Source organism: Culex quinquefasciatus, chromosome 2, assembly GCF_015732765.1.
Source record: "Culex quinquefasciatus strain JHB chromosome 2, VPISU_Cqui_1.0_pri_paternal, whole genome shotgun sequence".
Classification (NCBI taxonomy): domain Eukaryota; kingdom Metazoa; phylum Arthropoda; class Insecta; order Diptera; family Culicidae; genus Culex; species Culex quinquefasciatus.
The window spans coordinates 200,186,944-200,297,729 of NC_051862.1; the positions used below are offsets into that span (position 1 = coordinate 200,186,944).

The 110,786-nt window shown below is 35.3% G+C and overlaps 2 protein-coding genes and 2 non-coding genes across 7 annotated transcripts; 2 read left to right on the top strand and 2 right to left on the bottom strand.

Annotated features, from left to right (window-relative positions):
• The first annotated feature begins 5,724 nt into the window (after positions 1 to 5,724).
• LOC6043474 (chaoptin) lies at positions 5,725 to 32,050 on the top strand. Of its 2 annotated transcripts, XM_038256408.1 has the most exons (3): positions 5,726 to 7,008; positions 7,070 to 7,822; positions 31,538 to 32,050. In XM_038256408.1, the coding sequence occupies exons 1-3, from the start codon at positions 6,085 to 6,087 to the stop codon at positions 31,658 to 31,660; spliced, it is 1,800 nt and encodes a 599-aa protein (XP_038112336.1). In that variant the 5' UTR covers positions 5,726 to 6,084; the 3' UTR covers positions 31,661 to 32,050. The 2 variants fall into 2 exon arrangements, with proteins under 2 accessions (XP_001859229.2, XP_038112336.1); XM_001859188.2 differs by lacking the exon at positions 31,538 to 32,050 and having other exon boundaries at positions 5,725 to 7,008; positions 7,070 to 8,156.
• Trnae-uuc lies at positions 29,911 to 29,982 on the bottom strand. Its single transcript has one exon. It is a non-coding gene; the product is annotated as a tRNA-Glu (tRNA).
• A 10,607-nt stretch (positions 32,051 to 42,657) lies between the features above and the next one.
• LOC6043470 (very long-chain-fatty-acid--CoA ligase bubblegum) lies at positions 42,658 to 100,671 on the bottom strand. Of its 3 annotated transcripts, none has more exons than XM_038253148.1 (9): positions 100,061 to 100,671; positions 65,123 to 65,436; positions 60,167 to 60,301; positions 59,890 to 60,100; positions 45,516 to 45,617; positions 44,601 to 45,452; positions 43,470 to 43,739; positions 43,281 to 43,401; positions 42,658 to 43,219 (listed from the first exon to the last, which is right to left on the bottom strand). In XM_038253148.1, the coding sequence occupies exons 2-9, from the start codon at positions 65,356 to 65,358 to the stop codon at positions 43,146 to 43,148; spliced, it is 2,001 nt and encodes a 666-aa protein (XP_038109076.1). In that variant the 5' UTR covers positions 65,359 to 65,436; positions 100,061 to 100,671; the 3' UTR covers positions 42,658 to 43,145. The 3 variants fall into 3 exon arrangements, with proteins under 3 accessions (XP_038109076.1, XP_038109077.1, XP_038109075.1); XM_038253149.1 differs by lacking the exon at positions 100,061 to 100,671 and adding an exon at positions 80,254 to 80,441; XM_038253147.1 differs by lacking the exon at positions 100,061 to 100,671 and adding an exon at positions 80,271 to 80,440.
• Trnaa-agc lies at positions 65,031 to 65,103 on the top strand. Its single transcript has one exon. It is a non-coding gene; the product is annotated as a tRNA-Ala (tRNA).
• Positions 100,672 to 110,786: the final 10,115 nt, after the last annotated feature.

Genomic DNA, 110,786 nt, shown 5'->3' on the forward strand with positions numbered 1-110,786 from the left:
CGTACAGGAATTTAATTGAGCCGAGCTCCACCCTTTGAAGCATGCAAACTTATTTTACAAGCTTTTAATGAGAATGTGAGTATATTGAAAATCGATTTCTGATGAATCACTCAATATATTTTATTGATATTTATTATGTTATCATTACTAAACACTTTTTCGATATCACACCACTTCAAATTCAACTAATTGTGTGCCTGTTCGAGCACGAAACAACACACAGGTTCTAGCAGTTGTCGTTCCATTACAACACACCTGCTGGCACACTTGAAACTTGTGCGGATCTTGGCAGGAAAAACATCGCCGACGACGATGGACCAAACAGAGCACCACGACATGACAATTCACTTGAGAAATCCAATGAAGTGCATTCAGTGAGGAACCAAACCCCCTTAAACCTACCCCCTCCAGCTCGTGTGACACGTGCATTCCTGCACTAAGTGCAGCGCACCTGTCGTGTAACAGGATTTGAAGGGGGTTGTCCAAAAACCATGACAACAAAATTACCCAAACTCGCCAAACTAACTAATTCTCTACTCTTCAAAACATATTTTGCGTCGACGTGATTTATGGATGACCCCCTCTGACAAATGTCCCACCCAGTCGTCATCGTCTGCGGTGGGAATCCGGTCTCAAATTAGTGCCAGCGAAACCAGCAGCACACCGAATGCCAAGTGTAACAACCGTGAATAACCCTTTTACGACACGGCTCTTAATCTTCGCTACACCTTGATCTCTTGAACGGAGAGTTCCACAACTGCTGCTGAAACTTCGGCGACGTGTGGGGCGTTTAGGGTTGATGGTCCTGTAGTTGATCGAAAAACTTGCTTCTTTCACAAGACTTCCCAAATCGAGGTTTCAGGGATCACTTCCCCTACAAATGACGTATGTGGAGCGGTGGTTTATACGGCGTGGTTCTCCCTAATCACATTCCAAGGCAAACAGCACACAATCTACGGTGAGTTCTGCGTAATCACTACCTACACACGGTGAGTGTCGCTAAATGATGTCCCAGATAACGCCTCTCCTAGCAAACAATCATCCACAGCAGTCGTATACTGTGAGACAGACTTGAAGCGCATCCTGATGGTCCAGCTACAGGAATAGCGACTTCTGGTGTAAGATTGGGTTTGTGACTTGTGCAAATTTCATTCTGCTTGTTTGTTTTCTTGTCTTATTTCCAAAATTTCTTGAAAATTCATTTCCAATCATTAAAAACAATAAACATTCGAACGATATAAAAAAAATAAAATCGTTTCTTCATCTTGTCGCACGCACATTTGGAGCAAATTGAGTTAAGCACGCCATCAATGCCTCACCTTTTGACCTTCACAGTTCCTCAAAATTTGATTTCAATCCTGAGATATTCAATTAAAACAAACAACAATTTTCATATGAAAGAAGTTTTGGTATTTCTGTGGTCTTTCACATACATGATTTTGGTATGATTTCATGGTATTTTACCATCTATTACTGGGCAACCAAGAGCACATTATGGTCGCTGGTATTTGAACAAGTAATACCAAAATTTGGTATTTTCATACCATTTTTAGTGCAGCAGTTGCAGTTAGTGAAAAAACGGAAATTATTCATATGCAACAGCCAAATCTACTCACCTGATGATTCCATGTTGTTATTAGTGATATTCTTCACCACACCGAATGCATTTGTCATTGATGAACGGCCTGTGCTTGAAGTTCTTGAAGCTTCTGAAAAATAACAAGATTGAAAAATAAGTATTATTAAAATGAAACTGAATTGAAATTCACCAAAATTCATTAATCTGTCGATTGACTCGTTTTTCAAAGTATTTGGTTATCCCGACTTAGAGATATTTCAACGTTTTTGAAAAAAATATTAGTGGGTATATCACACTAATTTTTAAAATCATCTTTAACATTCAAGTCATTTTAGCACAAAATTAATTAACTCGTAAATTTTTTTTAACAAATTTCCCATAGTTTCAGAGAAAATTGATGAAACCTTTCAATATTCAATCATCATATCAATAATGTTTAAAATAAAGTTTGAAATTTCCGGTTTTGAATGAAAGCATTTGCTTTGAGACATGATTTTAGCGCAAAATTAATTATTTTGTCAAAATTGGTCAAAATTTTCCCATAGTTGCAGAGGAATTTGATAAAATACTGTAATACCAAAAGAATACCAAAATGTGGTGTTCGATCATTGACAAATTCTGCAATTTTGCAATATCAAAACAATACCTTAAATTGGTATGATACCACATTTTGCTCTTGCATAATCCTTAAGACAAATTTTAAAGGGTCCAGGAATACCAAAATTTGGTATTGATACCAGAGAAAGGTATTATTACGCATTTCCCTTGTTATTTACCCATGCTCGGGGAGGGGTTTAATAACAGTTTATGTAATCATAACAAAATTTGTTATTGGTCTGATATTGGTAGACAGCCAAAACAACTTAGCAATAACATTTTTTGTTATGGAAGAATACCTCCAACTGTTATTGGGATGATCGGATTAGTTGTTAAAATAACAAAAAATAATAACAAAGATTTGTTTGAAAAATAACTAAAAATGTGATTAGTCTGTTATTACAATAACAATCCAATAACAAAAAAAAAACATAACGACGAATAACAAATCTTGTTATAAATAACATAAAATGTTATTGGCCTAGTATTTTCAAATATCAGAAAATGTTATTCCCAAGTTATTAACGGCTGCTCGGGTTGGACTCACAATCCAAAGGTCGTCAGTTCAAACACTGGGGTGGAAGGTTCCTTGGAGTAAAAGAGGTTTGGGTGCTCTCCCCATTCAAGCCTTCGGACTCCTAGGTTCGAGCAGAAACTTGCAATAGAGACCACAAAAGACCCGGGGGTCGTTAATGTGGATGGTTTGATTTTTTTTGGTTTGAATGATGCTGGATAATCTGGAGTGTTCCTTGAAATTTACTAAAACCAAGTAACGAGTAGAGCAACTTTTTGTGAACATTTCTCTTTATTTTCACTTTTTCTAAAAGTTATTCTATTCCTTTTACAAGCATTTGAAAAAAATATTTCCAAAATGTATTCTAATCAAAGGAGAATGCATTGGGCAACGCCCATTTTTCTATTTTCAGCTTAGTTTTTTTTACTTCCAGCGCTCTTTGGGGTCTGCTTAGTGCTGCCAAAATTGATGAAATTTTAAGCGGACACTCACGAAAAGTAGCATTTAAAGAGAAAATTTCCTGGCATCACTGGCTCACTCCAACAGGCGCGCTGGTGGTGTTGGTGGCCACCCTTTGTTCTTTATTTGCCTTCGCTTCTCGCTCGGTTTTCTTCAGCCTTCGATTATAATGGGTAGTCAAAAGTCAAACGTCAAAAGACTTTGCGCGTTTGTTTTTTTGATGGCACTTGCTAATAATTTTCATGTTCCGGGATTATTTTTCGAGTGAGTGACTAACTAATGTGCAAAAGAACATGTTGCCGAAAGTTGGGGACAGTTTTGTATCAAAAGCGCCGTGAAAAAGTAAGCGAAAGTGAAAAGTTGATTTTGGCGATAAATATTAAGCGTTTGAGGGTTTCTCGCGCGTGTCACTGTGTGTGCCAACAAAATGATGAGAAATGGTCTCGCGAAATAAATATTATATTATATAATCGAGCATCAAACTCTCCATATGACGAAGATAGGTGCTTGATTGGAAATGGTATGTTTCCCCTACCCTGAAAATAACTGTAAGTGCGACATCTGGTCATAGGGAATATAGTGTTTGTTTTAGTTTACATTTCGTGCTCTAATTTTTTTTTTTTTTCAAGGGAAACATTGAAACGCGTTTTTCTCGGAACGTCAAATAGCGACGTGCGACAAGATAGCACGATCACGTCGATTTATAGGTGTAAATTCAATTCAGAGTGACGTTCACTAAAAAAAATGACAACCCAAAAATTAAAAAAATATATATGATTTAACGTAAGAACTAAATTTACTACAAATTATAATTAAATTCAAAAAAAAACATTTCAGCTACCGTCAGTGGGGGTGACATTGGGTCTGGGGGGTGAGATTGGGTCAAAGTGATTTTTTACGGATTTTACCATTTCTCAGGCTCTTCTCAATGAAAATGAATTCGGTTGAAAGGGTTGTGTAGGGGACATCTTAAGATGACTTCGCTGAAAAAATCTCGTTCCTAGAACAAATCCTGTTAGTTTGGCAGCTGTCTCAAGTTGGGGTACGTTTTTGGCCAAAAATAACCTCTCGAAAAATCATTTTTCTTATATTTTTGTTAGAATTGCTCGAAAACTACCCAAATGTTTGAAAATCTCCACTTCGAACATTGTAGCGTGTCAATACGATTCCCGCGAACAAGAAACACTGTTGGATGACTTGTTTTTACCATATCGTTGTATTTGAGCATCATTTTAGTTTCATTTGACCCAATGTCACCCCCTCTAAGGGGTGAGATTGGGTCAATTTTCAAACAATTGGCATTTAAGGTAGTGTTCATCAAAATCCACCATATTTTGGGAAAATGTTAGTAAACTATCCTAGAACAAATCTACGTTGAAAGATTTTCGATACTTTGTGTACCCTTGCTGCTTGGTGGTGTCATAAATTACAGGACGTTTTTTTTGTTTCGTTCCTCGTCGTAAAGTGCGACGAGAGTTTCCGTCGCGTTGATGAAAAGATTTTCAAACGTGCGCGCGCGGTGCGAAAACTCACACATACACCGCTGACCGCAGCTATAAAAACGGAACAGGCAACAAAGTTGGGTGGATGGAAACAGAGACAAAATGTGGAAAATTTGGGAGAGAGAAAAAAAATGTTGCGACGCTAGAAAATGGTCAAGGAAAACTCACAACAACAGAAGGTTCGATGTCTTCCAAGATCAGTCGCAGAGACGATAGCCAAGTGACTTTGAGGAAATTTTGGTAAGGGGCGCTTCATACATCACGTAGACACTTTTTGCAGGGCGAAGGAGGCTGGCGATTGTCCACGCTCCATAAAAAATACATGTATTTTGGTTGAACAATTTTGCATACAAGAAATGAGTCTGAATATGTCAATATAGTGTCCACGTGGTTTGTGGATGGCCCCTTTACACGGTGAAGCTAAAAAACAACAAAACAGTTGAGTTGAACTTTTATGTTAAAAAAAGAATCTACCCGAGCAGACGGAAATAACTTGGGAGTAACATTTTTTGATATTCGAAAATACTAGGCCAATAACATTTTATGTTATTTTTAACAAGATTTGTTATTCGTCGTTATGCTTTTTTTTGTTATTGGATTGGTCTATTATCATTTTCAGTTATTCTTCGAACAAATCTTTGTTATTATTTTTTGTTATTTTAACAACTAATCCGATCATCCCAAAAACAACTGGCGGTATTCTTCCATAACAAAAAAAATTATTCCAAAGTTGTTTTGGCTTTCAACCAATATCGGACCAATAACAAATTTTGTTAATGTATTAAATGGATTTTTCAAGAAGAATCCATAACACATTTTGTTATTTTAACAGTATGAATTTTGATATTACCGTCTTCCCGGGTTTATATGTAATTCCGCTTCACTCAAACAACAACTGAGAGTTTGGTGTGTGTACATCACACAAAAAGGGGTTTTTCACTCCGTCCGCTCCTCTAGAGCACACCAGTGGGTGACAAAAACAAAACATTAAAAATAGGTACTTATAAATTATACCCTCTCTTCACTGGTTGTTGTATATTGCCGTGAAAGACAACACCACCACCTCCGAGTGGGTCGCTCGATAACGACGGAGTAGAATATCATCGTCTTCAACCGAACATCCGCAGCAGCAGCGTCGCGACGCGCGTCTCGATTAGTTTGAGCTAAATTGTCCGTTGACAAAGAGCTGCTTCTTCGTGTTTTCGATGAATTGCTAATCGAGCGTGATATCAGAACAAATAGAGAGTTCGATTTGGGAATCATTTTGAGGAAACAGGACAAAATTAAGTGGAGTTTCAAACGGAAATTCAAATAAGTAATAAAAAAAAGAGGAAAACTTACACGACAAAGTGTGGCGTTAAATAATTAAAACAAAATTGTGAAAGTTTTATCGCTCCGGAAAGTCTCCGATGTGACATAACCTCAGAATTAAAATGTTTGGACGACCACGGAAGTTTGGGGCACTTTTGGCCCTTCTGGTTCTGTACAACTTTGGCTTCCACTGGGACATGGCGGTGGGGAGTCAAGACCACAACATGGTTGACGTCGAGGTGGACGACGTGAGTGAGGCGGTTCGGTTGCGGGCTTGCTACGTGGAGGATTTGCGGAACATTCGGGAGTATAACCAGAACCCGTTGAGTGTGTACATCGATCATTGCTATTTGAAGGAGTTGCCGAATGCGATTTTCATTAGATTTACGGATTTGCAAGTGTTGGAGATTTGTGATAGTCGACTGGATAATTTGCAGGATTTCGCGTTGAATGGATTGCGGAATCTTGAGGTGTTGAACTTTTCCAGGAATAATCTCACAGGTGTCAAGTCTTGGAGTGATCATGATTTAGAACATCTGCATACGTTGGATTTACGACGAAATCTCATTAAAGCAATCAACGAGCACTCACTAGATCGGTATCCAAACCTCACGAAGCTGATCTTAACGGGGAATCTGATCTCGCACATCCCAGAAGGTACCTTCAAGGTAGTCCCGAATCTCAAGCATCTGAATCTGGGTCGTAACCTACTGACCTCAATCGAGGAAGGCACCCTAAAAGGACTCAGCAAGCTCAGCCAAGCGGCCTTCCACCACAACCAGATAAGCTACGTAGACTTCTTTGCCTTCATCGGGAACAGTCATCTCAAGTCCCTTCAACTGCAAGGAAACCAGATTACAGTATTCGAAGCGGATCTGCTCTCGAATCTCCCCCGACTAATGTTCTTCAACATCAGCTACAACCAGCTGGAGAACATCGCCGACCATAGCTTCAAGCGAAACGCCGACCTTCGAGTGCTAGACCTGAGCTTCAACAAGATCGAGAACTTCCACGAGGACAGCTTTAAAGGCTTAGCTAGTTTAGAGGTGGGTTGTAAATCACTTTCGCGCGCTCGTCTTATCTCACCGTGCACTATCTTGTCCGCAGGTCTTCAACGCAAGCAACAATCACCTGGCTGAGCTGAACAAATACATGTTCAAGGACTTTTCCGCCCTGCGTCTGTTGGATCTGTCTGCGAACCGGCTGACGTACGTCGAGAACAAGCTGTTTGAGTACTCTCCTCGGATGGAGTACCTGAACTTGTCCCGCAATGCCATTGCCGAAATTGAACACAACATCTTCGAGGACTTCCGTAAGTTAAGAATTCTAGACCTATCGCACAACCGGCTAGTCGAAGACGCCTTCCTATGGCCGATCATCAACCTGCACAAGCTCAACATGAGTCACAACAGTTTCGCCCGGATCAACACCTCACTGCTCGAAGGTATCGAGCAGGTCGACCTCTTCCACAACCCCTGGAGTTGTCAATTCCTCGTACTCGAACTCATGAAGCAGACCAAAAACGTCCGCTACGGCAAGAACTACGTCGTCCAAACCAAGGACAACATCCTCAACACCCAAGGCATCGAATGCACCGACGAACGGGGCAAACTCCGGGACATCGTCGTCGTGGAAACCCCAGCCAAAGCCGAGTACAGCTCCTCCGAGTTCCACCGCTACAAACTGCTCCACGAAGCCCAAACCCCCGACACCCGCCCCATCCAGGACAACTTCGACACCAAGTCCACCATCCTGTGGCTCATGTCCGGTGCGTTCATCGTGTTCGGCGCCTTCAAGCTCATCCAGCTGATCCTGCACCACTCGGAGCACCAGAGCGAAAAATGGCGCCTTGCCCAGCACGTGAGTATCCACAACGACGGCGAGGTGGTCCTGGGACCGCCCAGCTCCTGCCACCAGCATCCACCGCCATCGTGCTCCTCCGGAGGCTTCCTGTTTCCCCCGGTTCATCCGTCCAGCAAGCGCCAGTTTACCCCGACGATAAGCTAATTGCCTCCACCCCCGCCACGTGTGTGTTTGTATAAATGTATGTATGTTGGCGCAGCCTGTTTAATATTAACGTTGTTCCCGTTCCTGTTCCGCGTCGTACTGAACTCTGTTTTTTAATGTTATTTATTTAAACTTTAGATAAAACTTGTTTGTGCCCCCCGAATTTTTATTTCTTTGAGTCTGCTCGTTCCTCGTCTTTGTGCTAATCCTCTAACGGCCCCCTCCCTCAACGAGAAAAAAAAAGTTCCCAAAAAAACCTCTACTGGAGCAGTGCTTTTTTCGTCCCTGCTGATGCTGATGTTGTCTTTGCCTTGCTGATTTTACAGATGTTGGAGGAAAAGCGAAGGAAAACGCTGGTAATTTGAGGGAACATCGTGCCAGCCGTGCACGGTGGGTTGGACTTCGGTCAGTAATTTGATGTTTATTACATTTAGGAAATGTAAAGTTGAAAGTTCAATGTAATTTCTTTGATTTTTGTGTAGATTTTCGATTGAGTTACATTCCAAAAGTACATGTTTTGGTAGATTTTGAAAATGTTGTATTTTTAACATATAAATTTCGATTTTTTTATTTTGAAAATTTAAAACATGATTTTATTTATTGGAACTGCAAACATTATATCATCTAGTTCTTTTAAACAGAATATTTGAGTTAAAAATATGATCACCAAATTTGAGAGCTTTCGTTTACATACTGCTTTTAATCGACTTCGCAGAATGACACTCACTTCCGACGCCGTTCTTCGGCACCCGTAAAAAAGAACCGATCGAAACATGCAAAGCACACCACTTTGCAACAAACAATATAAAAAAATAGACAAAACAAAACATACTTCTTTTAAAACAGCCCATTTACCCGTTAGATAAAAGTAATGTAAACAAAGGTGAATCATTGGAAAATCACGTTATGCATTCTCTCTTTTCATCACCCAGATTGTTCCTATGCCATTGGTTATACGAAGTTAAAAGCCTTGTATAATACATCACCATTTTTCATTTACCACACATTTTTAAAAGAATGTGAATGAACGTTTTTCAAACTTTGATGAATGAAAGCGCAACTCGAACAGACGGTAATAACAAAATTCATGCCAATAACAAATACTGTTAAAATAGCAGAAAGTGTTATGGATTCTTCTTGGAAAATCAATTTTTGCATAAGTGTTTAATAACAGCTTATGTTTCAAAACCAAATTTGTTATTGGTCTGATATTGGTTGAAAGCCAAAACAACTTGGGAATAACATTTTTTGTTATGGAAGAATGCCGCCAACTGTTATTGGGATGATCGGATTATTTGAATAACAATAAAGAATAACAAAGATTTGTTCGAAGAAAAACTCAAAATGTTATTACAATAACAATCCTATAACAAAAAAATCATAACGACGAAAAACAAATCGTGTTATATATAGCATAAAATGATATTGGACTAGTATTTTCAAATATCAAAAAAATATTCCCAAGGTTTTTCCGTCTGCTTGGAAAAGCAATTAGCACATTTTTTAATATCTGTTAAAAATAATTATAAATAACGATAAACAATGCTATATTATAGTTTAAAATGAAACTTTTAATGAATAACATGCTCAAAGAAAATTTGTTAACCATTTTGCAATGTTTCATAAGTGTCTGCAAATGCTACAAACCGAATTTTATCCTAAAAGTTTTTGAAATATTTGAATTAAATTATTCCTGTAAACCATGACAACAAACATAATTTTAGTTCACTTATTTTACTGATTGTACTTTGGATGAATGAGGAATTCTCTACAAAATCGGCCAATTTTGAGCATTTTTGTTTATTTTTGTGTCATTTACAAATCGAAAATCTGCTAATTTTTTAGTTAAAATCATACATAAAGTGGCTATATCTGTAACTTGATTGATTGCAAATTTGATTTTACATTGAAAATTGACGAAAAAAATCATTTATGTGAAAAAGGGTAATTTTAAATCAGCATTTTTTTTTAAATTGTACTCTCTCAATACCTATAACTTTGACACATCGATAAAAAAAAAATCATAAAAAAATACAAATTTTCGAAAAATTACGAGCATTTTGTACGGACAGCTGCCAAAATTGTTTGAGACTTGTATGTGGGAACCAATGACAAAAAATAGCTTCTTTGGTCACCGGAAAAGCCTCTGAAAAGTTTGAGCAAAACCAACAAAAAATCAAGGCGAATTTCTCATGTTTAGACTAGGATTTTCTTCGCTTTGGCGATATTTCAGCAAATAATATTCTAAATTCTAAATAAAATAAGAATAACTAACTCATAAATTCAGTTAATGAAAATTTCACAAAACTTCACAAAATTGAATATAAAAATTTATTTTCCCGTGAGAAATTATTAAGTACTCATGCAGATATTTTCAAAAATCATGACCAAATTTATGAAGAAAAAATTATTTTAAACAGAAATGGAAACTTTGTACACAGTTTTTGTTTTAAGAATTATTGATTACCTCAAAACATTGAATTTCTTACAAGGTTTTTAATAATGATTTCACTGTCAATCTATTCAAATGCCTAATTTTCAAAATGTTGAAGCTAAAAGTATAATAAGATGCTTTAAACAGCAATCAATGCCAATTTGCAAAATATCATTGAAATTTAAAAAAAAATATTTTTTCCAAGACTTTTAGGGTTGGTGATTTCAAAATTCAAAATTTGTAAAAACAATAAATAGTTTTTTAAGTTAGTTTAAAATTTATTAATACTGCCTCCTTTTTGAAGCAAATTTTAAAAGGAGACTTATTTTACGAAAAAAAACATTTTTCATAACATTTCATGACATTTCGATAAATTACCATAAATTCCAAACGTAACTAAAATTTATTAAAATTTATTATAAAGTCATCAATTGCATGTCATTTTTTTTTCAGTGAAATTTTTAAATCAAATGTTCTCCAATTTGGCTCAAATTTGGCATTGAAGTTCATTAGCCAAAATAAAAAGACATCTATGTCTTTTTGTTCGGCGAGTAAATAAGTCCTAACTAAAATGGTCAATGTTTCAAGAGGCATTTATAAAAAATCTTTTTTTTTTTTCAAATAACCATATCCCGCTGAACCAATTTGAGCTAAACATTTGACCAGAATTAAGGTGATTATTTTGGCTTTGCGGGTGAAAACACTACGAGGTTTTAAAGCATGGCTGAATATTCTTAAATGACAAATAAAAGGAAATAAATCCTGATTTGAAGGTCTTGGGGCAAAGAGCTTGAGGACATTTTGATTTTCATTTATTTAATGTATCCATTTGCAGTTTTTTAAGTAGTTGAACAGTTAAAGTTGAAAGAAAATCAAAGAGTTGAACTGTTTTTTTTTTTTTTTTTCTTTCAAAGTAATATATAAGTAGAACACAATTAATTTAAAAAAAATCGAATAAAACAAAAAAAAAATAGATAGAATTAAATCTGCATCATTTAAAATAAACAGTAGCCAAGTACAGCAATTAACCCTCTACTGCCAAAAAAAAATTTCGAAAATTTTTATGTTTCCCTTGTTCAGAAGGTCATTTTGAGCAACTTTTGGTCTACGAAACACTTTACTTCTTTTGTTTTATGTTTTTCTTGTTTTATTTTTAGTATTTTAATTTGCTTTTATCTGGTTAAGGTTATCTTTGTCTTTGGTAGTATTCGGCTTGTTCTACAACTCCTATCTTTATTTTGCCTATCTAATTTTTCATGTTTTACAGTCACTTTTTCATTTTTTTTATTGTTTTTCACATTTTCTGCTATAGTATGGCACCATTATTATGCGTAGGGGCATAGTCTGAGACACTAGAAAAAATACTGCATACTTGTTTTTACTTAAAATATAAAAAATGTTAGTAAAAAACACAGCCAAAGTTGACTCCTAAAAAATGTAATTTTTAAAAACATTGACGAAATCACATAAAACAAGTCAAACTTCCAACCCTACCATTTCCTAAAATTTTAAGATTTCTTCTTTTTGGCGATTTTTTAGATCGAAGGCCTTCTAGAGGCGGGGCTGGGTTGTAGAGAGATAAATTAGGATTTTTTTTCTCAAGCAGATCATTTCTTATAAAGAGTTAAATCAAATATTTCAGATTTTTTTATTTGTCATCCTTTTCTGCAATTTGCTATCTATTCGTAATTATTTTTCTATTCATCAACTTATAATTTTGATGTGTTCTGTTTAACGTTAGAGAGTAAATTGAGACAACAAAATATTTCAATTCGTTATCCCACTATCCTGAAAAAAAAACCAGGAAGTAGAGTTTGGGATTGAAAATACAGAAAAAGGCGTTGCTTCCTAGCTGGTCGTACTCTGACTCACAGAATCCTTGTCTTTCACACATGTGCAGAAGATTCGCTGCACTTCAAGAAGTGCTTCTTATAAAACAAACCAAAAGCCCGTAATGTGGGAACCGCTCTTTTTTTACGAGACGAGCTCGTGGAAAGCAACTTTATTCGGAAAATTTTCTACTCACGAATTTAATTACCGCTAATAGCGTTTTCCACCGGCTGATTGCAACCTTCTCGGGGAAGCTATTTTCTCTCTCGCTTTTCTTAAGGCGAAATTTGTGAAGTTCACTGGTGGTGTCGATAAAGTTTCGCGCAGGAAATTGATGGAAAAGTAAGTTTCTCCAGGAAATGAATTCGTTTCTTTTCCCTCACTCTCTCGCTTAGTCTAACGAACATGCACGTCCTGAGCGGAATACAAAAGTAGAATTTAGTCAAAAAGTATCGCCACGGTTCCCGTAAATATCGGCAACAAATTCAATTTTACTGCCGGCTTTTTTCGCTGCAGCACAAACAACAAACGGCCAGTGCTGCGCGATGATGTCGGTTGCCAATTTGTCGAGGTGCTCACCACGTGGCAGGTCTATACACCACGTACAAATGCCGGAGCAATTTGCCAAACCAGACCAGCAGTCCAACTGGCACAGTTCCCATCAGGGAAGAACCAGACTCTTTACATGCTGTTTTCGAGAAGGGGGAGCTCAAAAAACGTTTTTTTTTTTTCTTCAGCAGGGTATTTCCCACCGTTTCCCTCTCCTTTTGGAACCCCCGAGAAAAAACACACAAATAAATTCAGATATTTTCCGCTCCTCCCCCCCATGTTTCTTTAAACTCTGCGTAGAATATGTTTATGCTTAACCCCCTACCCCCGTTTTCTCCCAGTGGATCCGATTTGCCCCATGCGCCCGTAAAAACAAAATAAATCAAAATTAAAAAGGCGGAAAAACTTTCCCGTGTGCGCTTACTCTTTGGGGCGGCTTGAATGTTTTTCCGTTCCGGCTTTTCCCCCTCCCTCTTTTTTCAGAGCTTCTGTTCAAACATATCTCTTTGGGAGCGTCTGATGCTCCTCAAGTGTGTGTGTTTGTGTGCGGGAAACTCTTCTTCTACAAGGAAAAACAGGGAGTTGCAAAGTCGCGAACCTTCGTGGTGAACGGACACTAGAGCTGCGGTATTTTTTACTACCTAAGCTCAGAGTTATTTCAAAACAAAATTCACAGTCTTTTTAAAGACTACCTGAGTTATTTTCCAAAATTCTAAACAGTCTTTTCAAGACTAACCCCACATGAAATTTTGTTGTATTTTACAAACAAAGCCATCTTTTTAAGAGAACTTTGCTTGCAAAATGCGTCAAAACAAAGGCAAACGCAAATCTTCTGAAGATTTGGTCGTTACGTCGGTGAAGCGTTTGAACGCTAAACCGGCTAACGGAAACAGAAAAGAAAACAGCCTCTTCTGAGGTCTGATTCTGATTCTGAATGTGAGGTCAATCCTCCAATTCCATTGACAAACAGTTTCGGTGTTTTATCCGAAACTGATGACAAGGAACCTTCTCCTCGTACTGAGCCTTCTGCCGTCGAGAAACGAGTAAAGGCTCCGCCAATTGTTGTGACTTCCGTCTCCGATTTGGCCAGCTTTCGAACGCAACTGAAGAATTGCAAGGAAACTTGCAATTTGAAGGTTTCGTTCCAGCTTGGTCGAAGAGGAGAATGTCGCTTGTTGACGGAATCTTTACAAGATCACCAAACTTTTGTTGGTTATTTGAAAACCACAAACACAATTTCTACACGTATGAGACCAAGAATGCTCGGCCATTCAAGGCGGTCTTGAAAGGTCTCTCCAACGACTTGTCGGTGGATGAGATCAAAAACGAACTTAAGGTGTTGCTTGGCTTTGCCCCATCCCAAGTAATACCAATGAAGAAAAAATCAAACGGGAATATTTCTCGCTTTGGTTTGACTTCACAATTTTATCTGATTCATTTCAACAGAAATGAAATCAACAATTTGAAACTTTTGGACAAAGTTCAGTTTTTGTTCCATGTGCGGGTAAAGTGGGAGCATTTTAAGAAACATGGCGGTAATGGCCAGAATCTGACCCAGTGCCGGCGTTGCCAGGCATTTGGTCACGGTACTGATCATTGCGCCATGGTTCCAAAATGCATGGTTTGCGGGGATTCTTCTCACGACAAGGATAATTGTCCCGTGAAAGAAGTCACCCAATTTAAATGTGCAAATTGTGGTGGAAATCACAAATCAAATTTCTGGGATTGCCCCATCAGAAAAAAGGTTTTGGATTCTCGTGCTAAGCATCAGCCGAAATCCAAACCGAAATTTTCTCAAAGTCAGGTTGTACCTGCATCTTTAAATCAAACGTTCGTGCTGTCTCACTCGAACAATGCTAGAAATACCCCTACCGTGGAAAAGTTAGGTAACAACAATGGCATTTCTTATGCTAACGTCGTTTCGGGTTCGGGTTCATCCACGAATTTTAAATCCTCTACCAATTTTCAAATTGGGCAGGTACCTCAAATTTCATTTGAAAATTTTTCTGCTGGCAACGCTTTGGGATCTTCTGATCTCGGCGATGTTACGTTTGAAAAAATGACTTTTTTGCAAAACTCACTGTTTGGTTTAATTCAAACAATGAGTAATGCTACATCCATGATGGAAGCAATCCAGATTGGATTAAAATTTGCGAATGATGTTGTTCTTACCCTGAAGTTTAATCATGGATCTAAGTAATTCCATCAATATTATGAATTTTAATGCTCGCTCTTTAAAAGCGAAAGAAAATGAATTTTTCAACTTTTTACGAGTTCATAACGTGCATGTTGCTGTTATAACCGAAACATTTTTAAAAACTGGCACTTATTTGAAAAGTGATCCAGATTATAAAGTTATAACTAATAACCGAATGAATCGAAATGGCGGTGGAGTTGCAATAGTTATCCACCGTAGTATGACTTATAGCACGTTACGTTATTGAAAGTTTGGGCATTGAACTTGAAACTTCTTTTGGGAAAATTATGATTGCAGCTGCATATTTGCCATTCCAATGCACTGGGGAAAATAAAAATTATTTCAAAGGGATTTGAATAAACTTACTCGGCATAGATCTCGATTTTTGATCATCGGTGATTTTAATGCCAAACACCAATCTTGGAATAATTCAAAAGTAAATTCCAATGGTAAAATTCTGTTCAGAGATTGCACTTCTGGTCTTTATTCGGTTTTATACCCGAATGGGCCAACTTGCTTTTCTTCTGTTAGAAATCCATCAACAATTGATTTGGTTTGACAAATCAAAATCAGTATTGTGGTCCTTTAGTGACTCATGCTGATTTTGATTCTGATCATCTTCCAGTAACTTTTTCACTTTCTCATGAAGCAGTTACCAGACCCAATAGTTCTGTGTTTAATTACCACAAAGCTAATTGGGACAGGTATCAGCATCATATTGAGAATAATTTAAATCATGATTTTGTTTTAGAAAGCAAAGCTGATATTGATTCAGCCTTGGAATCTTTAACTAATGCAATTTTGGATGCTAGGAATATTGCTATTCCTAAAGTCCAAGTCAAATTTGATTCTCCCATTATTGATGACGATCTTCAGCTTCTGATTCGTTTGAAAAATGTTCGCCGAAGACAGTATCAACGTTCTCGTGATCCTGCACTGAAGCGAATTCAAAAAGATTTGCAAAAGGTTATTGACCACAGATTCACTCTCCTGCGAAATGAAAAGTTCGCAAGAGATGTCGAACAAATTAAACCTTATTCCAAACCTTTTGGAAACTTTCAAAGGTTCTTAAGAAACCTCAAAACCCATCCCTTCTTTAAAAGATGGTGATAATATTCTATTAACTAATGGGGAAAAAGCTCAAAAACTTGCTCAGCAGTTTGAGAGTGCTCATAATTTCAACTTGAATGTTTTGAGTCCTATTGAAAATCAAATTTCAATAGAATTTCAGAATATTGTTGAACAAGAATTTTCATCAGATGAAGTTTTTAATACGGATCTGAATGAAATAAAATCTATTATCAAAAATTTAAAAATATGAAAGCCCCTGGTGAGGATGGCATTTTTACATTTTAATTAAAAATTACCAGAAGCAACTTTAAGTTGCTTGGTCAAAATTTTCAACAAATGTTTTGATTTGGCATATTTTCCCAGTAGTTGGAAAAATGCCAAAGTAATTCCGATTTTGAAACCGGATAAAAATCCTGCTGAAGCCTCAAGCTATCGGCCCATTAGTTTACTTTCATCTATTAGTAAATTATTCGAAAGAATAATTCTTAATAGAATGATGACGCACATTAATGAAAATTCAATTTTCGCTGATGAGCAGTTTGGATTTCGCCTTGGGCATTCAACTACTCATCAGTTGTTGAGAGTTTCAAATTTAATTCGAAGCAACAAATCTGAGGGCTATTCTACTGGCGCTGCTCTTCTAGACATAGAAAAAGCATTTGACAGTGTTTGGCATAAAGGTTTGATTGCGAAATTGAAAAGGTTTAATTTTCCGATTTATGTCGTGAAAATTATTCAAAATTATTTGACGGATCGTACTCTGCAGGTATGTTATCAGAATAGCAAATCTGATCAACTACCTGTACGTGCTGGCGTCCCTCAAGGAAGCATTTTGGGTCCAATTTTATACAATATTTTTACTTCTGACTTGCCTGATTTGCCCCAGGATGTCAGAAATCACTTTTGCTGATGATACAAGCATCTCCGCCAAGGGTAGAAGCCTTCGTGTCATCACAAGAAGATTACAAAAAGCTTGGATATTTTCAATTCTTATTTGAAAGAATGGAAAATTACTCCAAATGCTGCAAAACTCAACTTATTATTTTCCCTCACAAACCAAGGGCTGATTTTCTTAAACCAAAAGTCTTCACATTATAAAGATGAATGAGGTAAATTTAAAGTGGGAGGATCAAGTGAAATATCTTGGACTTGGTTTTGACAAAACCTTACTTACAAGGATCACATTGAAAGTATCCAGGTTAAATGTAACAAATATATTAAATGTTTGTATCCACTTATAAACAGGAATTCTAGACTTTGTCTCAAGAATAAACTGTTAATTTATAAACAAATTTTCAGACCTGCCATGCTTTATGCTGTGCCGATCTGGACAAGCTGTTGCTTAACCAGGAAGAAAAACTTCAGAGGATTCAGAACAAAATTCTGAAAATGATTCTGAAACTTCCTCCCTGGTTCAGCACCAGTGAACTTCATCAATTAGCTGAAGTTGACACTTTGGATGTTATGTCCAATAAGATAATTGATGCATTTCGACAAAAATCATTGCAGTCTTCAGCTGCATTGATCCGCTCTTTATATAGTTTATAAGTTAGTTTTAAGGCATCCCTTTTCCCTTTTGTACATGTAGGACCTCCTACATTTGAAATCACTGAATAGCGAAAGCTACAATATTTCATGAATAAATGAAAGTTGCTAGTATTTAAAATTGAGGTGAAAAGTCATCGTTTGTGATTGGACACTCAATAATATTTTAACTGAATGAATGTACATGGAAAAGAAATTTGAATAAATATAAATAAATAAAAAAAAAAAAAAGGGAGTTGCAAAGAAAAACCAAAGTGTACGAAAGTGTCCCGGCGTTAGAGTTGCAACGGTGCGTGGAAAATGGAAACCGGAAAGCCGTCGTGAATGGATGTTAGGAGCCTTAAATTTGAGTGCAGGGTGACGGCTTACCTTCTTTTTTTATTTCAACTGATGATTTTTTATTCAACTTCAAAGGTAACTTTTTTACTTTCCTTTCCAAAAAGTATTTTGTAGAAAAAAGTTAATTCAGTAAAATTGTCCAAAATAAATTTTCCATTTTTAAATATCTACCTTTAATTTTTAATAGAATAAGAAACATTTGTGCTCGTTTAAAAAATAAAATCAAACCTCACACAAAATCGGGAAAAGTTGCCCCGACCCCTTTTCGATTTGCGTGAAACTTTGTCCTAAGGGGTAACTTTTGTCCCTGATCACGAATCCGAGGTCCATTTTTTGATATCTCGTGACGGAGGGGCGGTACGACCCCTTCCATTTTTAAACATGCGAAAAAAGAGGTGTTTTTCAAAAATTTGCAGCCTGAAACGGTGATGAGATAGAAATTTGGTGTCAAAGGGACTTTTATATAAAATTAGACGCCCGATTTGATGGCGTACTCAGAATTCCGAAAAAACGTATTTTTCATCAACAAAACACTACAAAAGTTTTAAAAATTCTCCCATTTTCCGTTATTCGACTGTAAAAATTTTTGGAACATGTCATTTTATGGGAAATTTAATGTACTTTTCGAATCTACATTGACCCAGAAGGGTCATTTTTTCATTTAGAACAAAATTTTTCATTTTAAAATTTCGTGTTTTTCCTAACTTTGCAGGGTTATTTTTTAGAGTGTAACAATGTTCTACAAAGTTGTAGAGTAGACAATTACAAAAAATTTCATATATAGACATAAGCGGTTTGCTTATAAACATCACGAGTTATTGCGATTTTACAAAAAAAAAGTTTTGAAAAAGTTACTTTTTGCGTTTCTCTTTGTTTCGTCGTCCGTATCTGTCGTGGGTGACCATGAACGGCCATGATCAACGACGACCAACATTTTCAAAACTTTTTTTTTTCGTAAAATCGCGATAACTCGTGATGTTTATAAGCAAACCCCTTATGTCTATATATCAAAATTTTAGTGATTGTCTGCTCTACAACTTTGTAGAACATTGTTACACTCTAAAAAAAAACCCTGCAAAGTTAGAAAAAACATGAAATTTCAAAATGAAAAATTTTGTTCCATATGAAAAAATGACCCTTCTAGGTCAATGTAGATTCGAAAAGTACATTAAATTTCCCATAAAATGACATGTTCCAAATTTTTTTTACAGTCGAGTAACGGAAAATGAGAGAATTTTTAACACTTTTTTAGTGTTTTTTTCGATGAAAAATACGTTTTTTCGGAATTCTGAGTACGCCATCAAGTCGGGCGTCTAATTTTACATAAAAGTCCGTTTGACACCAAATTTCTATCCGTTTCAGGCTGCAAATTATTGAAAAACACCTCGGATTCGTGATCAGGGACAAAAGTTACCCCTTACGACAAAGTTTCACGCAAATCGAAGAGGGGTCGGGGCAACTGCTGTGTGAGTTGGCGGAGAATTACCCCTTTATTCAATTTTATTAGATTATGATTTGAATCATTTGAAGTGCAAAATGTGCAATGAATGTTAGTTTTAAGCACCCAGTCATGGAAATTTTCACAATAATTTACAGAGCAAAAAAAAACAAAGTTATTATCGATATTTGAAGAAAAAAAAACAATACAACAAAAGACAAATAAAGATGATTATTAGGCTCCTTACATATCCATTTTGCTGACAATTAAGTCATATATTTATTTCGATGATTATTTGTAACTTTTTTCCTTCAGTGGATTTACTCAATTTTTTCAACACCCGCAAACTCTGTCCCAAACTTTGAAATAAAAAGCTATTGATTTTTTGATCGATGTCTTCGGAAAAGTTGTAAGTTATGATTAGGATCTTTCGGATAAACACGGGTACATGTAAAAATGACAACTTTTGGACAACAGTGGTGTATGAGGGAAGTTTTTTTTGCTTGATTATGTTTTTAGCAATTGAGGAGTACTTTTGAGAAGCTTCGATAATTACATTCAACATTTTAAAAAGCCTCAATCATATGATTGGGCTCTTAATAATGATTGTTGTAATTTTTTTTAACTCAGATAGCATTATCATACTTTACATTATCATACTTTAGCTTACGGCTCCAAAGATTTCTATATATAGATTCGAGTATAAATGAGGGCTCATTGGATTGCACCGATAAATACAACATTTTTCAAAACATTTATCACTATAAGATCCTTTGGAGTCTGACCAGCAGGGTTGTTAAAATATCAAAATATCAGCTCTCAGGAACTAGAGTGTCTTGCGAACCTTCGTGGTGAACGGACACTAGAGCTGCGGTATTTTTTACTACCTAAGCTCAGAGTTATTTCAAAACAAAATTCACAGTCTTTTTAAAGACTACCTGAGTTATTTTCCAAAATTCTAAACAGTCTTTTCAAGACTAACCCCGCCTGAAATTTTGTTGTATTTTACAAACGAAGCCATCTTTTTAAGAGAACTTTGCTTGCAAAATGCGTCAAAACAAAGGTAAACGCAAATCTTCTGAAGATTTGGTCGTTACGTCGGTGAAGCGTTTGAACGCTAAACCGGCTAACGGAAACAGAAAAAGAAAACAGCCTCTTCTGAGGTCTGATTCTGATTCTGAATGTGAGGTCAATCCTCCAATTCCATTGACAAACAGTTTCGGTGTTTTATCCGAAACTGATGACAAGGAACCTTCTCCTCGTACAGAGCCTTCTGCCGTCGAGAAACGAGTAAAGGCTCCGCCAATTGTTGTGACTTCCGTCTCCGATTTGGCCAGCTTTCGAACGCAACTGAAGAATTGCAAGGAAACTTGCAATTTGAAGGTTTCGTTCCAGCTTGGTCGAAGAGGAGAATGTCGCTTGTTGACGGAATCTTTACAAGATCACCAAACTTTTGTTGGTTATTTGAAAAACCACAAACACAATTTCTACACGTATGAGACCAAGAATGCTCGGCCATTCAAGGCGGTCTTGAAAGGTCTCTCCAACGACTTGTCGGTGGATGAGATCAAAAACGAACTTAAGGTGTTGCTTGGCTTTGCCCCATCCCAAGTAATACCAATGAAGAAAAAATCAAACGGGAATATTTCTCGCTTTGGTTTGACTTCACAATTTTATCTGATTCATTTCAACAGAAATGAAATCAACAATTTGAAACTTTTGGACAAAGTTCAGTTTTTGTTCCATGTACGGGTAAAGTGGGAGCATTTTAAGAAACATGGCGGTAATGGCCAGAATCTGACCCAGTGCCGGCGTTGCCAGGCATTCGGTCACGGTACTGATCATTGCGCCATGGTTCCAAAATGCATGGTTTGCGGGGATTCTTCTCACGACAAGGACAATTGTCCCGTGAAAGAAGTCACCCAATTTAAATGTGCAAATTGTGGTGGAAATCACAAATCAAATTTCTGGGATTGCCCCATCAGAAAAAGGTTTTGGATTCTCGTGCTAAGCATCAGCCGAAATCCAAACCGAAATTTTCTCAAAGTCAGGTTGTACCTGCATCTTTAAATCAAACGTTCGTGCTGTCTCACTCGAACAATTCTAGAAATACCCCTACCGTGGAAAAGTTAGGTAACAACAATGGCATTTCTTATGCTAACGTCGTTTCGGGTTCATCCACGAATTTTAAATCCTCTACCAATCTTTCTGAAATTGGGCAGGTACCTCAAATCTCATTTGAAAATTTTTCTGCTGGCAACGCTTTGGGATCTTCTGATCTCGGCGATGTTACGTTTGAAAAATGACTTTTTGCAAAACTCACTGTTTGGTTTGATTCAAACAATGAGTAATGCTACATCCATGATGGAAGCAATCCAGATTGGATTAAAATTTGCGAATGATGTTGTTCTTACCCTGAAGTTTAATCATGGATCTAAGTAATTCCATCAATATTATGAATTTTAATGCTCGCTCTTTAAAAGCGAAAGAAAATGAATTTTTCAACTTTTTACGAGTTCATTACGTGCATGTCGCTGTTATAACCGAAACATTTTTAAAAACTGGCACTTATTTGAAAAGTGATCCAGATTATAAAGTTATAACTAATAACCGAATGAATCGAAATGGCGGTGGAGTTGCAATAGTTATCCACCGTAGTATGACTTATAGCACGTTACGTGACTTTAAGTTGAAAGTTATTGAAAGTTTGGGCATTGAACTTGAAACTTCTTTTGGGAAAATTATGATTGCAGCTGCATATTTGCCATTCCAATGCACTGGGGAAAATAAAAATTATTTCAAAGGGGATTTGAATAAACTTACTCGGCATAGATCTCGATTTTTGATCATCGGTGATTTTAATGCCAAACACCAATCTTGGAATAATTCAAAAGTAAATTCCAATGGTAAAATTCTGTTCAGAGATTGCACTTCTGGTCTTTATTCGGTTTTATACCCGAATGGGCCAACTTGCTTTTCTTCTGTTAGAAATCCATCAACAATTGATTTGGTGTTGACAAATCAAAGTCAGTATTGTGGTCCTTTAGTGACTCATGCTGATTTTGATTCTGATCATCTTCCAGTAACTTTTTCACTTTCTCATGAAGCAGTTACCAGACCCAATAGTTCTGTGTTTAATTACCACAAAGCTAATTGGGACAGGTATCAGCATCATATTGAGAATAATTTAAATCATGATTTTGTTTTAGAAACCAAAGCTGATATTGATTCAGCCTTGGAATCTTTAACTAATGCAATTTTGGATGCTAGGAATATTGCTATTCCTAAAGTCCAAGTCAAATTTGATTCTCCCATTATTGATGACGATCTTCAGCTTCTGATTCGTCTGAAAAATGTTCGCCGAAGACAGTATCAACGTTCTCGTGATCCTGCACTGAAGCGAATTCAAAAGATTTGCAAAAGGTTATTGACCACAGATTCACTCTCCTGCGAAATGAAAAGTTCGCAAGAGATGTCGAACAAATTAAACCTTATTCCAAACCTTTTTGGAAACTTTCAAAGGTTCTTAAGAAACCTCAAAACCCATCCCTTCTTTAAAAGATGGTGATAATATTCTATTAACTAATGGGGAAAAAGCTCAAAAACTTGCTCAGCAGTTTGAGAGTGCTCATAATTTCAACTTGAATGTTTTGAGTCCTATTGAAAATCAAATTTCAATAGAATTTCAGAATATTGTTGAACAAGAATTTTCATCAGATGAAGTTTTTAATACGGATCTGAATGAAATAAAATCTATTATCAAAAAATTTAAAAATATGAAAGCCCCTGGTGAGGATGGCATTTTTACATTTTAATTAAAAATTACCAGAAGCAACTTTAAGTTGCTTGGTCAAAATTTTCAACAAATGTTTTGATTTGGCATATTTTCCCAGTAGTTGGAAAAATGCCAAAGTAATTCCGATTTTGAAACCGGATAAAAATCCTGCTGAAGCCTCAAGCTATCGGCCCATTAGTTTGCTTTCATCTATTAGTAAATTATTCGAAAGAATAATTCTTAATAGAATGATGACGCACATTAATGAAAATTCAATTTTCGCTGATGAGCAGTTTGGATTTCGCCTTGGGCATTCAACTACTCATCAGTTGTTGAGAGTTTCAAATTTAATTCGAAGCAACAAATCTGAGGGCTATTCTACTGGCGCTGCTCTTCTAGACATAGAAAAAGCATTTGACAGTGTTTGGCATAAAGGTTTGATTGCGAAATTGAAAAGGTTTAATTTTCCGATTTATATCGTGAAAATTATTCAAAATTATTTGACGGATCGTACTCTGCAGGTATGTTATCAGAATAGCAAATCTGATCAACTACCTGTACGTGCTGGCGTCCCTCAAGGAAGCATTTTGGGTCCAATTTTATACAATATTTTTACTTCTGACTTGCCTGATTTGCCCCCAGGATGTCAGAAATCACTTTTTGCTGATGACACAAGCATCTCCGCCAAAGGCAGAAGCCTTCGTGTCATCACAAGAAGATTACAAAAAAGCTTGGATATTTTCAATTCTTATTTGAAAGAATGGAAAATTACTCCAAATGCTGCAAAACTCAACTTATTATTTTCCCTCACAAACCAAGGGCTGATTTTCTTAAACCAAAAAGTCATCACATTATAAAGATGAATGAGGTAAATTTAAAGTGGGAGGATCAAGTGAAATATCTTGGACTTGGTTTTGACAAAACCTTACTTACAAGGATCACATTGAAAGTATCCAGGTTAAATGTAACAAATATATTAAATGTTTGTATCCACTTATAAACAGGAATTCTAGACTTTGTCTCAAGAATAAACTGTTAATTTATAAACAAATTTTCAGACCTGCCATGCTTTATGCTGTGCCGATCTGGACAAGCTGTTGCTTAACCAGGAAGAAAAAACTTCAGAGGATTCAGAACAAAATTCTGAAAATGATTCTGAAACTTCCTCCCTGGTTCAGCACCAGTGAACTTCATCAATTAGCCGAAGTTGACACTTTGGATGTTATGTCCAATAAGATAATTGATGCATTTCGACAAAAATCATTGCAGTCTTCAGCTGCATTGATCCGCTCTTTATATAGTTTATAAGTTAGTTTTAAGGTATCCCTTTTCCCTTTTGTACATGTAGGACCTCCTACATTTGAAATCACTGAATAGCGAAAGCTACAATATTTCATGAATAAATGAAAGTTGCTAGTATTTAAAATTGAGGTGAAAAGTCATCGTTTGTGATTGGACACTCAATAATATTTTAACTGAATGAATGTACATGGAAAAGAAATTTGAATAAATATAAATTAAAAAAAAAAAAAAAAAGCTCTCAGGAACTACAATTATCCCGCCTGAATATTCATGCTTCAAATACAACTACTCTTCTCTCCTTACTGAAACTCTCTGCGCCGAACAAAGCCGAACAAGTTTTCGTGTTTAAACACTCGCGATTGCCATTTTCCTTTTCTCTCTCATTCCCGCTTCCACTATCATCCTACCGCAACAGCGTTTAACCACAAAAGCCACCACCAGCGATGGAATAATTATCATCAAAAGAAAATCTTTGGACGTTCATCAAGAGAAAAAATCCGAAGGGAGCATGGCTCTCCTCTCTCTCGCACGAAAGATCGGTAAAAAGAATCTAAAAATATCATCATCTTGATTATTCGGCGGAACATCTTTTTCACTACTACACATGCAAGTGTAACGTCACACGTCAAAAAATGGCCTGTCACTATTTGTAGATGGGCATTGTGTATAAACACAGTGAAATAAATATTATTAAGTGGTGCTAACAAGGAAATTCACAAAAAATCATCAGCAGATTGATTTGCTTGAAGAATTTCGGGAGTGATTTTCTTTTGCGTGATTTGCCTCCTCTCTCATTCGCGGGTGAAAAAGTTCCATCCCTGGCCGCCACAAAACCAATTTCGCCAACGCAGTTTAACGGGACGTCATGCGTGGTCGGCTCATAATCGCCATCTCGTGCTCTATCATTGCAGTTTTCGGAGAGATTGAGAGACTCAGCGGTGAGAGCGCATAGTCGAGGAAAAGGGGTGGAGTGATAGAGAAAGAATGACATCGCTGGGAATCACGACACACAAGAAGAGATCTCACAAGCTATAGTGACGGCCGCTATACTCTCAAATGATAGTTTTTCTATCACTCATTTGCAACACTGCTGACCAGCAATTTAAAAATAGTAATTTTTGTAGAATTCTCTCAGTTATGAAAAAATATATTCATGAGAGATGATCACCTATTTTAATTTTAGAAATTTATCAGAAAAAAATAAAAATAAAAAAACACCCACTCTATAAATTTAAAGAGTGTAAAAATCTAATAAATATCGAGTTTTATGCTGAAAATTTAAATGTAAAATTAAAATTTTCCCGTGTAGTTTTTTAATCCCAATTTTTTTCTAATAGTAATAAAATTGCTTCTCAATATATAATTCAGATTCGATTATCCGAAGGCTCGGAAAAAAATCACTTCGGATAATCGAATCTTCGGATATTGCAAGCCAAGTTTGATCTTATTGATAATAATCCAATGGAAATCTCCATGAAAGCGTTCATTTCTTCCTTAAAAGTTTTTCTTAAAAATCAAGAAGCAAAAATGTAAAATAAAAAAAATCATTTGAATTTCCACTGGGACCATTTAATTAAAATATCAAATTTCGTGAAAACTCATTCAAGACTCAAGAAAAATCTAAAATATCCTGATTTTCGAGATCAAAAAAGAGAAAGAACAATATATTTTTATTGTTATTTTTTTATAGATTGTATGCTATAATTCGATCATAAAAATTAAACTAATTCACTTTTCAAACGAATCTGAGCAATCTTTTGAAAAATTATCAAAACATGAATGTTAAGTCATTAAAAAAAATACAAAGCAAACAAAGAGGTTGAACTAGTGTACAAAACCACGTTACAAAAAAATCTTAATATGGAATCCATAAACAAAGTTTGCTCATGGCTTATAACACCACCTTTTTCAGCAAAAAAAAGTTTGCCTAAATATTTATTAAAAAAATTTTCTACTATAATCTTAAAAAGACATAAGCGAAAAAAATCATTTCACCATTCTCGATAAAACAAAACGCATAACATAAGGATAACAAAATCATCTAAATATGGGAAAGTGTTGAATCAAACGTCACATTTAAAAAAAAAATATTTGAACCATTAATAATGAAAATTCACCTTTTATCCAAATTTTCAAAATATTTTAATAAAATCAAAATTGTATTTTGAGGCAATATTTCGTGCACCATTATTTTTTTTCCTCACAAAGCGAGGTGAAAGATTTGTCTAACCTTTCTTTGTTAACAATTTAAACTTCTGAACGAAGATTTTTTTCTTCAAATAATGTCATTTGAAATATCAAAACAAATTTAAGAAAAATCATTGAGTTGCCACCCTGAGCCTTGTTCAAATACAACTCGAGGAAGTCACGCAAAAGAAATGGCTTTTGTAAATTAGATTCCTGTGTTTGCTTTGGCAGAGACGAGAATCCTCGTAATGTGATACCGAGTTCACGATGAGGTACTTAGAAACAGCAAACGTGAGGGCTCCCTTTTGCTGGAAAATATATTGAATTATGAAAATTTCACATGAAAAGAACCCTGTGTCTCCACTCTCTGAGGTTTGGAAGATTAGCACGCTATGCCGTTAGAAAATTGATTATTCACTTCAACTGACATTGAATATCGAAATCCTCTTATCCGATTTGTTCAATGGAACGTCAACGGGAACTTACTTTCAACCCAGATTTAATTCCCACGTACAATCGATTCTCGACTGGATGGTTGGAACCAATAAAGCAATATCACGTAATCAACCGACTTTCAAACTCAATTCCCTAGGTCAGCAGGCAGCACCAACAAAAAAAAGCATCTGCGTTCGGAAAATTGAGAGGTGCAAAAAAAAAACTCCGAGTTGGAAAAAGCATTTCCCAATTACCGCCACCCGCTATATACGAGGAGGTCTGGTCTGGGCCTCATTAGCTAAACCGTCTGCACTTAATGGCTTCACTAGCCAAGTGGCAAACCCAATTTAATGGGAAAGTTTTCGTTTCCTTCATTTCGGGGAGGGGAGGAACGTTCCAATTCTCGATCGGTACTAATTCACCCGGGGGGCTTGAGGGCCTTTCGAAGAAGTGTGGCGGAAAACTTGCTTGAAGCTTTTTCGATCGATTCTAATAAGCTGAGGCAAGAACTTCTTTTCGAGAGGAAAAACCCTTGCAAAAGAAATCGTACTTCCTGGAATCAGTTCAGTTTAATCCCCCATTCTAATCCTACGAATAGTTTTAGTCACGCATGAATGATTCCATTTTGATTTGATTCCACTTTTGACGGGCCCGATTTTTCCCGGAATGACTTTCGCCACGTTTTCAATTAATAAATTAGCCCCTAATCGGCATTGGTGAGTGGGATAATGCGTGCAACCGAACAGTGGTGCCAGTTACGTGGTTAATGAATTTAGTAATTCGTAGGTGATTTAGTTTGTGGATACATTATGAATTTTAACCCTCTACAACCCAACCCCACCTTTAGACGGGCTTCGATTAAAAAAATCGCCAAAATCTATTTTTCAACCAATTTTTGATCTTGAAAAAAAACATTGGAAAAAAGAAATCTTAAAATTTTAGAAAATATATGGGTTGGAAGTTTTACTTGTTTTATGTGACTTTACCAATGTTTTAGAAAATAACATTTTTTTTGAGGTCAACTTTGGTTCTATGCATTTTTTTACAATTTAAATGATAATGGTGTCGTTTTACAGCAGAAAATGTGAAAAACAAGCGCAAAATTGAAAAGTGACTGTAAAAACATGAAAAAATTAGATAGCTAAAATTTAATGATGGGTGGTGGTAGAATAGGCCAAATACTACCAAAAACAAACACAAACTAAACAAGATAAATGCAAATTATAAAAAAAAATAAGAAAAACATAAAACAAGAGAGGTAAAGTTTTTCGTAGAACAAAAATTGCTCAAAATGACCTCCTGAACACGGGAAAAATAAAAATTTTCGAATAAAAAAATTTGGGCAGTAGAGGGTTAAAGTTTGTTTTTTAATTTTTGTTATTTGTTTAAGCCAAGTGAACAAAAAACAACAAATTGTTACACATTTTAAGCGTCAATTTTTTTTTTTACGCAGGTAACTGATAGAATGCTTATTCTGAAGGTTTTTTTTATAACTCCTATTAAAATATAAGCTGACGACGTTGTATGTTGCTGCCTTCTGAAGAAGGTTGAGAAAAGTGTAAAAAAATGTTTTTGTGATTCTAAAGTATATTTCCCCAAAGATTGACTAATTGATTTAAATTTTAAGACAAATTATTTAAACAAAAAACGAGGAAACACAAATTATCATGAAAATTTGTCAAACTACAAGCAAAGATAAATCATGAAAAAAGAAGAGACAGCAAAAATTATTGAATTTAAATTCTATTTTTTCTTTTGTGCTGTTTTGTAATAATTGCAAAAAAATTTTTTTTCGCAAAAACAACCTTCATACTCAGATTGTCTTCAAACTTATGATTGAAACACAACTGCAATTGTGTACAATCATTTATCTTGAAATATTCAAACCATGACTTCAACCAGACCAAACCGGGGATTCTCGAATCTCAGGATTTATTATGCTTTTTCCAGTTTTCCCAAACTTGAAAACAAAAAATTAACAAATTTTGATTTGAAACAATTTTATAACATTACAATTTTTGTTTGGCATTTTTGCAGCCAATTTTGTTGCACCAAAGTGTTTTGAATTTTCGATTGATTCCGGTTAAAACACGAACAGAACAAAACCGATTATATTTTTTTAGTCTTGTAGTTCCAATATTCTTATGTTGACGAAAGTGACTTAAAGATAACCTATTAATTTTGAAAATGTATTCTACATTTTTAAGCTGTTCTTGTAATGCCATAAAAAAGCTATATAATGTAGACTTGTGAATCACATTGTATAAAAACAATGTGGTTCACTTAAAATCAAGTGCACGACGAAGAACAAAAAAAAATAAAAAAAAAATTCTCGTTTCCCAAAAATTCAAAACCCTGAAAAAATAACGGCCTAGATGGCACGAAAAGAAACTTTTTTACAAAAAATTCACTGTTGCATATCAACAATTTTTTAAAATTGATTATGGTTAACAACCACATTTTTCAAATTAATATCACCATGTATGAGCAAATGCGATACCTAATAACATTAAAAAAAATCGACCATGGCCGATGGACTACAACTTTCAAAAAAAAATTGGGTAAACATATAAAAATTGAAAAATATAATCCAAATTTATACAATCATTGTTAAAAAGAAATTAATATTATTATTCAAATTTTTCTTTTTGCTATTAATCATAGAAATGACGAATTGCATCAAAATAACACATGCGTTTCTATAAAATGTCAACAGAAATAGAACTCAAAAATATTAGTAACTGAGAAGTGATTTGACAATGTTAAGAAAAACAGAGGTTATTTTTACGCATTCATTCATCTCCTAATTAAAAAAAAAATATCAATCAACCAAAAAACTTTCCCATACCGGGAATCGAACCCGGGCCTTCTGGGTGAAAGCCAGATATCCTAGCCACTAGACCATATGGGAATTGTGTAGGTGAATGACCGAATGTCTCGTAAAAAAATATTTAAAGAAAAAACAAAAATTTGGCGAGATTAAAAGCGTGGTATTTAACAGATTGCCTATTTGTGCATAAACTAGGAAGATCAGAAACGTTAATTTAATTATAAAATCAGTAGATAAGCGATCAATTACCGTTCGGCACTCTGGCGTTAAATTTCAGCTTCCAAAAAGAATGTCGATAATTTATTTTAATTTATTTGTTTTTTTTTTTTTTTTGACAAGAGGACCATCCATAAACCACGAACACACATTGGGGGGGGGGGGTGGCGATTGTCCATTCTTCATACACAAAATAATTAGTTTGTATGGAAATTGTCCACGTGGTTTATGAATGGTCCCTAAATAGGAAACAACAATGCAATTTTTTCCTCTCTCAAAATTTCCCCACAAAATTAAGGAACAAAAAATAAGGGGGCCAATAATTAATATTACTGACAATTCAACATTTCTTTTACACAGTTGTAAATTGCTTTAAATTAATTTATATTATTTAACGTGTATTTCTGAATATTAAATCAAATAAAGTTTTTTTTTAGTTCAGCCCAGACTCGATTATCCAAAGTTTCGATTATGCTAAGGTTTGTATGGGACTTCAAATATTGGACTCATAAACATTTTTTTTGTCATTTGATTATCCAAAGTGAAATTTTCAGGAGGGAAATCGAGTCTGGACTGTATTTTTTGAATTTTGAATTTTTGTTCTACATAACTATAATTATGTTATGACTTTTTGAAAAGAAATCTTTTGTATATCCTACCAATTTTTACTGAAAGTTAGTCTGAACTCTGATGGCAAATTTGAAATTGTTTATTTTTTATGGGATAATCCAAACACCAATAGTTAAGATTATGTGAATAGCTGAAACACCACCCCGCTCTAAGAGTGTTAGTAGATTTTATTTAAGAAATCTTTATGACCACAAACCCCACATTCATCAAACAACAAAATTAAAGAAAATGTTCCATAAAACTCCAACTGCAAATGTTATTCCCCGTCACCCGATAAGCCCTCAAAATCAAATAGGATGTGTTTCCGCTTAACCGCTTCTGTTTGTGTGTTTGCGCGCACATCACACGAAATTGAATACATTTGTTTCCATTTTCCTTTACTCTCCCATTTTTACAATAAACAAATAAACAAACAAATACACTTTATAACAACCTCACTCCCCGCTGCGACGACGATAATCGCTTGCAGTACTTTCACGTACACTGACACACACACACACACACACACACTGAAATCAAACTCTTTTTCTCTTTCCCCACTTTGAACCGATTCCGCGAACCGGAACGGACACACACACAAACACAAACGTACACACTCACGCATCCAACATGGCGGTGGTGGCGGTCACGGACGACTCCTGCGGTGTCAACAAACTCAACCAACTGCGCCGTGCAAATACCCACTCGACGGCGGCGTTGCCAAACAATTGGCCGACGGCCACCACCACCACGTTCCGGAACTTGGCTGGAATCTGCATGCCGTTGGCGCCGGATGTGGGTCGGGCTGCAGCTGGAATTCAACGGCGACCGGGACTTTACCGACGGGATCGACGTCGACGCCGAGCTGGAGAACCTCGGGGTGGCCACGGAAGGTGGGCCGAAACGGGCGGTGCCCAAAAGGGGTCCGCAGTAATTATGGTGGGCAGGGAGATCAAGGTGTGGTTACTGGAGACGCTGGATACTTTGTTGAGCTTGCGAATCTATCCCTGCGTTTGACAGATAGCTCACCTTCAAACTTTACATACCTTAACTCTGACACAGCGAAAGGTTAAACAAATCAATCTGCCAAAAAAAATTAGTAATAAACGTAAACAAAACATCGAAATATCACACCGTGTTGAAAATTATTTAAAACAACACACCAGTTGTTGGTTGAGCAGCCATACATTGTACTTTTTCGGGTCGGTGACACCGTGCCGAGAGTTTTGAGGCCTTTGCCGGGAGGAAAATTGAAAATTTGCTAGGGAAAGCTGGCAACTGGGTCGATTAATTTGGGACGACCCGTACCGTGTCGGATTGTGTGTCTGTTGTGGGTTGGGGGGAAGGGATGGGATTGGGGAGCAATAATAAATCTCATTCGTTTTGGGGGACAACACACACACACACACACATAGGCACGCAGGATATCAGGCTCGACAGTAACGGAATAGTTGGAGAGCTGGAGTTGGGTTGGGGAGTACATAAATTTTGCCGGAGGATTCCAAAATAAATTGCATGTAGTTTCTAGTTTTCTGCGTTTATTTATTGTCCCGCCCGTTCGAAAAAGGGTAAACCAAAACAGACAGACAGAAGCCGTTGCTGTGTTGGGAACTAAATAATGTTGATCGTTTGGTTAATTGGAAAAAGTTTGCAATCACATCAGATGATTTATTTGCAGGTTGGTCGTGGAATTGATAACACGGTTGAGTTATGAGTTGTTGTAAACATCTATAAATTGTTTAATTTTATTAAACAATATTGATATAGGTAGTTAGCTACATTTTGTTGATCTTAATCAGGAAAGGTTTTATTGATGAATTTTGCTTTCATAACTTATCATAACCTATATGGAAACTTTTGTTTATTTTATTTTATTTCATTTTCTATTTGATCCACATCATTCATCTGAACAAAGATGCAAACAAGTTTTGTCGGCAATTCATTATGCTACATACAACTTTTACACAGCAAAAAAATAGTTGAATTTTGGAATGTTGAAAATTTGGTAGGTAATATTACCTTTAAAAAATATGTAAAAATGTGAACCTGATGAATATTCACCAGAAACCGGGGGGATGCCAACCGTATTCCGAACAAATGGGGGCGCATTACAAATCATTGTTTAGATTTTTGATTTTCAAATTTTCCGCAATTTAAACGATAAATTCCTGAAAAAAACACATGAATTGTGTTCTTGATGGCAGACTCTATCATGTTCTTGTAGGTTTCATCTCAATATTGGCTGAAAATTCATATAGAAAAAAGTGATTTTTCTGTTTACCTTTTTTGCTTTATTTTTCTTTTGGTCGATCAAACAGTGCGCCCGTACATATTCGGAACACCCACAAATTCGGAACATTAACGTAGAAATTTGTCAATAGGATGCAAAATGCCTCTTTTCTGTCGTCCCTGCCATTTTTAGGACCTTTATTGGGCATTCTCTGGCTATTTCACTAGTAAAAAAAAACTCATTTCAAGACTATTTTATCCAGAGCAGCAAAACACTGCCTCAAAATTGCCTGTTCCATAATTGTGGGATGTTATTGTGCCTCCCACAGTTGTGTAACACTTGAATTAAAACTGATATTGTCACAAAAAAGTTATCAGACCGTTCATTAAACATTACTAAGCATGAGTTTTATTGGTTTCAGAGTGTGAAGTCATTATTTTGTAAAAAAAAAATGTACTCCTGGAGAGAAAAAAAAGTTTGTTTCATCGTAAGAAAAAAGTGTTCCGAATTTGCGGATTTCGAGGGTCAATGTTTTTCTTTAAAAACTTGATATAAAACGTAAAAATGGACAGCCAGTCTATACATCAATCGAAAGATCGCAAGAAAAGCTTTCACATGAAGGAAAAAGCAAATCATAATGATTTTTTGGCTGTTAACCAATATCAGACCAATAACAAATTTTGTTATGATAACATAAACTGTTATTAAACTCCTATGCAAAAAAATGATTTTTCAAGAAGATTCCGTAACACTTTTTGTTATTTGAATTTTTTTTTTATTGAAATGGCATGAATTTTGTTATTACCGTCTGCCCGGGACTTCGTGTACCCATAGCAATATGTATAATACTGATTCTCAATGTTTGTTTTCTGAACTTCCAAGGCGTCTTCTTCGCTATTACAGTATTTTATAATGTCGTCGCCATCGTGCTAACTTGTCGTACGTGCATTTTGGGCCAAATTGAGTTAAGAACGCCATATTGTGCAGCTCACAATGCCTCACCTTTTGACCGTCACAGATCCCCAAAATTCGATTTCAATCCTGAGATATTCAACAAAAACCGAAAAAACTCCGTGCATTTTTGTCACTTTACATATGAAAGTAGTTTCAATCTTGTCGTGCTATCTTGTCACTCCATTAAAATTGATGTAAGTGCGACAAAAGGCCAAAGGGATTTCAGGCCAGGAAAGTCAGGATGCGTTTGTCGCACGTACTAGCTAGACTACCGTAAACATTTGTAATTATAACTCGGGACTCCAGCAACCAACTTCAACCAAACTTTGGGACAATGCACAGAATGGTCAGCCAAACAAAACGTGTTTGTTATTGTTTACATTGCGTGCTCTCGTTTTTGTATATTCAAGGTCAAACATTAAAACGCGTTTTTCTCGGAACTTCGAAATGGCGGGTGCGACAAGATAGCACGACGACGTTGATGTAATATATGGGTAATTCTCCGCCAACTCACACAGCAGTTGCCCTGACCCCTCTTCGATTTGCGTGAAACTTTGTCTTAAGGGGTAACTTTTGTCCCTGATCACGAATCCGAGGTCCGTTTTTTGATATCTCGTGACGGAGGGGCGGTACGACCCCTTTCATTTTTGAACTTGCGAAAAAAGAGGTGTTTTTCAATAATTTGCAGCCTGAAACGGTGATGAGATAGAAATTTGGTGTCAAAGGGACTTTTATGTAAAATTAGACGCCCGATTTGATGGCGTACTCAGAATTCATCGAAAAAAACACTATAAACGTTTTAAAAATTCTCTCATTTTCCGTTACTCGACTGTGACGAGTTATCGCGATTTTACGAAAAAAAAGTTTTGAAAAAGTTGGTCGTCGTTGATCATGGCCGTTCATGGTCACCCGCGACAGACACGGACGACGAAACAAAGAGAAACGCAAAAAGTACACGAAATTTTAAAATGAAAATTTTTGTTCTAAATGAAAAAATGACCCTTCTGGGTCAATGTAGATTCGAAAAGTACATTAAATTTCCCATAAAATGACATGATCCAAAATTTTTTACAGTCGAGTAACGGAAAATGGGAGAATTTTTAAAACTTTTTGAGTGTTTTTTCGAAGAAAAATACGTTTATTCGGAATTGTGAGTACGCCATCAAATCGGGCGTCTAATTTTACATAAAAGTCCCTTTGACACCAAATTTCTATCTCATCACCGTTTCAGGCTGCAAATTATTGAAAAACACCTCTTTTTCGCAAGTTCAAAAACCGCCCCTCCGTCACAAGATATCAAAAAACGGACCTCGGATTCGTGATCAGGGACAAAAGTTACCCCTTAGGACAAAGTTTCACGCAAATCGAAGAGGGGTCGGGGCAACTTTTCCCGATTTCGTGTGAGTTGGTAGAGAATTACCCATATATTATAATATAAAATAAAACCAGAATAATATATTCGGCGTAATATTGAATGTTTAACACTTTTGAAATGTAAGTCTCTATTTAAAAAATTAAAAAAAAATTTCGAAAAGATCGAAAAATTTTACGAATGTTTCAAATTTTAACATTGTAAATCGGACCATTAGTTACTGTGATATCGACGTTAGGAAATTGTGGGTTTTTAGGGTGAAACTTAGAAAACATCAATTTTCCTGTTTTTTAATCCTTGGCATGGCAATATCTCTGCAACGAAGGGTCGTATCAACAAAGCTCAAAAAAGCTAATTATAGAGAATTTTCTCAGCTTTTCAAAAATATTTTTTCAAAAGAAGGCAAGCATGTGCATTGATTTAAAAATGAAAAACTACAACTATTTTCAAAAAAGTTACCTAAAATTGGCTTTGACATAAAAACGGTGAACTTTATCAAAATTTTACTAGAGAAATTTTTGATTGCAAATTTGATTTTACATCGAAAAATGAAGTTGAAAAATCGTTGCACCCATTTTTTGATTTTTTGAAAAAATCAGTATTGATTCAAAAATTCATAACTCGCTCAAAGATTTTATGCACAACCTGGAAATTTCTAAAAAGTAGGCATTTAATGACCTCTAAAACATATAAAAGAATAAAAAAAATAAAAATAGTTTTTTTTTTGCAAATCAAGTTTTAGTGACAAAAAGTTAATTAAAAAATCACCAATTTCTTTTTTTACCGTGAATCATTTTTTTCAGTGTAGTCCATATCCATACCTACAACTTTGCCGAAGACACCAAATCGATGAAAAAAATCCTTCAAAAGATACAGCTTTTTGAATTTTCACTTATCATTTTTGTACGGACAGCTGCCAAATTTGTATGGAAAATTATATGGACAAACTAATGATGCAAAATGGCTTCTTTGGGCATACCGAAGGCAAAAAAATGAAGTTTCAGCCGGATTAAAAAAAAAAACAACAAAAAAATCAAATGACCGAAATCTGAGAGAATTGCTCTGCTTTGGTATCTTCAGAAGTGTTGTTGTAAATGGAAAGGGGCAACTTTTGGTTTGGTTGAAAATGAGGTTGGTTCACGGTGTTAATGGTGATTTTTTATCGTCATTAGGAAAAGGAGATGAATACTGCAAATAGATTTTTTGTGTTCAATTCAAGTATTAGGCAACAGTTTTCTGGACATTTCCGGAGCCATCATTCGGAAACTTCGTACTGACTTGCTCGTAGATCAATTGTTTTAAAACTTTCCCACATAAGAATCCATCATTTTCTTACACACATACCAAGTACTTTGTTCAACGGCGCGGCAACAACTATTTCCAACCGAAATTTCCATTTCACAATGTATCCGTTCAAACACTTTCTTCCCCAAAAAGACCAATCAAATCAGTGGCGCCCGCACACAGATGCTCACATGAAAGAAATATGAGCAAACACATCAGAAAGCTGGGAACTTGTTATGGGCCAAAATGCCCCGAAGTAACGTAAATCGAGCAAAGTTCAGCCCCGGACGAGACGCCGGCACACCAAATGTTCAACAATGATAGAAAATGTGCTATACGCCTCAAAGTTCGACACACACACACTCAGAACTAATACTAACTAGCAACTTTGGGGGGTCCAACTTTTCCCAGGCAAAAACCAAAAATTAAATGCAAGCTCAGAGTAAAGTTGCCGGCTTTTTGTTCAAACAACGGAACGGATAAGCCGAGGCGCGCGGGACTCGCTGGAAAACCCCCTCGGAGAAGCGGAAGAGGAGGATGTGTTCGTAGAAAGGAAAGTTTAATATTTCACTAATAGCTGGCAGGGCCAAGAAGTTCACCGATATGCTTCGCTTTACGCACGACGGAACCAGCAGCTTCTTGGCCGGGACAGGCCCCGGACCCGGACCAGACTCACCACAAAAGAAAAGGCAGCAGAACCTGTGATGTGATGAATTTTAAATGCACAACCAGGCACGGAAAAGAAGTTTGTCGCTTTTTTATTTTGTTACTTTGGTCTTTTTGGTCATTTTGGTCATTTTGGTCATTTTGGTCATTTTGGTCATTTTGGTCATTTTGGTCATTTTGGTCATTTTGGTCATTTTGGTCATTTTGGTCATTTTGATCATTTTGGTCATTTTGGTCATTTTGGTAATTTTGGTAATTTTGGTCATTTTGGTCATTTTGGTAATTTTGGTAATTTTGGTAATTTTGGTAATTTTGGTAATTTTGGTAATTTTGGTAATTTTGGTAATTTTGGTAATTTTGGTAATTTTGGTAATTTTGGTAATTTTGGTAATTTTGGTAATTTTGGTAATTTTGGTCATTTTGGTCATTTTGGTAATTTTGGTCATTTTGGTCATTTTGGTCATTTTGGTCATTTTGGTCATTTTGGTCATTTGATCATTTTGTCATTTGGTCATTTTGGTCATTTTGGTCATTTTGGTCATTTTGGTCATTTTGGTCATTTTGGTCATTTTGGTCACTTTGATCATTTTGTCATTTGGTCATTTGGTCATTTTGGTAATTTTGGTCATTTTGGTCAGTTTGGTCATTTTGGTTAGTTTGGTCATTTTGGTCATTTTGGTCATTTTGGTCATTTTGGTCATTTTGGTCATTTTGGTCATTTTGGTCATTTTGGTCATTTTGGTCATTTTGGACATTTTGGTCATTTGGTCATTTGGACATTTTGGTCATTTGGTCATTTTGGACATTTTGGTCATTTTGGTCATTTGGTCATTTTGGTCATTTTGGTCATTTTGGTCATTTTGGTCATTTTGGTCATTTTGGTCATTTTGATCATTTTGTCATTTGGTCATTTGGTCATTTTGGTCATTTTGGTCATTTTGGTCATTTTGGTCATTTTGGTCATTTTGGTCATTTTGGTCATTTTGGTCATTTTGGTCATTTTGGTCATTTTGGTCATTTTGGTCATTTTGGTCATTTTGATCATTTTTGTCATTTTGGTCATTTTGGTCATTTTGGTCATTTTGGTCATTTTGGTCATTTTGGTCATTTTGGTCATTTTGGTCATTTTGGTCACTTTGATCATTTTGGTCACTTTGATCATTTTTGTCATTTTGGTCATTTTGGTCATTTTGGTAATTTTGGTCATTTTTGTCATTTTGGTCATTTTGGTCATTTTGGTCATTTTGGTCATTTTGGACATTTTGGTCATTTTGGTCATTTTGGACATTTTGGTCATTTTGGTCATTTTGGACATTTTGGTCATTTTGGTCATTTTGGTCATTTTGGTCATTTTGGTCATTTTGGTCATTTTGGTCATTTTGGTCATTTTGGTCATTTTGATCATTGTGGTCATTTTGGTCATTTTGGCCATTTTGATCATTTTGATCATTGTGGTCATTTTGGTCATTTTGGTCATTTTGGTCATTTTGGTCATTTTGGTTAGTTTGGTCATTTTGGTCATTTTGGTCATTTTGGACATTTTGGTCATTTTGGTCATTTTGGTAATTTTGGTCATTTTGGTCATTTTGGTCATTTTGGTCATTTTGGTCATTTTGGTCATTTTGGTCATTTTGGTCATTTTGATCATTTTTGTCATTTTGGTCATTTTGGTCATTTTGGTCATTTTGGTCATTTTGGTCATTTTGGTCATTTTGGTCATTTTGGTCATTTTGGTCACTTTGATCATTTTTGTCATTTTGGTCATTTTGGTCATTTTGGTAATTTTGGTCATTTTGGTCAGTTTGGTCATTTTGGTTAGTTTGGTCATTTTGGTCATTTTGGTCATTTTGGTCATTTTGGTCATTTTGGTCATTTTGGTCATTTTGGTCATTTTGGTCATTTTGGTCATTTTGGTCATTTTGGTCATTTTGGTCATTTTGGACATTTTGGTCATTTTGGTCATTTTGGACATTTTGGTCATTTTGGTCATTTTGGTCATTTTGGTCATTTTGGTCATTTTGGTCATTTTGGTCATTTTGGTCATTTTGGTCATTTTGATCATTGTGGTCATTTTGGTCATTTTGGTCATTTTGGTCATTTTGGTCATTTTGGTCATTTTGGTCATTTTGGTCATTTTGTCATTTTGGTCATTTTGGTCATTTTGGTCATTTTGGTCATTTTGGTCATTTTGGTCATTTTGGTCATTTTGGTCATTTTGGTCACTTTGATCATTTTTGTCATTTTGGTCATTTTGGTCATTTTGGTAATTTTGGTCATTTTGGTCAGTTTGGTCATTTTGGTTAGTTTGGTCATTTTGGTCATTTTGGTCATTTTGGTCATTTTGGTCATTTTGGTCATTTTGGTCATTTTGGTCATTTTGGTCATTTTGGTCATTTTGGTCATTTTGGTCATTTTGGTCATTTTGGTCATTTTGGTCATTTTGGTCATTTTGGTCATTTTGGTCATTTTGGTCATTTTGGTCATTTTGGTCATTTTGGTCATTTTGGTCATTTTGGCCATTTTGGTCATTTTGGTCATTTTGGTCATTTTGGTCATTTTGGTCATTTTGGTCATTTTGGTCATTTTGGTCATTTTGGTCATTTTGGTCATTTTGGTCATTTTGGTCACTTTGATCATTTTTGTCATTTTGGTCATTTTGGTCATTTTGGTAATTTTGGTCAGTTTGGTCAGTTTGGTCATTTTGGTTAGTTTGGTCATTTTGGTCATTTTGGTCATTTTGGTCATTTTGGTCATTTTGGTCATTTTGGTCATTTTGGTCATTTTGGTCATTTTGGTCATTTTGGTCATTTTGGTCATTTTGGTCATTTTGGTCATTTTGGTCATTTTGGTCATTTTGGTCATTTTGGTCATTTTGGTCATTTTGGTCATTTTGGTCATTTTGGCCATTTTGGTCATTTTGGTCATTTTGGTAATTTTGGTCATTTTGGTCATTTTGGTCATTTTGGTAATTTTGGTCATTTTGGTCATTTTGGTCATTTTGGTCATTTTGGTCATTTTGGTCATTTTGGTCATTTTGGTCATTTTGGTCATTTTGGTCATTTTGGTCATTTTGGCCATTTTGATCATTGTGGTCATTTTGGTCATTTTGGTCATTTTGATCATTTTGATCATTTTGGTAATTTTGGTAATTTTGGTAATTTTGATCATTTTGATCATTGTGGTCATTTTGGTCATTTTGGCCATTTTGATCATTTTGATCATTGTGGTCATTTTGGTCATTTTGGTCATTTTGGTCATTTTGGTCATTTTGGTTAGTTTGGTCATTTTGGTCATTTTGGTCATTTTGGACATTTTGGTCATTTTGGTCATTTTGGTCATTTTGGTCATTTTGGTCATTTTGGTCACTTTGATCATTTTTGTCATTTTGGTCATTTTGGTCATTTTGGTAATTTTGGTCAGTCAGTTGGTCATTTTGGTTAGTTTGGTCATTTTGGTCATTTTGGTCATTTTGGTCATTTTGGTAATTTTGGTCATTTTGGTCATTTTGGTCATTTTGGTCATTTTGGTCATTTTGGTCATTTTGGTCATTTTGGTCATTTTGGTCATTTTGGTCATTTTGGTCATTTTGGTCATTTTGGTCATTTTGGTCATTTTGGTCATTTTGGTCATTTTGGTCATTTTGGTCATTTTGGTCATTTTGGCCATTTTGGTCATTTTGGTCATTTTGGTAATTTTGGTCATTTTGGTCATTTTGGTCATTTTGGTCATTTTGGTCATTTTGGTCATTTTGGTCACTTTGGTCACTTTGATCATTTTTGTCATTTTGGTCATTTTGGTCATTTTGGTCATTTTGGTCATTTTGGTCATTTTGGTCATTTTGGTCATTTTGATCATTGTGGTCATTTTGGTCATTTTGGTCATTTTGGTCATTTTGGTCATTTTGGTCATTTTGGTCACTTTGATTATTTTTGTAATTTTGGTCATTTTTGTAATTTTGGTCATTTTGGTCATTTTGGTCATTTTTGTCATTTTGGTCATTTTGGTCATTTTGGTCATTTTGGTCATTTTGGTCATTTTGGTCATTTTGGTCATTTTGGTCATTTTGGTCATTTTGGTCACTTTGGTCACTTTGATCATTTTGGTCATTTTGGTCATTTTGGTCATTTTGGTCATTTTGGTCATTTTGGTCATTTTGGTCATTTTGGTCATTTTGGTCATTTTGGTCATTTTGGTCATTTTGGTCATTTTGGTCATTTTGGTCATTTTGGTCATTTTGGTCACTTTGATTATTTTTGTAATTTTGGTCATTTTTGTAATTTTGGTCATTTTGGTCATTTTGGTTAGTTTGGTCATTTTGGTCATTTTGGTCATTTTGGTCATTTTGGTCATTTTGGTCATTTTGGTCATTTTGGTCATTTTGGTCATTTTGGTCATTTTGGTCATTTTGGTCATTTTGGTCATTTTGGTCATTTTGGTCATTTTGATCATTTTGGTCATTTTGGTCATTTTGGTCATTTTGGTCATTTTGGCCATTTTGATCATTGTGGTCATTTTGGTCATTTTGGTCATTTTGGTCATTTTGGTTAGTTTGGTCATTTTGGTCATTTTGGTCATTTTGGTCATTTTGGTCATTTTGGTCATTTTGGTCATTTTGGTAATTTTGGTCATTTTGGTCATTTTGGTCACTTTGATCATTTTTGTCATTTTGGTCATTTTGGTCATTTTGGTAATTTTGGTCATTTTGGTCAGTTTGGTCATTTTGGTTAGTTTGGTCATTTTGGTCATTTTGGTAATTTTGGTCATTTTGGTCATTTTGGTCATTTTGGTCATTTTGGTCATTTTGGTCATTTTGGTCATTTTGGTCATTTTGGTCATTTTGGTCATTTTGGTCATTTTGGTCATTTTGGTCATTTTGGTCATTTTGGTCATTTTGGTCATTTTGGTCATTTTGGTCATTTTGGTCATTTTGGTCATTTTGGTCATTTTGGTCATTTTGGTCATTTTGGTCATTTTGGTCATTTTGGTCATTTTGATCATTTCGGTCATTTTGGTCATTTTGGTAATTTTGGTCATTTGAACATTTTGGTCATTTTTATCGTTTTGGTAATTTTGGTCATTTTGGTCATTTTGGTCATTTTTGATATTTTCTTATTTTGATATTGTGATACTTTTGTAGTTAAATTTCATTTGCTGGAATATACGTTGTTTCTGTAAATTTTTTAGGCTAAATTGGGATGTTTTAGAAAGTTTGCCATATTTTTAATAATTTTTCCAATAAATTTCCTTTCCGTGCATAGTTTCCCCACAGAGTTACTCTTACGAAGAGGACATGCTGTTACCCGAAGAAGGACCAAACTGTTGCGAAACTTGAAAGCCATTAAATCACTTTGGCCTGCGGCACCCATTTTGGTTTCGCAAGAAGGACAACGACGTTCTCATTATTTCCCCATAAAACTTGAATGACTTATACGAAAATTGATTTTATTCAATTAACAGCTAACCGGCGTCGCACTTCTTGCTCGCTGCTTCGCTCCGTCGCTTCTCCGTTATCAACTAAACACACAACAATATGACTCTCGCTCTTTCTCTACTAATGAGGTAATAATTACGCCCTAAAATGGAATCTTATGTACAGAACCCTGCGGGGACGAGGGATATGTGTGTCTTTAATCCACCTGTGGAAAAGGGTGCGCCACCCCGGTTTCCACCGTTTGATGGCTTTTCTCTCTAAATAATATCACCAACCGAACGTGCTCACCACGCGTTGGCATAAAGGTAGTAGTACAATACACTAATCCTAAGCAGGTTTTGGTTGTGATGGTTGAGTGTCTTTAAGTCCCATCGCTAGCCTTTTGCGACAGCAAATAAACTAAAGTAGGTATAAAAAAAAAAAATCTCCAAAAACATAACAGAAAATAATTATTTTTGTAACAAAAGAAGGGGCAAACATTTTCAGGCGTAGAACTTTTCAATCACGTCCTTGTACTTTTCCTGGACGATGTTGCGCTTGACCTTCAGCGTTGGTCCTGTAAGACGAACACTTAATGAGTTATCAAATCTTTGATAAATGAGAAGAATAAAACTCACCAAGTTCTCCTCCGGGCACGGAAAAGTCAACCGGCAGCAGCGCAAACTTCTGGATTTTTTGAGCGTTGGAAATGGCCTTCTTGTTGGCACGATCGATGCCCTCCTGGATGGCTTGAAGAACCTGTCACGAAAAAAAAAATCCTCAAATCACAATCAACTTCCCAAAAAAAATCCTCAACTCAAACCCACCTTCGGACACGGCCCCGCCGCCACAATCTGGCTCAGCTTGGTGTGCTCCACGCCCAGCCCCTTCACCCAGGCGGCCGTCTCCGGCGCAAGCTCGTCCTTCGGCTCGCCGCTGTCCAGGTTCATCTGCGTTTTGAGCGTCACCAGCATCGTCAGGAACTTGCGCTTATCGCCGACGAGGAACGCGTTGCTGACCTGCATCAGCTCGTTCTTGACCAGGTTCTCGCAGTGCACCGGCGGGATGTTTTCGCCACCGGCCGTGATGATCAATTCCTGAAGGAGGGGGAGGGCGAATATTGCAATTTAATGATCATTCTGGTTCAATTTCATGAAGTTTGATGTGTCGCATGACTGACTTTTATGGGACTTTCCAAACTGTCCTCAGTGGGATATCCGGAACCTGTTCCGAAAATACCGGATATGCTAAAAAAAGTGTTCAAATAGTCCCTAATGTTTTTTATCTCAATTTCATGATGTTTGATATGTCGCATGATTGACTTTGATAAGACTTTCAAAACTACCACTACTGGAATGTCTGGAACCTGTTCCGAATCGACCGGGTATGGCCAAAAAGTGTTCATGTTATTTCTAATGTTATTATTTTTGAATTTCATGAAGTTTGATATGTTGCATGATTGACTTAGATCTAATGTTCAAATCTGTCCCCAGTGGGATTGTCCGGAACCTGTTCCGAATCGACCGGAAATGGTCAAAACAGTGTTCAAATAGTTCCTAATGTACTCCTTTTTTCAATTTCCTGAAGTTTGACGCGTCGCATGATTGACTTCGATCAAACATTCCAAACTGTCCCCAGTGGGAAGTCTGGAACCTATTCCGGACGAACCGGAACTGGTCAAAACAGAGAATAAATTTTATCTGATGGTGTGCTCTTTCAATTTCATGAAGTTTGATATGTCGCATAATTTACTTTTATAAGACTTTTCGAGTTGTCCCTCTCCGGACATCCGGAACCTGTTCCGAAATTACCGGATATGGCCAAAAAAGTGTTCTCTAATGTTATTCTTTTTCAATTTCATGAAGTTTGTTATGTCGCATGATTGACTTTGATCAAGCTGACCTCCAATGGCCACCCAGAACCGACTCTGACCACCCTTAAACGCATCCAATCCTTACCTTAATCCTTCCCGTGATGTAGATAAATCCGTGCTCGTCCACGTAGCCCACATCTCCAGAGTGCAACCACCCCTCCTCGTCAACGGCGTCCTTTGTCTTGGCCTCCTCCCCGACGTAACCCATCAGGATGTGCCGACCGCGCATACAAATCTCCCCGTGACCTCGCTCATCCGGCTTGTCGATCTTGGTCTCACAACCGCCCAAACTCTTACCGATCGTGGCAAAGTTGTAGCTGTCCGGAGCGGTCAGCGAGTGGGCACCGGACGTTTCCGACATTCCGAACGCCTCCATGATCGGAAGATCCAGGCTCATGAAGTATTTCTTGGTTTCCGGGTCCATCGGGGCGGCCGCCGTGACCATGGTCAGACAGCGGGACAGACCGAGCGCGTCCTTGACCTTCGAGAGCAGGAAGTTCCGGATGAACCGGTAGGACAGCGAGTTGGTTGGCTTGCCCTCCATGGCGTTCAGGTGATGCTGCAGCGTTACGCTCTTGGCCCAGCTGGAGATCATCTTCTTGGCGGCTCCGCTCTGCGCTCCGACGGCCAACATCTTCTCCTGGATCTTCTCGTAGACGCGCGGGACGGCCAACATGCGCGTCGGTTTGGCCTCCTGCAGCGTGTTGATCAGCGTGCCCTTCATGGCGTCCTTGTCGGCGAAGTAAACGGTACAGGCGAACTGCAGCGTCAGGAAGATGTCCACCATCTGGGCGGCGACGTGGCTAAGGGGAAGGAATGAAACGAGGACTTCGCTTCCGTACTGGATCTGATCGAGCCGCTTGCCGATCGTGTACGAGTCCCAGGTCAGGCTGTCGTGGGACAACATCACGCCCTTCGGATTACCGACGGTACCAGACTGCGAAAATTAGAAGCTTGCTGTTGAACACATTCAAAATTGAGGTTATGTCCGTATACTCACGGTGTACACCAGACAGCAGCAATGGTTGATGGCAATGTTGGCCAACCGGTTCTGGAACTCCTCCTCCACGTCGTCGGTGTTCATCTCTTCCAGGTCGGACCACTAGCAAGAAAGAAAAATAAACAAGAAAACTCTAATTAACTTCAACGGTTCCCGTTCTCCCTGAAAAGCCACGACATATTTGTACCCAATTTGGCCAATTTCCCTTCGCGGCCGTCCCACCCGTCCGTAATTCCCAAGACACAATTACGGTTATGATGCTTTTGCCACCTTTTCCCTTCGCAGCGACGATGATGCCGATGATGATGGCGATATCAACCGAAATAAACCCGGAAAGTGGCGCAAGAACCCCGTAATCCCCGGCCGTCCCACCACTCGAGCGTTTGCGGGACCGAAAAAGGTACCCGGCCAAAACAAAAAGCGAACCAAGCCAAAGTTCAATGTGATAACATTTTTGTCAATGGATTTTCCACTCGACACGGGACCGCCATTCGTTATGTCCACGTGGTGCGCCGGTGGGTTGGGGTTCCGTCAGGTGGGAGCCCTGCTGCCAATAATGGCGCGACGAGAGGAGTTATTCGCTCGATAGCTCTTGGCACGAGTCCATTTTGCCACTTTGGGGTTCGGGCAGCAAAAAAGGACAACGCGGATCGAGATAGCACGAAGACCTTTTGCAGCAAGAAGCTGCGATGACAATGATTGGGAAGGCTCTGGCTCTGAAAAGTCTCGAGTGTCAGCCCATGACAGCAGCAGTCAATTTTGTCTCATTTATGGTGTCCCATTTCGGTTGACTGAACTGCAATCGAAATTGAGCAATCGGGAGATAAATTAAGCGGTGGTGAATGAAAATGTTGCGGAACTAACAGTCGGTGGTACAAATGAGACAGAAATTCGGGAGAGTGAGACAAGATTGTCGATTGGACATAATCAATATTTAAACTAGTCTACATTGAGACAATCTAAGCCGTCAGGCTTTCAAGCGAACGATTATACATTTCTTGTTAGATAGACTTATTGGTTCGCCAATCAATAAAAATGAGACAGATAAGCCGGTTGGACATAACGACTTTTCTTAATGGTGGGACAGATTCATGCAACAACCCTTTCAAAAAATGAAGCAACTGTCAAGTAAGTTGACCATTCTTGGTGAGACACATCTGTCCCATCAGTCTGCAAACCAGAGCATAAAAATGAGACAAATAATGATCACTTGGCATTCAATGTCTGTAAAATGAATAAATAATGAAACAATTTATGTCTTGAATTGTTTTCAAACAGATAATGGGACAGGTTGGAAGATTGAACACATTCAACTTTAAGTCACGCATACTATAATTTTGAGACATATTTGAACATTTGGCATTAACAAGATTCCTCAAATAAACTGTGAATTCCCAAACTCCTAAAATTCCTCCAAAAATCTCAAATTTGCGCAAATCTTGCCGGCAAAATTATTCCAAACACATCGCGTCGATGCTGGGCGCGCCTTCCCAAAGATTGAAGACCTTGGCATGCGGTCACATGTCCTACTCCCACCCGAATCTCCCCCGGGTATGTCCTTCCGGAGTCATCTGGCACACGTGGCCACCCCAAAACCGATTGGCCCCATCCATCCTAGCCCCAGAGAGCCCTTCTTCGGGAACCATAAAGAAAGCGCGTAAGTCCCTCGACGGCAGGCTCCAGCGAAACGACCGATGATTTATTTGTGGCCATTATTTATGATACATGTACATTAAAGTGTTTTGTGAAGTATTGGCTCCATCACAGAGGCACCGCGCGCGCCAACACTGCAGAAGCCCTGCAGGCTTCCGGAGAAGCGACACAGTCACGAGGGACAAACTATGTTGGCTGCCGTTGACGACCCACGCAGTGGTTTCAAAATCTCGAAAAATAGCTCAAAACTTACTAAGAAACAATATTTGCTACCAGATTGTGACATTTCAACCAATTTTAATCAATTTTACCTAAATTGACGGTCTTTGCATTTTGGCCGCGTTCCAACGACAGGTCACGATGGCGTCGTGGTAACGACTTTGCCCGTCAATCAGGCGGCACGAGTTCGAATCCCATAACTTTACCAAGCTTTTTATCTCACTATTTTTTTTTCTCCGGGTTAATACTGCAGATCACGACCTGCCTTATGACACCGCCCCACCTAGTTTATCGATACCGGAAGGAGGACGCCTCCCGCCATAAAGCAAAATGTAGAGTAATTGAGAAATAAACATTTCACGCCATTGCGACGTCGTCGGTGGCATCGTCGTCGCGATGACAAATACGAGATAATGTACTGGATGAAGAAGGACTATACAAGGGGGGGGTCTCCTCTACCACCCAGCGAAGGACCGCAAAAACTGTAATCAACGGGCGGATGAAAAATGGCCCCCGTTGCAGGGAGTCAAGTTAGAAGGAGAAAAAAACCGGAACGTGTGCGTGGTTAGTGGAAAGATTGCTTGCTGTAAAATAATGGTAATTTATGACAGGTTTGCGGCATCCTCCCCCCCTCCCCGGGTACAGGGTGTCAACGATGGGCGTGGAAAATGATGAAACATGTGACAAGATTGCAAATGAGGCTAATTTGCCGGGTGCAAGGATATGGCGCGGAGGCTGTTTTTGAGTGACAAGTGAGTGTAAAGAGAGATACAGCATATTGGTTAAAGGATGTGGCGGGGGTTGTGGGGATTTATGTGGGGAAAAACTAATATCATCAATTTTGTTCCACATTGGGAACATCATCAATTATCTTTGAGAGATAGAAACTAAGAAACAAATGACAAAAACAGTGGTACATTTAACCAAGGTTTACAAAGAAGTACAATAAAGAACAATAGATATAAAAACAAATAGATTCGAGAAGCAAAAGTAAATAAAATAAGAGAAAAAAAAAACAAAACAAGAGCTAAGTTTTGTCCATACAACGATCCATCCAATTTTGCGAGCAAGTCACACAAAATGGGCAGTTGGATATTTGAAAATTGGTGTCTTCGACAAATTCATAGGTTATCATTAAAAATGCCAGTTCTTTATTTTACAATTGGTCACCAAACGTTTAATTCTTAAATAAAAATGTTTGACCATTGATTTTTATAATTTCAGAGGTCAGGTCAGAGGCATCTTTGGCAAAAAAAAATCGGAAAATAGATTATTATAAAAAAGATCTGTTTAAAAAATCAGAAAAAAAAAGATTTTTGGAAATAAACATTTTTATAAATAGAGATTTTAGAAAAAAAAATTCTTGGAAAAAAAGTTTTTCAAAAAAAATTGAAAAAAGAATTTCAGAAAAACAGAAGATTTTTGTAAAGAAATACGATATTTGGAAAAATAAAAATTTGGGAAAATAAGATTTTTGGAAACTGAGCAATTCTCTACGAAATCGGTAATTTTTCTTAAATTATAATTTTTGTATTTTTTAATCCGACTGAAACTTTTTTGGTGCCTTCTGTATGCCCAAAGAAGCCATTTCGCATCGTTAGTTTGTCCATATAATTTTCCATACAAATTTGGCAGCTGCCATACAAAAATGATGCATGAAAATTCAAAAATCTGTATCTTTTGAAGGAATTTTTTGATCGATTTGGTGTCTTGGGCAAAGTTGTAGGCATGGATATGGACTACACTGAAAAAAAATGATACACGGTAAAAAAAAATAATTAAATAAAAAAAATTGAAAAGATCGGAAAATTTCACGAATGTTTCATATTTTAACATTGAAAATCGGACCATTCGTTGCTGAGATATCGACATTAGAAAATGGTGTGTTGTTTGGGTGGAACTTAGAAAACATCAATTTTCCTGTTTTTAAACCTTTGCATGGCAATATCTCAGCAACTAAGGGTCGTATCAACAAAGTTCATAAATGCAAAATATAGAGAATTTTCTCAGCCGTTCAAAAATATTTTTTTCAAAAGTGCTCAAACTTGTGCACTAATTTAAAAAAATGAAAAACTGCGACTATTTTATAAAAAAGTCACCTAAAAATGGATTTAACTTGAAAACGGTGCACTTTATCAAAATTTCACTGAAGTACTTTTTGATTGCAAATTTGATTTTACATCGAAAAATGAAGTTGAAAAATTTTTGCCATTTTTTCGATTTTTTGAAAAATTCAGTATTGATTCAAAAATTCATAACTCGCTCAAAGATTTTTTGCACAACCTGGAAATTTCTGAAAAGTTGGCATTTGATGTTCTCTAATACATATCAAAAAAAAAAAAAATAGTGTTTTTTGCAAATCAAGTCTTAGTGACAAAAAGTTAAATAAAAAATCACCAAAAAATTTTTACCGTGTATCATTTTTTTCCAGTGTAGTCCGCATCCATACCTACAGCTTTGCCGAAGCGCCAAATCGATCAAAAATTCCTTCAAAAGATACAGATTTTTGAACTTTCATGCATCATTTTTGTATGACCAGCTGCCAAATTTGTATGGAAAATTATATGGACAAACTAATGATGCGAAATGGCTTCTTTGGGCATACCGAAGGCACCAAAAAAATTTCAGTCGGAATAAAAAAAAATACAAAAAAAAATCGAATGACCGAAATCTGAGAGAACTGCTCAACTAAAGATTATTGAAAAAATATTACAATTTTTGAAAAAAAAACATTTTTGGTCGAAAATAAGATTTCCAGATTTTTTAGAAAATTATGGATTTGATTTTTTTTAGAAAGAAGATTTTTGAAAAAAAAAACATATTTTAGAACACAAAGAGACTCTTTGTATTCATAATAATGCATTCTTCTAAAACGCTCAACCAAACCACAATATTTTAGAAAAAGAACAGATTTTTGGAAAAAAACGATTTTTGGAAACAAACAAATTTAGAAAAAAAAACTTGGGAAGATGCAAATATTTTTTGATGTTTATGTTCCTCGACTCTGATCAAAGGCCAAGGGCGAGGGGGAGGGCGAAGGTTGTGGTGGGCAAAAAAAATAAAAAAAAGCATAAAAATTTAAGTTACGGTTTCAACATTTTAATTAATGATTTTTCAGATCAATTTTGAAGGGGGGGGGGCGACATAAACTTCAAAAAATATTTGCCACGGTCTTATGATAAAAAAAAAATATTTTTTAGTAAGATTTTTGAAAAAAAAACATTAGGGTAAAACATGATTTTTGGGAACTGTAATTTTTTGGCGAAAGAGTTTAGGATGGTTTTATAAATAAAATGTGATATTTGGAGAAAATTCAAAATATTGTCCAAACAAATTTGAAAATATAATTTTCAAAATCATAAAATGCCTATTAATTAAAAGGGTTCACTTTATAAAAAAAGAAGTTTTTGATTGAAAATTTGATTTTGCCTCTGAAAAAAAAAACAAAGTAAACGATAATGAACGAATAGCAAAATTAAAATTTGGTAAAAAGCGATAAATAAAACAAATGATATGTAAAAAACAAACAAATTTAAATCAAAAGATACGAAAAGTAAAACATAAAAATCCTAAATAGGCTGGTACAAATTTTATTTAAAATTTTTGTCTTCAGAGTTGGTCTGAGAAATTAAGGGGCAAAAAAATAAAATTTTCAAAAAACTTCAAAATTTTAATGGAATTTGAAGTGCAAATAGCAGAAATCAATTTAAAATGCATTCCCCTGCATTAAGAATCATTTAAACTAGTGTAAAATGCATAAAAAAAACTTTTCCCATACAAATGTAGAAAGTATACCCGAGCAGACGGAAATAACTTGGGAATAACAATGTTTGATATTTGAAAATACTATGCCAATAACATTTCATGTTATTTATAACAAAATTTGTTATTCGTCGTTATGATTTTTTTGTTATTAGATTGTTATTGTTATAACAGACTAATAACATTTTTAGTTATTCTTCGAATAAATCTTTGTTATTATTTTTTGTTATTTTAACAACTAATCTGATCATCCTAATAACAGTTGGAGGTATTCGTCCATAACAAAAAATGTTATTCCAGAGTTGTTTTGGCATTCAATCAATATCAGACCAATAACAAATTTTGTTATGATAACATAAACTGTTATTCAACTCCGATGCAAAAATGGATTTTGCAAGAATATTCCATAACGCTTTTTGTTATTTTAACAGTATTTGTTATTGAAATGGCATGAATTTTGTTATTACCGTCTGCCCGGGATGGTTTGTTATTTCAATATTTATATTTTTTTATTTTTTTTTTTTTTGTAAAAAAAAATATTTTTAACCCTCTAGTTATTAAGGAAAATTTGGAAAAAGGGGGTAAAAAAATTGCAATGGCCTTAGTTTAGTTTTTTCCTGAAATATCTTGAAAAATAAACACATCGAGAAGGCTTATATCAAATCTCTTAAAATATCTAAATGGATTCCAACGATAATTGATTCCCTTTCGACACCACCGAGCTATAAAACTCCAACTACAATTAATCCAAATTGACCATCAATTCCCCAGAGTCGAGCACTTTCTGCAACTATTCTTCTTCGATTCGAGCATTCAAGAGGGGGTTACCTCAACCATTTCCCCAGCAGCGTCTCCAACTTCGATTTACTTCTCTCACCTAGTTGGAAAAATAAAGAAAAACCAGGAAAAGTGCTTACCATTGAAGCCAAACCACCCGTTGCAATATTAATTCGAAAATTAGTCCGAAATGAACTTGGATACCTTTGTTCCTTTTTTCGCTTCCAGCTGTATTCTTTTCTAGTGAAAAGTAGCTTCTTTCTCCAAAAAGGGGCCCCTCATTGTGATGATAATCTCAATAAAATTCTAATTGAATCGAAAAACTGCCTGCGGCTTTGGGGCTCCCTTTCAGAGCTTTTTTTCAGTTTTTTAGCTCGTTGTAGATTACTTACTTTGTGACTCTGTGAGTGTTCTTCCTCCGTCTCAACTCAGGTAACGCTATGTGTGGCCTCTGTACCTTCGACGACCTCATGGATCTCATTTAGTCAGAGGAGGGAAAATCCGAAACGGTTCCACGTAGGAGGCGGAAATGCTGGAAAATCACAAAAGTTTTTCGCCGAAAAAAAAGAGAGAAACTTTCTGCACGTTCACCGAATCACTGCTGTGCAGTCTGAGTGGGGTTTTTTCCCAGGAATTCCAGCGTTTCGTTACTTCGTCAGTTGTGTGCTATCTTGTGACAACGACCATTTAGTATTTTTCGAGAAAATCGATTTTTAAAGTTTTTTGGTAAATAATTGCAAAACTATGAATGATAGAGCCAAACTTTTTGAAGCAATCGGTTTGTATACTATCACTTAACAAACGCTCCAAGTTTCAACTAATTTGGTTACACCAGTTAAAAGATACAGTAAAAAATGTAAACAAAAATCTGAAAAGCACGTGTCACAAGTGTGTTTCGAAAGTAAAATTGTACTACGTGTCACAAGTGTGCACAGAATTCCCATACAAACTAAAATAAGCTCAAATCAATGGTTAAATTGATTTAATCAGTATATTTTTATAAACAAAAGGTTGCATTGCCTTTAGAAAGAATGTGTATACATAAATTTGTGAAAAACTAGAAAAAATTTCCACATTTTCCAACAACATGTATGACGTGTCACAAGTGTGCACAATCATTTTGATGATAATTTGGTCTATGTCACATGTGTGTATTGTGATATCCGGGAAACGGAAGCGAGTTTCCAAAATCGGGTTAAAGCATCTTGTAGTGTTTGTTAAGTATAGCAAAACGTCATCATTAACTCATTTTCGACCAAAATGGTCTATGTCACAAGATAGCACACAGCTGACGACTTGCCCACCGAGTTCGGGACGTCGTCATTAGTGTGTCACACAGCTTCCGAGCTGCCGAGCTCATGAAAAATTTAAAGCCCAGTCTCCCAATCAACCAGGCATGGCAACCGCCGGAGCAAAGGTAGACTACTTGCACAAAGGTTGGAGGGGACTGGGGGCAAAATGAATTGGGACTTTGGACTAACCCCTGAAAGAGGTATGAATTGCTGCCAGAGCAGAGAGAGCCGTTTTGCGCAGACATTGTCGTAGGAATGCTGGAGATCGCTGAGGAGGTTGGATTTTTTTATGGATTAGACTTAGAAAAAACATATTTTGTGATCAATAGTTTCCAAAATATCATGGGGATAAAAAACTAATTATTTGTAACCATTTCCAATCCATTTCTCATTTAAATCCTTTCCATCTCCAGCGTGACCCCCCACACACACCGTTTGCTAGAAACATACCGTTCCTTCCCCGTCTCGCAATGAAGGTAGGCAATGGGAACAATCTTTATTTAGCTTTTCACTTCCCATCCCCATATTTTCCCCCACCTCTTTCCCAACAACCGTTGAGTCAGACGCGGCTGGGTTCCGGACGACTCCCGACGTCCTGATGAGTTGCCCCCTCACACGGCGGATGTTCCCCAGGGTGAAGCAGTTCTCTACGGAATCGATATTTTTTTTTTAATTTTAATTTTTGTATTTTTTAATCCGGCTGAAACTTTTTTGGTGCCTTCGGTATGCCCAAAGAAGTAATTAGTTTGTTCATATAATTTTCCATACAAATTTGGCAGTTGTCCATACAAAAATGATGTATGAAAATTCAAAAATCTTTTGAAGGAATTTTCTGATCGATTTAGTGTCTTCGGCAAAGTTTTAGGTATGGATGTGGACTACACTGAAAAAAAAAATGATATACGGTAAAAATTTTTTTGGTGATTTTTAATTTCACTTTTTGTCACTAAAACTTGATTTGCAAAAAACACAATTTTTATTTTTTTTAATTTTCTGATATGTTTCAGGGGACATAAAATGCCAACTTTTCAGAAATTTCCAGAATGGGCAAACAATCTTTGACCGAGTTATGATTTTTTGAATCAATACAATTTTTTTTTCAAAAAATTTAAAAATTGGTCGCAAAAATTTTCAATTTTATTTTTCGATGTAAAATCGAATTTGCAATCAAAAAGTACTTTAGTGAAATTTTGATAAAGTGCACCGTTTTCGCAGTTATTCATTTTTTTAAATTAGTGCCCATGTTAGCCCACAAATCAAGACTAACATTTCAAAGAGCGTAATAATGAATGTTTGGTCCTTTTGAAATGTAAGTCATGATTTTTTTTTTGAAAATATTGTTTTCGAAAAGATCGGAAAATTTCACGAATGTTTCTATTTTAAAGTTAAAAATTGGATAATTAGTTGCTGAGATATCGACATTAGAAAATGGTGGGTTGTTTGAGTGAGACTTAGAAAACATAAATTTTCCTGTTTTTTAAACCTTTGCATGGCAATATCTTAGCAACTAAGGGTCGTATCAACAAAGTTCAAAAAAGCAAAATATAGAGATTTTTCTCAGCTCTTCAATAATATTTTTTTTTAAAGTGAGCAAACATGGGCACTAATTTAAAAAAAAAATGAATAACTGCGACTATTTTGAAAAAAATACCTGAAAATGGTAAATTTTTTGCAACCAATTTTTCGATTTTTTGAAAAAAATTGTATTGATTCAAAAAATCATAACTTGGTCAAACATTTTTTTTGCCCATTATGGAAATTTCTGAAAAGTTGGCATTTTATGTCCCCTAAAACATATCAAAAAATAAAAAAAATTAAAATAGTGTTTTGTTGCAAATCAGGTTTTAGTGTCAAAAAGTGAAATTTAAAATTCACCATTTTTTTTACCTTTTATCATTTTTTTCAGTGTGGTCCACATCCATACCTACAACTTTGCCGAAGACACTAAATCGATCAGAAAATTCCTTCAAAAGATACAGATTTTAGAAGTTTCATACACCATTTTTGAATGGACAGCTGCCAAATTTGTATGGACAAACTAAGATGCGAAATGGCTTCATTGGGCATACCGAAGGCACCAAAAAAGTTTCAGCCGGATTAAAAATTACAAAAAAAAAAATCGAATGACCGAAATCTCAGAGAATTGCTCGCTGGGGAAGGGGTTTGTGCGGAGGTTGAACTCGCTCGCGGGAAAATAATCCATGAACAACAACAGAATTGGAGAAGAAAAGTCAGGAAAATTACTGTGCGAGAAGAGCACTGCGCGACAGCGGAAAAATGGGGAATGAGAAAATAAATTGTGCCTGTGTGGGTGGAAGAGGGCGGGGGGGGGGGGCGTCGTCCGTGTCTGTGCCGCCATTGGGAAGTTATGAGGAAACGATGATGAAGGGAACCCTCCACGTAGTATGAGACAGAGCGAAAGAGAGTGCAAGCGAGTTAATTAGATTCCAGTTTTTCTGTATTTACTTTTTTTTAAAGGTGTGCAAGAGTGTGTGTTTACGTCGTGGAGGAAATTTTGCCGCGGGCAAGACGTGAAGCTTGTTTGTTTGTTTGCTCGAGTGCATTTCAACCGCCACGGGACGCCACTGGTGCACGTGACAGGTTGTTTGCAATCTGGGTTGGAATGTGTTTTTAGAAAAATATGCTATGGAAGATAAAACAACAAGTCTCTTTTCCAAAACTAGAAACATTGAAAAAATGTGGAAATAGTAGTTTATGCAACAAGTTGCAAAAAGAGGATTTTTTCAGCACGAGTCGTACATTTATCCAACGAGGTTCACCGCTACCACGTGGGTGAGAAACGGCTGGAATATTCAATTGCAAACCATTTGTTAACTAGAAACATTTCGAGCAATGCATTGCAATGCTGGTATGATTTAGTCGAATTCATCATTTGGCGTCGCGGTGTGCATCATGCTTTCATAGCATGCTAAGGAAAATTTGATGCTTTTTCAGGGAAAACCGTTGATTCCGGAGACATACGATTGTTTGCCGATGCGCCAGGTCTCCATATTCTCTATTCCATATATTCTTCTTCTTTTGTTCTCCAGACCATTCCCCTTAGGCCTGACCATACCAGAAGTTGGCGCGTGATTTTCCCAGACCTGTAGGAGCGTTTGAACAAAAAGTTCCAATTTCCCATAGTAATTCCCATGCAAACTTTAACCCTGATGCGCGCAGCCAGTTTACAACCAAATGAGCTGATATTTGGCATGCAAGTCCCTATGGACATGCCCTACAAGGGGAACCACACAAAAACTGGATTCGAGAACTTTTTGAAAAACGTACCCACCCTACTACACATGGGAAAGTAAATGCATAAATTATGTATCTTAAAAGGGATTTTCTGATCGATTCGGTTTCTTCGGAAAAGTTGTAGGTTGTGATTAAACCTTTCGGAAAAAGGTACACGGAAAAAAAAGATTTTTATTTAAACTTTTTATTAGTAAAATTCAAATTTCCAAAATACTTATTACTCAATTTTTATTTTTTTATATTTTAGAAGACTAAAAAAATACATCTTCTGAGCCATAACAAAGTGCGTGATGGTGCAAAATCCGGTTTAGGGGATATGATTTTTTCAAAACATGTTTTTATTGAAAATATCGAAAACCTAAACAAAAAAATAGATTTTTTTTAAGCAAAATCAAATTTTTATTTAAAAAATACTTTACATTTTTTGAAAAAAATAACCATTTTCAAGTAAAACCTACTTATAGGTATACAATTTCGATTTCTTTTTGCTTTATAATTTTGTTTACATTTTGCAAATACTTCTTGAAAGAAAAGCTCAACTGAAAAAAAAACAGATTTTTGGAAAGATGAGAAAATTTCCTACAATTGTTACAGAGACTTTGAAAGTTGGGCAATTACTTTGTGGGATACAGCCTTACAAAGAACTCTAATTGAAGAAAATGTTTTTTTTTATAATGTATTGTTACCTAACGATATTACGGAAACTTTTGGTCCGGTTTTCAATGTTAAAAATTGAAACTTTTGTGAAATTTTCTCACCATTGTTTTTTTTTCAAAATTTTGATAAGTTGGTCTGAACAATACAATAAGGACAACTATCTATATATTGTAGACATTTCCCAAAGTAAAGCGTGATTTTAAAATTTTATTTATTTGTTAATGAAGAGATCAGAAAAAACCCAGTCTTATACAAATTATACTTTATCATAATATCATCTAGCTGTTATTGAATTAGTTTAACAAACAAAAACACACACCTGTAGTGCATGCCTCATTGCGCAGTTTTTGCCTTCCTCACCTCACTGAGGCAAGGCTATAAAATCACTCGAAAAATGAACTTCTTAAATACACCTCCTAGATACACAGAAAAAAATAATGTAAATTTGGAAGCTGTAATTTTGGAAGGTTGAATATTACCTCTTTTATGATGTAATTTTACCTCAATTTAGACTGAAAAAGTGACATTACACCAGAAAAGTGGTAAAATAACACATTTCCAGAGGTAAAATTACACCTTTTTTCTGACATAAAAGATGTACCCCTTCCCAGATGTAATATTACCATGATTTTTTTTTCTGTGTATACCTTCACGTATACCTATCGACTCAGAATCAAATTCTGAACAAATGTCTGTGGGGATGTGTGTAGACACGATTTTTTTCCACAACTGACTGAACCGATTTTGGATCCGCCTTATTCTGTTCGTCTTGGGGTCCCCTAAGACCCTATTATTTTTTTATTTTGTTTAGTTAAGTATTTAAAAAGTTATGCCAAGAAAAAGATTTTTGTAGATACAAAAAGGGTGATTTTTTTGCATAACCTCAAAAGGCCGGGTCTTTTTGTTTACGTGCGAGAGTCGCGCCAGATGCGAAACGCCCGGTTGCCATATTGCTTCAAATGAGAGTCTGCATGTTTTCTGGAAAAGTCTGTATCAGGTATATATTTTTTTCTTAAACTTATTTTCATTATTACTTTGTAAATGTGAGGAAGGCACCACCCACCTAATGGTGGATTAAGAAACTTTTTTTTTGTTGGCAAAAAAATCAATATCTGACACATTCCTTAAAAGTATCGAATTGAGAAGTATCTATCAACAGTAAAAATATGTTTTGTGGATATTTTAAAGTTTCTAAACAAAAGCGGTTTATAGATATTGATTTTTAAAGAAATAATTTGTGCCCACTTGTTAAAAAATAACAGTTCATTGGCAGTTTTTGTGAACTAAGCCATCCTTACTTTTTTTCAAATAGGTATGCAAATTGATTCAAATATGAGACCCTCGGATTTTTCAAGGAGTTTTGGTTGTAATCAAATTGTTTAATTTTAGAGAATTTTAATATCTTTTAAACTTGAACAGTTAGATTCTTATACGTTTTTTGAAATGAGATCATTTAATAATCAGGATTAATTCTAGTACAATTTAGTTCAGTTTTGTTTTTGCCAAAGCTGCACATTTTTTTAATTTTTCAAACTTTATAATTATATTAAAATAAGAATAATTAAACAACATTTGAAAAATAAGTCACACGCTCGAATTTTTTTTTATTTTGTCTTAGTTTTTGATGAACAATTTATAATTTTAAGAAACATCGTTTAGTATTTTTCACTAACTGAAAATTTAGGTTTTTTTTTATATTTTTTTAAATACTTTTAAATGTCAACTTTAATCTTATGGTAGGGGGGAATGACTGTCCTGAAAATTAGTCAAGGGGGGAATTAAACGAAAAAGGTTGATAACCACTGCTTTGGAGTCTTCTTTTACATTGTTTTTGCATGTAATTCAATCCTGCACAAATCAGCACGTTCTATAAAAACTTCTAAATGGTGTTTTCAGCTAAAATCTAGTGAAAATTAGTTAAGTAAGAAGTGAGTTTCGATAGAAAATGTTGCACAGTAATTTGATAAAATAGTGAAAAAAGCCAAAAACGGAGCATTCCACCAGACACCCACTTACATCCGAACATTCCCAAACAACATCGCTCCCATCAACACCACCCACAATGGGACTGTGATCCACAATAAATTGAAATCAACAGTCAACTCCCACGACAATCCGGGGGACACTCTGTTTCTGTTATACCATCCCAACATAATGCAGGATAAAAAAAAGGAACCAACCAAAATTGATACACACATCTCCCCCTTTCCCAGAGCGGAACAACTCGAAACCCTGGACCCGGTGGTGTTCCCCAGGAATTGTCCCGGGGGAAATTTATTGCGTCACCGGTACGTACTCTACACGCACAATACGTTCGTTGTTCGGTAGTACATCACAATCAACCAACCAGCAGCTCGGGTCGAGTCGTTGTGGGTGGAAATGGAAACAATTCATTCTGCTGCTCCTTTCGTGCTCCCGATCTCTGCGATGTAATCAGAGACCAGCAAGAAACTGGGGGAGAAAGAAAACTTTCAATTTCATCCTGCGAGGAGGAAGCGCTTCTGGGAAAGCCGCAATACTTTCACCAAGATCGAAATGATGAAAGATGAATGAGTTTGCGTGTTGTCGTCCCCGGCCGGGGACGTGGACTCTTTTCGCCGAAAGTCAAGATGGCATCGCATGACAAGCGTGACATTGTGTGCCTTTGGTTTTCCCCCCTTTATGCCAAGGGAATGACATACTTCTGTAGTCCCGCAAGACAACGCAAAAACCACCGGAAATTGCTTCCCGGGGAGGCGAGATTCAAACGGCCTTCTTACCCGATAGTATCCGTCCTCGGGTTTGACGTAGGGCGCGTACGGGGCCGTCGTTTGGATCACGGCCTTCAGGTGCGGCACCTTGTCCTTGATGGCGTAGATCTTCTCCATCTGCTTGGCGTCGTCCACGATGACCACGTTGGACCGGGAGCTCTCCAGCACGTGCTGCACCGATTCGGCCGAGTTGGTCGTATAAACACCGGCAATGATGCCACTGAAAACAAATGATTGATTATTTTCAAAAAAAAAACTCATAAGAGAAAAAGACAGTTTTTCTTACCCGGCGTGGATCGCGGCCAGTTCCGAGACGAACCATTCGGGGCTGTTGAAGGCGAGCACGCTGACGGTGTGGTGCGGTTCCAGGCCCAGCTTGATAAACACTTTGGCCATCTTGTGCACGCGCTGCTGGTATTCTCTATGATGGGGAAGGGGAATAAATGGAAGCAATGAGCAAATTGATTGGCCATCGATTTATTATTATTATATGTCGGAGGCAAGGAGGGAAAATGTTGGAGTGCGTCCAAATCTGCAGGATTTTTATCGCTAGAAAAGAGGCAGCAAGGAAGGCAATTTTTCTTCCATAATTCTGCCATTTATTTAAAATGTCGCAGTGAATTGTCAATGTTTAAATAAGGCAATATTTTTAAACTAATATAAGAAACCAACTTTTTCACACTTTGATTTTTTATTTTTATTTTCATTTGATTTTTTATTTTTATGTTCAAGAAATTAAATTGGAAAATTAATTTAAACTTCCCCCAAAACAATATGGTTCTATTTGGATCCTGTCGCAAGATGCATCGTTAGCAAAAGTGGTCTAAAATATAAATAAATAACGTTTTAATAGATCAGTTCTGAACACGCTATATTTTATTACAGGAGCAAGATATCACCATACTTTGATGGAGAAAGTTTTAGAGAATTTCCCTAGTAACAGTTTTGGCTTTATCGTAGCTGTTGCAACCGCTATAAAACCTATCAGCCAAAACCACCTAGTCAGAACAACCTTCTCCTGAATCCCGATAAACCTCTCTTAAAACCCAAAAGGACCTTAACAAGATCCTCTGTAATTATTAAGTCAAATGTAATTACAAAAGCCGACTCGGTCCTAACCAGGTCCCAGTACCGAAAAGGACCTAATAAAAATAATTTTATGAAAAAAAAACCCAAAAGGACCTCCGCAAAAGGTTGTTACGGTCTATTTATAAAGCCTTCATAAGAGTTCAAGGCATTACAACCGAATCCCAACAACCTACTCAAAGCCTTAATAAAACCTTTGTTGAAACTTAGTCAGGAGTTATGGAAAAATGGAATTTTATACGTCTTCTAACGTCTTATGCTAAACAGGATTCATCCTGGCAAAAAGTAAGTCTTCATTTGGCTAATAATATTAAAGATGGTTTGCGAAACTGTCCATGATGAAATATTAGATATGGAGTAAATTAAAATAATTCTATAGCTTATTTCTCGCAATTGGTGGCTCAATTTCAGCCACGGTTGATATTTTATCGTTGAAAAAATAATTCTTTTGAGGTTAAAGTTAAAGTTTTTGAAATATAAAACTATATAATTTATTTAATTTTGAACTTGAAATGAAAATGCTCAATATAACCAAAATTCAGCATGATTCAGTCAATCAGCTCAAGCGTTCAGCGCCTTATTTATGCATTGTAATTTGGCCACGATAAATGCTTTTTATGGTTTTAAGAAACCTTTTTGCATGACTAATGACATTTTGGACAGCTACAACACCTTTGCGATAAAACCGTATGGCATGGCATTGCCTAAGCTTTTTAAGACTCTCTTTTAAATTTCATAAAATCTTCTTAAAACCTTTTAATCAGCCCATGCTTATTGGTTGGTGTTAATGCCGAAATAAAACTAACAGGCAATTAAGATGCTACCATAAAACCTCATTGAAACTAGGTGGTGCCTTATTGGTTCAAAAAGGTTACTTGGATTTTTTTAATTTTAAACAAAAATTAAACTCCAACAAATAAAAAATAAATACAAAAATTCAATACAATTCAGGCTATGAAGACCAGTTGACTATAACATTCAAAGCTACAGTCCAGACTCGATTATCCGAAGGCCTTGGCAAAATTTCACTTCGGATAATCGAAACTTCGGATAATCGAATCACGAGAAAAAATGTTTTTCGTTGTCTTACTTTTTATTGTTGAGCTCAAGAATGACCCCTAAACTACTCTAAAGTGATTTAGAATTTTTGAATCCAACATGGCGGCCAAAATGGCGGTGATGAAATATTGAAAAAATGCATTTTTTTTATTTAATAGGCAATCAACCATTCAAATATGACTAAAAAAGGGTCGCAGAACTCCAATTTCTTGTTAAAAGTAAGAAAATAAGTAAAATACGAAATAAAATTGTGTTCGTAATTCGATTATCCGAAGTCCCATACAAACCATCGGATAATCGAAACTTCGGATAATCGAGTCTGGACTGTACTTTAATCGAAAAAGTTAAAAAAATGATTTAAGTATGAATTTAAAAAAAAAAAAAAAAAAGTTTAGTCCAGATTCCATTATTGAAGCCTCGATTATCCGAAGTTTCGATTATTCCTAGTTCGATTATCCGAAGATACAAACCTTGGCACTTCGGATAATCGAATTAAAAGCAAAAATATATATATTCGAATTATTTTCTTACTTTTAACATAAAGTTTGAATATTGTGACCCAATGTTTGTCAAATTTGGAAGGTTGCATTAATTTCAATATTTAAACACTGCCATTTTGGCAGCCATCTTACATTTAATTTTTTTTATCACTTTGGAGTAGTGTTGGGGTTGTACTTAAGCTCGACAATCGAAAATAAGACAAACAAATAAAACATTTTTGTGATTCGATTATCTGGAATTTAGATTATCCGAAGTGAATTTTTTTCTGGGCCTTCAGATAATCGAGTCTGGACTGCATTTAAAAAAAATGATCAGAACTATCACTCTACTATTTGTGAAATACATTTGAAGTAAATAAAAAATCTTAATTAAAACTCAAAAAAAAAATTATTTCTCGAAATTTTGTAATAAATCAAAGTTGATCAAATACCTATTAAATTAAGTGTTTTAGAGCGACATATTTTTAGCAGCTTGAAAACAAATTAAACTTAAAAATCATTTTAACCATACAAATTATTTCAATTCATGAAAAATGCTACAAAAATAAACATCATTTTCTTATCAAAAATAATTCTTAAAACAACATCATTTTATGTTAATCCCAATCGTTTTATTTAAGAAATCTCATCATCTGACCTAATCGTATGAAAACTTATCAATTATCTAACTTGGAATGTTGCCAGGAATGCTAAATTCAGAAGGTTAATTCTACAAGCCTTCGGATGATCGAGTCTGGACTGTAACAGTGATTCTTGACAAATTTAGATATAAAGTGTTTCACATGCACATAAAGCAGTAAAATAAATTGTTCACATTATAATGGTGCTATAAAAATATTTCTTTCAACATACTTATGAGAAACAAAAAATCAAAATGTTTGTTTGAATTATTTTTTAGCTTTAAAAATTATTCATTAAAAATTTAGTTTTGAGAGATAACATGTCGTCAGCTGTGTGCTATCTTGACCAATTCATCATCAAAATGATTGTGCACACTTGTGACACGTCATACATGTTGTTGGAAAATGTGGAAAAATTATCTTGTTTTTCACAAATTTATGTACACACATACTTTCTAAAGGGAATGCAACCTTTTGTTTATAAAAATATACTGATTAAGTCGATTAAACCATTGATTTGAGCTTATTTTAGTTTGTATGGAAATTCTGTGCACACTTGTGACACGTAGTACAATTTTACTTTCGAAACACACTTGTGACACGTGCTTTTCAGATTTTTGTTTACATTATTTACTGTATCTTTTAACTGGTGTAACCAAATTAGTTGAAACTTGGAGCGTTTGTTAAGCGATAGTATACGAACCGATTGCTTAAAAAAGTTTGGCTCTATCATTCATAGTTTTGAAATTATTAATCAACAAACTTTAAAAATCGATTTTCTCGAAAAGTACTAAATGGCCGTTGTCACAAGATAGCACACAACTGACGATGTTACAGTTTAGGTCAAAATTCACCTGAATAGATTTTAATTTTGTTGAAATTTCAACGATTTCGATTTTAAAATAAAATTTTAAGCATGTCTCGAAACTTTTTAAAATTTACTACTTACATTGTTCTTATTTTTCATAAAAACAAAGTAAGTAAAAATATCCAAATTGAAAATTAAAAAACAGCTTTTGCATTACATCTTCAGAAAGTTTTATTAAAAATAGTTTGATTAGAAATATGTATAAAAACAATTTGCTCAATTCTTCAACAATCGGCATAATTCCCCAGTTAAAAAGCAGACAAACTTCACAAAAAAACAATAACCAAGCATAACGATCGAGGGGTCGGTCGCTGCAAAAATAATCATCAAATAAAATATTATTTTTAAGTTATTATGGAATTTCATGTCATATTTAAAGGATATTTGAAGGGTATGCTCTGGAATTTTTGAGACACTTTTATTTTTCGTTAAAATTTTCAAATGCATTAACTTCGTCATTTTTCGAGCAACCCAGTTAGCGAGCTTAGTTTATTTTGTCTTTGTAATTACAAGCTTTTTTTTCATTAAATTGTTTTTATTAGGTCCTTTTCGGTACTGGGACATGGTTAGGATCGAGTAAACATTAATTTTATTTCTATAAATTGTGTTGATTGCTGTATAAGGTCAATCAATGAAAAAAATACTCACGCCATCATATTTTTGCTACATGCACCGAAACACCACAAAACAGTACTTCTCAATTCAACACTCTCCTCACGTTCCACAGCAAAAAAAAGGTAGAAACAGCTGATCAAAACAAAAACCCACCGCCCAATCACAGCTGATCGGTTCGTCGCCTTGCCTCACATTTACATTCGTTTCACCGGCGGGGCGCGACTATTTTTGAACCAGTTTTCCTTGACTGTCGGTCATAAAGCGGCCGGCACACTTCACCGGGCATGCCCGGCCAGGCCAGACCAAAGAGTTGCATTCCGTTGCTGCCTGGTGGGGCACGTAGCAATTTGCGTTCGAACGGTGGCATTTTTGAACTTGTTTTCATAGCGACACTTTCAACCAGGGGATGTAGCTCAGATGGTAGAGCGCTCGCTTAGCATGTGAGAGGTACGGGGATCGATGCCCCGCATCTCCAAATTATATTTTGAACTTACTTGTACGTGATTGGTGTCCACACTTTTTGCGCGTTTTTGTACATCATCGCCGGATGGTCCGGATAGTCGCGCACGGTACGGTTCATCAGATCCGGAACGGACAGCGGGTCGAGCGAGGCCACACCCTCGCTGGCGAGGCGCAGCTTGACCGGCTTGGTGGGATCGGTGGTGGTGTAACTGTCCGCCGGCAGGATCCGGCCGTCGGTTTTAACACTTCCGTTCATTTGTTCCGCCATTTTTGATCAAACTGAGTGGACACTGCAATTGCAACTAAAGCGCGGCTGACCGTTTCACGGTTCGTGTTGATGGGCTCGCTGAAATGAGAAATAGAAAAAAATAATGTCAGTTTATAATCATCGGTTGAACTCATTAACGGTTAAAGAGGTATACACTTAGTATTTAATTAATGCTAGAGCACGATGCGTGCGATATGGCCGGACAAATGATCCACCTGAACTGCAACTGTCATCGTTGCAAAAAAACACACACACACTTTATAAACAATGACACCACCTTGGCAATGTTTTTGTCCCGTGCGGTGGTTGTCATCTGTTGTCATTGTGGCGTGGCCACACAGACGACGTGGTGTTCTAGGAATTTCAAACAGTAGGCGTTGAGCAATTATATTATTATGTGGTCACATGTTCATTACTGATTAGACGGCTTAGAGCTGGTGTGACTAGCGCTCTAACCAGGGATTATAAACTATTGACGGCAAAAGCTTACAGGAAGGAAGGTCTATAGCTTGTGATCATAATTGTTGAGCTGCAACGATGAACATGAAAAATAGAGAGCAACTCCATCAAACAATTACAAACAATAAAGATTAGATGATTGAACTGGAATAATTGTATCAGTCTATCCACCAAAACTGAAACAAGTCGCATTTTCTTCTATCGCAAAAATTGAAGACGAATAATCGATACCACATCAACCCTAAACATAATTATTTAATAAATAATATTAATACATGGCAAATAAATCAATTTTGAAAAAAACATTGTGAATATTTGTGAAATTTTATAATCTTTTCGAAAAAAATATTTTGGAAATTTTGGAATCAAGAGTTGACAAGGGCCAAACATTCAATAGGGGAAATTTACCCATTTTAATCACTCTAAGCTGTTCGACCAATTCTCGTCACTTTTGCCATTTTCCGCTATAAAATCAACATTTTCAGATTTATCAACAATGGAGAGTTGCTTGCTCACTTTTGTTTGAGCTATTTATTACTTTGAAACAGTCAAAAACACTTTATGAAAGCTGTAATTCATAATCAAATTGCTGATAGGCCGATAATAGAAATAGGCTGAGAAAGGGCATAGTTCCCCTATCACGCCCATTTTTAAATGTTATTCTTGATTCCAAAATCTTCAAAACAAATTCAAAATGATTAGAAAATTTTACAAACGTTTCATTAATCAACATTGAAAATTGGACAATTAGTTAGCTGAGAAAATGGCATTAGAAAATGTGGGAAGGTTTGGATGGTACTTAAACATCTTAAATTTGTTTGTTTCTTTTTCTTTTATTCGCTGTATTTCAGTAGCTTTTTTTATAAAATCGGTGCACTTTATCAAAAAATCTGAAAAGTACTTTTCGATTGCAAATTTGATTATACATTTAAAACTTAAGTAAAAAAATTTGCTTGACTAAAATTTCTATTATCCCCAAAAGAATATTTTTCTTTTCAAAAATACATAACTCGGCGACAAAATGTTGGTCCATACTTCTGTATGGCTCAATAGTTGCGATTTATTGTCTAAAACATATAAAAAATCAAAAATAAAAAACCCGATTTTGGGAAATTAACCCTCAACAACCCAAACCCCACCTCTACACGGGCTTCGATCAAAAATTTACCAAAATTCAATTTTTCAACCAATTTTTCAACTTTAAAAAGCATTGAAAAAACGAACTCATTAAATTTCAGATTTCTTTTTGGCTTGGAAGTTTTACTTGTTTTATGTGACTTTGACAATGTTTTCAAAAATGTCAATTTATCCAGGGTCAACTTTGGCTGTGTTTTTCACTGACACTTGCCATATGTTTTGTAGAAATAAGTACAGTCCAGACTCGATTATTCGAAGGCCTCGGAAAAAAATCACTTCGGATAAACGAATCACGAAAAAAATATGTTTCATTGTCCTGTTTTTGATTTTTAAACTTGAATATGACCCCAAACATTTACAATTTTTAAATCCAAGATGGCTGCCAAAATGGCGGTGTTAAAATAGTGAAAAAATGTAACTGGTATGCTAAAAGGCAATCTAAAGCTCAAATTTGATTAAAATTGAGTCACAGTTCTCGAATTTAATGTTAAAAATTAGAAAATATAAAAAAATACGAAAAAAGCCTTCGGATAATCAAACTTAAGAAAATCGAAACTTCGGATAGTTGAGGCTTCGAATAATCGAGTCTGGACTACATGCAGTGATTTTTGTAATGTCCCTACGCATTTTTCTACCATTTAAATGACAATTGTATCGTTCTATGGCAGAAAATGTAAAAACAAACAAAAAAATAGAAAAGTGGCTGTAAAACGTGAAAAAGCTAAAAAGGCAAGTTAATTGAAAACTCGGCATAAATTTTTCCATGTGCCTATTTTTTCTGGCTAGTCCTCACCCACAACATTGCCGAAGATACCAAATCGATCAGAAAATTCCTTCAAAAGATACAGATTTTCGAATATTTACGTACCATTTCCGTATTGACAGCTGAGCAGTTCTCTCAGATTTCGGTCATTCGTTTTTTTTTTTGTATTTTTTAATCCGACTGATACTTTTTCGGTGCCTTCGGTATGCCCAAAGAAGCCATTTTGCATCATTAGTTTGTCCATATAATTTTCCATACAAATTTGGCAGCTGGTCATACAAAAATGATGTATGCAAATTCAAAAATCTGTATTTTTTGAAGGATTTTTTTCATCGATTTGGTGTCTTCGGCAAAGTTGTAGGTATGGATATGGACTACACTGAAAAAAATGATTCACGGTAAAAAAAAAATTGGTGATTTTTTATTTAACTTATTGTCACTAAAACTTGATTTGCAAAAAAACACTATTTTTATTTTTTTTTATTTTTTGATATGTTTTAGAGGACATCAAATGCCTACTTTTTAGAAATTTCCAGGTTGCTCAAAAATCTTTGAGCGAGTTATGAATTTTGGAATCAATACTGATTTTTTCAAAAAATCGAAAAATTGGTCGCAACAATTTTTCAACTTCATTTTTTGATGTAAAATCAAATTTGCAATCAAAAAGTACTTTAGTGAAATTTTGATAAAGTGCACCGTTTTCAAGTTAAATCCATATTTAGGTGACTTTTTTAAAAATAGTCGAAGTTTTTCATTTTTTTTAAATTAGTGCACATGTTGGCCCACCTTTTTAAAAAAATATTTTTGAAAAGCTGATAAAATTCTCTATATTTTGCAATTTTGAACTTTGTTGATACGACCCTTAGTTGCTGAGATATTGCCATGCAAAACAGGAAAATTGATATTTTCTAAGTCCCACCCAAACAACCCACCATTTTCTAATGTCGATATCTCAGCAACTAATGGTCCGAATTTCAATGTTAAAATATGAAACATTCGTGAAATTTTCCGATCTTTTCGAAAAAAATATTTTCAAACCATGAATAACATTTAAAAAAGGCGTAATATTGAAAGTTTGGCCCTTTTAAAATGTTAGTCCTAGTTTAAAAAATTTGAAAATACAGAAATTAAAATTTAAGAAAAAAGACCGATTTCGTAGAGAATTGCTCAGCTGCCAAAATTAAAGGTAAACTAAAGATGATAAATGCAAATAAAAATATTTTATTTTAAAAATCGGCAATTTTTCCTTGTGCATATTGTTTTCTGATTCAATACAACTTTGCCGAAGACACCAAATCGATCAGAAATTCCTACAAAAGTTACAGATTGCCAAAAAATTTACGTACCATTTCTTTATGGACAGCTGCCAAAATTGTATTGAGCTTTGTATGGATGAACCAACGACTCAAGCTGGCTTCTTCGGTCCATGGGAAGGACCTCACAAAATCTGAACCAAATCAAAAATATAAATAAAATCCATTTCCGGTTTTAGTGGAGAATTTTCCAGATGCTCTTTTCAGCTACATATAATAAAAGGCTGTCAAAATAATTTGGCAGTGCTGCCAGTTTTTATTTTTACTAAATCAAGCTTTTGAAAAACATCGAAAAAAAGTCTAACAAATACCCGTTTAGTAAAATCAAATTTCAAATGGTAAGTCCTTTATTATACATACATATTTTTTAGTATCAAGGGATTCAAAAGTCATGGCCAAGCTTGACCATCTCTAAAAGTATGTTTTCTGATCCAAAATGTTCTTTAAAAAAATAAACAGGAAAAATGTGAACTAACTGACTTCTAATATTCAAAATAATATATCTCAGAAGAATACTGATGATTATGCCCAGACAAAAAAAAAAACAAAGAAAACCAAAATACCAAATAAAAATATATCTCAAAAATATTGACTCGATTTTCCGAGTCGAAAAATACAGTATGAGCTAAATTGTCTTACCTTTCCAGTGTATTTATTTTCATGAATTCAAATCAACCCGATTGAAAAGTCCATAAGCACTAATTTGGGACGTTTTCAAGTGTAAATATTTTTCATTAATTTCAATTGAATTTTTAATTCATAACACAGTTGAGCTAGACTCATACCAGGTTGAATATTCAGAATCCTATAATATTTTTTTAAAAATTAATCCCACCCGCTTGAGGCAGCCATTCCCCACAAAAGGCCGCCAAACTGCGTCAATAAACGGGCAATACCAAAAATGACACCGTAACCGTTTCACGCGCGTGATAACGATTCCTCTCTAAGCGGGTGTGTGAACTCCGATATTGCCATAATTGATTGCCCGATCCCAGACTCGGGCTCCCAGGAACCATTTGGAAGGGGTCCTGCTTCCTCTCCACAACCTTCCCGGGGAGACCAATAACGAAGGTCCGTTAGCAGGGCAGGTCCGTTGCTGTGTGTGTCGATAAGATTTACGATAAGATTTGCCATTCTATTAACGAGCTCGGGTGGAAGGTGGTTAAGGCTATTTAGACTGATCGATTTGCCGTAAGTGTGTGCGTTTATTCAAAATAATTAGTTTCCTGCGATTGATACTTGAGGTTTAGGAGTTAAGCACATCTTGAGGTTTCACGATTGAACACCTAATCAAAGTCGGGCAGATTTCCTAGTTCACTTTCAGAGATCCCACAAAATTAACACTATCTGCACGGCAGAGTGGCTGGGTTCTGCAATCCACCCTGGTGGTGTGCAATTATCCTTATCGCTCGGCCATTAATTAATAAAACCCAATCGAATTTCCATTTGCCTGATCGGGCATCATCGGTTGGTTTTGGGTTTCCGTGTTCATCCATTCGGATATAGATCTCGAAGGTCGAACCGCATGTCTAATTGTTGGACTTGAAATAAATTTTAAAAACCAATATAGAAGTGAATAATACCAAAAAATCAGTATGATCAAATACGAAATTTGGCAAATTACCCCATCGAATGTAGTGGTGCACCAGCGCAGCGTGCGATTAAATTCAATTATTGCACTTGCTTTTCGCGAAAGAGCCCAACTCAGATTGTCAATTATCAACTGTGGAAACAAGCTGATAGCCACAGGTTTGTGTCGAGTCTGTGTGTTTGAGTTTGGCTTTATTGGGCTATTTTTAGGGCAATCGAACAAAAACAGCGCCGAAATCCTGCCACCAATTTTGCGACAAATTAAAATTGCAGGGTAATTTTGCTACAAAGTATTCAAAAATGTGCAATTTCAAACTAAAATTTCGTCACAAATCAAACTGCCACATCACACGATAGTTAATCCAATTAAAGATTGATTTGTGTCATGTTTGCACGCGAGTGTGCGTGCGTAGCGTCTCACGCACGCACGCACGCTCACAAATTGAATCGTGACTGTTCAAAATTTAATCATGCTGAAACATTTATTGTGACAGATTCGCAACCGTTTCGCGCACAACAGCGCAGGCCAAAAATAGTCCCTCGCCCCACTCCACGGAGTTGATAAAATCGCGAAAAATATGTTTCCCGGACAAATAATCGGATTTTGTGACGGACGTCTTTCGGCTGCTGACGCCACTGCCCCTGCTATTGCTGGTTGGAATTATGTCGATTGATTTTAAACAGTGTGGCGATTGCAGGAGTCCGGACGAAATCGAATCGATTTCGATAACGGGCTTACCGCGGGTACTCGCTCAATGAGCTGTTTTGGGGTGGAGCTCGCGTGTGTTATCGATTTTTATGGCGCGCTGATTTGATTGTTGGACGCGGAAATTCCACACGCGTGTTAATATGTGCGCTTAATTTCGGGTTTTAAACCTGTAGGGAATGAATCAGCGATTAAGGGTTATTGCGATTTGAACGAAATTGCTATTTTTTTATATCTTCGGAGCCAGTCTCTACGAATTCGGTTTGTTTTAATTATTTTTTTTGTATTTTTTAATCCAGCTGAAATTTTTTTGGTGCCTTTGGTATGCGTATAGAAACCATTTTGCATCATTAGTTTGTCCATATAATTTTCCATACAAATTTGGCAGCTGTCCATACAAAAACAATAGGTAAAAGAAAATTCAAAAATCTCTATCTTTTGAAGGAATTTTGACCGATTTGGTGTCTCAGCAATGCTGTAGGTATGAATAAAGACTACACTGAAAAAAAATGATACACTGATTTGCAAAAAAAAACTATTTTTTAATTTTAATATTTTCTGATATGTTTTAGGAGACATCAAATGCCAACTTTTCAGAAATTTGCCAACTTTTCAGAAATTTCCAGAATGTGCAAAAAATATTTGAACGAGATATGAATTTTGGAATCAAACGATTTTTTTTTCATAAAATCGAAATATCGGTCGCAAAATTGTTCAACATCATTTTTCGATGTAAAATCGACTTTTTCCCGGGACAAAATTCCCGGGATTTTTCCAAAACCGGGAATTCCCGAATCCCGGGATTTTTTGTATTTTGTCCAGGGAAATTGGAAAAAAATATCAAATTTTGGTCTCGAAATTCAGGTTTTGGTGTGGAAATAGATGAACAACGATAAAAAAATTAAGCACATATCCAGGGTTTCTTTTAAGGTCCTATAAGGGTAATTCTCCACCAACTCACACAGCACACGTTTTTTGATATTTTGCGACGAAGGGGCGGTACGACCCTTTCCATTTTTTAACATGCGAAAAAAGAGGTGTTTTTCAATAATTTGCAGCCTGAAACGGTGATGTGATAGAAATTTGGTGTCAAAGGGACTTTCATGTAAAATTAGACGCTCGATTTGATGGCGTACTCAGAATTCCGAAAAAGCGTATTTTTCATCGAAAAAAAACTCAAAAGGTTTTAAAAATTCTCCCATTTTCCGTTACTCGACTGTAAAAAATTTGGAACATGTCATTTTATGGGAAATTTAATGTGTAAAATCGACCCAGAAGGGTCATTTTTCATTTAGAACAAAATTTTTCATTTTAAAATTTTGTGTTTTTTTTCTAACTTTGCAGGGTTATATTTTAGAGTGTAACAATGTTCTACAAAATCGTAGAGCAAACAATTACAAAAATTTCATATATAGACATAAGGGGTTTGCTTATAAACATCACGAATTATCGCGATTTTGCGAAAAAAGTTTTGAAAAAGTTACTTTTTGCGTTTCTCTTTGTTTCGTCGTCCGTATCTGTCGTGGGTGACCATGAACGGCCATGATCAACGACGACCAACATTTTCAAAACTTTTTTTTCGTAAAATCGCAATAACTCGTGATGTTTATAAGCAAACCCCTTATGTCTATATATGAAAATTTTTGTAATTGTTTGCTCTTCGATTTTGTAGAACATTGTTACACTCTAAAAAATAACCCTGCAAAGTTAGAAAAACACGAAATTTTAAAATGAAAAAAATTGTTCTAAATGAAAAATTACCTTTCTGGGTAAATGTAGATTCGAAAAGTACATTAAATTTCCCATAAAATGACATGTTCCAAATTTTTTTAACAGTCAAGTAACCGAAAATGGGAGAATTTTTAAAAGTTTTTTAGTGTTTTTTTCGATGAAAAATATGTTTTTTTTTTCGGAATTCTGAGTACGCCATCAAATCGGGCGTCTAATTTTACATAAAAGTCCGTTTGACACCACATTTCTATCTCATCACCGTTTCAGGCTGCAAATTATTGAAAAACACTCCTTTTTTCGCATGTTCAAAAATGGAAGGGGTCGTACCGCCCCTCCGTCACGAGATAACGGACCTCGGATTCGTGATCAGGGACAAAAGTTAGGACAAAGTTTCACGCAAATCGAAGAGGGGTCGGGGCAAAAGCTGTGTGAGTTGGCGGAGAATTACCCATATATATGATTTAAATCTTAAAAAAAATATTTTAAATCATTTTTCATGAAACATCTTTGGCAAATCAAGACGGATTAATCGAATGAAGACAGCTGTTTAAGTCATTTTTTGCATAATCTTTTGATTTTTTTGCTTGATTTAATCCAATTTAATTGTCTCAAATCTCCTGTACCTATGTAGACTGCAGTTCCGATTTTCCCAGTAAGCGTTTTTAAATAAAACATGAATTTTAAAACTTATCTAAAATTTAACATTGGCTTGTATATTTTTATTTGCTGTCTTTTTATTTGATATTATAGACATTTACAAAGATTTTTTTAAACACCCGGAAATTCCCGCAATTTCAAATATCATTTTCTCGTTTTCCGGGAAATTCAAAACCCTGGAAAAGTGGACGCCCTACTAAACCAAATAAAAAAAAGTGTTTTATTTGCAAATCAAGTTCTAGTGACAAAAAGTGAAATAAAAAATCACAAAATTTTGTTTACCATGTATCAATTTTTTTTCAGTGTAGTCCTTATCCATACCTACAACTTTGCTGAAGACACCAAATCGATCAACAAATTTCTTCAACAGATACAGATACAGAATTGCTCAGCTATTTCTTATATCTTTTATTTCTGGGTAGAGGAAAGCTAGTTTGGATAGATGATTCATTCTGCCATGAGGTTACAGTTACGATTTGAAGTTTTTTTTATTATCTTGACTTGGTAGAATATTCAGAATGCTATCTGGTATTGCAACAGAATATGTCAAATGAATCGAATCACATGCTTTCAAATATATTTTCAAAATACTCTTATTTAATTTAGTGTACGAAAACTTTTTCAAGCAATTTCACAGATGGCATTCGTAATTCCACAATTTATTCCAGCCGAAAGCATGTTTACCAAGCAAGCTCTCTACCAAAAGCCTCTTCCTTGCAGCAAGTGGCAGCAAGTCACATCAAACGGATTATGTAGTATCAAATCGAGCAATGAAATGGGGTAATCTCCGAGAAATGTTTGAAGCAGTAGAGAAGACGCGCAGCGGAGGATGGTTCTCACATGTGTAAACTACGAAATCCAGGAAATCCCGTGTCTCATGTTAACTCTCTCTTCCAGTTCATTTCGAGAGGTGGGTGACTCTGCCATTGACTATGTCTGTGGGTGTACGACCGACACCCCCCACCTCTCCACTCCGCACATCAATGACTTCGTAAACAAGCATCGGAGAAAGCCGTCGCTGCACTTGTGCAGTGTGTGCGAGCATACTTATGCTCTTTATCCTGCTCGTATTACTTATCGTCGCTGCAGTCTTCGTCTGACTAGGACGACGAAGTCGTCTGCAGCCCAGAAACTCCAACCAAATCCAACCACCCTCTTCAGGGCTTGGAAATGTTTTCCTTCAAAGCTGCTGCCGCACTCTCGTGAGAGCTTCTCATAATAGTCTGATCAGATCAGGAACCCCTTTTTTGCATGCTTCGTTTGCCTCTCTGTGCAGTCAGGATGGCAGGCAGGCACGACTTCAAGAGCTCGATGCGATGTGGCTTAGCTTCGGGTTTTGAAGCGGCTTCTTGTTTGGTTGTTATTGAGGCACAGAGCTTTTGAACACCCGTGCCATCCTGTGTGTGAAGAGTTCAGCGCGGTAAAGGATGCACTCAAGGAGAATGAGACATCCTTGCAAATGTCTACCGATTTTGGGTAGAGGAAGCTCTTTTCAAAACCAAAAGGTTTTCTGCTTTAGCTTGCCAACTCAAACAACTTTCAAATTTTGTTTTAAGTTTATTTTGTTCCAAACTACCCCACCTCACCCTATCCATTGTTGACCCGGAATCACTTAACGCAGATGAGAGCTGCTCCAGCAGCATCATAATCGTTACAAACACACACACGCAGGGTGAAGCACTCCAGGCTAAACCTGCACAGTTTATGGCCCCCACTCCGTCTAGAAGTTGGGGATCACCACCGGACCATGACTTGGCTCGCCCGGATGCACATCAACCGACAGGCAACACTTGCAACAAACAAGAATGTCCTTTCGGGGGGGAAGTCCTGGAAAAACACAGTCCTGATGAGAAACTTTCTGATAAATAAGGCACACTGATGCTGCACAAAGTTTCGACCTCCTTCTGGGTTGAACGTTAAATCGGATGCAACTCCGGAGCAGTGTGGGTTTCGTTCAATTGCTTGTTGGACAAGTTTTTGAACTCACCTTATCTGCATCACCGTTTTTCGAACACGACCGAACTGGGAAGAAGTCGGCCATAAATCTTCTTATCAATGTTTTACAATGTTATTTGCCACGACTACCTACTACCCCCTCCGGTTATCTACCCGACGTGCTCATGTTTGCCACCTTTTAATATTTTGCCAGAGATCGATTATTTCCAGTTTTCAAACGCACTCGCATGATTTCTACTTGCGACCTCCAAGGACTAACCGCTTACGGGACAGCAGCGATTGAGTGTAATAACACCTAGTTCGCTGCAAAATTCTATGAGTCTCGTGAACCGTGTCAAGTTAGCCATCACCTGCTCAGCAAAAACTTGATTTTTAGAACGCTCAACTTATGGACAGTTCAATTTAGTCGTAGCGACGCTTGCAGCGAAGTTGTGGACAGCTCGCTCCGACTAAAGGTCAAGTTCGATTTAGCCACTTTTGAGCAGCTACTGATAGTTATATAATTACTCCGCAAGTGGCTGATAAGCCGTGCAATCCGTAATTAATAACGTTGAGAGGGCGCCGTATGGATGCGAACATTTACAAAAATACACTCGCTGATAGGACTTGGCGGTTATTGGTAAACATCTGAAATCTTGAGGTGATTGCGTTAGTCAAAAGCTGTGATTTTAAATTCGTCAATATAAGTATCATTTTTTTTTATTAGCATTCGATTTACGTCAAACGTTAATTTTTAATTTGTTGGTTTATTAGATACTACAACTTGTTAATACATTTTCAAATAGGCGAGTTATAAATTTCGTGAATTTTTTCTTGATTTCCTCTTGGAAGGAGCAGAAAGGAGTAAATAAATTTGAAAAGCTTGATTATTTGCGCCTTTTTGCTCCTCTACTCATTCTACTCCTTTTACTCCTTTGCTCTTTTCACTCCTTTTTACTACCACTTCTTCGTTTTCCTAGAGGAGTAGAAATAGTAAAAGAGTAACGAGTAATAGAAAGGAGTAAAGAGGAGTAGTAAAAAGAGTACTCATTTTTTCACCTTGTTCCCTCTACTCCTTTTACTCCTTACTCCTTTAATCTTTTCTGCTATTTTACTTGTCTACTCATCTAGGAAAAGAAAGGAGTAGAGAGAGTAGAAATGAGTAAAAAAGAGTAGACGAGAAGAAAAGATTTACAGATTAAAAGATTAGGAGTAATAAGAAGTAATCAAGTGAAGGAGTAAAAAGGAGTAGTAAAAGAAGTACTCCTTTCTAACGAGGAGTAGAAAGGAGTAAAGAGGAGTAGTTAATGAAGTGCTCCTTTTTCAATTGATTACTACATTCTACTCCTAATCTTTTAATCTTTTCTACTCCTTTACTCTACTTTACTACTTTCTACTCTTAGAAAGAAAAAAAGGAGTACTCCTTTTTACTCCTTTTTACTCCTCGTTAGAAAGGAGTACTCCTTTTACTACTCATCTTTTCTCCTTTCTTCTACTCGTTACTACTCCTCTTTACCCCTTTAGTAATTGTTTTTATCTTAACTCTCTTAATTACTTTCTACTCCTTGATTATTTCTAATATAACTTTTCTAGCTTCACTTCTTTACTCTCCTTTTACTCCTCTTAACTCCTTTCTCCTCCTCAATACTCCTTTCTAATCTTCTTTACTCCTTTTCTAACTGTTTTTTTTTAATTTTTAACTGTTTATGAGTCTACTTTCTACTCCTTCACTTCGTCGCCATCGTGCTAACTTGTCGTACGTGCATTTTGGGCCAAATTGAGTTAAGAACGCCATTTTGTGCATCTCACAATGCCTCACCTTTTGACCTTCACAGATCCCCAAAATTCGATTTCAATCCTGAGATATTCAACAAAAACCGAAAAAAACTCCGTGCATTTTTGTCACTTTACATATGAAAGTAGTTTCAATCTTGTCGTGCTATCTTGTCACTCCCTGAAAATTGATGTAAGTGCGACAAAAGGCCAAAGGGATTTCAGGCCAGGAAAGTCAGGATGCGTTTGTCGCACGTACAAGCTAGACTACCGTAAACATTTGTACTTATAACTTGGGACTCCAGCAACCAACTTCAACCAAACTTTGGGACATTGCACAGAATGTTGAGCCAAACAAAACGTGTTTGTTATTGTTTACATTGCGTACTCTCGTTTTGGAATATTCAAGGTCAAACATTAAAACGCGTTTTTCTCGTAACGTCAAAATGGCGGGTGCGACAAGATAGCACGACGACGTCGACTTGATTACTTCTATATTTGATAACTTCATACTACTCATTAACTCCTTTAAATACTCCCTCTTAACTCTTTTCTATTCCTCGTAACTCCTTTTACTCCGCGTTACTCCTTTACTAATTGTTTTTTTTTTTTTCTTAACTTCTTTTACTAAAATATTTGTTTCTTTCTTTTCTATGTTTTACTGTTTTACTGTACTGTCCTTTACGAAAAAAAACTAAAGGAAAAAATATGTAGTAAAGGAGTTTCAAACGTGTATTACTGAAAAAATGCTCATTTTTACTCCTTATCCACTTTTTCTCCTTTCCTCTCTTTTTTCTTCCTTTCTTCAGCTTTACTCTTTTACTTCATTACTTCTTTCAACTCCTTTACTGCTCTAAAAAAAGGAGAAAATGTAGAAGAGTAAAGTAAAGGAGTAACTTGATTACTCCTTTTTTTCTTTTTTTAGAGGAGTAAAAACGAGTAAAGGAGTAGAGAGAAGTTACCAATCAAAGGAGTAAAAAAGAGCAAAGAGGAGTAGGAATGAGTAAAGGGGTTAAAATGAGTTGGTTAGGAAAGGAGCAAAGAATGAAAATGTTTCAAAATACAATGCAGGAATTCTAGCAAAAGAAAAATTAGGCAAAATAGCAAAGAAGCAAAAACAATATAAACAGTAAAAAAGGAGCATAAAAAAGAAACATAAACAAGCTAAGAAGTAAAAAGTGAAGAAGTAAAAAAGTCGAAATTAAAGGAACACAAATGAGTAGAGGATTATAAAATAATTGAGAAGTAGAAGAAGTAGAGAACTAGAAAAGAGTAGAGGAGTAAAAAAGAGTAGGGGAGTAGAAAGGAGTAAGAAAAGATTAGAGAAGTAGAAAAGCTTAATTATTTGCTAATTTCTGCTCCTCTATTCCTTTCTAGTACTCACACTGTCTCAAGCTATGACACGATGGGTGACACGATATCTCAACACTGCTTTGACCAAATCTGGATGGTGGATTTTCAAAAAGTTTATTTTAAAAAAAGAGAAAAAAATATTTTTTTCATATAAAAATCGTCAGTTTTTGATTTTTCAGCCATTTTGGTCCATCCCATCTCGAAATATCGTGGCACCCGTGAATCAACTTGGTGTTTAGAGAAAAACGTTCACGAAGTTTGACAGGTCACATTGCGCATGGCAAAAATGTGAACTTTAATCGTATCTTACTCAATTCACGAAGTCACGAAACATCTTCATAAAACTATCAGGAGTGATTGAAAATCATCATTTTAGTGAATAAGTGAATTTTCTGAAATTTGAAATTTTGTGATTTTTTACATGTATGTAACCCCTTAAGTGATATTTCTGTACTTTTTTGCTGCCGGATCTCGCTTATCTGAATGAAAACCATTTCGGGATCAATTTTCACGTTGGATATATAATCGAAAAATCTTTCAAACGAGTCTTTAATCTAAAATTTGCCAACTCTCAATTTATAATTACTTAATTGATATGTATGTGTTTTTTGTAGGTTCTTTAAGTTTTAGACGTTCCGTTCCAAAACCAAAAATTTGAAGTCAGATGTCAAATATTTACAGAACTTTTATGTGACCAATTTTGGTTAAGGAGTTGGGATTTTACCAACAACTCAGGTGGATTAAGCTAGTTTTTGATGACTTGTCACTTGTTCCGTCTTGCAATCGAATTATTATTACGATAAAATCTCCTTCTCACTCAAATGCTGATTTCGAACGGGAAACCTAACCTTTGATGTTGAGCATTGTGAGCTCAAAAATATAAAAAAATATTCCTTCATGTTCTGAAATCAACATAAATCAATTTGTGTTTCGTTTTTTTTCTAAACGATTCAAAAATTTAATCTCTGAACAAATGTCGGAATTTCGACTGACGACCATATATTTGTTATTATCAAACCAGGCATATTTTGATCTCACTCTTAAATCTCCGACCAATATTTGAAGAAAACTATATTATAAAATATATATTTTTAAGCAGTCTGTACCTCAAAAAAACACAGCTTAATTGCTATCAACTATCTTTTTCACTTCACAAAACTGACTATGAATAACTGTTGATAGTAGCTTTGCTATCAAATATCTAGTACTAAACTTCACGACGCGATATGTTTACCGAACGCACTCAACTAAGTCACTGTTGTAGACTATCGACTAGGCAGTGACATAAGTAGCATTCACGGGACTCTGTAACGAGAAATACCTCACCACAGTACTGCTGACTTTAAGCGATTACGAAAATCACCACCTGAACAAACTCTCCCCACGTTGAATCACTCGAAGGAGTTTCTACCACGTTACGATCAGCGCAGGATCGACGCGGGAAGAACCCGTACTCGGATCGGAACCCCCAAACTCACACGTCGATCGTACACACCTCCAACGCCAGCTAGTTCTTCCCCCGGTGTGATCACACAGCCTAGCTCCAGTCCAGTCCTCCAGCGAGTTTCCCTTTCACCGAAAACCTTCGCGAATGTCGTCGCGCAACGTTGTTGACTCTCGATGCACCTCCACTCAACTGACGGATCCGACGATCCCGGAGCACGTCCCGAACTCACCAGTACACACACGTACACGCGCGCTCTAATCACTGCCTGCCGGTTGTGTTTCTGGCGATGATTGTACGACGCCCGCGAGAGAGAAGGTATATAATCAGGACTTGTTGAAGAATAGCAATAACAACAGCAAAATAAGTAAAACACCCGTAAAACAGTCAACAGTCATCAAAACGGGGGACAGACCCACGACCTAGCGAGTATTACTCAATTTATTCGAGATATCAGAGCCCGGTTTGGGTTTGGGCTCATTACGGAGTGAGACACTCATACACGTAAGGTGGCCAATATCAACGCGCTCTGATAGCTCCAATCACCCGTGAACCCCGCGATTAGGGATGACTTGTAGATTCCGAGTGTCTGAACGTTGAGTCCAAGTCTACAAAGTGTTTTGAACGTTGACGTTCTGAAATAATCAACGAAAAAGGGCAAAACTAGTGACTTCTCCTGGTGAAGTAAATAGTTTAGTGCAATAGCGATAACGCTTGATAACGAGTACTATCAGCCTTAGAAACGTTCTTTCGAGAGGTTTGTCAACTGGTGTACGACCAGCTTGTACCGATTTCGACACGCTATCAACGGCAATTAAAGTCTGATACAGTTTCTACTTTAAAATAACTTCGTAGCCGGCCTTTGGATATTAGATTGTTTGTATCAAAGAATTTTGCTTTGATTTTTCAGAATTGATAAGATCAAGCTCACAAGATCCTCGCTCAACCAGCTTCAAATTACCCTTCGAAACGAACATCTCACGCGCGCTCTCGTACTGATCCCCTCGATCAAGATAAGCAGATTGAGTAAAACTATACACAACACACTAAATCGTCGCCCGCTGTACCTCGAGACGAGAAGCCTGAACTTTGCACCCCAGACAGGCGATCGCGCTTGTTTTAGTTTTTATTTAAGGTGAAGATCATTCCAAGAACACTCGTTTTTTTTTCTGCTTGTTTTTAAACTCAAACATTGGACTTTGGTTTGGCTTGGGGTCATAAGCGATTATGTTGTTGAGTAAAGTGCGACCGATGGCAATGGTCGAGCAGTGGATTTAGACAATTTAAAATTTATACAGTGCGAGCGCTGAACTGCTCTGAAACGGTCCACTTGTCTGTGGTGATAAGGTGCGTTGTCGTCGCCGAAACGGGTGTTAAGTTATCGATAGTAAATATTTTAACTTGTTTGTTCCGCTTGTGAATGGACAAATATTTGGTCAATTGAGGTGTTGATTGTTGTGCATAATACGATTGAATGTTTGGGAGGCTAACAATATGTTTATGATATATGTGATTTTATTACACAAAAAAAAATGTAACATTTTGTTCGTGTAGAGTAAAATTTTGCCAAATTTTGTGTCGCGTCGTTCTCAGCTCCCCTGAATCCGATTTTGATTCTTCTGGATGCAGATGAAAGCTAGTGTGCTGAACCTGGGCGAGTTGCCGCTCAAATTTCGAAATATCCATCTGTTTTCGGATGTGATAAAATTTTCCAACGAATTACACAGTTTCCAAATGAAAATATGGTCAATTTTTTTTTCATTTTCATATCTTTTATTTGTCTCAAAAATTGCATTTTTTGAGCTCTACAACCTCCCAAATTTTCATCAAGATTCATAATATGGTTCTGGGGTTAGAGCCTTTTGATTAACCTACCATAAGAAAAAAAAATTCCTAGAAAAAGGTAAAAGCCCACCTAGTGACCTTCGTCAACATTTTTCGTTTCTAATTTTATCCGAAATTTCTTTCTACACTCATAGTACAGACCATGAGTGAGCATCTGAAACAAATATGACATCTATCGGCAATGCCGATCAATTTTTAGAACGATTTACTTTTTGCCTTTCTGACTAAAGAAAGGTATAGGTTTTACTTTATGGCTGGACATCATTTTCATGTTCGTAAATATGACGATTCAGCATGAATTTAATTCGGAAAAATCGCCAAAAAATCACACTACATCGATTTTCGACGCTTCGTCGCCAAGTCGACAAGTTGTAAAGTTGAGCTTCGAATGCTGGCGCATATATGTTTTGGCTCGACTTATACTCGTTTGTAGTAGCTTGTCTACCGATGTTTCCTTTAATATGTAAGATATCGTAGCTTTTCGGTTTCTTTTGCCCTGTCCGTTTTTGCATAACTGTCCAATGTTTCTGCAAAAACTTTTGTGACTTAGGACATTCATCCGACTACAAACACTTTGTTTCCCGTATGCTCCTAAAATCGCCTTTAAGTAGGCTTCATTTTGTCGTGATTTCGTAAGTTTATTTAACAGAGTTCATTGGATTCTAATAGGAGCTTTCTAAGCTTTTCATCGTTTATATCGTTTTCAAAGTTTTCAATGCTCGCGACGCCAATGGCTATCTACCTAAGGTGTCGCGATTGAGTGTGTAGTGGTGCGGTTGTAAAAAAAAGCTATCTCTGACTCTCTCACATTCGTAGATGCTGAATGGTAAGCTTCCCTGCACTGTGCGGCACACGCGGTTCACTTGTACCTCGGTTTTGCTTTGCGCCTGCTTTGTTTCTGTTTATGGGCTCGTACCAAAACTAGAAAACCAAAACCGCGGTGTGCGTCGTCACTGGCGCATGGGAAGCTTGCTATGCTCGCGTTTGTCATAAACGCTTGTTTGATTAATAATTTGTACGATTAAAAATATTCTTTTGGTGAAAATTGCTTTTTCAATTTCTTTTGGAAAACACATCATTAATAATACCTTGCCTTTATCATAAGATTTTTTGTATCATGTCACTTTCTTTTGTGCTGACGTTATAAATAAACAAAGTTGATGTCATTAATTGAAAGAAGTTATATTCTTTAGTAAAAATGGCTCTATCTCACCCCTGGTAGGATTAAATCGGGTTTTTGAGTTATATCCATTTTTAAGTTAAATTATTGAACAAGATAGATTTTTTTTGTGGTTTGGTTGAGCGTTTTAGCAGAATGCATTACTGTGAATACAAAGAGACGAGGAACAACTCGTCTCTTTGTATTCACAGATTTTTTTGTTTTAAAATTAGTTTTAATCCTTGTGCATTTAAAAAAAAGTTATTTCAAAATGCTGTGCAAATTCTCTACTATTTGCTTTTTTATAAGACATTGTAGCACCGACCTTTCCAAAGCTTTGGTTGCTGAGATCCTTGCAAAAAATGAAAATTATCAAAAATATATTTTTTGTAAATTTTATCTAATCGAAACTCGTTTTCAATCGATGATATCTTGGAAATCATTGAATAGATTTTCAAGGTTAAAAAGTGAAACATGTTTTAAATTTTCTCAACTCCTCGGATAAAAAATATTTTCAGTTTTTTTAAATCATTGGTGTAAGTTGTGATTTCAAAAATATTAAAACATTGAGAAAATACCACACAAGTTTCAATCTGATTTCTTTTCTGGTTTTTAAGTTGTCATCGATTGAAATTGAGAGTCAATCAGGTAGATTTTTTTTCTCTCAGGACACAGCTAGCCAAAAATCATTTGGCAATGTTGCCAACTTTTTGAAAAAGTCATAAAAAAATAAATTGACATTTGGTCTACCCCGCGCCCGCGACACCACCCTAATTTTTGAGTATTTTGAAAAACCACATTTCTTAAATGTATTTTCGTAATAGAAAACTGAACAAAAAGTCAACTTTTGGGTATGCAAATTTGAAGATTTTTTACGCAGAATCCATTGGCGTACTCAAAATTTACGTACAGTGTCGCCAGATATGAAAATTATGCGATTGAAGTTTTAAAATGCATTGCACCCTTTGTGCGAGCACTTACGATAAAACTGACAATTGCATTCGCTTGCTGAGAGTTTTTTTTACATTAAATTCAATATCAATATCAATATCAAATTCAATCACAGTAGGCCCTGGAATTTAATGCAATTTATTTTTAATTTCGTAACGAAAATAAGTAAATGTTCCTAGTTGTATTAAAATTTAGACATTGAGAGTCAATTGGGTAGAATTTTTTCTCTAAAGAAACAAGTCAAAATTCATTTGAAATGTTGCCAACTTTTCGAAAAAAATCATTTTTATCAAATTTGCACTTAGAAATTACTAAACATAAATTTCGTCAAATATGCGTATTTTCAGTGTAAATAATTTAAACCATCATAAAATTCGCAAAAAATATCAATTTTTTTAAATCAGTCCAAACATTTGAAAATGCCATAAAACACTTATTTTTTACAATATCATCGGTGCAAAACGGAGCACGATGTCAAATTATATGAAAGATCTTTTTGATTGAAAATTGGATTTACATCAAAAAATTAATAAACCCAAAAAACACATTTTGCATCAAGTCTCCCAAAAATGTTGGCTTCTGTCCATACAAAAAGGCTAAATAACCAAAAATATGTCTCTTGGAACGGATTTTCTGACCAACCTGGTGTCTTCAAAAAGTTGTGCTTCCTAAAAAAAAACATTTTATCCAAAAAATTAAAAAAAAACATTTTTGAGAATTGCAAGCAAAATTGTCTTTTTGGATATGTTTCAGATGACAAAAATTGCACCTATTGAGATATGCCACAAGTTGGTCAAGGTTTGCCAAGATGGCCAAATAGAATGAAAGCTGAAAAAATCAAGTTTGACAACGAGTTGCACACAACATTTTGTGCAATTCCGGAAAAAACCCCGTTGAAAAACATAAAAATATAAAAAAAAATCTGATTTGCTAAAGCTAAGGATTTAAAAAAAAATCTCAGATGAAAAAAGTGAGGGTTTGTAGAAAGAAAAAAACTATTCGGTAAGATTTTCAAAATATGTTGTTTGAGAGAAAAATAATTTTCGAAATAAGTATCCAAGTTATACTTTTTGTCTGAGTTTTACCTGTTTACTTCCCTATTCTCTAATTTTCTAATTTAGGATAGTTTAAAAATATTGATACGTTACTCGACCTTCTACAACTTTCAAACTTATCACGTTCGTTTCCTTCCAATCAATTTGGACTTTGTGCAGCTACGATTTCCTGCTCGAAAACATGAACCCCGAAATACACACAACCCAGAAAACATGGATTAAAAGTGTGGAAACGAACTTTTATTGAAACCAATTGCTGATAACGACCCGCTATAGAACGCACTTCGAGCTTACCTTATCGGGCACTTTTTCTTGCCCGAAAACAAAAAACCAACCAACAAATCCCCCACCGTAATCATAATCACGTCGTTCGCGGGTGATGAGCGTGCCGGCGTCTATTTTCGAACTGATTGTGGAAATGCACTTTTGTCGGAATGCCCCAGGCTGTTGTTAGGGGCCAATACGTTTGAACTTCTGTTGACGTTAGGATTCGAGATTTCAAAGGGGCAATTCGGGTAATTGCAATCGGACATTTGATTGATAATTTGGCATTTTTGAAGATTGGCAATATTCACAAAGTGGGCTTGGCTTTCAAAATTCAATATTGCAAATATCCTAGAATATAAGGGACCATCCATAAACCACGTGGACAACTTAGGGGGTTCGGCAATTGTCCACGCTCCATACAAAAAGATTTTATTTGTATGGAAATTGTCCACGATGGGGGGGGGGGGGGTTTGAAAATTCCAAAAAAGTGTCCACGTGGTTTGTGGATGGTCTCTAAACATACATAATAAATTCCGTAATAAAAAAAACCCAATCACTAGCACTGCAATATATATTTCCACTTTGATTTGCCATCTGAACTGCACTCCAATTTATTGCCATTGCCCTCCGCACGGTAAAACCTTTGATCTTTGGGCTTTGGCGCGTTTATCTTATACCCACAACTGGCAGAGTTATAGCTATAGCTAGAGCTTGTGATAAGTGACGACAGCCACAAAAAAAGGTGATAACGCGAGAATCAGGCGATATTCATTTCTCATATTGAGTGCAGTGATTGATGATGAGTTTGACGCCTCGCCTCCGCCCGAACGAGACATCAATAATAATGAGAGAGTGGTGATGAGTTGAGTTGATGAATTTGCATCTGCGGTGACGCCAAATTTGCATACACGTGGCAGAAGATGATACAGCAAAAATATATTTTAGTAAAAAGTTGATAATCAATTTGAATCTTAACCTTATTGGGTGAACTGACCAAAATCAACCAGTTAAAAAATTTAATTAAATTAAAATGTGAACAAATCAAATCTGAACTTTAGAATGATTTTTTCTGATCGCTCAAAAGTTACGGTTTTTGTCCCCTAAAACATATCAAAAAAATATCTAAAATCAAAAAAATACGTACTTTGAGAAATTGAGTGTTTGTGGAAAAAAAAAATTATTAAAAAATCGACATTTTTTTCCGTGTACCTATTTTTTATCAATAGTCCTCAACAAAAACTATAACTTTGCCGAAGACACCAAATTGATCAGAAAATTCACTCAAAAGTTATAGCTGTTAAAATACTTACGAACCATTTTTGTATGCCAAAATTGTATGGAGACTTGTATGGGTAAACCAATGACACAAAATAGCTTCTTTGGTCATAGGGAAGGCCCCCACAAAGTTTGAGCCAAATCAAACAATACACATAAAATCCATTGCTAAAATAGGTACAGTAGAAAAACAATATGAAATACATTCACTGTTTTTCAACAAGCCAACATTTTTCCACAAACGATTTCTCGCCAACTTTTGGTCCGATGTTTAATATTATTAAATTGAATCGTTGTGACATTTTTAAACCTCTCAAAATCAAGTCAATTTTTTTTCAAGCCTTTCGAAATTTTAATATCGATTATGTAACTTCAAAAAATATTTTTATTTAAAAATTGAAAAAAAATCAATGATTTCTTGTTATTACATTGATTAATTTATTACAGAGCAGTTCTCTACGAAAACGATCTTTTTTGAATTTTAATTTTTGTATTTTGCCATTTTGCATCATTAGTTTGTCCATATAATTTTCTATGCAAATTTGGCAGCTGTCCATACAAAAATGATGTATGAAAATTCAAAAATCTGTATCTTTTGAAGGAATTTTTTGATCGATTTGGTGTCTTGAGCAAAGTTGTAGGTATGGGTACGGACTACACTGGAAAAAAATGATACACGGTAAAAAAAATTTGGTGGTTTTTATTTAACTTTTTGTCACAAAAACTTGATTTGCAACAAAACACTTTTTTATTTTTTTTATTTTTTGATATGTTTTAGAGGACATAAAATGCCAACTTTTCAGAAATTTCCAGGTTGTGTAAAAAATCTTTGACCGAGTTATAAATTTTCGAATCAACATTATTTTTTTTTTTCAAAAAATCGAAATATAGGTCGCAAAAATTTTTCAACTTAATTTTTCGATGTAAAATCAAATTTGCAATCAAAAAGTATTTCAGTTAAATTTTCATAAAGTGCACCGTTTTCAAGATATAGCCGTATCTAGGTTTTTTTTTAATAGTCGCAGTATTCCATTTTATTTTAATTAGTGCACATGTTTGCTCACTTTTGAAAAAAAAAATATTTTTGAAAAGCTGAGAAAATTCTCTATATTTTGCTTTATTGAACTTTGTTGATACGACATATAGCTGCTGAGATATTGCCATGCAAATGTTTAAAAAGCAGGAAAATTGATGTTTTCTAAGTCTCACCCAAACAACCCACCATTTTCTAATATCTCAGCAACTAATGGTCCGATTTTCAATGTTGAAATATGGAACATTCGTGAAATTTTCCGATCTTTTCGAAAACAATATTTTCGAAATTTTTAAATCAAGACTAACATTTCAAAAATGCCAAACATTCAATATTACGCCTTTTTGAAATGTTAGCCTTGATTTAAAAAAAATATTTTTTTCGAAAAGATCGGAAAATTTCACGAATGTTTCATATTTTAACATTGAAAATCGGACTATTAGTTGCTGAGATATCAACGTTAGAAAATGGTGGGTTGTTTGGGTGAGACTTAGAAAACTTAAATTTTCCTGCTTTTTAAACCATTGCATGGCAATATCTCAGCAACTAAAGATCTTAGCATCAAAGTTCAAAAAAGCAAAATATAGAGAATTTTCTCAGCTTTTCAAAAATATTTATTTCAAAAGTGAGCAAACATGGGCACTATTTTAAAAAAAATGAAAAACTGCGACTATTTTCAAAAAAGTTACCTAAAAATGGATTTAACTTGAAAACGGTGCACTTTATGAAAATTTCTTTGAAGTACTTTTTGATTGCAAATTTGATTTTACATCGAAAAATGAAGTTGAAATTTTTTTGCGACCAATATTTCGATTTTTGTTTTAAAAATTAGTGTTGATTCGAAATTCATAACTCGGTCAAAGATTTTTTGCACAACCTGGAAATTTCTGTCAAGTTGGCATTTTATGTCCCCTAAAACATATAAAAAAATAGTGTTTTTTTGTAAATCAAGTTTTAGTGACAAAAAGTTAAATTAAAAATCACAAAAAAAATTTACCGAGTATCATTTTTTTTCAGTGTAGTCCATATCCATACCTACAACTTTCCCGAAGACACCAAATCGATAAAAAAATCCTTCAAAAGATACAGATTTTTGAATTTTCATATATCATTTTTGTATGGACAGCTGCCAAATTTGTATGGAAAATTATATGGACAAACTAATGATGCAAAATGGCTTCTTTGAGCATACCGAAGGCACCAAAAATGTTTCAACCGGATTAAAAAATACAAAAAAATCGAATGACCTAGATCTCAGAGAATTGCTCACAGTGAACTCCCTCTTTGTATATATACAGTAGTTGTTCGGTAACTGGGCTGAGAACGTAGCCCAGTCACCGAATGCTGTTCGCTGACTGGGCTGAACGAAAAATAACGAGGGGACTACCGATGCATAATATTTTTTTAATGAAATATAAAAATAAAAATTACTCAAATTTAATTACAATGATTACTTTTCATATTTCTTTAATTGTGACTTGAAATTACATAAAAGATTGAAAAAAGTTTTTTTAATTTGTTAAACAAGATTTTTGCATCAATGAACCCCTCGGTGATTTCGGTTTGTTTTGGTTTTTTGACGTTTGTCTGCTTTTTAACTGGGCTACGGCCCAGTTATCGAGCGCCCAGTTAAAAAGCAGCCCAGTTACCGAACAACTACTGTATTGATATCGAGACAATATTGATATCGAGACGATCGACAGCCAGAAAGTCGACTTAATAAGAAAACACTTCAGAAATTTCCTTATCTCATTTTTTATATTTTTTTTGTAATGCTCTTTACACGCAACTATTTGTAAATTATTTTTCCCTAAAAAAAAGTCTTAAATATTGTAGGGTGTTGCCTCAACCATATTTAAACAAATAAACATACATGAACAACAACAAAAAACAGAAAAAAAAAAACAATAAAAAAATTATGATGATTTTTTTTAAATCATATCTTTGTGAAAATGTTTTTGACCATACTTCTTTGTGACTCAAAAATTATCTTTAAAAATCCACTGAGAAATAAAAAAACAAAAATACGGTTATACAGAATTGCACTTTTTGTGAAAAAAAGTTATTCAATGAAAATGGGTTACCTTCAATTTTGTAAAAAAAAAACTCAGGGGATTTGCTAACAATCAAATTATTTGGACAGACCGTATATTTTCGGCTTATTCTCTCCTATTTGAAAATATTTGAATAACTAATAACTAATTGCATGCAAGTATTTTTAATCACAATTATATTAATAGCAAATTACACGTCCCGTTTATTTCCCACAGTTCAAAACTGCTCATTCATTCCGTGCAAAATTCGTACCTAAACTCATCACGCAAACCCAAACAAACCTTCCAAGGCCAGCCAGTCGACCAGTTTCAAGTCCAGCCAAACAAACATTACTCATACAGAATCCCCTTAAGGTTTGCGTTCCTTACATAGTACACGGTTCAAATCGCTGCTACCCATAAATTACGCCAGTGGCACGAATACGCACGAATTAATCACAATGCTTCCTTCCTAAGCAAAACGCACACGAGCTCGTAAATTCGATGAGAAATCCGAGACCAAACTTGCTTCATTCATCAAGCCAACCCCGAAACTCACGTGTTTATTCAAAAGAGATATCACGACATCACTCAAGCACCACAGCCACCACCACAACAGAAGAAGACGAAAAAGAAGAGGCAAACCGCCGTACAATTACACCGTTACACTTCACAGATTTTGGCGAGAGATCTTGAACAAGGTTCCACTTGAGCACTTGTTCCTCCTTTTTCTTTGATACCGACTTCACCAACAGATTCCGATATGCAACACGCAAATGCCTCATCAAAAATCAGTAAGAAAAAAAAACAATTTCGAGCAGATTTCAGTGCTTGTGTTCCACGTAGTAACGTAGGTACTAATTTATCGCGCGATTTGTCTACTCTCCAAGTACAACCACAGCAACAACAATAAAAAAAAGCAAACAAAATAACCACGTGCAGGTTGGCCAAGCAAATGTTTGCTGAAGGTAGTGTACAATGAACAAAAAATACGTGAGGAGACATGCAAACGAAAGAGTGAGAGCAGTTGGTTGGAAACCCGGACGGTGAGAGTAGACGACTTTTTTTTCGCGGATATTAAGGTTAGGGTAGTTGTCATTGGAATGAGAAGACAGTTTTATAATATTAAAAAAAAACGGGGATCTTCGTGCAGTTAATATTTTCCAAAATCCGTATTTTTTAATTTTCGAGATTTTTTTTATAATTGTTAAAGGGACAAAAACTCGTAACTTTTGAGCCATAGAGAAGTATGGTCAAATATGTTGCCACCGAGTTATGAATTTGGTCCGATTTTCAATGTTAAATAATCAAACATTCGTGAAATTTTCCGATCTTTTCACAATATTTTGAAAAATTTGAATCGAGACTAACATTGTAAAAAAGGTTATAGAGCAATTCCAGCTCAAATCAGGAATTTTTCTTTTGTACCAGACCCTCTCCGATTTCAATGAAACTTTGTAGACATGTTATCCTAGGCCTATATAAGCCATTTTTGTGTATATGGAGCCAATTGTACTCGAAAATAACATTTGAAAAGGGCGTAAGTTATTTACCTAAATATTTTTGTATTTTGCAATTTAAAAATTACTGTATCTCGAAGCTGTGGCAAAACCATAAAACCAATTTTTTCTACCTTTTAATTTTTTAAACCGCTGCACAGTGGGCGAAATGGAACCCAAAATCGGACTTAATTGAACGCGGCTGGTTCCCTGGTATGAATAATACTGTTTCCAATGTAAAAAAAATCCGGGGAATCGATTGGTGATGGTTTCATCCACCGCACGAAACGGCAAAGGGTCCATTTTGCCCCAATTCCCCATTTTTCACATTTTTTCTTGAAAATCGGTCTGTATTTAGAGCGGAGGCTTTATGCGGCCTTCCAAAATACACTTAACTTATGTGAAAATGTCCCAGGAATCCAGTAAAAATAACCACTTGCACCGCAAAAATCATCTAGGGTCCATTTAACCCCAATTCCGCTATAAAAGCATTTTTGGCTGTTTTTAAATGTTAGGTCAGATTTTAAAAATCTGAAAATATTTTTATCGTAAAGATCAGAAAATTTTACATAAAAATGACGATTTGCACTTGAAAGTTTGACACATTTATGTTGATATAGAAATTAACTAAAATAAAAAGATTGAAGAATCACTTTTGGGCCAATTTTCCCAAACGCAGAATAAACTGCCTTTCACATACATTTTATTTTTATCAACATAAATGTGTCAAACTATCAAGTGCAAATCGTCATTCTTATGTAAAATTGTCTGATCTTTACGATAAAAATATTTTCAGATTTTTAAAATCTGACCTAACATTTGAAAACGGCCAAAAATGCTTTTATAGCAGAATTGGGTTTAAATGGACCCAAGATGATTTTTGCGGTGCAAGTGGTTATTTTTACTGGATTCCTGGGACATTTTCACATAAGTTAAGTGTATTTTGGAAGGCCGCATAAAGCCTCCGCTCTAAATACAGACCGATTTTCAAGAAAAAAGGTGAACAAATGGGGAATTGGGGCAAAATGGACCCTTTGCCGTTTCGTGCGTTGGATGAAACCATCACCAATCGATTCCCCGGATTTTTTTACATACGAAACACTATTATTCATACCAAGGAACCAGCCGCGTTCAATTAAGTCCGATTTTGGGTTCCATTTCGCCCACTGTGCGCTGTATCTTCCCAAGGATTGGACATAGGACAATGGTCAATATGGGGACTTTTATGTAAAATTGTCTGACAAATCGATTCCCGCTATCGATTCTGAAAAATTTTGATGTTTAGACCACTTTTCAAAAAAACAGTTTTAGTAAATGATTTTTGTATTTTTTCAGGAAAGACATACCATCCTGCATTTTTCATCAGTCTTTTTGTAACATCTTAGCCTATTTCCTCTAAAATTTTGAACGAAAAAAAATCGTGACATCACCTTAAAATTTGACTTTTAAACTTTAAAATCAAAAAATCTCATAAAAATTGTGTGTATTTTTATTTCAGTGCATTTTTTTTTAGAAAGTCCGTCCAGTTTCCTACAAGTTTGTGTTTGACCACTTTTTGATTCGATGCCACGGCTTCGAGATACAGTAATTTTTAAATTGCAAAATACAAAAATATTTAGGTAAATAACTTATGCCCTTCTCAAATGTTATTTTCGAGTACAATTGGCTCCATATACATATGGATCTCGTGGCGCAGGGGTAGCGGCTTCGGCTGCCGATCCCGATGATGCTATGAGACGCGGGTTCGATTCCCGCCTTATCCACTGAGCTTCTATCGGATGGTGAAGTAAAACGTCGGTCCCGGTTTCTCCTGTCTCGTCAGAGGCGCTGGAGCAGAAATCCCACGTTAGAGGAAGGCTATGCCCCGGGGGGCGTAGTGCCAATAGTTTTGTTTTTTTTTTTTTGGCTCCATATACACAAAAATGGCTTATATAGGCCTAGGATAACATGTCTACAAAGTTTCATTGAAATCGGAGAGGGTCGGGTACAAAAGTACCAGGAAAATTCCTGATTTTAGTTGGAATTGCTCTATATTGATTGTTTGGCCTTTTTGAAATTTTAGTCTTGGTTCAGAAAATTCCTTTCAAAGTTACAGATTTTCGAATATTTGCGAACCATTTTTGTATGGACAGCTGCCAAAATTATATGGAGACTTGTATGAGAGAACCAATTACACAAAATGGCTTTTTTGGCCATAGGGAAGGCCCCCACAAAATTTGAACCAAATAAACATACAATCCATTTCCGGTTTTGGTAGAGAATTGCCCAGCTGTTTTTTTTTTCGAAAAAAACGAACAAAAAACATAAAATGGTTATTTTTTTTTATTTTGATTAATACTTCAAAACCACTGAAAGGTAAATTTTCAGTGTTTTGATGTATTTTTAATAAAATTTTTGAAAAATTTCCAATTAATTTTTGATTACATAAATTTTAAGATATTGGTTAGAATTTTTTCCGAAACAATTAGAAAACTCTGTGTGTATGATATTTTTTAATTTAAATTAAAAAATAAATAATTCAAAAAAATCTTCCCTCGACAAAAATATTTCTTAATTTCGCCTGCACTCAAAATTCCGAAAAAAACCTATCCTTCATCGAAAAAATACAAAAAAAAATAAAATTCAGCCATTTTTCATTAATTATTTGTTTAAAAAAAAATATTGGGACAAGGACCTCGCATTCGTGATCAGAGACCAAATTTAACCCATAGAACAAAGTTTTATGCAAATCGAAGTGGGGTCGGGGTAACTTTTTTCCGATTTCGTGTGAGGCAGAGAATGACGCACTGGTAGTGGTAAGTAAAATCCGAATTGAAAATTGTACATAAATATCACTTAAGTGGTCATAACTTGAGGTAGCGTTGCCAGATCTTCAATTTTTCAGATTCGTTTGGAAGGTCATCAACCAGAAAATTGAATGACAAATTTGGTAACACACAGCCAACCAGATGTTTTTTCAGTTTTCGATTCTGAGTCGATATGTAAAAATTAAGTTGGGTCTACGAGCTTTGCAAAGTCAAAGTCCATTTTTATAAAAAGTTACACTCAGGATAACTCAATTTTAAGCAAAATCGGATTTCCTGGACCTTTTCGAAAAAAAACATATTTTCGGAGATAGTTATGAATGGACATAATTGTTGAAATTTGAAAAAAAAGTTGTCATTTTTTGAACACTGTTTTGTAGATTTGTTTATTGAAAAAAAAAAGAACAAGTATTTTTAAAGATTTTTATCTTTTTTTTCAAACCTGGAAACACTTTTAGACACACGCAGACTTGATAAATAATAATAATAACATGTTAAACACTTTTTACGAGATAAAGAATTTTAAATACTTTTAAAGCCAGCAAATCGCAATTCTCAGCATCTACATTTTTTCTACCTGCAAACTCATGCTTGTTTTGCTGGGCAATAACTAACAGCTGACAAGAAAATACTTAGTATTAAGTTGAAAAAAAAACCTTTCGAACATTTATGTTATTTTGGACAAAAGTAAACAAACATGAAGAGTAATTTTTCATATATTGTTAAATATTTTAAAAATTTAATATTTGGAACATAAAATGGGATAAATTCTTAATTGGAAACTAGTTTTTTTTATATTAAAAACTACAGAAAAATCTAAGTCATGCCAATAATACCACCCCTCACCCTTAACCATCTCATTGATTTGGCTTCATGTGTAAAATCCACCCAACCGGAGAAAGAGAGAAGTGCTAAACCAACCGGCTAACGACGACGACAACGTCAACGACATGGGGACAAAACAAAACTTTTTTTGAGTTGTGAGTGTGCGAATTTTATGCAAAAAAAGTAAAAAACACGCCAGAATAGAAGTACAAGCAAGAGGGTGAGGAACAAAACAAAAATCGTACGATCGTTTCTCATCATCTGTTTTTAAAATAGAAGCGCCTGCGTTTTTCGCCCGAAACGTGTCTCTTCGGTATTTATTTAAAACATGCTTAGTAGTTTGCCTCTTTACTTTTATGTTTACCTTACTTTCTAGGATTTTTCAAAATCAGCAAAAAAAATGATGAAGCTTTTGAACATTTCAACTGATAAACAACACAATTATGAAAAGATATTTTTTCACTATTTCTTGTATTCAAATTAGCTTCGCTCAATAAAAAAAAAAACCTCCTCCGGAAAAGGGTCCACGAGAGCAGGAATTTAGAGCAACATCAACACCACCGTATACACGACTCAGCATCGCGCCATTCATCAGCAGATCTCCAAATTAGGGCCACAAGCACTAATACAATTGACGCGTTTCGCTAGTTGTATGCTAAAAATGTCCAACGTGGCGTTCATTGCCCTTCTCGTAAAATAAAAATGTGTGCCTACCACAACGACGAACGGGAGTAAAACGCGACCCCAAAGAAAAATAGAAACTGGCAAAAACGAAGTTAAATGCTTAAGACCCCAGCAAAGCCAATCTCGAACGGGACGGGGTTACGATTAACCGTCACTTTTGAAAAGTAGGGTCACCGTAACTTGGAGATATTCTGTTTTTAATGTGAAAACTGAAATCTTCATAACAGAACAGACCCAATAAGAATTATGTTGATCACTTTTTTGTATGTGCATGTATTGCAAATGTTATTTCAAATGAGTATTTTTCCTCAACCGCAAAAATGATATTTTTTCGCTAAAATATTTTTTCGACCAATCCTACATTTTTACAAACTAATTGTTGCAAACCAGACAAACGAGTTTATGCATTTTCCAGCAAATTTTTCATTAAAATGTTGAAATTTTGGCTTGTCGACCTCGGAGAGAGTAGAGGGACAAAATAATACTTTAAAGATTTGAGGATATTGAAAAGAGAAGAGATTAATCTATCTTTTTCAATGAAATGAAAATTTGAAGAATAGATGATTTACAGATATCGAAATCGAGAGTAAATTTTTACGAGAATAATTAAGTTTAATACACCTTACCCCTTCTTTTTATACGATTTGAAGATTTAAAAAAATCAAGGGTTATTAGATAATCTGTATCTCAAGTAGGAATCTAATGTAATATTTTCATCCACAAAAAAAATACAAGATAATCATTTTTTAGCTTAGAAGGCAAACCAAGTACAGACATCCCACAAATTCGGAATACTGCTGATCATAAAAAATTGCCGTAAGTATGCATAGAAATCTGATGCTGATCGATTTGGTGTCTTCGGCGAAGTTGTTGGCTACAATGTGTGCTACCCAGCAAAAAAATGGCAAATTTTATTAATGATTTTTAAATTTGTTTTAAGGAACGTTAAAAAAAGCATAATTTGAGCTAAAGTCTCAAAACGCAATCGACAGTGACAGGTTTGTTACGGAGAAGTCGAAAATAATCCGCACCAAATCCGCGTCAAATCAGGAAAAATAATTTCGCGACAAACATACAAGAGAGTTTCATATATTTTTTTATGAAATAAAAAAGAAAACATTTGAGAACAAAAATTAAACTCGTTTTATGTTTAAGAGATCCGTTGGAAGGAACGCAAAAAAGATGAACATTTTAATAAAATTGTATTTTTAAAACATTTTAAACTCCAGAATAGCCTCATGATGCCGATTCTCAGAAGGCAAAATCTTATTTAGAATAATAGCCAAAACAATAATTTTGACCAAAAAAAGAAATCCAAAATAGCAATTAAAACATTTAGAAATTCAGATATGAAGACTAAATAAAATTTCAATAATATAAACAAATACCAAAAATCTAAAAATTTATAAATTTGAAAACCTTTAGGGAATCCATAGGTTTGAAAATTTAAATACAGTACTGACTGATACTCGCCAAAGAGTGACTCAGAAAAATTGAAACACGAAATATTTATTATTTTCTTCTCAAAATTTCTGTAACTTAAAATATGACTCCTTAAATGCTCCAGAATAATCAGATTTCCTGGAACTTAAATTAAGATTTGTTTGTCAATTTGAGTTCAGTTATTTAAAATATTTTAATTCCTCAATTTTAGGAGTTTTGAATTTAAGATTTTTTAAGCTACACATTTTAGAATATGAGCAATTCTCTACCAAAACCGGAAATGGATTTTATTTGTATTTTTTGATTTGGCTCAAACTTTGTGGGGGCCTTCCCTATGACCAAATAAACTATTTTGTGTGATTGGTTGTAGGTATTGTTGAGGGCTTTTGAGAAAAAAATAGGTACACGGAAAAAAAAATTGCAGATTTTTTTGTCAACTTTTTTTTCCCAAAATAAGTATTTTTTGATTTTCGAGATTTTTTGATATGTTTTAGGGGACAAAAATCCGCAACTTTTGAGCCATAGAGAAACATGGTTCAAAAATCTGCAGCCGAGTTATGAATTTTTGAAAAAATAGTGATTTTTGGAAAAAATCGAAGTTTCATGCAAAAGCAAGCTTGACATTATTTTTTAATGCAAAATTGAATTTGCAATCGAAAAGTACTTTACAGATTATTTGATAAAGGGCTCCGTTTTCAAGATATAGCCACCGAAAGTTTGATTTTAGCGAAATATTTGCAGTTTTTCAATTTTTAAAAATAGTGACCATGAGTGACCGTTTCTGAAATTTTTTTTTTTTTTTGAGAAGTTCAGAAAATTTGCTATAAAATTATCTAAGAGACATTGAAGATTGGACCTCGGGTTGCTGAGATAGAGCCGCTTTAAGAAAAGGAAACACGAAAATTTAAGTTTTCTAAATCTCACCAAAACAACCCAGCATTTTGTAATGACCATATCTCAGCAAATAATGGTCCGATTTTCAATTTTAATACATGAAAAATTCGTGAAATTTTCCGATCTTTTCGAAAAAAATATTTCGAATTTTTTTAAATCAAGACTAGCATTTTAAATGGTCGTAATATTCAATGTTTGGCCCTTTAAAAATGTTAGTCTTGATTTAAAAATTTTCAAAATATTTTCTTTTGAAAAGATCGGAAAATTTCACGAATGTTTCATGTGTTAACATTGATAATCGGACCATTATTTGCTGAGATATCGTCATTAAAAAATGGTGGGTTGTTTTGGTGAGATTTAGAAAACTTCAATTTTCGTGTTTCTATTTCTTAAAGCGGCTCTATCTCAGCACCCCGAGGTCCTATCTTCAATGGCTCTTAGACAATTTTATAGCAAATTTTCTGAACTTCTAAAAAAAATATTTTTAGAGGTGGTCACTTATGGTCACTATCTTTAAAATTGAAAAACTGCAAATATTTCGCTAAAATCAAACTTTTGGTGGCTATATCTTGAAAACGGAGCCCTTTATCAAAAAATCTGTAAAGTACTTTTCGATTGCAAATTCAATTTTGTATTAAAAATTAATGTCAAACTTATTTTTGCATAAAACTTCGATTTTTTCCAAAAATCACTGTTTTTTCAAAAAATCATAACTCGGCGGCAGATTTTTTGACCATGTTTCTCTATGGCTCAAAAGTTGCGGATTTTTGTCCCCTAAAACATGTAAAAAAATCTCGAAAATCAAAAAATACGTATTATGGGAAATTGAGTTTTAGTGAAAAAAAAAGTTGATAAAAAAATCTGCAATTTTTTTTCCATGTACCTATTTTTTTCTCAAAAGTCCTCAACAATACCTACAACTTTGCCGAAGACACCAAATTGATCAGAAAATTCACTCAAAAGTTACAGCTGTTTGAATATTTACATACCATTTTTGTATGGACAGCAGCCAAAATTGTATGGAGACTTGTACGGGTGAACCAATGACGCAAAATAGGTTATTTGGTCATAGGGAAGGCCCCCACAAAGTTTAAGTCAAACCAAAAAATACAAAAAATAAAAATGGTCGAAATCGGCCGATTTCGTAGAGAGTTGCTCATATTGATTTTTTTTTTAATTTTAAAATCTATTTTTTTCAATTTTGACTTTTTAAATTGTTCAATTCAATTTGAATTCAGTTTTTTTAAATATTGGAATTTTCTGATTTTTTATTTTAAATATTTAAAAACTTGATTTTTAAATTTTTGGATTACAAGTTTAGAATATTTAGAAATTCTGAAACATTGTATTTTGAATATTGTTTTGATCTTTTTTTCCCCCTATGAACGTTGAAATTTAGAAAAAAATCTTTCTACGGGTTTAATCCCACCTAAAATTCAAAGCTATATACAGCTTCAGTTATGTCTAATCAAGCCTTATTTGGGATTTGAGCTCAGTGTTTTGAAGTTATTGTAATTTATAGGTATTTTTTTTTAAATGATAGGGTTGATTTATAAATTTTAAAGACAAAATATTGAGAGGAACAAAAACTTTCACTTAACTGAGATAAACTCAGTTGAAAAATAGATCATTGGGCTCAAATATGACCCCAAAAATGTTCTTAACTTATATTAAAAAGCCCAGATTCAGTAATAGTATTGAAAAGTAATTCGATTGTTCGAGGTTGATTTGAAACCATCGGATCAGCGAGTCTCAGCAGTATAAAAAAGTGAATAAAACAAGATTTACAAAAAAGGAACAAACAAAAACATATTAAAAAAATTAAGGTAAACAATAAATAAAAGAAAAGCCATTCCTAGATTTAAGTTGCTCTAAGAAAAAAGTAATATTTTTCCCGGTAATAATTAAGCAAAAACAGATTTAAAACGACAAAATGTTAATAAAAATCCGGCAAAAAATAACAATCCAAAAACCATACCAAATTTTTCGTCGTGTACAAATTCCCCCAATCCCACGGCAACAGGAATTGGTCACATACAATCCCACTCACACACATTCAAATCAGGGAACTTACCTCGGGAGAGCGCGCGCCAAACTTCCTCTTGTATTATTATATCGCCTGTTTTATGCGAATGTGTCTGATTGGACGCGAACAACCTCGCGTGGTCTCCGCTGCTGTCTGTTTTGTTTTCTTCCCACCACCACACAACTCCTTCTTTTCTGCTCTGAACTGAACTTTAAAAACTAACTTCACCGGCGGCACAAAGTTTGACGGAGGGGGTCACCAAACAAACGCAAAACCTGACCTTCGAAACCACGAAAAGTGAACTCTCTCACTGAATTGGAAGGTAAACACACTTTTTTAAAGTATTTTTGGCAAAGAAACAAACGAAAAAAAATGTCGCGAAATCGGAACAAAAGCCGCTTATCAACAACAAAGTCCTTCACACACTTTTCGAGTCTCTTTCTTATTTTGTCACAAACTCTCACAACCACAGTAAACAGTCGCGCACACACTGTGTTCTATTCTAAACCAATATTGAGTTGCATCTAAACAAACCGCGAACAAAGTAGGCCCCGCGGCGGCGCGTGTTATCAGCAGCAGATCGCCGGAACAAACCCGAAGGCGGTGACGACGACAGATTTGCAAACGATCGCACACACTCGACGAGAGGAACTGAAGGAACAGAACAGACTCTCAAACAGAGTTGGCCGTGCGCGGTTTAGCCTGCTGCTGCTGCGCGAACACACCACTTTAGCAACAACAACAACAACAACAACAACCAACGGTCACCAACGCGTGGCGTGGTTTTTTTTACAGCAACAGCTGTGGGGAGGAAAGGGTAAGCGTAGCGAAGGTTGGAATACATGTAAAAAAAAAGAGTTTATTTTAAAGAAATTTACAAAATAATCATCTACTACAATACTCAAATGAAAACAAAAATCCCTAAACATTATGAAATAAAATAACCCTAGGTTTTCTCAAAATTCTATAAAAAACTGAAAATTGGTTTGATGTTTAATGTTTAACATTTAATGTTTTATGCTTGTTGGTTTTGAACTTGTTTTTTTTTTATAGAAAATTTTCATAATTTTGGCCATTCATTGATTTTTGTGTTATTCAGAGTAGTTACAGAAAATACAACCCGGGAAAACAACGCCGAACATTTTTTCGCAAAATTTCAAACAATTCAAAGTGGATTAAAAACCACATAAACATTTCTACCGTTTTTTTAAACGCCTTTTAAACATATGAAACACAGTAGCTTATAGGACCTTTTAAAAAAAACTCATAAGTTAAGAGTTGAGTTGAGAGGAATTTTTTCCAATCATTCTACTAAAATATTATTATTTTTTATTGAAATATGGCCTAAAATGCATTTTCCTGCGTTTAAAATCATATTTATATATTCAGCAATTCTATTTGAAAAGAGCCTAAATCGAAAAAAAAATTCTCAAGTCGGGCTCAATATTTTTCTGGGGGTTCCTTGGCCAAAATAATTAGACCCGTTTTTTTTTTTTTTTTTGTTTGGCCATTAGGGTAAGAAGTTTCAAAAATCTAGCTTAACATTTGAAAAAGTCGTATGAAAACTTAAAATAGCGTTTTGACCGTGTCTGGACCAAAAAGCAATTTAAAAAACCTATCTCTGTCTAACGTCATGATTCGAATTCCCGGACGCTTCGAAACCCGGACACTTAATCTTGTTTTATCAATTATTTGGATATAAGTTCGCATTACCAATGTCAAAACAGTGTTATTTGATGAATTCCAACATCAACTTTCATTTAAAGTTTGTTTGAACGCTGTAGTTAATGCAAAAATAATTAAATACAATAAAGTTATAAGTTTACCAAAAATGCGTAACATTTCACATGAAATATTTCATAGGCGTTCGAAGCACCAGGAAGGCAAAGCAAAAATTTATGGTTTCGATTTCCTTAAATTCTAGCAAATTTTTATATAAAATATCGATTGTTTTGATGTTAACAGCTTATTTGAGACCTAAAGAATGCCATTCTCTAACATTTTCGTCCAAATTTGTGCGATTCATAAGTAAAATCGAGTGTCCGGATTTCGAAGCAAAAGTGTCCGGATTTCGAATCAGCTTTTATCAGTGTCCGGGATTCGAAGCACAACAAGTCATTTTAATTTTAAAATTCTGATGAAAAATTGCTAGAAAAGACATATTTTTCATGCATTATCTTGAAACTGAATGTTTACATCCATATGATATTTCTACATTTCCAACTTATTACATGATTTTTTGCCAGCTATAACAAAAATGATATGCTACTAAGTGTCCGGATTTCGAATCATGACGTTATTTGAGAATGAAACGGCTAATTAGGCCATTAAAATTCCTAATCAATACTGGATGCATTTGACACAGATATTCATGATATGTTTTTATGAATCAAAAGATTTCCTTCAATTCATATGTATAAACAAGAAGTAATATCTAAATTAAAACAACAAAACAATTAAAGAAAAACTAAAAGAAAAATAGAGCCTATTTTTGCCAGCGTAAAATTATGATTCTGTTTCATTTTGTCAAATTGATTGAATATTTGAAAAATGATTTCAACTAGAGTTTGCCAATGTTTTTTTTGTGGAAAATATTTTTAATTGTTCAACTAAATTCATTAAGTAATTTACGATATATTTTTAACAGATGTTTAAATTTAACTTTTTTGTGACTATGGGTAAATTAAACCCCAGTAAAGTGGTTGATTTCATTTTAGAAATCATACCTGAATGGGGCATACCACAACGTCAGCCAATGACCGCTACCCTAAATGGTAACGTGTCATCCTGAAGTCTGCGATAATAAAATGGGTATACCGCAATAGAAGTTACTAAAGATAATATTTGATTTTCAGTAATTGAAAAAAAAAATTTAGTTGTTGTTTGTTCTAAATCAAAAACCGGAATAATTTTTTTTCGCGTTTTGAAAAAAAATTGATTAAGTTATTGCAAATATGTTTAAAGAATTTGTCTCTTCAATCATTTCACATAAAATAAGTGGTAAAACGTGGAAAATTATGAAACAGATATTTTACTGAATTCATTCAACAGTTATATACTGACAATAAGATAAATCAACATTAATAAAAAAATCAATATAAAAAATTACAAAATTTAAAAGGGAACTCATTCAAAACGAATTCCTCAAAAATTTTATAAATTCTTTGAATGAATAATAACAGTAATCATGGTTTAAGCGTTCCTTGATTTAAAACAAAATTTAGAATAACATTTTGAATTCGCAGGCCAAGGGTGCATGATACTGATGATACTCGTCGGTTGACAACACCCAGGCGAGGAACATCCCGGAAGGAGCCCAACTACATTCGTAGTGCTGTTTGGACAAAACAGCATGGCTCTGGTTCCTTGCAAGTGTCCTATTTTCTTACCTCCACGTTGGCTTGGTTTTCATGATGACCTAGCTGGTGGCCTGTGGAAACGACTCGTAAACCTTTGACCAGCGAGGGTCAGAGTGGAGACGGCTAGAAGAAAGGGGCGCGTCAATGTGGGAAAGGGAAGTAATTTGTGATTGTAGACGGTATTGTTTTGATTCGCAATATGTTGAGTCAACTGCTGTGGATGTACCTGAAACATCGCACAACGGGGTTTCTCTTCTCTTCATTCTCAGCTACCACCTATCTTCTGTTTATATTGTTTCACTGATTTTCTAACGCGGCTTCTGTTTACTATCCTCCATTTGATTTCGATTTTATTCATTTGATTCTCTTAATTCTCAACGTTTTTCCACTCTATTTTACCAATTGATGCTGCTGTAACAAACTGTCTGCTTTCCCTTAATTTGGCAGTGATTTCAATTTTGTTTATCATGTGCCTTTTCTTTATTTATCTATTTGAATAATTTCTCATTTTCCCTGTAAATTGTCCTCAATACAATCTAAGCTTGTTTGTTACCTCTATTTATTAACTATTGTTAATTTCTTTAACTACTTCATAAATTACTATCTTTCTTTTACTATTGATTCTTTACATTGTTTCCTTCACTGTCCATTGTTTTGAAACTTCACCTGTTTCTTAAGCAAGTGAGGTTCGAGCCCTTACTCAATTTATGCAATGATTAAAGGATTAACACAAATATTACTATTGTACTTTTGAAAAACTTTTCTAAAATGCTTAGGACCAAAATATTGTAACAAAATACCGCGACAGAAGAAATAGCAACAGTTTAACACGACTCAACAATAGGGAAGATTTCAGGAGAAAACAATACGCAGTAAATAATAATTAGTTTTTGAATTCAAGCTAAAAATAAAACAGTTTTTGCTTTAATGAAAGTTGATAGGCACACTATAAACGGTTAGGCGCTTATACTTACATCAAACCCTACTTAATGTACCACCCCCGGCCGAGTTAAAATGCGTAACCGGAAAAGAAGGTGTGCATGCCTGGCACGAACACTCAAAGCGTGTTCTAGCGTGCTGCTCGTACTGACTCAGAGCAAGGGTGAGATGTAGGTGTAAGGGCAGTGCGTGTTCGTCGGGAACCTAGTGCATAAGATCGGTCAAGGCCCGTTCTTTCACTGAAAATTGCGAATTGCGAATAACATTTTGAATTCAGCTATCTTCAACTTTATGCCTTTTCATGCTGAAACGAAGTATTAAAAAATATACGTTTGTCAATTTAAAAAAAAACATTGAAATTATATTGTTCAATTTTTGAAATATTTTTCTATGAATTTATTGTTAAGTTTCTGACTATACGAAAATTGCTAATAGTTTGATTTGTATTGATTTATCTAAAATAATTCTTTGCATAAGAAATGCATATTATTTAAAATTCTGGAAAAGTCGGGAATTTGAAAATGTGATTTGAGTGGTCATCCTGGAACCTCAAAAAAAATTCGGCGAAAAAAAAAATCGTCAATACTTTGATATTTTGACAACTATTCATTTCATGTAAAATGCATTTAAAACCATTTTTTCATTGCAATGTTAATAGCATTTCAATTATATTTATATTTACGTAGAACAAAAGTTGTCTGAGGGGTAAAGAATCACTGATCAAATTTATAAAAATTGTTACAATATAAGATTGTATTCACATAAAATTATGCTTATTTTTGGATTTGCAAAAAAAAGTTATCGAGTAGCCATTAAAAATTTATAAAAAAGATCAAAATAAGGAATCACAAAATGCAATAATGTTTTTTTTTATCAAAATTAAAATACAAAAAAAATATACTTTTTTAATCTAAAGTGTTACATCTATTTTCATTTTATCTAAATCATGGGAAAATTAAAACGAAAAATTTAATTGAAAATGCGAAATAAACGTCACTTGATGTGTTCAGATTTAAACTTGAATTCACGTGCACTTTGAATTTTTCAAACATATTTGGACAGGGCCGAATGGTTTTTCTCCTAAGTTTGTATGAAGAATTAGGGCGGTTCGTCACTCTTGCATACCATCACTGTCTGACTATTTTTGAAAAATTCAAACTGCACGCGTTTCTGGGGACCTCAAAGTCTGCGCGAAAATTAGGTCTATTCCCGTACTTGCAGAATTGCAGAATTTCTGCAGGATCTGCAGAATTCTGCAGCCAGCATAAGTCACTTTTTTGCAGCACGTTCCCGTACTTTTCAGCTCGCTCTCTTCATCTCTCTCTTTTGCAGAAGTTCTGCAAGGAGAGAAGCGGCAAAATTTTTGCCTGGGTAGCGCGTTCCAGTACTTTTTCTGCAATATTGTACACAGTTGAGTGGAATTACTCAAATTGGGTATTAAAGTTTTTTAATTATTTCAAAATATAAAAAAATGGTTGCATAGTAATTGAAACAACACGCCTCTAGGAAAGGGAAATTATTTTTTCATGCAGCACAACATTTTATTTAAAAAATCAAGGATGTATTATTTATTAAGTAACTATAAATTAATTTTGCTTAGGTAGAAATTATATATTAGAAACAACTCAAAACTTTTACAATAGGTAAACAATTTTACAAATGAGAGTGGCAGGTACGTTTAATAAATAAGATTTAGAAAAAGACAAACAAAGGTTTAATATAGAAGGGACCAAAAATACATGTTTTAATAACAGAATGTTTGAAAGATTATTCAGGATAAAATAATTAAATTATGACTGGATGTCACATGAGAGAACAACGGTGTCGCAGCGAAATTGGCAAATTAAAAAAAAAAATGGATCACAAACTCAAAAATTTTAAAACACATAAATTAACATTCCAACGCCCAAGGCTCCAAAAAAGTTGGAACGGTATCTTCAACTCAATGGTTCTCTGGCATAACCAATCAAGATGATTCTTCTTTCCAGTGATTTGTTAGGATGTCTAGATGATTCTAGACCTTTGCAGAACTTAATTTGATCAAATCTGTAATTTTTGCGATCAAAAACATCGTTCCAACTTTTTTTTTCGCATGTAAAAAAAATTCGCCGAAAATTCCGCGGAGGCAGTCGTTTAAAAAAAAGTTGGAACGATGTTTTCGGTCGCAGAAATTACAGATTTGTTCAAATCACGTTCTGCAAAATTTTAGGATCATCTAAACATTCTTACAAATCACTGGGAACAAGAATCGTCCCGATTGGTTGAGTTATGCCCGAGAACGGGCGTGTTGAAGTTACCGTTCCAACTTTTTTGGTAAGTTGGACATGCGTTGGGCGTTCCAGTGTTAAAAAATCTGGAAATTAAGAAATCCGTAATTAAAAATATAAAAAAAACTAATATATTCAAATTGAGAAACTTTAAAAAAACACAAATCAGATATTTGAGAATTTTAAAAATGCAAATAATTATATCAGAAAAATAAAGAAATAATAAATCACAAACTCAAAATTTAAAAATTCAAATAATTAAAAACTAAATATTTCAAAATCTTTAAAATTTCAAAAAAATCTTAATTTTAAAATTTCAAAATAAAAATAATAGAGGTCGAAAAAAAATCGAAATAAAAAAACAATAGTTTGAGTATTTATGAGTGCAGAACACCAAAAATTCAAAAGCTATAATTAAAAATAATTAGATAGAAAATTAAAGAAATTATAACTTCAAAAATAAGTAAAATTAAAAAATTCTGTCCATCAAAAAATTTAAAACAAAAATATAAATAAAATAGAAACAGTCAAAGTTGCCAATTTCTAAATCGTCTAAATTTGTGTTTCTAACCTAAAATATGACTCCAAAAAATGTGTATTTTTTATGATTCAAGATGGGGAAGAAATTAAGAATTTAATATTTTAGGAATTTAGTAATTTAAGAATTTAAAATTGAAGAATTTCAGAGTTTCAGAAATCCAGAATTTTAATTTCGACAAAATTACATTTTTTTTTTGGTTCATATAAGAATACAAATTGGTAGCGCCGTTAAAGGTACAATTTATGATTTGCCAATTGAATTTACCTATTATTTCAACACACATATTGAGTATCTTCAAAATCAATTTATGATCAAAAATAATTCCTAAACAAATATTTATTTGAAATTATTAAACTCAAAAGAAATGCGCCTTTTAAAAGTTTTAAAAAAAAACTATTTGTTTTTAAAGTACATTTTTTGTTGAGGTACTAGCCGTGCTGTAACACTATGGCTTAAGTTTTATCAGGTTAAAAATCTTAACACTAAAAAAATCGCTTTATCATTTACATGAATGAGCTTAGCCTGAAATCGTTAACATAAAAAAAAATCGTTCTCAATAAAACCAGACAAAAAAACAACCCCAAAATCATTTATTATTACAAATAATAATAAAATGCTTGATTTCACCCAACTTGCTAATTTTATGTAAGCGTGTACTCAACTTCCATCACACCAAATTGCAGTAACTTTTCAACAAGAAAGAGAAGAGAGAGCTTGCAGAAAAGTACGGGAACGGTTTTGCTGCAACTTTTACCTCTCTCATTGCAGAAGTTCTGCCTGAGAGAAAAGTTACTTTTGTTGCAGAAAAGTACGGGAACGCTCTGCTGCCGTTTTTGTGCAGAATTGCAGAATTCTGCAGTACGGGAATAGACCTATTATGTTGGTCGGTGAGTTAGTTTTTTCGTTTGACACTTTTTTAGTTTGTACCTACCTCGTTGGTTTGTCAAAGTCAAACTAAAAAATGACGAACTGTCACTTTTTACACGGTATTTGAAATACCTTTCTAACGCGTTCAAAAGATTGAAGATCTGACAACCCCATAAAAAGTTATGAGCACTTAAGTGTTATTTATACACTTTTTTGAGGCCGGACCTCAAATATTTTATGAAAAAGTTCTGTCTCAAATATTTTGATGAAAAAGGATCTGTCATGTGACCCATCGTTGGATAGGTAATCAAAAGACCTTTCCAACAAGCCCAAAAGATTGAAGATCTGACAACCCTATCAATAGCTATGAGTAGGTACTTAAGTTTTTTTTTAATAAGCTTTTTTTGAGGCCGGATCTCAGATCTTTTGATTACAATATGCGAGGAAGGCACCAACGTAACTTTTTTTGAAACTTAAGCCACAGACAAACAGACGTAAATCATTGAACAAATTTAACGAAAATCCATCAATCACAAAAAAATGGAAAAAGGTTAGCTAGTAGCTCGATCTGGTGGCCAATACTAGCATTAAGCATCATTGTATATGAGAATTGGTTAGTGTGTGAGTGAACGCGGTCACTCTTGTTGTAGTGAGAGGAGGGAGATTTGTTTACTAACATTTACATTTGTTTACCAACATGTGAGAAGAATGCAAGAAGTTCAAATTCTTAACTCACGCAGACGGTCCACGTCCGCAAACCTGCTTGAATCTCCGAGATTTCTTGGACTTTTTCTGGGCGTCTACATTTTTGTACGGTTCCCAATGAAACGGTTCCAGTACATCAACACCTTGAACCATCAGAACAACAGCTTCCGTCGCTAAGCGGCTCGGATCGTTCTTCTCAATTCTTTGCCGGACTCCACTGTCGGGGAAGCCAAAAACTACATCTTTTTTGGCATGATAGATCAAGTTTGGCTTAATCGACACGCCATCAATGGCCAAGGTCACAGCTTTTTGTTTCTTTGAAAAATGTTTGGTCTTGTTGTGTAGACTGTCAAGGAGCGGAAGATTTAGCCCTGGTTCCAAGTGGATGTCTGAGTTACGTTTTGAGAGCGTCATTTTGCTTGGCAAGCACAGTATGTTTGATCGTTCAATGTACCGGTACGCAGCCGGACTAGTCAAGCCTAAGAATCTTCCGATGTTCAGAACACCGGAATCGTTACTCGTAGCTTCCGGCATTTCTTCGTCCAGTGGCTCGTGTCGGTCTAGCAGTAGACTTCCGCAGTTCGCATCCGGCATATCTTCATCCTGTAGCTCGTGTTTTGTGATAAAACTTTCAAACCAATCCGGCGTCTCTTCTTCTAACGGTTCGGCCGGGAAGGATTGAGGATTATCTAAATGCTCAACATACCATTCAGCGGGATCCACACCCGGAGGCGGGTCCGGATCCAAAAATTCCACCGACCAATCTTCTCCAAACTGGTCCATCATCACACTCAAGTAGCAGCAGAAAAAAAAAAACTTTTGGCGCGCTAGCTGAAACTTTTGGCGCGCTAGCTTAAACGTCATTTGAAAGTGTGCCTTGATTGCAGCGCCATCCTATTCTGGTGGATAATCCGAGAACTAAGTTTAAATTCAAATCAGCCGTTATATTCCTGATTGATGGAATTAAAAAGAGATTTACGTCTGTTTGTCTGTGCTTAAGCGTTTATTTGTCTACATGAGAATCTGTGGGGTTAACCGAACATTAAATTTCGATTTTTTGCATCTGAAAAGCCTTTTGAAGCACAGTTTTCTCAAAGTTCGACGATTTTTTTTTCTGTATCAAACTTTCAACACCGTTAACTTTACTTCGAGACGTTTTAATCTAATCTAATCTAATCTAATCGAACACAAGCGCAGCCAGTCCGAAGAAAGCATCCTGGAAGAACTTGTGGTTAGATTACGCCCCAAGTTCTTTCTTGTCAATAGTAATAATTGCAGTACATCCGAGTTACCCCGAAAATGTATTGCAAAAATTAAAGCGGCCAGGCCTACTGCGTTTACTTTACTTCGAGACGTTTTAAGAATTTTATTCACCTTTATTCAAACTTTAAAAAACTATTTACAATGTAAAACATTATTGAATTAAAAACGTCCGAGGACTTCGGATTATTGATTCTGCACTGCAAATACGTTTTTGAAATTCAAAGCTACTTTCCGCAATGTCAAAAGTAAGTGACTTTACTCTTAAAAGTCAACGTGAAGCTGTTTGACTCGTTTGAGTGGCTTGGCCGAAGCGAGACCTCGGATATATGCACGATCGTGACTCCACGTGGTCGTTCAATATACATACGGGTCCCTCTCGTCTCTCTTTTTTTATCTCGCTCTCTGCATGGGATTGAGGATGCGATAGTGGGATAAAATTCTTCCTTTTTTCCAATAGTTGATCGAATTGTATGACTCAAGTCGATCGCGCAAGCAGTGATGAAACTGTGTATTGCAGGGAATTTGCCCTTTGTTGGATAGTTTAGCAAAAGTCGCTTGGAGGCACGTTTTCTCTTACATCATTGTAAATGGGGATTTTTTATCGCACTGGAATTTTATTTAAATGGAAGGTATACTTAAATTGTTGGTTATACGCGAGCTAAAGGAAAGCACCGGTAATGTTGTAAAACTTTGTTAATTGCAGGGAGCACGTTTGCAATTTCATGTTGTTTGGTGACAAATTTGAAGTTATTAAAAGTTATAAATTTATTGTAAATAATGAATCCATTGAAATGAAACTAAAAACATACCAATAAATCAAATCATAATATTGA

Coding starts and splice junctions, on each gene's coding strand:
- LOC6043474 (XM_001859188.2), top strand. CDS start 6,085: ATGTTTGGACGACCACGGAAGTTTGGGGCACTTTTGGCCCTTCTGGTT. Junction 7,009..7,069: donor AAGGCTTAGCTAGTTTAGAG/GTGGGTTGTAAA, acceptor TCTTGTCCGCAG/GTCTTCAACGCAAGCAACAA.
- LOC6043470 (XM_038253148.1), bottom strand. CDS start 65,358: ATGGCGGAACAAATGAACGGAAGTGTTAAAACCGACGGCCGGATCCTG. Junction 45,453..45,515: donor GCTGCTGTCTGGTGTACACC/GTGAGTATACGG, acceptor TAATTTTCGCAG/TCTGGTACCGTCGGTAATCC. Junction 43,740..44,600: donor ACATCACGGGAAGGATTAAG/GTAAGGATTGGA, acceptor CCCCTCCTTCAG/GAATTGATCATCACGGCCGG.